Source organism: Phyllobates terribilis, unplaced genomic scaffold, assembly GCF_046119375.1.
Source record: "Phyllobates terribilis strain yellow unplaced genomic scaffold, ASM4611937v1 Scaffold_201__1_contigs__length_3545014, whole genome shotgun sequence".
Taxonomy (NCBI): domain Eukaryota; kingdom Metazoa; phylum Chordata; class Amphibia; order Anura; family Dendrobatidae; genus Phyllobates; species Phyllobates terribilis.
The window spans coordinates 1,267,092-1,411,270 of NW_027362961.1; the positions used below are offsets into that span (position 1 = coordinate 1,267,092).

Here is a 144,179-nt window from a genome sequence, read left to right on the forward strand (position 1 = left end):
GATTGTGCCTGCCGTGCCTCAGACCGCACGGGAGGACTGTACTAGATTGTGCCTGCCGTTCTTCAGACCACACGGGAGGACGGTACTAGATTGTGCCTGCCGTGCCTCAGACCGCACGGGAGGACGGTACTAGATAGTGCCTGCCGTGCCTCAGACCACACGGGAGGACGGTACTAGATAGTGCCTGCCGTGCCTCAGAGCACACGGGAGGACGGTACTAGATAGTGCCTGCCGCTCTTCAGACCGCACGGGAGGACGGTACTAGATAGTGCCTGCCGCTCTTCAGACCACATGCTGCAGATAAAAAAAAGAAATCAAAATATGACTGAAAGAGCACCACAGCAACAAAATATAGTACATTGATAAACAGTGTTATAATTATATCTATAATATAATCAGCTAAGCGTCCCTCTGTCTGAAGCCTCGATAGACTGCGCATGTGCGACGCGCAGTCTGGCTCTAGACAGAAGAACGCATGGAGCTGTTACAGGTAAGAGGAGTGTATGGCGCCGGAGATCGCGGTATGCCGAGACACTGAACACATACCGCGTTCTCCGGCGCCATACTTATATACTTACTTGACCGGGAGGAGCGTTGCAGTGGCGCTTCTCTTCTCGCCGGAGACCGGGGCAGGAGTGAGGCGTCGGATCAGCTCATGTGCATAGCGCTATCCGGCGCCATTTTACTGAAGACACATTTGCAGTGTCTCTTCAGCAAAGTGGCGCCGGACAGCGCGGTATGGGCACGCACGTACTCCGGCGCTGCACTCCTCCTCCGGCAGAGCAGGACACAGCAGCGCTGGAGCACAGGTAAAAAAGGTGAGTATAAGTGTTTATTTTTTTGTATGTGTGTGCAGCGTGAAAGAGATGAGGGGGCCACACATACCAGGATTGGGGGGTGAGGGACGCCATGCATACCAGGATTGGGGGGTGAGGGACGCCATGCATACCAGGATTGGGGGATGAGGGACGCCATGCATACCAGGATTGGGGGATGAGGGACGCCATGCATACCAGGATTGGGGGATGAGGGACGCCATGCATACCAGGATTGGGGGATGAGGGACGCCATGCATACCAGGATTGGGGGATGAGGGATGCCATACATACCAGGATTGGGGGGTGAGGGGCCCCATCCATACCAGGATTGGGGGATGAGGGGCCCTATGCATACCAGGATTAGAGGATGAGGGATGCCATACATACCAGGATTGGGGGATGAGGGGTGCCATGCATACCAGGATTGGGGATGAGGGGTGCCACGCATACCAGCATTGGGCAATGAGGGGGGCCACGCATACCAGGATTGGGGGATGAGGGGTACCATGCATACCAGGATTGGGGGATGAGGGGGCCACACATACCAGCATTGGGGGATGAGGGGGGCCACGCATACCAGAATTGGGGTGAGAGGTGCCATGCATCCCAGTATAGGATGATGGGGGCAGCACAAATACCAGGAGGGGGGCAGCACATACCAGCATGGAAGACCATATACCAATAAAGATGCTCGCCACCCGGGTGTAGAACGGATTCAGTAGTGTGAGAGAAAAGAATCCATCTTGTTTCTCTGTGGTATCCATTTTGTTTTCACTCTTATGTAATGGTCATCAGGTAACACTGATGGGCAGTGAGGTTTCACATTACTATTCACTCCCTTAAGGTTACTATTGGTTCATAGGTCAGAGGGAAACATTCCTTTGTCGCTGACCCTATTTAAAGTGCCACATGTGCTAATAAAGCAGAAGTCTTTTCTAGTACACCATACAAGGCTGTGCTGTATTGATTTCCCGAGCGCTCGTAAAACAAATCTTATTAATTTGGAGTTCGGAAGGCATAGAAGAGAGCGTATTTCGCTCACAGTAGCTAGTTTATTTATACGGGGCTGTTCACCGTATCCGGGACAGTTGGAACTAGAGCTGAGAGGATCAATTCTTGGGACGCTGGACAGGAGGCCACGAATCCCTTACCTATAGTGTTGCACGAGCATGCTCGGTTTACCCTTTCACCGTGCACGCTCGGTTGCTGCCCGAGTATTTTCGGCGTGCTCGGTATCTATGCTCGGGCCGCTGGGGCTGTTAGACAGCTGTGACACATGCAGGGATTGCCTAACAAACATGCAATCCCTGCATGTGTCACAGCTGTCTAACAGCCGCGACACATGCAGCCGCGGCGGCTCGAGCATAGATGCCGAAAATACTCAGGCAGCACCTGAGCGTGCTCTGTGAGAGGGTTAAGAGAACACGCTCATGCATCACTACTAACCTTACCTCATCCGGCGTGACTTTTGATGAAGCTGGCATGGTGTCATCTGTGCGTCGTGCTTCTTTCACTTGGGATCTATGGATTTATTTTCTGTCCATTCCACTTTCTCATCTTTATGTAGCTTCACTATTTGACATTGGCTTTTTTGTGTCTGCAAGGCCGTGTTCACATGTTGAATAAATACTGTATTTTTTTTTTTGTTTTCTGCAGATGTCCACACCAAACTACACAATAACAATCTTCTCTGATTATTGCGTACTTGCTGTATTTTTTATGCCTTTTCCCCCTTATTTGATGTTTTTTGGTGCAGATGTGAAGCCGCATTGTTCATTTTTTGTTATAATACAGAATGGCTTTGATTCTGCACTTAAGGTACCTGCAGTCTTTTTACCTGCGTTTTCTCTCTTTTTAGGCTCCACATAGAAGCCTCCAGACGTAAAATAAACCATAACCGTACAGATCAGCAGCGTCTTTAGACCACAGAGCCGTTTTCATGAAATCACATTCACTTTTCTTGGCCATTTAAATGCTGCAAAATGACTGTTCCAAAAAAGCAGCTGAAAAAACACAGCACTTATGCTACATCTGAACACGGCCTAAATGTGCAAGTGCAGTGGATGTGATTTAATGAAATCTACGCCTGCAGTGAGTCTAAAGACGCTGCTGAACTGTGCGGATTTCATGCATTTTATTATATATATATATAAGCCTCTGTGGAGCCTGTAAAAAAAAACAACATTTTTAAGCTCAAAAATCTAAGTTTTTCTGTAGTATTAAAAATGTAGATTCACAGCTTCACCAAAACACATTTTAAGGGGGAAAACTCAAAAGAAACTCAGCAAACACACAATAATAAGATTGTTATTTTGTTGTATGGTGCGGACACCTGCATAAAAAAATGCAGTCTTCATGTTGTGTGAACTTGGCTTTAGTGTTACATTTTATTCAACTTTTTATTTAATTTTTATGGCTTTAATAAAGACTAGCACACCTTTTCATTCTGTGGGATTGAAATTCAGCTGTTATACAGAGCTGAGTGCAGAACACAAAAATATATTTTTATAATTTGCCAGTGTGATAGCGCAAGGTATAGTAGCCCACCTTATCAGTTTTTGGGGGTGAAATTGATTTGTATGCACAGTAAAAAAAATATAATTTTTTTTCTGTTGCTAGCCAGAGTCCACCTAGTCCTTTTGTGGTGGTAAAATTCAGCTGTATGCAGAGACACCTCGTACACGTGCGGCTCTGCTCCACACACCTCACCACACACGCGGCTCCGCTCTGCACACCTCGTACACGCACTGCTCCACTCCGTACAGCTCGTACGTGCACGGCTCCGCTCCATACACTTTGTACACGCGCAGCTCCGCTCTGCACACCTCGTACACGCACTCCTCCACTCCGTACAGCTCGTACGTGCACGGCTCCGCTCCATACACTTTGTACACGCGCAGCTCCGCTCTGCACACCTCGTACATGCACGGCTCCGCTCCGTACAGCTCGTACACGCAGGCTCCGTTCCGTACAACTCGTACACGCGCGGCTCCGCTCCGTACACCTTGTACACGCATGGATCCGCTCCGCTCCGCACACCTCATACACGCGTGTCTCTGCTCCATACACCTCGTACACGCGCGGCTATGCTCCGTACATGAGTGGCTCCACTCCGCACACTCGTACACGTGCGGCTCTGCTCCGCACACCTCGTACACGTATGGTTCCGCTCCATACACTTTGTACACGCGCAGCTCCGCTCTGCATACCTCGTACATGCACGGCTCTGCTCCGTACAGCTTGTACACGCGCGGCTCCACTCCATACAGCTCGTACACGCGCGGCTCCGCTCTGGTACTGCTCGTACACGCGCGGCTCCGCTCCGTACACTTTGTACACGCACGGATCCGCTCCGCTCCGCACACCTCATACACGCGCAGCTCCGCTCCGTACAACTCGTACATGCGTGTTTCCGCTCCACAAGCCTCGTAACGCACAGCTACGCTCTGCACACCTCGTATACGCGCGACTCTGCTCCGCACACCTCGTACACGTGCGGCTCCGCTCCGTACACCTCGTACACGCGTGGCTCCGCTCCGCACACATCGTACACACGCGGCTCTGCTCCGTACACCTCGTCCACGCGTGGCTCCGCTCCGCACACCTCATACACGCGCGGCTCCGCTCCGTACACCTTGTACACGCGTGGATCCGCTCCGCACACCTCGTACACGCATGGCTCCGTTCCATACACGTCGTACACGCGCGGTTTCGCTCCTTACACGTCGTACACGCGCGGCTCCGCTCCTCACACCTCGTACACACGCGGCTCTGCACACTCGTACTCGCGTGGCTCTGCTCCGTACACTTCGTACGCGCGTGGCTCCGCACACCTCCTTACACCTCGTACACGTGCAACTCCGCTCTGCACACTCGTACACGCGCTGCTCTGCTCTGTACACCTCGTACACATGCGGCTCTCCTCCGCACACCTTGTACACGCGTGGCTCCGCACCGTACATCTCGTACACGCGCGGCTCCGCTCCAGCTCCGCACACTCGTACACGCGCTGCTCTGCTCAGTACACTTCGTACACCCGCGGCTCCGCTCTGCACATCTTGTACACGCGTGGCTCTGCTCTGCACACATCGTACACGCGTGGCTCTGCTCTGCACACATCGTACACGCGCGGCTCTGCTCCGCACACATCGTACACGCGCGACTCAGCTCCATACAACTCGTACATGTGCGGCTCCACTCTGTACACCTAGTACACATGCGGCTCCGCTCCGTACACCTCGTACATGCACTGCTCTGCTCTGTACACCTCGTACACGCGTGGCTCCGCACACCTCGTACACGCGCAGCTTCGCTCCGCAGACTCGTAATTGCGCGGCTCTGCTCCATACACCTCGTACACACGCGACTCCGCTCCGCACACATCATTCAAGCTCAACTCCGCTCCGTACAACTCGTGCAAACTACTCTGTACACCTCGTACACACGCGGCTCCGCTTCGCACACTCGTACACGCGCGACTCCACTCCATACACCTCGTACACGCTCAGCTCCGCTCCGTACAGCTCGTACACGCTCGGCTCCTCTCCGTACAGCTCGTCCACGCGCGGCTCCGCTCCGTACACCTTGTACACGTGCGGATCCGCTCCGCACACTCGTACACGCGCTGCTCTGCTCTGTACACCTCGTACACGCTCGGCTCTGCTCCGTACACCTCGTACACTTGTGGCTCCGCTCTGTACAACGTGGCTTCGCTCCATACATCTTGTACACGCTCGGCTCCGCTCCAGCTCCGCACACATCGTACAAGCGCTGCTCTGCTCCGCACACATCGTACACGCGCGACGCCACTCCGTACACCTTGTACACATGATGATCCGCTCCGCACACTCGTACATTCGCGGCTCTGCTCCGTACACCTCGTACACACGTGGCTTCGCTCCGTACACCTTGTACACATGTGAATCCGCTTCGTACTCCTTGTACACAAGCGGATCCGCTCCGCACACTCGTACACCCGCGGCTCTGCTCCGTACACCTCGTACACGTGGCTTCACTCTGTACATTTCGTACACGCCACGCTCCGCTCCAGCTCTGCACACTTGTACACGCTCTGCTCTGTACACCTCGAACACGGGCGGCTCCGCACACCTCGTACTTGTGCGGTCTCGCTCCGTACACCTTGTACACGTGCGGCTCCTCTCCAGCTCGGCACACTCGTACACGTGCTGCTCTGCTCTGTACACCTCGAACATGCGCGGCTCCGCTCTGCACATCTCGTACACGGGCGGCTCTGCTCCGCACACATCGTACACGTGTGACGCCGCTCCGTACGCCTTGTACACGCGCGGCTCAGCTCCGTACAATTCGTACATGTGCGGCTCCGCTCCGTACACCTCGTACACGGGCGGCTCCGCTCCACACACTCGTACAAGCGCGGCTCTGCTTCGTACACCTCGTACACGTGCAGCTCTGCTTTGTACACGCGTGACTCTGCTCTGCTCTTACATCTCGTACACACGCGGCTCCGCTCCGCACACTCGTACACGCGCGGCTCCGCTCTGTACACCTCAAACACGCGCGGCTCTGCTCCGTACGCTTCGTAAACGCGTGGCTCCGGTCCGTACTCCTCATATAAGCGTGGCTCCGCTCCGTACACCTCGTACATGCGCGGCTCCGCTCCACTCTGAACACTCGTACACGCGCTGCTCTGCTCCGCACACCTTGTACACGCACGTCTACGCTCCGTACACCTCGTACTTGCGCAGCTTTGCTCCGTACACCTCGTACTTGGCGGCGTCTCTCCGTACACCTTTTACACGTGCGGCTCCACTCCGCTCCGCACACATCGTACACGTGCGGTTCCGCTCCGTACACCTCGTACACGCGCTGCTCTGCTCTGCACACCTTGTAAATGCGCGACTCTGCTCCGCACACCTCATACACGTGCGGCTTCGCTCCATACACCTCGTACATGCGTGGCTCCGCTCCTTACACGTCGTACACTCGCTGCTCTGCTTTGTACACCGCGTACACTTGCGGCTCTGCTCTGCACACCTCGTACATGCGCGGCTCCGCTCTGCACACCTCATACACGTGCGGCTCCGCTCCATACACCTCGTACACGTGTGGCTCCGCTCCTTACACATCGTACACTCGCTGCTCTGCTCTGTACTCCTCGTACACGTGCGGCTCTGCTCTGTACACCTCGTACACGCGCGGCTCCGCTCCGCACACTCGTACATGGGCGGCTCCGCTTCGCACACTCGTACACACGCGGCTCTGTTCCGTACACCTCGTACACGCGCGGCTCTGCACCGTACACCTCACACATGCGTGACTGCTCCGAACACCTCGTACACTCGCGGCTCCGCTCCGCACACTCATACACGCGCAGCTCTGCACCTTACATCTCGTACACACGCGGCTCCGCTCCGCACACTCGTACACGCGCGGCTCTGCTCTGTACACTTCGTACACCCGCGGCTCCGCACACTCGTACACGCGCGGCTCCACTCCGCACACTCGTATACGCGCGGCTCTGCTCCGTACACCTCGTACACGCGCGTTTCTGCTCCGTACACCTCGTACACTCGCAGCTCCGCTCCGCACACTCGTACACGCATGGCTCCGCTCCGCACACTCGTACATGCGTGGCTCTGCTCCGTACACCTCGTACATGCGCAGCTCTGCTCCGTACCCCTCATACACGCGTGACTCTGCTCTGTACACCTCGTACACTCGCGGCTCCGCTCCGCACACTCGTACATGCGCGGCTCTGCTCCTTACATCTCGTACACACGCGGCTCCGCTCCGCACACTCGTACACTGGAGACTCTGCTCCATACACCTCCTACACGCGTGGCTCCGCTTTGTACACCTCGTACACACGCGGCTCCGCTCCGCACACTCGTACACTGGAGACTCTGCTCCATACACCTCCTACACGCGTGGCTCCGCTTTGAACACCTCGAACACGCGCGGCTCCGCTCCGTACACCTCGTACAAGCGTGGCTCCGCTCCGTACACCTCGTACACGCGCGGCTCTGCTCCTTGCACGTCGTTCACGTGCGGCTCCGCTCCGCACACCTTGTAAACGCGTGGCTTTGCTCCGTACACCTTGTACACGCGCGGATCCGCTCCGCACACTGGTACTAGCGCGGCTCTACTCCGTACACTTCATACACGCGTGGCTCCGCTCTGCACATATCGTACACGCCCGACTCTGCTTCGTACAGCTCGTACACGCGCGGCTCCGCTCGGCACACCTCATACACGCGTGGCTCAGCTCCACACACATCGTACACGCTCGACTCCACTCCACACACCTCGTACACGTGCGGCTCTGCTCCACACACCTCGTACACGCGTGTCTCTGCTCCACACACCTCGTACACGTGCGGCTCCGCTCCGCACACCTCGTACACGCACGGTTCCGCTCCGTACAGCTCGTACACTTGCTGCTCCGCTCCGTACACCTCATACACGCGTGGCTCCGCTCCGTACACCTCGCACACGCACGGTTCCGCTCCGCACACCTCGTCCACGGGCGGCTCTGCTCCACAACCTCATACACGCTGGGCTCCGCTCTGCACACCTCGTACACGCACGGCTCCTCTCCCTACAGCTCGTACACGCACGGCTCCACACCTTAAATGTCGTACACGTGCGGCTCCGCACACCTCGTACACACGCGGCTCCGCTCTGTAAACCTCGTAAATGCGTGGCTCCGCTCCGTACACCTCGTAAACTCGCGGCTCCACTCCGTACACCTCATACACGTGCGGCTCCGCTCCGCACACTCGTACACGCGCTGCTCTGATCCATACACCTCGTACACGTACGGCTCGTACACGCGTGGCTCCGCTCCGTACAGCTTGTACATGCGCGGCTCCGCTCCGTACACCTTGTACACGTGTGGATCCGCTCCGCAAACTCGTACACACGCTGCTCTGCTCTGTACACCTCGTACACGCGCGGCTCGGCTGTGCACACTCGTACACGTGCGGCTATGCTCCGTACACCTCGTACATGCACAGCTATGCTCCGTACAGCTAGTACACGTGCGGCTCCGCGCTGTACACCTAGTACAAGCGCGGATCTGCTCCGCACACTCGTACACTCACTGCTCTGCTCTGTACACCTCGTACACATGCGGCTCCGCTCCGCACACCTTGTACATGCGCGGCTCTGCTCCGTACACCTAGTACACATGTGGCTCCGCTCCGTACACGCGTTGCTTCGCTCCGTACATCTCGTACACACGCGGCTCCGCTCCAGCTCTGCACACTCGTACACATGCTGCTCTGCTCTGTACACCTCGTACATGGGTGGCTCTGCTCCGCACACATCGTACACACGCGACGCTGCTCTGTACGCCTTGTACATGTGCGGCTCAACTCCGTACAACTCGTAGAAGCGCGGCTCCGCTCTATACACCTCGTACACGCGCGGCTCTGCTCCGTACACCTCATAGACGCGCAATACCCCTCCGTACACCGCGTACACGTGTGGCTCTGCTCCGTACACCTCGTACACGCGTGACTCCGCTCCGCACACCTTGTACACTTGCGGATCTGCTCCGCACACCTCATACACGCGTGTCTCCGCTCTGCACACCTCGTACACGCACGGCTGTGCTCCACAACTCGTACACGCGCGGCTCCGCTCCGCACACCTCGTACATGCAAGGTTCCGCTCCGTACAGCTCGTACACGCGTGGCTCCGCTCCGTACAGCTCGTACATGCGCGGCTCCGCTCCGTACACCTTGTACACGTGCGGATCTGCTCCGCACACCTCATACACGCGTGTCTCCGCTCTGCACACCTCGTACACGCACGGCTGTGCTCCACAACTCGTACACGTGCGGCTCCGCTCCGCACACCTCGTACACGCGCGGCTCAGCTCCACACACCTCGTACACGCGTGTCTCCGCTCCACACACCTCGTACATGCGCGGCTCCGCTCTGCACATTTCGTACACGCGCGGCTCTGCTGCGCACACTTTGTACATGCGCGGATCCGCTCCACACACTCGTACACGCGCTGCCATGCTGTGTACACCTCATACACACACGGCTCCGCTCCACACACCTCGTACATGCGCGGCTCCGCTCCGCACACCTTGTACATGCGCGGCTCCGCTCCGCACACCTTGTACACGCGCAACTCCGCTTTGCACACCTCGTACACGCGTGACTCCGCACACTCGTACATGCGCAGCTCTGCTCCGCACATCTCGTACACGCACGGTTCCGCTCCATACACTTTGTACACGCGCAGCTCCGTTCTGCACATCGTACACGCACGGCTCCGCTCCGTACAGCTCGTACACGCGCGGCTCTGCTCCGTACAGCTCGTACACGCGCGGCTCCACTCCGTACACCTTGTACACACACGGATCCGCTCCAGCTCTGCACACTCGTACACATGCTGCTCTGCTCTGTACACCTCGTACATGGGTGGCTCTGCTCCGCACACATCGTACACACACGACGCTGCTCCGTACGCCTTGTACATGTGCGGCTCAACTCCGTACAACTCGTAGAAGCGCGGCTCCGCTCTATACACCTCGTACACGTGCGGCTCTGCTCCGTACACCTCATAGACGCGCAATACCCCTCCGTACACCGCGTACACGTGTGGCTCTGCTCCGTACACCTCGTACACGCGTGACTCCGCTCCGCACACCTTGTACACTTGCAGATCTGCTCCGCACACCTCATACACGCGTGTCTCCGCTCTGCACACCTCGTACATGCAAGGTTCCGCTCCGTACAGCTCGTACACGCGTGGCTCCGCTCTGTACAGCTCGTACATGCGCGGCTCCGCTCCGTACACCTTGTACACGTGCGGATCTGCTCCGCACACCTCATACACGCGTGTCTCCGCTCTGCACACCTCGTACACGCACGGCTGTGCTCCACAACTCGTACACGTGCGGCTCCGCTCCGCACACCTCGTACACGCGCGGCTCAGCTCCACACACCTCGTACATGCGTGTCTCCGCTCCACACACCTCGTACATGCGCGGCTCCGCTCTGCACATTTCGTACACGTGCGGCTCTGCTGCGCACACTCGTACATGCGCGGATCCGCTCCACACACTCGTACACGCGCTGCCATGCTGTGTACACCTCATACACACACGGCTCCGCTCCACACACCTCGTACATGCGCGGCTCCGCTCCGCACACCTTGTACAAGCGCAACTCCGCTTTGCACACCTCGTACACGCGTGACTCCGCACACTCGTACATGCGCAGCTCTGCTCCGCACATCTCGTACACGCACGGTTCCGCTCCATACACTTTGTACACGCGCAGCTCCGTTCTGCACATCGTACACGCACGGCTCCGCTCCGTACAGCTCGTACACGCGCGGCTCCGCTCCGTACAGCTCGTACACGCGCGGCTCCACTCCGTACACCTTGTACACACACGGATCCGCTCCACACACCTCATACACGCGTGTCTCCGCTCTATACACCTCGTACACGCGCGGCTCCACTCCGTACACCTTCTACACGAGCGGCTAAGCTCCGCACACTCGTACACTTGCGGCTCTGCTCCGCACACCTCGTACACGCGTGGGTCCGCTCCGCACACCTCGTACACGCATGTCTGCGCTCTGCACACCTCGTACACGCATGTCTGCGCTCTGCACACCTCGTACATGCACGGCTCCGCTCTGTACAGCTCGTACACATGCGGCTCCGCTCCGTACAGCTCGTACACGCGCGGCTCCGCTCCGTACAGCTCGCACACGCGCGGCTCCGCTCCGTACACTTTGTACACTCTCGGATCCGCTCCGCACACCCCGTACACGCGCGGCTCCGCTCCATACACTTTGTACACGCGCAGCTCTGCTCTGCACACCTCGTACATGCACGGCTCCGCTCCATACAACTCATACACGCGCGGCTCCGCTCCATACACTTTGTACACGCGCGGATCCGCTCCGCACACCTCGTACACGATTGGCTCCGCTCCACACACTCGTACATGTGCGGCTCTGCTCTGCACACCTCGTACACGCGCGACTCCGCTCCGCACACTTCGTACACGCGCGGCTGTACTCCACACACCTCGTACACGCGTGTCTCCTCTCCACACCTCGTACTTGTGCGGCTCTGCTCCACATACCCCGTACACGCACGGCTCCGCTCTGCACACCTCGTACACGCTAAGCTCCGCTCCGTACACCCTGTAAATGCGTGGATCCGCTCCGCACACTCGTACACGCGCTGCTCTGCTCCGTACACCTCGTACACGTGCGGCCTGCTCCGTACAGCTCGTACACGCGCGGCTTTTCTCTGTACACTTTGTACACGGGCGGATCCGCTCCGCACACCTCGTACACATGCGGCTCCGCTCCATACAACTCATACACGATTGGCTCTGCTCCGTACACCTTGTACACGCATGGTTCCGCTCCATACACTTTCTACACGTGCAGCTCCGCTCTGCACACCTCGTACATGCACGGCTCCGCTCTGTACAGCTCATACACGCGCGGCTCCGCTCTGTACACTTTGTACACGTGTGGATCCGCCCCACTCCGCACACCTTGTACACGATTGGCTCCGCTCCGCACACTCATACATGTGCGGCTCTGCTCCGCACACCTTGTACACGCGCGGCTCCGCTCCGCACACCTCTTACACGCGCGGCTCTGCTCTACACACCTCGTACACGCGCGGCTCTGCTCCACACACCTCGTACACGTACGGCTCTGCTCTGCACACCTTGTACACACCTGTCTCCACTCCATACACCTCGTACACGCGCGGCTCCGCTCCACACACCTCGTACACGCGCAGCTCCACTCCGCACACCTCCTACACGCGCGGCTCCGCTCCACACACCTCGTACACGCGCGGCTCCGCTCCATACACTTTGTACACGCGCGGATCCGCTCCGCACACCTCGTACACGATTGGCTCCGCTCCACACACTCGTACATGTGCGGCTCTGCTCTGCACACCTCGTACACGCGCGACTCCGCTCCGCACACTTCGTACACGCGCGGCTGTACTCCACACACCTCGTACACGCGTGTCTCCTCTCCACACCTCGTACTTGTGCGGCTCTGCTCCACATACCCCGTACACGCACGGCTCCGCTCTGCACACCTCGTACACGCTAAGCTCCGCTCCGTACACCCTGTAAATGCGTGGATCCGCTCCGCACACTCGTACACGCGCTGCTCTGCTCCGTACACCTCGTACACGTGCGGCCTGCTCCGTACAGCTCGTACACGCGCGGCTTTTCTCTGTACACTTTGTACACGGGCGGATCCGCTCCGCACACCTCGTACACATGCGGCTCCGCTCCATACAACTCATACACGATTGGCTCTGCTCCGTACACCTTGTACACGCATGGTTCCGCTCCATACACTTTCTACACGTGCAGCTCCGCTCTGCACACCTCGTACATGCACGGCTCCGCTCTGTACAGCTCATACACGCGCGGCTCCGCTCTGTACACTTTGTACACGTGTGGATCCGCCCCACTCCGCACACCTTGTACACGATTGGCTCCGCTCCGCACACTCGTACATGTGCGGCTCTGCTCCGCACACCTTGTACACGCGCGGCTCCGCTCCGCACACCTCTTACACGCGCGGCTCTGCTCCACACACCTCGTACACGTACGGCTCTGCTCTGCACACCTTGTACACACCTGTCTCCACTCCATACACCTCGTACACGCGCGGCTCCGCTCCACACACCTCGTACACGCGCAGCTCCACTCCGCACACCTTGTACACGCGTGTCTCCGCTCCACACACCTCGTACACGCGCGGCTCCGCTCTGCACACCTCATACATGCTCGGCTCCGCACACTCTTACACGCGCGGCTCCGCTCCGCACACTCGTACACGCGCTGCTCTGCTCCGTACACCTCGTACACGTGCGGCCCGCTCCGTACAGCTCATACACGCGCGGCTTTTCTCTGTACACTTTGAACACGCGCGGATCCGCTCCGCACACTCGTAAATGCGCAGCTCTGCTCCATACACCTCGTACACGCGCGGCTCCATTTCGCACACATCATACACGCTCGGCTCCGCTCCGTACAACTCGTACACGCGCGTCTCCATTCCGTAAAACTCGTACACGCGCGGCCCCTCTCCGCACACCTCGTACACGCGCGGCTCTGCTCCGTACACGTCGTACACACGCGGCTCCGCTCCGTACACCTCGTACTTGCGCAGTTTCGCTCCGTACACCTCGTACTTGCGCGGCCTCGCTCCGTACACATTGTACACGTGCGGCTCCACTCCGCTCCACACACCTCGGACACGTGCGGCTCCGCTCCGTACACCTCGTACATTCGCGGCTCTGCTCTGCACACCTCGTACACATGCGTCTCCGCTCCTTACACGTCGTACATGCGCTGCTCTGCACACCTCGTAAACGCGCGACTCTGCTCCGCACACCTCGTACACGCGCGTCTCCGCTCCTTACACGTCGTACATGCGCTGCTCTGCTCTGCACACCTCGTACACGCGCGGCTCCGCTCCGCACACCTCGTACACGCTCGACTCCACTCCGCACACCTCATACAAGCGCGGCTTTGCTCTGTACACCTCGTACACCCGCGGCTCCGCTCCGCACACCTAGTACACGCGCGGCTCCGCTCCGCACACCTCGTACACGCTCGGCTCCGCTCCGCACACCTAGTACACGCGCGGCTCCGCTCCGCACACCTCGTACACGCGGGGCTCTGCTCCACACACCTCGTACACGCGCGGCTCCGCTCCGCACACCTCGTACACGCGCGGCTCCGCTCCGCACACCTAGTACACGCGCGGCTCCGCTCCGCACACCTCGTACACGCGGGGCTCTGCTCTGCACACCTCGTACACCCGCGGCTCCGCTCCGCACACCTAGTACACGCGCGGCTCTGCTCCGTACACCTCCTACACGCGCGGCTCCGCTCCACACACCTCGTACATGCGCGGCTCCGCTCCACACACCTCGTACACGCGCGGCTCCGCTTCATACACCTCGTACATTGTTGAGTTGATCAAAAATGTTGTGACGTTTGGTGTTTTCACGTCAGTTTTGCCCAGCTTCACCAAAATGGGCAGAGTTGGGGCAGGATGGAAGTGTGGCACCACAGCTTGTCTAATTCATAGCGAACTGTGGCTTCCCTTACACCAGAAATCTTACTCCAGTCCTTGACTGGAGTAAGATTTGTGGCAAGGTGCACACACCACTTGTCAGAAGTGCATAATTCATGCTCCACTTAATGAATCTGGACCGTCTGACTCCAGCACGCTCCCTCATCAAGAGCAGCTTGAATATGGCCAGTCTTAATGAATCCGTGTCCTAAGTGCTTTATTAGTTAAAGAATAACCGTTGTTTTAATTTTTGTTTTGTAAATTAATATTACACATGATAATAAGTAATTTTATAATCTTATCAGAGAAGTCTTCTTTTTCCTGCTGGATTGATCTTTCAGTCTCAATTCGCGGTAACATCTGTAAAATCTGTATTCAGTGAAGACAAACTTTCCTATTAGTGAGATAGATGACAGTTAGTGCTATTAATACTCTTTAAAGAAGGAAGGGGGAGGAGCTAGCGGAAGGGGGAGGAGCTAGCGGAAGGCACAGACCTTCTGCTGCAAGTTCTCCTGAAACCACAGTTACTTCTCCATGGAAGATTGCAGCTGGTGTTTATACATAGAATCCTAGAACATTAGAATTGGAGGAACCTCCAGGGTCCTAGTGTCCAACCCCTGCTCAATGCAGGATTCACTAAACCATCTCAGACAAATGTCTGTCCAGCCTCTGTTTGAAGACTTCCATTGAAGGAGAATTCACCACCTCTCGTGGCAGCCTGTTCCATTGAAAAACGCACCAAATCTGCAGCGTGTGCACACAGCCTTGTTGTTCTTTTGGTCACAGGCAGGTCTTTGCACAGTCCTGAATGATAAGTACAGCACATACACGCTAAGGCTATGTGCCCACGTAGCAGATTTACATGCATTTTTTCTGCCAGAGAGAAGTGTTTTTTCAGCATTTTTTCAGCGTTTTTTCAAGCACTTTTCCAAGTGATTTTGAGCATCACCTGGAAAGTGCTTGACAAGTTGGTCACACAATATAAATCCATGGAACCGGCAACCGGCATGGATTTATATTGTGTGACCAACTTAGATGCTTTAAATGCTGCATCTATAGTAAAAAAAAAAAGAAGTTAAAAATAAATAAACCCTGTATACTCACCTCTCCAGTCTCCTCCCGGCGGCGTTCTCTCTCTTCAGCGTCCCGCGGTATACTGGCAGGACCTGCGGTGACGTCATTTAGTCAGCTGATGGTCACGCGACCATCACCTGACCTCTGACATCAGCGGTCGCGTGACCATCAGCTGACTAGATGACGTCACCGCAGGTCCTGCCAGTACACCGCTGGACGCCGAGGAGAGAGGATCGCCGCCGGGAGCAGACCGGAGAGGTGAGTATACAGGGTTTTTATTTTTAACTTATTTATTTCTTTTTTTCACCGCTTGGTAGCCGGGATGAAGAGGAGTTGTAGTCTCTTCTTCATCCTGGGTACCACACGCACCCCGATTACGCTGCAAATTCTCGGCCATTGAATTTAATTGAAACGCAGCAAATCCACATATACCTGCGGGTTTGCTGCCTTTCAATGGCCGTGTAATCGCGGTAGAAATGGTCATGCTGCGTTTTGCAACGCAATGCGAATTTGGCGCGCTAATTAGCGCATCATGTGCACAGCACATCCCAATTCACATTGCTTTGCATGGCAGACGGTTTTACATGGGCACATAGCCTAAGAGCGGGGAGCGGCTCTAGTGTCACCTGCTGGGATGGCACAATCACTGTCAGCAGGATACAGGGGACATTATCAGAAAGGAGGAGATGACGTCTCTGCCCTCTCGCCTATCAGAGAATAGATGGCTGTATACGGGGGGCCTTATCCTCCTCTATTACACAGCACTCAGCTCCTAAAGGGAATGATTTGACCATAATACAATATATTTGAGTGGGGCCAGTGCTCCAGGTTTACCTTCATAATGTTGAATGGAGATTGATCAGTTCCAGTGTGTCTGAACAGGGTCCGAGCCCACATCTCCTGAGCTCAGGCTTTACACTGAGCATCACTGTCACGGAGGTCAGATTAGAAGGGCATGGAGCACGATGTGGATGGTTGCCTCCGTATCCGCCATTACCTGGACTGCTAGCTTTCCCTGGACACTCTGGATCAGCTCCTCCGTCTTGTCGAGACCTCTAAGGGCCTGTTCACACAAGCAGATAAAATATCATTCAGAGTTTCATCCAGAAAAGTGGGAGAATTCTTTTCTCACTTGTCATCCATGTGCAGTCCAGATCTAATCTGGCTTTTTAACCATTTACAGTTTCCAGGGCTACAGGATTGCAATGTATCTGTAAAAAGCAGATTTTTTTCTGTACCCATAGACTTGAATGGGTGAATCTTGTCTGACGGATGAAACGAGGACATGCTGCCATTTTCTTTCTTTATTTTTTGCTCACACACAGATTCGATCAGTGACAAAAAAGAAAAATGACTCCTCTGCACTTTCCCATTGAATCCCATTGGTCTGAGTGCCGTCCATTTGTTCCACAGACAACTTTCCTACTGAAAATACATTCGTGTGAACGAGTCCTAAGAAAGACATTGGAATTGGTTATTAGATGTTGACTGAAGTTTGGCTCTGAAAATGCAGGGCTCTTAAAGACGTTCTCTAATACTTTAATGCAGATGATTTATGCATAAAATAGGTGGTCTATATCAGATCGTTGTAGGTCCGACTCTTGGCTCCCCACCAATAAGCTGTTTATAGCTCTGGCAACGGCCGGATGTAACTTGTGAACAGAGCGCACCCCAGTGGCCACTGCCTGGTGCTGCAGATCACCTCCGGTACTCCTCAATAGCTGGTCTGCACCCGGCAGCGGCCGCAGTGTACGGAGCGGTTTTGTTCCACTTTGAACATTGCCTGCATCTTGCCAGAGGTGATGACAGCTGATCATCGGGGGGCCGATGGTTGGACCCCCACCTATCTTATATTAATGACCTATCCAGTGGAGTATAAAAGTGTTTGATAAATCTTGTTTCCATCCCATTGTCTTATACAGCATGTATCTGTGTTCTTTCTGTAACCAGATGGGCCTGACCTCTGATGGTTCTTCTAGGCTTCTATTACAGCTCTTACAGCCCCAGCATGCATCATTTGTGCTGGAGAGGAATATGAAGACGCAGGAGCAAATAGAAGAACAATTAGGAAAGCTTGGATTATTAGAAGAGCAAAAAATGCTCATAGTGGAGGTGAGCCGATTATTTTTTTTTATTTTTATTTTTTAACTTTTTTTTATATTTTTTTATTTTTAGGACATTTGTTTCCTCTCTTCAGAAAATAACAGTAGATAAGATTGATTAAAGCTTCTGGAAAGGTGTTCAATAACGTCTGATCAGGTGGCTGGTTTGTAATGGTTGTCCCATCTTACCAATCCCTCTCTTCTACCATGAATGGGACATTGTGGGATGAATATATATATATGTATATGTGTATGTGTGAAAAGTTGTTTGCCCCTTCCTGATTTCTCATTCTTTTGCATGTTTGTCATACTTAAATATTTCAGATCTCAAAACAAATTTTAATATTAGACAAAGATAACACAAGTAACCACAAAATGCAGTTTTTAAATGAAGATCCTAATTATTAAGGGAAAAAGAAATCCAAACCTACAGGGCCCTGTGTGAAAAAGTGATTGCCCTCTAAACCTAATAACTGGTTGAAGCACCCTCAGCAACAACAACTACAATCAAGTGTTTGGGATAATTGGCAATGAGTCTTTTACAACACTCTGGAGGAATTTTTGCCCACTCATCTTTGCAAAATTGTTGTAATTTAGCCACATTGGAGGGTTTCCAAGCATGAACCGCTTTCTTAAGGTCAGGACTTTGACTAAGCCACTGCAAAGTCTTAATTTTGTTTTCCTTAAGCCATTCAGAGGTGGACTTAATAGTGTGTTTTGGATCATTGTCCTGCAGCATAACCCAAGTGCACTTCAGCTTGAGGTCATGAACAGATGGCCGGACATTCTCTTTCAGGATTTTTTGGTTAACCAGCAGAATTCATGGTTCCATTTACCACAGCAAGTCTTCCAGGTCCTGAAGCAGCATAACAGTCCCAGACCATCAAGCTACCGCCACCATATTTTACTGTTGGTATGATGTTCCTTTTTTGAAATGCAGTGTTACTTCTACGCCAGATGTAATGGGACATACGCCTTCCAAAAAGTTCAACTTTTGTCTTGTCAGTCCACAGAGTATTCTCCCAAAAGTCTTGGCGATCATCAAGATGTTTTCTGCCAAAACTGAGATGAGCCTTTGTTCTTATTGCTCAGCAGTGGTTTTCGTCTTGGAACTCTGCTATACGTGTCATTTTTGCCCAGTCTCTTTCTTATGGTGTAGTCATGAACACTGTCCTTAACTGAGGCAAGTGAGACCTGCAGTTCTCTGGATGTTGTTGTGGGGTCTTTTGTGACCTCTTGGATGAGTCGTTGCTGCGCTCTTGGGGTAATTTTGATCAGCCGGCCACACCTAGGAAAGTTCACCATTGTTCCATATTTTCGCCTATTGTGGATAATGACTCCCACTGTGGTTCGCTGGAGTCCCAAATCTTTAGAAATGGCTTTAGAACTTTTTCCAGACTGATAGATCTCAATTACTTTGTTTCTCATTTGGTCCTGAATTTCTTTGGATCGCAGCATGATGTCTAGCTTTAGAGGATCTTTTGTTCTACTTCACTTTGTCAGGCATGTCCTATTTAAGTGATTTCTTGATTGAGAACACGTGTGGGAGTAAACAGGGCTGTGTGGGGCTACGGAAATTGAACTCAGCTTCCCAAAGATGTGACAAATTACAGTTAATTTATGTTTTAAGGAGGGAGGTGCATCACTTTTTCACACAGGGCCCTGTAGGTTTGGATTTCCTTTTCCCTTAATCATAAAAACCTTCCTTTTAAAAACTGCATTTTCTGTATACTTGTGCTATCTTTGTCTAATAGGAGTCTGCTGCTGACATTGGTATTGGGGTAATGTCCCCCAATTCTGTTAATATCCTCCATCCTGGTATGTATGGTCCCTCCTTCCTGGTTATATGTGGCTCCCATCCCATCTTGGTATACGTGGCCCTCATCCCCATCCTGGAATGCATGGCACCCCTTGATCCCCCATCCTGGTATTCATGGCACCCCTTTGATCTACCATCCTGGTATGCATGGCACCCCCTGATCCCCATCCTAGTTTTCATGGCACCCCTTGATCCCCCATCCTGCTATGCATGGCACCCCTTGATCCCCCATCCTGTTATGCATGGCATCCCTTGATCACCCATCCTGGTATGCATGACACCCCTTGATCCCCCATTCTGGTATGTATGGCACCCCTTGATCACATATCCTGGATATATACAGTAACAGACCAAAAGTTTGGACACACCTTCTCATTTAAAGATTTTTCTGTATTTTCAATGACTATGAAAATTGTACATTCACACTGAAGGCATCAAAACTATGAATTAACACATGTGGAATTATATACTTAACAAAAAGTGTGAAACAACTGAAAATATGTCTTATATTCTAGGTTATTCAAAGTAGCCACTTTTTGCTTTGATGACTGCTTTGCACACTCTTGGCATTCTCTTGATGAGCTTCAAGAGGTAGTCACCGGAAATGGTTTTCACTTCAGGTTTAATAAGTGAGATTTCTTGCCTTATTAATGGGGTTGGGACCATCAGTTTTGTTGTGCAGAAGTCTGGTGGATACACAGCTGATAGTCCTACTGAATAGAATTTGTACTATGGCAAGAAAAAAAGCAGAAAAACACGTCCCCAATATGAGACACCCATTCAGGGCCGATGTAAGGGCAGGCAGACTAGGCATCTGCCTGGGGCCTCCAGCCCGTGGCGTGCCGCTATAGGGCCCGTGAGTTCGTTCCCCCGCATTGGGCATTGAACTGTATCGGTAGCGGGGGAATGACTGTGCCTGCAGAGTGGAGCTGCTGAGACGCTCTGCAGAGCATGGAGCAGCTGGAGAACGAGGAGAGGTGAGTATTGTATGTATTTGTTTTTTATACGTGGTGACCATAATACTGCAGAACTGGGGGGCTGCATTATACTGTATGGAGTGGCTGAATTATACTCTATGGTTGGGGCCGAATTATACATTACGAGGACTATGGGTTTCATTATATTATATGTACTATATGTTTGGCTGCATTATACTATAGGGAGGCTGCATTATACTCTATTAAGGACTGAGGAGAATGCATTATACTATATGAAGGACTATGGGGAGTGCATTATACACTATGAAGAACTATGGAGAGTGCATTATACTATAGGGAGGGCTATGGGGAGTGCATTATACTATAGGGAGGGCTATAGGGAGTGCATTATACTATATGGAGGGCTATAGGGATTGCATTATACTATATGGAGGACTATGAGGTGCATTCCATTATATGGAGGACTATGGGAAGTATATTATACTATATGGAGGGCTATGGGGAGTGTATTATACTATATGGAGGACTATGAGGTGCATTCCATTATATGGAGGACTATGGGGAGTATATTATACTATATGGAGGGCTATGGGGAGTGTATTATACTATATGGAGGACTATGAGGTGCATTATACTATATGGAGGGCTATGGGGAGTGTATTATACTATATGGAGGACTATGAGGTGCATTATACTATATGGAGGGCTATGGGGAGTGTATTATACTATATGGAGGACTATGAGGTGCATTATACTATATGGGGGGCTATGGGGAGTGTATTATACTATATGGAGGGCTATGGGGAGTGTATTATACTATATGGAGGGCTATGGGGAGTGCATTATACTATATGGAGGACTATGAGGTGCATTCCATTATATGGAGGACTATGGGGAGTAAATTATACTATATGGAGGACAATGAGGTGCATTATACTATATGGAGGGCTATGGGGAGTGTATTATACTATATGGAGGGCTATGGGGAGTGTATTATACTATATGGAGGGCTATGGGAAGTGTATTATACTATATGGAGGACTATGGGGAATGTAGTATACTATATTGAGGAATATGGGCCACATTATACAATATGGAGGGCTGTGGGGCACATTATACTATATTGAGGACTATTGGGAGTGCATTATACTATATGGAGGACTATGGGGAGTATATTATACTATATGGAGGACTATGGGGAGTGCATTATACTATTTAGAGGGCTATAGGGAGTGTATTATACTATATGGAGGACTATGAAGTGCATTATACTATATGGAGGGCTATGAGGAGTGCATTATACTATATGGAGGGCTATGGGGAGTGTATTATACTATATGGCGGACTATGAGGTTCATTATACTATATGGAGGACTATGAGGTGCATTATACTATGTGGAGGGCTACGGGGAGTGTATTATACTATTTGGAGGAATATCGGTCACATTATACAATATGGAGCTCTGTGGGGAACATTATACTATATTGAAGACTTTGGGGGAGTGCATTATACTATAGGGAGTGTATTATACTATATGGAGGGCTATGGGGCAGTATATTATACTATATAGAGGGCTATGGGGCAGTGTATTATACTATATGGAGGGCTATGGGGCAGTGTATTATACTATATGGAGGGCTATGGGGCAGTGTATTATACTATATGGAGGGCTATGGGGCAGTGTATTATGCTATATGGAGGGCTATGGGGCAGTGTATTATACTATATGGAGGGCTATGGGGAGTGTACTATACTATATGGAGGACTATGAGGTGCATTATACTATATAGAGAGCTATGGGGAATGTATTTACTATATTGAGGAATATGGGCCACATTATACAATATGGAGGGCTGTGGGGCACATTATACAATATGAAAGACTATGGGGAGTGCATTATACTATATGAAGGACTATGTGGAGTATATTATACTATATGGAGGGCTATGAGGTGCATTATACTATATGGAGGACTATGAGGTGCATTATACTATATAGAGAGCTATGGGGAGTGTATTATACTATTTGGAGGAATATGGGCCACATTATACAATATGGAGGGCTGTGGGGCACATTATACAATATGGAGGACTATGGGGAGTATATTATACTATATAGAGGGTTATGGGGAGTGCATTATACTATATGGAGGGCTATCGGGAGTGTATTATACTATATGGAGGACTATGGGCCTCATTATACAATATGGGGGGTTGTGGTGCACATTATAAAATATGGAGGACTATGGCATGTATTATACTAAACAAGCAAAATGCTGCCTATTCATCGAGTAGTTGGATTGTTTATGCCAGAACAAAAATCCTTGTTCTCAGCAGCACATCGCCCGGTGTAACCTGCAGATGTGCTGCTGATAACATGATGCTGTATGGGGACAGATTGATCTATTAGTGATTGTTCTGTATCCATCATTCTTCCTCAGCTGGTGTAAAGAGGTCGGGAAACAAGCGTCGAACGGCTTCAGTATTGTGGATTGCGCTCGTTTAGCGGCCTGATCTCAGCGCATGTAAATACAAGCTAAATGTTTGTGTGGTGCTGTATGTCAGCATTTGGGACCCCACTTTAAACTTTTCCCCAGGGCCCCACTTTATCTAAAATCGACCCGGCACCCATTTAAATGGTTCCCGTCCGCTGCACAGACTGGGAGAGAGAGGGGAGACTATTTGTGGCTTATGTAGTGGCGCTCAGTTTTGTGGACATCGGAGGGAAAGTTTTCTTTTAATTTATGAAATTCAATTCATGTGATAAATGTAAAAAAATATTAGTAACAATTCAACTTTATTTTAATGCTTAGGTTATGGGTGAGGATCTTTTGGCAGAAAGAACAGAGGAAGGACAAACGGACACAAAAACCACTCAGACATTGGCCTCTTACATAATGCCGTCTGACGCCGAGTTCAGAGTCAAATGGTTTCAGAAAGCGAGCACTTTCCTAATGAGCAGCGAGTAAAGATGATCAGCTCTCCGCCATCACTGACTGTCTGCAGACTGGAGCTTGTCCATCTCTAATCATTCCTGCTCAATGGGGGCCACAATATTTTTACTTCACAGTAATCACTGACATCTTTTCGGAGTATATTGTATACATAGTGATCTCTATACGGCTGGAGCACTTACAGTAGCCAATCAGATGGCATGCAGGTAGCGTTGTGCGAGATCCAGTATGCCGTCCTGCTTCTATCATTAGAGGGTCCTGCTAGAGAACAGCGGCCACACTATTATACTGTGTCCAGAGTTACAGGAGTCGGTCAGATGTGGACTGCTACGTTCCAAAAAATGCTTAATGAGTTATTTTTTTTCAAACTGGATTGATATGCAAAATATTTTTAATAAAATCATTTTCGTATACTTGCAGGGTTTCTGTTTATTCAGTAATGTTGTAGCTGTTTTCTCTCATGCTGTGGATGATTGTAAATGAATACAGTTTCCTACATAATCATTGCAGCGGATCAGTTAAAAACGGGTGCCGTATGTGTTGTACCCAGGGCCGGCATCACCACCCGGGCAAGTGCCTGGGCCCTGAGCGAGCAGGGGGCCCACTCACCCTCTGGGACACCAGCACGCTATGGGGCCCATGAGTCAGCGGGGCCTGATGCCAGCGAATGGGCACTTGCACTGGGACTTCCCCAGTGCTTTAAACTGTTTGCAATACTTACCTCTCCCTGTTCCTCTGCTGCTCCTCTGTCTTCTGCGTCTTCTTACTCTGTGACATCTCAGGGCAGAGGGCGCAATGACGTCACTACAGAGCGCCCTCTGCTGAGCAGTCCCAGTGCAGAGAGTCAGAAGACGCTGATGAGACAGGCCTGCTTCCAGCAAGGAGCGGTGAGTATTTGATTTTTTTTTTTATGTTATGAGTATTATATGGGGCTCATTATCTATTGAACAATATATGGGGCCCATTATGTATGGAGTATTATATAGGGCTTATTATCTATTGAACAATATATGGGGCTCATTATGTATGTAGTATTATATGGGGCTCATTATCTATTGAACAATATATGGGGCCCATTATGTATGGAGTATTATATAGGGCCCATTATCTATGGAGCATTATATGGGGCCTATTCTTTATGGAGCAATATATTGGTCCCACTATTTATGGAGCAATATATAGGGCCCATACTGTATGGAGCAATATTTGGGCTCCATTATTCTGTATGGAGCATTATATGGTACCCATTATGTATGGAGCAATATATGGGGCTCATTTTACTTTATGGAGCAATATATGGGATCCATTATACTGAATGGAGCAATATATGGGGATCATACTGTATGGAGCATTATATACGATCCGTTATTCTGTATGGAGCAATATATGGTGCCCATAGTACTGGATGCAGGACCATGTGGTGCCCATAATACTGTATATGGAGGACCACGTGGTGCCCATAATACTGTATGGAGGACCACGTGGTGCCCATAATACTGTATATGGAGGACCATGTGGTGCCCATAATACTGTATGTGGAGGACCACGTGGTGCCCATACTACTGAAAATGGAGGACCACGTGGTGTCCATAATACTGTATATGGAGGACCACGTGGGGCCCATAATACTGTATATGGAGGACTACGTGGGGCCCATAATACTGTATATGGAGGACTACGTGGGGCCCATAATACTGTATAGAGGACTATATTGTCTGGTCTGAACTGTGCGCTGGGAGGATTCGCCGGTTTCTGAGCTGTTGTAGACTTTACAATAGATATCACTCATGTAATGTGAGAAGTCAGTGAGATCTTTAGCATTGTACTATACCTATATTTCTGTGCATCATGAATCGTGGTAGGTGTGAAAGGGGCCCACTGAGACTTTTGCCCGGGGCCCATGAAATCCTGGAGCGGCCCTGGTTGTGGCATCTATTTCTTTTTGTACTGGATGCATGAGTTTTAATGGCGAAATTCTTTCAAAAAACAGTGGGATAAACAGTCATCTGAACTTGTCCCTTAACTTACATTGGTCTGTGAGGTGATCTGAAAGCAGAAAATCCAGTGCTGACTTCTAGAACATTTGGGGTAACTTTCCCGCATTGGTCTCTACATGATCTGTGAATTCAGGGAACTGCTAGATCTGCGGCAGATAAAAGAGGGATTATATCAAAATGACATCATGCAGACCAGCAAGTGACACATCGCTGGGATAAGGTCCTCTGCCCCGACTTGTTGCTTTTAGATTACATAGCAAAAACCTGATGACAGTTTCCCTGTAATAAAATCCCAGAGCTTCTCACATGGGAAATCCAGCGGGTGGCAGATACTGGCCTGGAATCCTGTAGATACACAGCACTGCCGTCGCCTATACACTGCATTGTGAAAGGATTTGGCCCCCTTGAACTTTTCTACCTTTTGCCACATTTCTGGCTTTAAACATAAAGATATAAAATTCTATTTTTTGGGGGAAGAATCAACAACAAGTGGGGCACAATCGTGACGTGGAATGAAATTTATTTGCTATTTTAAACTTTTTTAACAAATTAAAAACTGAAAAGTGGGGCGTGCAATATTATTCGGCCCCCTTGAGTTAATACTTTGTAGTGGTAGGGGTATGCCTCTATCAGTTTTGCACATCGAGTGGCTGAAATTCTTGCCCATACTTCCTTGCAAAACAGCTCGAGCTCATTGAGGTTGGATGGAGGGCGTTTGTGAACAGCAGTTTTCAGCTCTTTCCACAGATTCTCGTTTGGATTCAGGTCTGGACTTTGACTTGGCCATTCTAACACCTGGATATGTTTATTTTTGAACCATTCCATTGTAGATTTTGCTTTATGTTTGGGATCATTGTCTTGTTGGAAGATAAATCTCCGTCCCAGTCTCAGGTCTTTTGCAGACTCCAACAGGTTTTCTTCCAGAATGGTCCTGTATTTGGCTCCATCCATCTTCCCATCAATTTTAACCATCTTCTCTGTCCCTACTGAAGAAAAGCAGGCCCAAACCATGATGCTGCCACCACCATGTTCGACAGTGGGGATGGTGTTTTGAGGGTGATGAGCTGTGTTGCTTTTACGCCAAACATATCGTTTTGCATTGTGGCCAAAAAGTTTGATTTTGGTTTCATCTGACCAGAGCACCTTATTCCACATGTTTAGTGTGTCTCCCAGATGGCTTGTGGCAAACTTCAAACGAGACTTTTTATAGATATCTTTGAGAAATGGCTTTCTTCTTGCCATTCTTCCATAAAGCCCAGATTTGTGCAGTGTATAACTGATTGTTGTCCTATGGACAGACTAACCCACCTCAGCTCTAGATCTCTGCAGTTCATCCAGAGTGATCATGGGCCTTTTGGCGGCATCTCTGATCAGTCTTCTCCTTGTTCGAGATGAAAGTTTAGAGCAGTGTTTCCCATACTCCAGTCCTCACAGACCCCACAGGTCATGTTTTCAGGATTTACATAGTATTGCACAGGTGAGAAAATTCCTGATGCCTTGATGATACTTCCATCACCTATGCAATACTAAGGAAATCCTGAAAACATGACCTGTGGTGGTCCGTGAGGACTGGAGTTTGGGAAACACTGGTTTAGAGGGACGGCCGGGTCTTGGTAGATTAGCATTGGTCTGATACTCCTTCCATTTCAATATGATCGCTTGCACAGTGCTCCTTGAGATGTTTAAAACTTGGGAAATCTTTTTGTATCCAAATCCGGCTTTGAACTTCGCCACAACAGTATCTCGGACCTGCCTGGTGTGTTCCTTGGTCTTCATGGTGCTCTCTGCACTTGAAACAGAACCCTGAGACTATCACAGAGCAGGTGCATTTATACAGAGACTTGATTACACACAGGTGGATTCTAGTTATCGTTACCAGTCATTTAGGACAACATTGGATCAGTGGATTCTAGTTATCGTTACCAGTCATTTAGGACAACATTGGATCATTCAGAGATCCTCACTGAACTTCTGGAGTGAGTTTGCTGCACTGAAAGTAAAGGGGCCGAATAATATTGCACGCCCCACTTTTCATTTTTTATTTTTAAGTTTAAAATATCCAATAAATTTCATTCCCACTTGTTGATTCTTCCCCAAAAAATGTGAATTTTATATCTTTATGTTTGAAGCCAGAAATGTGGCAAAAGGTGGAAAAGTTCAAGGGGGCCAAATCCTTTCACAATGCACTGTATCTACCACTCGCTGACCTCCCTCTGTGAGAAGCTGATGGTTATTAATGATGGAATACAATGTTTTATTATAGCGGTGAGTGCCGCATTCACTTCTTACACTCATTCATGTGGATTTGTCTGATTAGTGACCTGCACCAGCTTATATCATGGGGCTGCTCAGAGTATAAAAATTTACCAAAAAGGTGTGTTCTGTTTATTTTCTTTTGGTTTCCATTTTTTTTTACTTTTCTTCTTTTTTTTCTTTACGTGGATCTGTAAAAAATAAATAAATAAAAAATAAAATATAGTCAACCTCTGGTATGCTCTACTACCATGAGATCCCCATAATAAAGGCAGAATTTAATAAAGGGTTACACATTTATCCAAGACATTGAAAGTTATGGTTAAAAAGGTAAAAAGACTTTTCTTTTTTTGCAGCAAAATTGGCTACAATTGCCCAGACAGGTTATATTTGCCCACAGCGTCGGACTGGGGAGACTGGGGCCCACCCTACAGCTAGATGCAGATACCTGTTAGCCGTTATCCCCGTTATAGTGGGACCTCGACTGTAAAACACAGGCGGCTCCTGCACATCTACTGTGCGCACAGCACAACTGGGATGGACAATTACGGTCGTTTGCATTAAAGGGCTTCTTTGGTGAAAACAAGTTATCACCGATCCATGGGCTCCTCAGGATTGGTGATAACTTAATGATCGTTTGGGTCCGACCATTGGAAACTGCACTGATCAGAATTGGGAAGTTTTATCCCTGACAGGACACTTTTATCCCCATTTTAAAATGCAGCGGCAGGTGGGATGTCTGACCGCAGATTCATTCATTCTCTTTGGGGCTTCCAGAAAAAAACAAGAGCAGCGCTCGCAGCCATTGAGGAAATCAATGGATCAGTGGTGAAGTCGTACATGCTGCTCCAGTCTAATGGGGAGAAAAGCTCCACATTCTACTAATCGGTGCGGGTCCCAGCAGTCAGACCCCCACCAATCAATACCTTATCACTTATCCTTTGGAAAGGTGATTACTTGTTTTCACAGTAGAATTCCTGTAAGTGCATCTTGTTCCAAGTATTTAATCACAAATCTAAATAAAGATTATTCTCCTAATATCAGAGAGAACAATTGACTGCTGTACACAACACACTCCACTTTTTCAAGACCAATAATACCACATTCAAGGGAGAACTAAAGTGACACTGTGACCAGACCACATATTACCAGCATAAAGCGACCGAATAATCCCACGTAGAAGGGAGAAATACAGCCACACCGTGACCAGACCACATATTACCACCACATAGTGACCGAATAATACCACATATTGTATAAGGGACAAATATTGCCACACCATGATCAGACCAGATTTTAGCAGCATATAGCGACCAAATTATTCCACATAGAAGGGAGAACTACCGTCACACCGTGAGCAGACCACATATGACCACCACATAGTGACCGAACAATACCACATATTGTATAAGGGACAAATATCGCCACACCATGACCAGACCAGATTTTAGCAGCATATAGCGACCAAATTATTCCACATAGAAGGGAGAACTACCGTCACACCGTGAGCAGACCACATATGACCACCACATAGTGACCGAACAATACCTCATACTGTAAAAGGGAGAAATATCGCCACACCATGACCAGACCAGATATTACCAACATATAGCGACCAAATAATTCCACATACAAAGGAGAAATACCACCACACCATGTCCACACCACATAGTGACCAAATAATAACACATACAGGGATAAATACCACACCATGACCGGACCAGATATTACAACATAGTGACCGAATATTACAATACTGATCATTAATGAAATGTCCTCGGATGCACATTCAGTTGAAACCAGTGGGCCCCCTCTACGTCCTGCTCAGGGTCCTGCCAAGGACCCTGGCCCACCGGATAATCGTCCAGTGTCCCGGTGCTCCAGTCAGACCCTGTTTGCCCACCAAACTCATCCATTTAAATGTCTGATTTTAGAGTTTGCATTGTGTTCCTTTTCTTAGCTTATAAAAACATAATAATTATAGTCTATGAACCTTTTCTGATGCTGATGGTTCACAAAAGAAATTTGAGACATGTTTGATTGTAATCTGATTTGCAGATAAAACTGGCCATTCAAATGATTGGATTGCCAAAAAAAGATCCATTTGCATCCTTGTTCTGTATGTTTTTCACTGACTAATGTTAGAAGTTTGTAAATCTTCATCACTTTTTTTCTCTCATCAATAGGTGGCAGAAAATGTCATTTTACAACATGAGGAGAGAAAACTTCATTCCATCACTTTACCTGATGGGCCCATGCAGGTTCGGACTGGCCTGGTGTGATAAATTCCCGGTGGGCCCCGATGAGAGAGTGAGAGAATTGGTAACGGGGGCTCTTAAAAAGTGCGGGCCCTTTAAAAGCGCAGCCGAAGGAAATGTAGCGTCGCGTGCGGCGCTCCTACTATTCAGTGGTGACAGCGGGTGACGCGCATAGTCACATGACAGGAGGACGTGTTCTTGGTGGGCGGTGACACGCACCGCGCTCTGCTTTCCCGCTGGTGGCTGGCAGTTGTGTGGTGTCAGGTGACACGCTGACGTCACGCTCTCCTCTCCCTGCTCCCCTGCCGGTTTTTGATACGCCGACGCCGCGCTCTGCTCTCCAGTCCCGGCTCCTGCTCCCTTGGAATTGGCCTTGTAACACCGGCTCCCGTCCGGGTATGTAACACCGCACCAGCACCGCGCACCGCCCTCTTCTCTCCTGCTCTCTTGGCCTTTTAAGCCGGCTCCTGGGCTGAGTATGCGGTGACCTGCACTCTGCTCTCTCACCATCACCCTGGAAACAAGGCTGCCGGCCCCGGCTACAGCTCTCCCTGCTTCAACTTCAAGTCAAGTGCAATAGCCACATTTTTCTGGGTGAGTGTTCCCAGCATTGGTCATCATCCATATATGGAGGGGTCGCAGGCTGGTCACATGGGGACATGGATGGAGACATGGGGCTGAAGGGGGGGCTGGATGGACCCGTGGGGACATGTATGGAGACATGGGGCTAAAGGGGGGGGTCTGGCTGGACCCGTGGCGACATGGATGGAGACATGGGGCTGAAGGGGGGGCTGGTTGGACCCGTGGGGACATGGATGGAGACATGGGGCTGAAGGGGGGGCTGGTTGCACCCGTGGGGACATGGATGGAGACATGGGGCTGAAGGGGGGGCTGGCTGGACCCATGGAGACATGGGGCTGAAGGGGGGGCTGGCTGGACCCATGGGGACATGGGGCTGAAGGGGGGGCTGGCTGGACCCATGGGGACATGGGGCTGAAGGGGGGGCTGGCTGGACCCATGGGGACATGGGGCTGAAGGGGAGGCTGGCTGGACCCATGGGGACATGGGGCTGAAGGGGGGGCTGGCTGGACCCATGGGGACATGGGGCTGAAGGGGGGGCTGGCTGGACCCATGGGGACATGGGGCTGAAGGGGGGGCTGGCTGGACCCATGGGGACAGACATGGGGCTGAAGGGGGGGCTGGCTGGACCCATGGGGACATGGATGGAGACATGGGGCTGAAGGGGGGGCTGGCTGGACCCATGGGGACATGGATGGAGACATGGGGCTGAAGGGGGGGCTGGCTGGACCCATGGGGACATGGATGGAGACATGGGGCTGAAGGGGGGGCTGGCTGGACCCATGGGGACATGGATGGAGACATGGGGCTGAAGGGGGGGCTGGCTGGAACCATGGGGACATGGATGGAGACATGGGGCTGAAGGGGGGGCTGGCTGGACCCATGGGGACATGGATGGAGACATGGGGCTGAAGGGGGGGCTGGCTGGACCCATGGGGACATGGATGGAGACATGGGGCTGAAGGGGGGGCTGGCTGGACCCATGGGGACATGGATGGAGACATGGGGCTGAAGGGGGGGCTGGCTGGACCCATGGGGACATGGATGGAGACATGGGGCTGAAGGGGGGGCTGGCTGGACCCATGGGGACATGGATGGAGACATGGGGCTGAAGGGGGGGCTGGCTGGACCCATGGGGACATGGATGGAGACATGGGGCTGAAGGGGGGGCTGGATGGACCCATGGGGACATGGATGGAGACATGGGGCTGAAGGGGGGGCTGGCTGGACCCATGGGGCCATGGATGGAGACATGGGGCTGAAGGGGGGGCTGGCTGGACCCATGGGGCCATGGATGGAGACATGGGGCTGAAGGGGGGGCTGGCTGGACCCATGGGGCCATGGATGGAGACATGGGGCTGAAGGGGGGGCTGGCTGGACCCATGGGGCCATGGATGGAGACATGGGGCTGAAGGGGGGGCTGGCTGGACCCATGGGGACATGGATGGAGACATGGGGCTGAAGGGGGGGCTGGCTGGACCCATGGGGCCATGGATGGAGACATGGGGCTGAAGGGGGGGCTGGCTGGACCCATGGGGCCATGGATGGAGACATGGGGCTGAAGGGGGGGCTGGCTGGACCCATGGGGCCATGGATGGAGACATGGGGCTGAAGGGGGGGCTGGCTGGACCCATGGGGCCATGGATGGAGACATGGGGCTGAAGGGGGGGCTGGCTGGACCCATGGGGCCATGGATGGAGACATGGGGCTGAAGGGGGGGCTGGCTGGACCCGTGGGGCCATGGATGGAGACATGGGGCTGAAGGGGGGGCTGGCTGGACCCGTGGGGCCATGGATGGAGACATGGGGCTGAAGGGGGGGCTGGCTGGACCCGTGGGGACATGGATGGAGACATGGGGCTGAAGGGGGGGCTGGCTGGACGCGTGGGGACATGGATGGAGACATGGGGCTGAAGGGGGGGCTGGCTGGACGCGTGGGGACATGGATGGAGGCACGGGGCTGAAGGGGGGGCTGGCTGGACGCATGGGGGGACTTATGGATGGAGGCACGGGGCTGAAGAGGGGGCTGGCTGGACGCATGGGGAGACACATGGAGGTGAAGGTGGCCAAGTTGGGGACCTGGATGGACACATGGAGGTGAAGGGCGGCAAGCTGGACACATGGGGACCTGGATAGATATATGGGGTGGGGTGGGATGCATATATGGGGGGGACAGGGTGGACACATGGAGGCCCGGATGGATATATGGGAGGGGCAGGCTGGACACATGGAGACCAGAATGGATATATGGGTGGGGGGGGGTCAGGATGGATAGATGGGTGGCCTCGCTGGACAAGGGACTTTATTACTGTTTAGTGGCCAGATTGAGGAACTTTATTAGTTTATGATGGCGAGTGGGGAACATTATTACTTTAAAGTCCAATTAGGGACATTATTACTTCTGTAATATAATTTACTTTTTAGGAAACTGTTTTCCATAAGAGGGGACAAAAGGGGGGTCCTGTTACTGTGCAGGGCGCCACTATGTCGCTTTATTTCTTCAACTGGTGTAGTGTAGAAGCCTGGGGAAAAGTGGGAATGTGCTCTAAAAGAGATCAGTTATTGATAACTGTGTGTTATTTTCTGCAGAGATGATTCCTCGCTGGAAGAAGTGATGGCGGACTGTGCCAGATGAAGAAAAGCGAAGATGAAGAACTTCACCTAGAGACATCACTGGTGAGTCAGTGTATTACTGTACACTTACACTATATAGTATATTCAGAGCTCCTGTGTATGTCACTGGTGACCAGTGTATTACCTATACACTATATACAGAGCTCCTGTGTATAATGTCATCGGTAATCACTGTATTACCTGTACACTATATACAGAGCTCCTGTGTATAATGTCACCGGTGATCACTGTATTACCTGTACACTATATACAGAGCTCCTGTGTATAATGTCACCGGTGATCACTGTATTACCTGTACACTGACACTATATACAGAGCTCATATGTATAGTGACAGTGTTGTTAGTATTGTGGTTTGTATTCCTGATCAGTATTGTAGTATTTGGTCACTATGTGGTGGTAATATGTGGTCTGGTCATGGTGTGGCGATATTTGTCCCTTTTGTATGTGGTATTATTGGTGTTATTATAGTGGATTATGTTGTGTATGGCGGTCATTTGTTCTCGCTGAGATTAACTAGGAAAAGATTTTTTTCCATGAGGCCACGGCTTCACTATCAGTATTTGGTCAGTATTGTTTCTCAGTAGTGAGAGGCAAAAGCAGGAGTGGGTGATAAATCCAGAATTGGTGACTTGTTTCTATTATTCTCTTTCTCTGATTGTTCCTCACCTGGTTTTGGCTCCCACTCCTGAGAATAATCCTGACTGAATACTGATAGTGGGGCTGTGGCCTTAGAGATGAAATACTTGGAGCAGAGCGTCAGAGATGCACTTACAGGGGTTCTCCGGTGAAAACAAGTCATCATCTCTCCACAGGATAAGTGATAACTTATTGATTGGTGGAGGTCTGACTACTGGGACCTGCACCGATCGGCAGAATGTGGAGCTTTTCTCCCCATTAGACTGGAGCTCATGTGCGACTCGACCACTGATCCATTCATTCCCTCAGAGGCTGCGAGCGCTGCTCTTGTTTTTTTCTGGAAGCCCCAAAGAGAATGAATGAATCTGCGGTCAGACATCCCACCTGCCGCTGCATTTTAAAATGGGGATAAAAGTGTCCTGTCAGGGATAAAACTTCCCAATTCTGATCAGTGCAGTTTCCAATGGTCGGACCCAAACGATCATTAAGTTATCACCAATCCTGAGGAGCCCATGGATCGGTGATAACTTGTTTTCACCAAAGAAGCCCTTTTTTGGAAGCCCCCAAGAGAACGAATGAGGCTGTGGTCATACGTCCCACCTGTCGCTGCATTGTAAAATGGGGATAAGTGTCCTGTCAGGGATAAAACTTCCCCATTCTTCCAATCAATAAGTGATCACCTATCCTGTGTAGCCCATGAATCTGTGATCACTTGTTTTAACCACAGAAGCTCTTTCATGCAAACTCCAGAAATTGTCCATCCCTGTTCTAGTCTGTGCACAGTAGATGTGAGGAGCCGCCAGTCACTGCTCCACTATAACAGGGAGAGCAGAGAAAAGACATCTGCATATTGCTGTAGGTGGCCCCTAGAGTCAATGTCCCCTGTGGCCCCAGACGCCCCAGTCCGACCCTGCTGACATCTGATTAAGGCCTAAGGCCCCGTTCACATGTCAGGTTTTAATCAGTGTTTTTTTTCTCATTTTCATCTGATTTTGGTCAGTGTGGCAGTTTTTCTCCTCAGTGGGGCATATTTTTTTATATGTAAAGTAAAAAGCTAAAGGTTTCCTAGCCTCGCTTGCCCGGCCTATAGACCCTGGAAAACAAGCAGTACAGGCAACATGGTTGGTTCTGGCCATTTTTCTGACAGACTCATTGACTTCAATAGATGATCTTTATCTACAAATCGGATGAAAATCGGACCGGTCTCAGTTCTGATTTACAGATCAATCGTCCACAAAAAATAGAGCTGTAAACCTGTCCCCGGTCTATAACGGAGCATATTCTACCTGTTACAGAAATAACCAGACGTGAAAAGAGCCATGTGCTATTCTTACAGGGAAGGGGCCACCATTTTATGTTTTGTATTAATAATTATTGATTATGTAATCAATTATTTTTAATACAAAATTAAATGTCCGACTTTATTAGTTTTTTAGTTATTTATGCTGACATTGGCCACTGGGGGCTGCCATTTTTATTTGGGGGGGGGTGTAAAAAGTGCTCTTACACACCTCATTTACAGCAGCCCTGGCCATAAGAGACAGTAGTCTGTCACCGACCCCATCTCTAACATTAGAGGCCGCTCCTCCTGCCTCTAGCTGTGACCTGGGCACGCCCCCTTGGCTGTTCAGGTCGCAGCCATGGGAGGAGATTGCAGCCATCTTTGTGGAGCCTGCAGTGTAAGCTGTACATTCCCCCTGTCGTCGCACGCACTGCTCAGTCAGAGCGTGCCATGACAGGAGCTGCCGGGGAGGAAATGCCTGGGAGTGGAGGCCCCGAGTGAGTATCTGCGGCGGCGCCGTGCGGTGATCTCAGCTTCTCTGCTGTTATCACTGCCGACATCTTCAGGCAACACAGACACAGCGCTGCGTGGGAACGTGGAAGGTGAGTAGAAGCGTTTACTGTTTTTTTTTTTTCTCCTTTGCATTGAATATATGGGGGCATAAACCCACCAGGATGGAGGAGGAGTCATAAACCCACCAGGATGGAGGAGGAGTCATAAACCCACCAGGATGGAGGAGGAATCATATACCCACCAGGATGGAGGGGGGGCATATATCCACCAGGATGGATGGAGGGGGGGCATATACCCACCATGATGGATGTAGGGGGGGGGCACATACCCACTAGGATGGATGGAGGGGGGGCATATACCCACCAGTATGGAGGGGGGGATATACCCACCAGGATGGATGGATGGAGGGGGGCATATACTGACCGGGATGGATGGAGGGGCATATACACTTACCCAGGATGGATGGATGGAGGGGTATATACACCTACCCAGGATGGATGGATGGAGGGGCATATACACCTACCCAGGATGGATGGATGGAAGGGTATATACACCTACCCAGGATGGATGGATGGAGGGGCATTTACACCTACCCAGGATGGATGGATGGATGGAAAGGCATTTACACCTACCCAGGATGGATGGATGGGCATTTACACCTACCCAGGATGGATGGAGGGGCATATACACTTACCCAGGAAAGATGGAGGGGCAGATACTCCTACCCAGGATGGATGGAGGGGCATATACACCTATCCAGGATGGATGGATGGAGGGGCATTTACACCTACCCAGGATGGATGGAAGGAGGGGCATTTACACCTACCCAGGATGGATGGATGGAGGGGCATTTACACCTACCATGGATGGAAGGATGGAGGGGCATTTACACCTACCCAGGATGGATAGATGGATGGAGGGGCATTTACACCTACCCAGGAGGGATGGAGGGGCATTTACACCTAGCCAGGATGGATGGATGGAGGGGCATATACAGTATAGACCAAAAGTTTGGACACACCTTCTCATTTAAAGATTTTTCTGTATTTTCATGACTATGAAAATTGTACATTCACACTGAAGGCATCAAAACTATGAATTAACACATGTGGAATTATATACTTTACAAAAAAGTGTGAAACAACTGAAAATATGTCTTATATTCTAGGTTCTTCAAAGTAGCCACCTTTTGCTTTGATGACTGCTTTGCACACTCTTGGCATTCTCTTGATGAACTTCAAGAGGTAGTCACCAGAAATGGTCTTCACTTCACAGGTGTGCCCTGTCAGGTTTAATAAGTGGGATTTCCTGCCTTATAAATGGGGTTGGGACCATCAGTTGTGTTGTGCAGAAGTCAGGTGGATACACAGCTGACAGTCCTACTGAATAGACTGTTAGAATTTGTATTATGGCAAGAAAAAAGCAGCTATGTAAAGAAAAACGAGTGGCCATCATTACTTTAAGAACTGAAGGTCAGTCAGTCCAAAAAATTGGGCAAACTTTGAAAGTGTCCCCAAGTGCAGTTGCAAAAACCATCAAGCGCTACAAAGAAACTGGCTCACATGAGGACCGCCCAAGGAAAGGAAGACCAAGAGTCACCTCTGCTTCTGAGGATAAGTTTATCCCAGTCACCAGCCTCAGAAATCGCAGTTTAACAGCAGCTCAGATTAGAGACCAGGTCAATGCCACACAGAGTTCTAGCAGCAGACACATCTCTTCAACAACTGTTAAAAGGATACTTTGTGCAGCAGGCCTTCATGGTAAAATAGCTGCTAGGAAACCACTGCTAAGGACAGGAAACAAGCAGAAGAGACTTGTTTGGGCTAAAGAACACAAGGAATGGACATTAGACCAGTGGAAATCTGTGCTTTGGTCTGATGAGTCCAAATTTGAGATCTTTGGTTCCAACCACCGTGTCTTTGTGCGTCGCAGAAAAGGTGAACGGATGGACTCTACATGCCTGGTTCCCACCGTGAAGCATGGAAGAGGAGGTGTGATGGTGTGGGGGTGCTTTGCTGGTGAGACTGTTGGGCATTTATTCAAAATTGAAGGCATACTGAACCAGCATGGCTACCACAGCATCTGGCAGTGGCATGCTATTCCATCCGGTTTGCGTTTAGTTGGACCATCATTTATTTTTCAACAGGACAACAGGCTGTGTTAGGGCTATTTGACCAAGAAGGAGAGTGATGGGGTGCTACGCCAGATGACCTGGCCTCCACAGTCATCAGACCTGAACCCAATCCAGATTGTTTGGGGTGAGCTGGACCGCAGAGTGAAGGCAAAAGGGCCAACAAGTGCTAAGCATCTCTGGGAACTCCTTCAAGATTGTTGGAAGACCATTTCCGGTGACTACCTCTTGAAGCTCATCAATAGAATGCCAAGAGTGTGCAAAGCAGTCATCAAAGCAAAAGGTGGCTACTTTGAAGAACCTAGAATATAAGACATATTTTCAGTTGTTTCACACTTTTTTGTAAAGTATATAATTCCACATGTGTTAATTCATAGTTTTGATGCCTTCAGTATGAATGTACAATTTTCATAGTCATGAAAATACAGAAAAATCTTTAAATGAGAAGGTGTGTCCAAACTTTTGGTCTGTACTGTACACCTACCCAGGATTGATGGAGGGGCATCTACACCTGCCCAGGATGGATGGATGGAGAGGCATCTACGCCTACTCAGAATGGATGGATGGATGTAGGGGCATATACATCTACCCAGGATGGATGGATGGAGGGGCATATACATCTACCCAGGATGGATGGATGGAGGGGCATTTACACCTACCCAGGATGGATGGATGGAGGGGCATTTACACCTACCCAGGATGGATGGATGGAGGGGCATTTACACCTACCCAGGATGGATGGATGGAGGGGCATTTACACCTACCCAGGATGGATGGATGGAGGGGCATTTACAACTACCCAGGATGGATGGATGGGCATTTACACCTAGCCAGGATGGATGGATGAAGGGGCATATACATTTACCCAGGATGGATGGATGGAGGGGCATATACACCTACCCAGGATTGATGGAGGGGCATCTACACCTGCCCAGGATGGATGGATGGAGGGGCATCTACGCCTACTCAGAATGGATGGATCGATGGAGGGGCATATACATCTACCCAGGATGGATGGATGGGGGGGCATATAAACCTACCCAGCATGGATGGATGGAGGGGCATTTACACCTACCCAGGATGGATGGATGGAGGTGCATACACACCTACCCAGGAAAGATGGAGGGGCAGATACTCCTACCCAGGATGGATGGATGGAGGGGCATATACACCTACCCAGGATGGATGACGGGGCACATACACCTACCCAGGATGAATGGAGGGGCATATACACCTACCCAGGATGGATGGATGGAGGGGCATATACTTCTGCCCGGCATGGATGGAGGGGCATCAACACCTACCCAGGATAAATGGAGGGGCATATACACCTACCCACAATGGATGGAGAGGCATCTACACCTACCCAGGATGGATGGAGGGGCATCTACACCTGCCCAGGATGGATGGAGGGGCATCTACGCCTACCTAGAATGGATGGATCGATGGAGGGGCTTATACATCTACCCAGGATGGATGGATTGGGGGGCATATAAACCTACCCAGCATGCATGGATGGATGGAGGGGCATATACACCTACCCAGGATGGATGGAGGGGCATATACACCTACCCAGGATGGATGGATGGAGGGGCATACACACCTACCCAGGAAAGATGGAGGGGCAGATACTCCTACCCAGGATGGATGGATGGAGGGGCATATACACCTACCCATGATGGATGACGGGGCACATACACCTATCCAGGATGAATGGAGGGGCATATACACCTACCCAGGATAGATGGAGGGGCATATACTTCTGCCCTGGATGGATGGAGGGGCATTAACAGTTACCCAGGATGAATGGAGGGGCATATACACCTACCCAGAATGGATGGAGAGGCATCTACACCTACCTAGGATGGATGAATGGAGGGGCATCTACACCTGCCCAGGATGGATGGATGGAGGGGCATCTACGCCTACCCAGAATGGATGGATCGATGGAGGGGCATATACATCTAGCCTGGATGGGTGGGCATATAAACCTACCCAGCATGGATGGATGGATGGAGGGGCATATACACCTACCCAGGATGGATGGATGGAAGGGCATATATACCTACCCAGAATGGATGGATGGAGGGGCATATACACCTAACCAGGATGGGGACCATATACCATATACGAAGATGTGGCCATATACAAGTATGGGGAGGGCATATACTGTGGGGCATATATGGGACCATTACGCTGTAGAGCACTATATGGGGCCATTACGCCTTTGGCTCACCATATGCGGCCATTACGCCTTTGGCTCACCATATGTGGCCATTACGCCTTTGGCTCACCATATGTGGCCATTACGCTGTGGCTCACCATATGGGGCCATTACGCTGTGGCTCACCATATAGGTCCATTACGCTGTGGGGCACCATATGGGGCCACTGAAGTTCTCCACCGAGGGGGTTAAAAACTCCTATTACAGTTACTGATGATTACTGCATGGCTCCTGTCACACAATTATGTTATAGCCTATTGACTTTGTACTTATATATAAAGATGATAATCATAGTGTCTTTTCAGCAGGGACAGATGTTACAGACTTTGCAGTAACTAATAAAAATGATGCCTTAAAACATTCTCTCATTATTCTGGCATTTAGCAAATATTAAAAATTATGGTAATCCTAATTGACCTAAAACGGGAAAGATTTATTCTGATTTCATGTCAGATATTGAGAAAAACATGCAGATGTGTCTATTTATACAGTGTATGGAAACTTCTGATTTCAACTCTGTGTGTGTGTGTGTATATATATATATATATATATATATATATATATATATATATACATACTAGCTATTGAACCCGTTCTACGCCCGGGTGGTGAGCATTTTTATTGGTATATCGTCTCCCATGCTGGTATGTGCTGCCCCCATCCTGTACCCACCATCCAATCCCGGTATGCGTGGCACCCCTCACCCCCAATCCTGGTATGCATGGCACCCCTCACCCCCAATCCTGGTATGCGTGGCACCCCTCACCCCCAATCCTGGTATGTGTGGCACCCCTCATCCCTATCCTGGTGTGTATGATATCCCTCATCCTGGTATGCCTGGCACCCTATCCCTCACTCCCAATCCCGGTATGCGTGGCACCCCTCACCCCCAATCCCGGTATGCATGGCACCCCTCATCCCGGTATGCGTGGCACCCCTCACCCCCAATCCCGGTATGCGTGGCACCCTCACCCCCAATCCCGGTATGCGTGGCACCCCTCATCCTTATCCTGGTGTGTGTGGTATCCCTCATCCTGGTATGCATGGTACCCCATCCCTCATCCCTATCCCGGTGTGTATGGTATCCCTCATCCTGGTATGCATGGCACCCCATCCCTCATCCCCAATCCCGGTATGCGTGGCACCCCTCATCCCCAATCCCGGTATGCGTGGCACCCCTCATCCTTATCCTGGTGTGTGTGGTATCCCTCATCCTGGTATGCATGGTACCCCATCCCTCATCCCTATCCCGGTGTGTATGGTATCCCTCATCCTGGTATGCATGGCACCCCATCCCTCATCCCCAATCCCGGTATGCGTGGCACCCCTCATCCCCAATCCCGGTATGCCTGGCACCCCTCACCCCCAGTCCCGGTATGCCTGGCACCCCTCACCCCCAGTCCCGGTATGCGTGGCACCCCTCACCCCCAGTCCCGGTATGCGTGGCACTCCTCACCCCCAGTCCCGGTATGCGTGGCACCCCTCATCCCCAATCCCATTAAGCTTGGCACCCCTCATCCCGGTATGCATGGCACCCCTCATCCCTATCCTGGTATGTTTGGCACCCCTCATCACTATCCTGGTGTGTATGGTATCCCTCATCCTGGTATGCATGGTGCCCCATCCCTCATCCCGGTATGCATGGCACTCCATCCCTCATCCCCAATCCCGGTATGCGTGGCACCCCTCATCCCCAATCCCGGTATGTGTGGTACCCCTCACCCCCAATCCCGGCATGCGTGGCACCCCTCACCCCCAATCCCGGTATGCGTGGCACTCCTCACCCCCAATCCCGGTATGCTTGGCACCCCTCACCATCAATCCTGGTATGCGTGTTACCCCTAACCCCCCAATCCTGGTATGCGTGTTACCCCTAACCCCCCAATCCTGGTATGCGTGTTACCCCTAACCCCCCAATCCTGTTATGCGTGGTACCCCTCACCCCCAATCCCGGTATGCGTGGCACTCCTCACCCCCAATCCCGGTATGCGTGACACTCCTCACCCCCAATCCCGGTATGCGTGGCACCCCTCACCCCCAATCCCGGTATGCGTGGCACCCCTCACCCCCAATCCCGTTATGCTTGGCACCCCTCATCCCGGTATGTGTGGCACCCCTCATCCCTATCCTGGTATGTATGGCACCCATCATCACTATCCTGGTGTGTATGGTATCCCTCATCCTGGTATGCATGGTACCCCATCCCTCATCCCGGTATGCATGGCATTCCATCCCTCATCCCCAATCCCGGTATGCGTGGCACCCCTCATCCTCAATCCCGGTATGCGTGGCACCCCTCATCCCCAATCCCGGCATGCGTGGCACCCCTCACCCCCAATACCGGCATGCGTGGCACCCCTCATCCCCAATCCTTGTATGCGTGGCAACCCTCATCCCCAATCCCGGTATGCGTGGCACCCCTCATCCCCAATCCCGGTATGCATGGCACCCCTCAATCCCGGTATGGGTGGCACCCCTCACCCTCAATCCTGGTATGCATGGTCCCCTCACCCCCCAATCCTGGTATGCGTGTTACCCCTCACCCCCCCCAATCCTGGTATGCGTGGTACCCCTCACCCCCCAATCCTGGTCTGCGTGGTACCCCTCACCCCCCAATCCTGGTATGCGTGGTACCCCTCACCCCCCAATCCTGGTATGCGTGGTACCCCTCACCCCCCAATCCTGATATATACATGGTCCCCTCACCCCACAATCCTTTTATGTGTGGCCCCCTCATCCCTTTCACACTGTACACAAAAAAAAACAAAAAAAAAAAAGTTACACTCACCTTTGTAATAAAGGTAACCAAAAAATTAGAGAAATATTACAAAAATACTGGTACATACTGAGACAAGATCCCCTTCTACGGGATGTACTACCAGAGAGACCAGGCATCACCTTTAGAAGGGGTAAAACACTCAGAAACATTATAGCACCTAGTCGCTTGAAAAAATCTGTAGTGAAAAGCTCTGGAAAAAAACAAACGTCTCTCCAATCTAAAACTACTAATCCTATAATAAAAAAGACAACCAATGCACTCAATGGCACTTTTAAATGCAACCAGAAAAAGTGCCAATGCTGCCAAACAATAACCCATGGCCATCAATCTATCACCTCCAATAGTACAGGAGAAACCTTTCCCATAAAACATCACCTGACTTGCACTAGCAGCTATGTTATATATGTAATTACATGTAGTTGCGGAATGCAATATGGTGGCCGGACGACACAGATGGTCAGATCACGTTTAAACGCACACCGACATAATGCAAAAATTGGGCTACTATCACATAGCCTATCGAGACATCTCTTACTAAATCATAATAAGAGCTTTGAGATAAGTTTGACTCCTGTCGAAGAAATTCCGCAGAATATATCAAACAGAATCCATCTACTGAACAAGAAAGAGGCTTTCTGGATGTTCAGATTGCGCTCTCTACATCCGGACGGCCTCAATGATAGACTGGAGAACATATAGAACATCGAATTAGATCAGGACAGCGATGCTGACCAATAGAAATATATAGAAAGAATGGAATATATGGTAACCCAGGCTAGATATTTTTTATGATATATTCTTGGGTTTGCCCATAAACCCCTGACTAGTGAAGCCAGCATCATGAGGACATCCACAGCATAGAAGTAAATACCAATGAGAGAAACACAATAGACCCTGGAGTGTGGACTACACGAGTTCAATCCCAATAGAAAAAACTAACTTATCTAAAAAGTTCCCACAGCAATTAAAGATATAGAACTCACAATATGATTAGATTAATGTAATATGATTATTCTTTTTATTTTTTAATTATTTTTTTTTTGTGTTGTGTTTTCTCTCATAAGAAAAGTTTTTCTAGTAAAAGAAGTATAATATAATAGTCCTAATATGATCATTGAATATATGCTGTATGTGTGGATAATGCCATAGATTTACATTTTTTTATACATCCACTCATGCTGTACACTAGTGTTGAGCCACCCCCGTAGTGTTCGAGTTCGGTTCGGTTCGTCGAACACCCGTGTGTTCGTCGAACTGTTCGTCGAACACCTTCGAACACCGTTAAAACCAATGGCAGGCAAACAAAAACACATAGAAACACATAGAAAACACCTTCAAAGGTGTCCAAAAGCTGACAAACTGCTCAGAAGACACAACTAACACATGGAAAAGTGACAAGTACATATAGTCATGTGAAAAGAAAAGAGGTGGAGGAGTAAAAGGAGGGGGAGACACAGATATAGGCATGTCATGCCCTTCTAAAATCCAAAAAGTGAGAAGCCGACACGGCCAGTCCGTTCCTGCCTGTGCCACCTCCGTGTCGCCGGGTTTGTGCCAGAGCCGCGGTGGACCCTGACGGCCAGCCCCCCTATCCCAATACTGGTGCCTGTCCGCCGGTGGGTCGAGGCCCCCCACGGTGGGGGGGGAGTAACATCTGCAGAAGAAAGACCATCTTCCAGCCAAACTAAGATGTCGACTTCTTTTCGTGGACAATGTGATACGATCCCATTCTTACGGACACGCCCATCGCTACAAATTCTAGATGAGGCACAAAAACAGCAGGTGCTTCAACGGATATCAAGTGCTCCTTCAAGTGGGCTCTCCATCACCTCAATTTCAACATCACAAATACTCCAGTCCTCAGAGGTGTCACCCCAATCGCACTTGCTTCCTCACAGCTCCCAAGTCTCCAGCTGCCCGTCTGAGTATGGGATAACACAGATGGCTGAGTCTGCCCAGCTGTTTACTCATACTATAGCCTGGGAAACGGAGGTCTGCTCCAGAGCTTCTGTTAATCCAGATGAGGAAATGATCTGATCCGATGCCCAGAATCTTTATAAGTTGGATCCAGGACCAGATGAAGAAGGTTCTGAGCATAATGTAGACCCTTGTTCCCAAACTGTAACTCCTGTTGGTGGAGACAATGATGAAGACGATGATGAGACTCAAATACCTGATTGGAGCGACAACTTGACTTTTCGGTCAGGGCAGGAAGAGGTTGGCTCTGAGGGCGACGGGTGTGATAACACACAGGGTGATGATGACGAGGTTGGAGATCCCACTTACTGTCAACCCACAGTCAGACAGTCGATGAGGTCAGCAGAGGAGGTGGAGGAGGATGTGACTAGCCCTGGGGATGGGGATGACTCGGTACCCGGACATTTGCCTGGCCTTGGGGATGTCGCGGTGGTCGGCTCCCTGGCCCGTACCCTGGGGTCTCTCTTTAAAAGGGTGGATAATTGTTAATTTTATAAGAGTTCATGACGCCACCTGTGGTATCTGGTGACAAGCACCAGCGCTGCAGCAGTCCACTGAGGCCGGTGATAAGGCAGCTCGATGGTATAGCTCCCCACAGGTGGAGCTAGGTCTCAGGGCAGCGTATGCAGGGGGAATGCAGGACAGGCGAGACCCAGCTGGATCAGAGCAAGAACGGGAACGGACATGGTAGTCACTTCAGTACCTTTTACTGGTGGAAATTCAGGCACATCCCGGAGCACTGTAGGGTGAAGGGTGCATATCAGGATCCTCCCCAATGAGCGGGTGTAGGGCCTCCTGTTTCTTGCCTCTGCGCAGTAAGTTTCTGACCTGCCTGGAGCTAGGCCTAACTTTGTCTCTGTCCTGCGCTGGCTGACCTTGTGGTAGGGCCTTCTCTTGGAGTTCACGCTCCCAGTATGCGGGGCCTAAGCGTCTCCTGGCTCTGTTACATATCAGCACCTTAGCGATCCTGGGACTTGTAGTTCTCCAGGGATTCCGGTTATGCCTTACTGGGTCATAGAGATACCGGTAAGCTCGGATCCTGTGTCCGGTAAATGCTTCGGGGTGAGCTGGTTAAGCTCCTCTGCCCCTTATGTACTAACTCGCCACTCGCCTTCGGCCTACTCGGGCCCTCACTAGGCTATACACACTAACGGCAGCTTGCCGCGCTTCATTGATCTTACGGCACCGGCACACCTTAAGCTCTATCTGGGCTCGCTGAATCTAGCAAGCAGGAGCTTCGTGCTCCACTGCTGAACTATTAACTGCGTTCTCTAGACTAGACTGAGCTCCACTGCAGACTGACCTCTCTTAGGCTTCTCTACTGCAGGAACTCTTCAGAGGAACTGAACTGCCTAGCTCCACCTTCCCTATTTATATCCCTAACGGGCTCCCTCTGCTGGACTGAGGTGGAAGGTGGAGATGTGTGAATGTGACTCGCCCCCTGGGCCGTGGGGCACGCGGATCCGGGCGATAGGGAGATGCTGGGAGTAGTAGTGGCGGCCCGGTCCCGCGGCTCAGGGTGGTCAGACCAATGGTAGTCTGCTACTGTACTTTAGATAATGTCCGACTACGCCACCCGTGGATTGCGGTTATTAGGAACCGCCGCTGCAAGGCAGTCCGCTGGGGCTGATGATGGGTGCAGCTGAGGTGATGTGACTCCCCACGGGAAGAGTGCAGCCCCAGGGCAGTGTAGTGGATGGTGAGAGTGATGGTAGTGCGAGTCCCGGTGCTGATAGTGCTGGAGGCGCGAAGGAGCACACAGACAACAAGTTAAAGTCCAGGGTCTTTACTCACAGTTCGTTTGTTCCGGGTCACTTCTGTCAGCAGTGACCGCCCGAGCCGTGCTGCGTCCACCAGGTGAGGGGCTCGGTCAACTCCCAGGCAGCTCAGGAGCATGGCACAGGACCCCCTTTAATCCTTTCTCTGGCCTGCCTTACCAGTGACCCACTTTTGTCCAGCTGCCGCGGACTTGTGCGGTTAAACGTGGGCCCCGTCCTCCGCTGTCCTATATGGTGCCTTCCTAGCAGGTTTGATGAGGTGTCGCACCAATAGATGATCACGACGACCGGTCTTTGGCTGAGGGTTGTTTCTCCTCCACCAACTTGGGATCCGGTACCCTTAATCTGCCTGACCCTGCACCCTGGATTCTCGTGGGTTCTTAGGGTCCCTTCCACCTTCTTGTTCCTGAGCCCTTCTGTTTCTCTGTCTCTCCTTCTTTGCAGTTCCTGTTCTGTTCCTTTCTGTTCCTTTCTCTTGGAGCTGAGATGAGCCAGAATCTCAGCTCCCCTTCACCTCCTCCTCTGCCTCTCACTAGGCCCTCCTGGAGTAGAGCTCCTACAGAGCCTCTACTCCCTGTCTTCTCCTCTGGCTGAACTGACCCAGAACTAAGATGGTGCCCACCTTTTATACCTCCCTCTAGCCATGAGCCCAGGTGACCAGCAACCAATGGGCTCCTTCCTACACTCAGGAACCGCCCCCTATCTGCCCCTACAGTACTGGGTGTTCCACCCCTCCCTCCCCACTCCAGCAGGGACATGGTCGGTCGTGCCTGCACTTATGTCTAGTGGGAGCACCGTTGAGCTGTCCCTCGGAAATGGGGTGTGTGTGCTGCATGCAGCTAACTGAGCCCTGGTCCACACTCCATCCTTACCCGGGAGTGGAATACCACACCTCTGGCAGAGGTGCAATACCCCTGTAGCGGCCGAGCCCTCGGGGCGCTACATTCCCCCCCGGTAAACCACAGCACGTCCTCGGGCTGGAAAAGAGCAAAAACAGATAATTACAGGACATGCAAAAACTTTTTCAATAACTTTTCACATCAGAAAACAGGTAACATGGTTCAATTCCCTTTATGGGAAACACTCCTCTTCTCTTGCCACTACCACAAAACACTTTGCTAATGCCTCTGGAACTCTTTTGTCACTTATCATATAAAACGGTCTCAAAATTATGTAAAACATTTTCTAGCAGCATATAAAACTTTCTCATGTAACACATTTTTAAGTAAAGCACATTCTTGGATTCTTGGCTGCGGTGCAACTTGCAACCAGGTAAAGGTGCAACAGTCCAGTAAATCTTGAGGTAGACGTTGCGGTTTTTGTATAAAACCAGTAGGGGGCGCTTTAGGAAGCGCAACTATATACAAAGGGTTGACCGCTCTCAGTCCTCGGCCAGTTTTGGGAAGGGAATGGCTGCTCACAGTCCTCAGCCTGATAGGGGATGAGGGGCACACAGGTAGCAGTTCAATATTTGTCCCAACGGGGACCACACTTTCAAGACGGGAACAGTCCCAAAAACAGTTCTGATACCCTGACGGGTAACTATGTACACGGGTACTTTGCTACTTACTAGTAGCGGTGTCCTCCATATGCTCCTTCTTCCTCCTCATATGGTTCTTCAGACCCGTCCGGGTCCTCTTGGCTCTCCTCATAGCCGCGGTATTGTAGCTCCTCCTCGGTGAGCCGATGAACATGTAGGGCGTATGGTCCTTTTGCACCCACGTGGCGGGTAAAGGCGACCACATCACCAGGGTACAGGTCACGGCCACGATGCCCCTCAGGTAGATGACTCTCCACGTCCCTGCGGGTCACAAAGACCATCGCCTGCGGTTTCTGGGCCCCTGATGAAGCCCCAGCCGTTCTCCATGTGGAACTTGACTACGGTCCCGGTGATTCGGGGACCACGGGCTGCTTGGGGGTCTTGGCGGGCCTTGCGCTTTTGTTCAGCACTCTGGACTTGGAGCCGTTCCTCCCTGACGCGCCTCTCTCGTTGCTCCCGCTCAAAGGTCGCCAGTTGCTGGTGACAGGCCTCCAGACGACGGACCGCGTCTGTCCGGGTCTCTTGAGAGAACCCCATCAAGTTCTCGCCGGTGGAGTCCCACGCAAATTGGACGTCTTCTAGTGGGGGTAGGGTGACCTCGACGGGTTCAGGAGCCGGTATCAGAGGCTCGCGCGGGGGCTGGGCCTTCCATGGATGATTGCCGGTCACTTCAGCCGGCCACTCCAGCGGCAGTCCATCCGGACCGGTGTGATGGGCAAACAGGTCCACGCCCAGCGATGGTATAGTGGGGGGACCTGATCTGGGAGCAGCGCCCGGGGGCACTCGGCCTTGCGACCAGGCCGGGGGTCTTGTGGCTGCGCTAGGTGGCAGTCCCATCCGGGACAGGGGCGCAGGCTTGGCGATGGCGCCCGGGTCATAAAATGTGGGCACCACATTTTAAAAAAGACATAGACAAACTGGAGCAAGTTCAGAGAAGAGCGACCAGAATGGTGACTGGTCTGCAAACCATGTCCTATGAGGAACGGTTGCAGGATTTGGGAATGTTTAGCTTGCAAAAAAGAAGACTGAGAGGAGACTTAATAGCTGTCTACAAATATGTCAAGGGCTGTCACATTGTAGAAGGATCATCTTTATTCTCATTTGCACAAGGAAAGACTAGAAGCAATGGGATGAAACTAAATGGGAGGAGACACAGATTAGATATTAGAAAAAACTTTTTGACAGTGAGGGTGATCAATGAGTGGAACAGGCTGCCACGAGAGGTGGTGAGTTCCCCTTCAATGGACGTCTTCAAACAGAGGCTGGACAGACATCTGTTTGAGATGATTTAGTGAATCCTGCTTTGAGCAGGGGGTTGGACCAGATGACCCAGGAGGTCCCTTCCAACTCTACATTCTATGATTCTATGATCCAGGCCTTGCGACCGGGCCGATGATGCTTCCTGCTTTACGGCACCCGGGGTCAAGGGGCATGGCGCTGGGCGGGGCGTGGCCGCGGCGCTCGCCGCTTGAGGCCTAGCCGGGAGCAGTGGCGGCGCGGCAACAGGTGCGGTGAGTGGGGCCTCTGGTGCTGCGACGGGAGGCTGGGGCAGGCTTGCGGGTGCTGGGCTTGGGGTGGTGACGTCCCCTTCACTTGCCTCAGTCCTCGTGGCTCCCTCTGCGGCGTCGCCTCCGGTCCTCTCTCCTCCTGCGCCGTCCTCCGAGGCAGGCAAACCGCGGGGTGCGGCTGAAGCCTGTCGCTGGTGGGTCTCGGCCTGCCGGGCCAGTTCCTCTCTCCACTCGGTGAGTGCACTCCGCTGCGCCCGGACCATCCTCCGCTCTAGGTCCTCCAGTGCAGCTTGCGCACGCTCCGGATCTCTGGGGAGCTGCGCCAGGACTTCTGCTAGGCTGCAGAACGGTTCGGCCTGCAGCAGGCTTCGGGCCAGGAGGCTGGTGCTGCTCAGGGCGTCCATTCCCGGGTGCGGTCTGTCTGGACTGATCCAGACCACTCCCTGCCCCGCAGTTTTCTTTCCTATCCGCCCCCATGGGGGGTGGTCCTGGGGCATTCTGCTGACAATCACTCTCAGGGGCAGCCCCCCCACGTTGACGGACATTTCCACAGCAGTGCTCATGGTTGTTGGGGGCGGGCTTCCTCTTTGGCGCCATTCTGGGACCCGGCCCACGATGGGAGGCGGCCTCCTGTGGTCTTTTGGCGCGCACATTATGGCGCTCGTTCTTCTGGGGCGGGCGCCATCTTTAGTACCGTGAAACAGTCTCTTTTCAGGCGCGCAGTACCCGTGGTTAGCGGGCACGAAATCCTGCCGACTACGCCAAAGCTGACTCGCCCCCTGGGCCGTGGGGCACGCGGATCCGGGCGATAGGGAGATGCTGGGAGTAGTAGTGGCGGCCCGGTCCCGCGGCTCAGGGTGGTCAGACCAATGGTAGTCTGCTACTGTACTTTAGATAATGTCCGACTACGCCACCCGTGGATTGCGGTTATTAGGAACCGCCACTGCAAGGCAGTCCGCTGGGGCTGATGATGGGTGCAGCTGAGGTGATGTGACTCCCCACGGGAAGAGTGCAGCCCCAGGGCAGTGTAGTGGATGGTGGGAGTGATGGTAGTGCGAGTCCCGGTGCTGATAGTGCTGGAGGCGCGAAGGAGCACACAGACAACAAGTTACAGTCCAGGGTCTTTACTCACAGTTCGTTTGTTCCGGGTCACTTCTGTCAGCAGTGACCGCCCGAGCCGTGCTGCGTCCACCAGGTGAGGGGCTTGGTCAACTCCCAGGCAGCTCAGGAGCATGGCACAGGACCCCCTTTAATCCTTTCTCTGGCCTGCCTCACCAGTGACCCACTTTTGTCCAGCTGCCGCGGACTTGTGCGGTTAAACGTGGGCCCCGTCCTCCGCTGTCCTATATGGTGCCTTCCTAGCAGGTTTGATGAGGTGTCGCACCAATAGATGATCACGACGACCGGTCTTTGGCTGAGGGTTGTTTCTCCTCCACCAACTTGGGATCCGGTACCCTTAATCTGCCTGACCCTGCACCCTGGATTCTCGTGGGTTCTTAGGGTCCCTTCCACCTTCTTGTTCCTGAGCCCTTCTGTTTCTCTGTCTCTCCTTCTTTGCAGTTCCTGTTCTGTTCCTTTCTGTTCCTTTCTCTTGGAGCTGAGATGAGCCAGAATCTCAGCTCCCCTTCACCTCCTCCTCGGCCTCTCACTAGGCCCTCCTGGAGTAGAGCTCCTACAGAGCCTCTACTCCCTGTCTTCTCCTCTGGCTGAACTGACCCAGAACTAAGATGGTGCCCACCTTTTATACCTCCCTCTAGCCATGAGCCCAGGTGACCAGCAACCAATGGGCTCCTTCCTACACTCAGGAACCGCCTACTATCTGCCCCTACAGCACTGGGTGTTCCACCCCTCCCTCCCCACTCCAGCAGGGACATGGTCGGTCGTGCCTGCACTTATGTCTAGTGGGAGCACCGTTGAGCTGTCCCTCGGAAATGGGGTGTGTGTGCTGCATGCAGCTAACTGAGCCCTGGTCCACACTCCATCCTTACCCGGGAGTGGAATACCACACCTCTGGCAGAGGTGCAATACCCCTGTAGCGGCCGAGCCCTCGGGGCTCTACAAATGTTTATGGGGGCCTCATGTGGAGGATTCCATCAATGCACTCTTGTAGGATCTGTGATACCAAGCGCAGCGGGGCATCACAGATGCTATTGACGACGAGGTTAGGTTGCGCCTTCCTGAACAGAGACGGAGTACTGGAAGCACGTCAACAACTGCATCCTCAACCACAACTCTGCCTCTGACCACAAGTCGTAGTGGCTCTTCAGGTCACATGGGCTCTAAGCCTTGCATAGCCTGGGCATTTATTCAGATCGATAAGGATGACCCAACTCGTGTTATCTGTAATATTTGTCAGCAAAAGCTAAGTAGAGGCCAAAAAATCCATAGTTTGAGTACTTCATGCATGTACCGTCACATGGATATGAAGCATAAGTTGCAGTGGGAAGCTCACTGTGCTACAATGCGGCCTAGCCGGCTGGGCCAACCACCGTCTGCCCCATCTTGTGCATCCGCAGCCTCTTCATCCTCTGTGACTGGGGGGACAGCAGTCACACATGTTTTTGGACGCAGACCTGCCACCTCTTTACCCGCAACAGCCAGTGTGATTGGCAGGTCGTCAGTTCATTGGGAAGTGGAAACACCTGCTAGTGTTGAGCGCTCTCCGACATCGAGAGCACCACCTTTGGATCAAGGCAACCTAACATGTCCGCCTGCATCTTCCTCACAGATCGGCAGTTGCCGGGGACACCCTACTCAACACCGTCTAAGCACAACAGCCAGCCCTCGGTCCCTCAGATGTGGAAAAGTAAAAGACCATTTCCTCCTAGCCATGAGAAAGCTAAGAGGTTGAATTTCACCATCTGCAAGCTGTTGGCTACAGAAATGCTGCCTTTCCACCTGGAGGACACAGAGGATTTTCAAGACCTTATGTCCGTCACAGTGCCCCAGTACCAGATGCCCAGTCGGCACTACTTCTCAAAGAAAGGTGTGCCTGCACTCCACTAGCATGTCGCACACAACATCACCGCTTCTTTGAGAAACTCTGTGTGTGACAGGGTGCACTTCACCACAGACACTTGGACGAGAAGGCATGGACAGGGGCGTTACATGTCGCTGACTGGGCACTGGGTAACTATGGTGACAGCAGGACAAGGGGCTGCTGTCCAAGTCTTACCGTCCCCACGAGTTGTGTGTTAATCCTCTTTATCTCGAACTTCCTCCACTGCTTCTGCCTCCTCAACCTCCTCTCGGTCCTCCACCTGCACCCAAAGCCTGTCTGGTAATGCCACCTGCTTTCTAACTGCGCAGAAGGAATCCTGCACACCTCCTTACTATGCTGGCAGCTGGGCTCAACGCATCAGTGTTTACTTTGAAATGTCTGGGAAATGTGAGTCACACAGCTGAGGAGTTTTGGTCAGCTCTGGAGACCCAGTTTCATGAAAGGTTGTCTCCACTGGACCTGCAACCAGGGAAGGCCATGTGCGACAATGCTGCAAACCTGGGTGCGGCCCTTCGCAGGGGCAATGTCACACACGTGCCTTGTATGGCTCACGTGTTGAACCTGGTTGTCCAGCAATTTTTAGCCCATTATCCCGGACTAGATGGCCTTCTGCAGAGTGCACGGTCGCTGTGTGCTCACTTCCGCCGTTCGCATCCCGCAGTTCAACGACTTACATCTCTACAGAAGTCGTTGGGCCTGCCAGTTCACCGGCTGAAATGCGATGTGCCGACACGGTGGAATTCAACTCTGCACATGTTGCAGCGACTGTGGCAGCACCGACAAGCCCTGGTGCAATACGTTCTGACGTATAGCCTGGGCCAACGAGATCCAGAGGTGGGGCAAATCACGCTGGAGGAGTGGTCTCAGATCAGGGACCTATGCACCCTTCTGCACAGTCTTGAAATGGCGACGAAGATGTTTAGTGCTGACGATGCCATTATCAGCATGACTATTACGGTGATTTACATGCTGGAGCACATGTTAAACAGAATTCGGAGTCAGGTGGTGGGACAAGAGGAGGTGGAGGAAGTAGAGGAGGAGTCGTATGCGGAAGGGATAACATCTCCAAGGTCCAGACGGTTGGCAGCACCAAGGCGGCAGGCATGGGAGGGTGGGGGAGAGGGATTAACCAGGGCGCATGGTAGCAGCCAAACTGTTGAGGAAGGTGCAGGAGCCGAGGAAGAAGTGGAGGACGAACTGGCAATGGGCATGGAAGACTCATCAGATGAGGGAGACCTTGATCACATTTCTGTTGTGCGAGGTTGGAGGGAGAGGGCAGAGGAAGGAAGCATGATTCTTACCTCGCTACCAACACAACAAGGACTTGGTCCTTCTGGATGCGCAAGACACATGAGTGCCTTCTTGCTGCACTACCTGCAACATGACCCCCGGATTGTCAGAATTCGAAGTAATCCCGACTACTGGGTTGCCACACTCTTAGATCCCCGGTACAAAAGTATATTTGCCGAAATAATTCCTGCCATAAAAAGGTATTGACGAATGCAGGAGTATCTGTTGCAGAATCTTACATGTGCTTTTCCACAAAACACCAGTGGTGCACGTAGTGAATCTCACAGTTCTAACTTGCCAACGGTGGGACTGTCGAGTCTTCATCACTCAAACAGTAACAGTAACACAGTATCTGCTGGTAACAGCAATTTTGTGGAATCGTTTCACCACTTTTTTAGACCATCCTTTGCAAGGCCACAGGAGACAAGAAGTCTGACACATAGTCAATGCCTAGAGAGGATGGTACAGGAGAATCTCCAAGTGAACATCGAAGCCATGACTGTGTCACTGGACCCTTGCTCATTTTGGTATTCCAATCTTGAAAAATCGCTGGAGCTCGCCACTCACGCCTTGGAGATCTTGTCATGCCATGCAGCCAGCGTTCTCTCTGAACGTGTGTTCAGCGCTGCTGGTGGTGTGCTGACAGATAAGCGCACGCGGCTGTCCACTGAGAATGTAGACAGACTCACGTTCATAAAGATGATCAAATCATGGATTCGCAAGGACATTTCTACCCCTGTGTCATCCTTGGGAGACTAAAAGCTTGGGGATTTGGTAAAATCACCTCACCAACCGTTTTAAGCAACAGTGGGGCAATTGATGCCACTTAACCCTAGAACGCATGACCATAAAAATCTACACTTTCACATACCTGGGGCCCTTTAGGCCCGTGTGCAAATAACATGGAATAACTCAAACTCAAATGACAAACAACTATATACATGAAGAATACCTAGAGTTTCAAAATTCTAACTAAAGCAATCTTGCAGAAAATAGAAAACAATTAACTGGGCGGGCCTGCAAGGCCACAGGTATGCGTTCTAGGGTTAAGTGGTGTCTGTGCCACAATTTTGGGAGTCCCCTTGCTGTGTCTTACGTGACGTTGGCATCGTCAATTCCAGGTGGGTTGGGTCGCACCCCCCCTTTTAACTGTAAGAAACTACATACACTATGGCTTGGGGTAACACAGATGGTTGAGTCTGAAGAGCTGTTTACTCAGAGGTCTGCTCCAAATCTTCAGTGTCTGCTAGTCAGCGTAGAATTTTTAACTGTATCTAGCCTAGGCAATACTTTGGGCATAGTAGCCCAGCTGCGAAGCAAGCTGCACCGCCTGTGTATCTAATAAGAATTTTTAAATTAATCTAGCCTAGGCAGACTGTGGGGACCCCCAACCAAACCCAGATGCTCAGCCCCCCTACCGCCCCCCTTTTATGGACAACCCAATAATGTAACTCTTACAACTGGATAGGTGAGGATCGGTCACAGCTTTATTAACTCTTTATACTCATTCCATTAGAAAGGCATTTTATTTCTAAAATAATTCAGCTTGTTGCAGCATGCCCTGGGTCCCCACTCCGGCAAGTTGGCCAACAAGTGTAACTCTCCAACATGTCCTTTCTATTTCCAGGCCACGGAGGATCCAGCGTACTAGTATGCAGGACTCTGACCCCCACCCATCACTCTTAACGCTTGTTCCACTCTGTCCTGGAGTCCTGACAGGAATATGTCCAGTCCAATATCTATTAAGTGAACACCGTCGGGCCGTATGAGGCCTGCTTTATCTCCTTCCAGTTGTCGGTGTCGTATCACTACACCGCCTCTGTCTCTTCTAAATTTTGCCATCCGAATATTTATTACCCGCCTTGTCCATTCGATGGCCGTGATGTCTCGCGCACCTTGCCATACCGCTATCGGCACAATCTCTGACCATACTATAGCTAATTTTGTGAAAAATTCTCTGAAGCGCTCAGTGTCTAGTTTCATTATTGCCATTAGTTATGCGCTCTTGTGATGACCTAGGTTGTTTCCCCCGGCCTGTATAACTAAGATGACCGGACCTCTTGCCTCTCTCCCTACCTTGATTACCTCCATTAGTACCTGTGGCCATAGCAGGCCTCTAATACCTCTCCAGTTGAAATATGTGTTATGAAACTCTAATTTCCTCCCGCCTGGGCGGACTTTCGCCCTTTTTTGTGCCCAATATATATACGAGTGGCCTATCACTCACACTGTTGGCTTATCGTCACCTGTAAAAGAAACAAACCACGTTAGGATAACAAGTCCGGTCTTATGTATCTCGCCAAACACGTGGATCGCCATCTCCCTATCCTCTGAACTTCCGTTTCTGACAGTCCTGCTCTTGCTGCTTCCGTGGCCGCACCTATGCGGAATGAGTGTGTCCCGTAATCTTTGGGGTGGTTCCCTGCCGATGTTATGCATTTATTAAATATAGCTTGGAACAGGTATCTTGATAATGGCGTTCCATCAATGTGTGATACGAAGAAATTACTTTGTGATCTGATGGTTAGATATGTTTTTACTATTGTTACCCGACTCAGTGTACCGTTTGTGGGTTGTAGAAGTACCCAAGTACCCCTGCCCGCTGGAACCGTTTTCGATTGGTGTATGCGTACACGTATTGCATTATTGGCTATGACTACTTCCTGGTGTAATAAGCGTCCACTGGTGGTAATTTTGGATTGAGGGACTAATTCGCTTATACATAGCGCCCCGAAGAAGGCGATCACAAATGCAGTAGACATTAGTGTTGCTTCAAATTGTGAGTGTCATGTTAATGGTGTTAGGGATAAGATGTGAGAAATCAGTTTTAGTGACACGGGACGGGACGTCTACATTCCTGACTTGGCTGACCCCTTTTCCACCCTTTTATGGATTGTCTGATGATGAATCTTTGTCACATCTCCCCAATTCAGTAGTTGGAAGTGAAATGCTACTCCGGTCCGCCACCGCTGCGCTGACGCCCCTGATATGCCCCTCATCATTAGCTGGTGGAGAAATTCTATGGTGACTTGTGATCTGGCTTGTTCACATTGGTCAACCCGTCTGCCTGCTACTAGTCGTGTCCACTCTTCCCATGCCTTACCGTATGCTTGCCACGTTGACGGGGCAACTGACGCTCTGATTAATGGCATCAACTATTCGCCACTAGATCCCATAGGGAGGGTGGGCAACTGTTGCCCGATGGGTGGGCGTTGTGGAAGAGCTCTGTGAAAATCTGCCAATTGAATTGTTATAAAGCGTTAGCAGCAGCTTTATACCCCTCAACATAGTGGCTAGCGCGGACCCATACATTGTGTTTTAGGCACAGGAATACTAGCCTGCGTAGTAGGCCTAGCACTGGGAGAGACGATGATGCCATCTTATTAATGCAGTGCGCTAGGCTGGTGTTTTGTGTTATTAAGCGTATATTTTTGTTAGCCAGGCGCGCGCCCCATATTTCTATTGCTACCACTATTGGGAAAAATTATTTTCAGGGCTAGATGCAGCTAAAAATTATTATTAATTTCAAAGCTGGTGGAGCTTGGTATAGATGGCCTAATACAATGAGACCCACACACTGCTAGAAGGCCAAATATTTTTTCAGAGGTAGATGCAGATAAAAATTATTTTTAATTTGCAACCTGATGGAGGTCAGTATAGATGGACTAATAGAACAAGTCCCACACACTGCTAGAAGGCCAAATATTTTTTCAGAGCTAGATGCAGATAAAAATTATATTCAATTTGCAACCTGATGGAGGTCAGTATAGATGGACTAATAGAACAAGTCCCACACACAGCTAGAAGCCCAAATATTTTTTCAGAGCTAGATGCAGATAAAAATTATATTCAATTTGCAACCTGATGGAGGTCAGTATAGATGGACTAATAGAACAAGTCCCACACACAGCTAGAAGCCCAAATATTTTTTCAGAGGTAGATGCAGATAAAAATTATTTTTAATTTGCAACCTGATGGAGGTCAGTATAGATGGACTAATAGAATGATGCTATGCCCAAAAGATTTTACTTCACTAGGTGCAGTAAAAAAATTGGTATTCTATACACAGGTGGTATATCTTGCAACACAGATAGGCTACTCCACTGACTAACACACTCTGCAATAGGCCAAAAAGGATTAGCTTTGCTAGATTCAGCCAAATGCTGTGAAAAAAACTTGCACAGCACTGGCACAGACCTGCCTGGCAAAAACTGATAGGAACTGATGTAACCTAGTCCTGAAAAGGACTGCAATTACAATTAGTCTTTACTCCCACAATCTATCTATTTAAGAGCACAGACCTGCCTGATAAAAGTCGTAGGAAATGCTGTAACCTAGTCCTTAAAAGGACTGCAATCACAACTATTCCCTACTCCCAAGCTATCTGTAGATTTGTGCGAAAATTGGCTTGAAATTAACAAGGTATAGCGCACACAGCAACAGCGGTGCCGTCTAACACGCAGCTGCAGCAGTGAGAAAATGGTGGCGACGGGGAAAATGGCTTGGTCTTATAGGGCAAGGACATGTGACATACACTGCCAATCACACATGCCCTTGCTTGTGTGAAAAAAAGCACTTCGCTCAGTGTGTGCGCTGCTGATAGGCTGACAGATTGCACCTCCCCACTGCAAATGCGGGAAAGAGAAAAAAAAATGGAGATCTTCATTATTCCTGCAGAGATCCATCCCCTGCCCCTCCCCCCACCCCGCTGTACACTCAAACTGCGTATTAACATTAATTTTCATCATTACTGAGAAAAAATCCAGTTATGATTTTGGTGCACGAACAGTTATCGAACATAACCTCGAACAGCCGAATTTTTCTCAAATTGTTCGTGTTCGCCGAACGGCTCGAACACCGCCCAAAACAGCTCGAATTTGAGATTGGCGAACAGTTCGAGTAGAACACCGCTCATCTCTACTGTACACACGCAAATCAATGTTTGTAATGTTTTTCATGTGTGTGTGTTTTTCACCATATATTTTATCATGTACTGCAAATATACCTGTAACAACAAAAGAAACAAGCATACTGAAAACCACCAAGCAGCAATTAAGCTAATGAAGAACCACCAGGTCTTGACCATTTAACCTAATTAATTTATTCAAGTGAACCTATATAGACTATATAACTCTAACAGACTGTAAAGCAATATCTTACCTGAGGAAGGCTATTCTGTACCAATATATAGCCGAAACGCGTTGTTCTATGTATCGTTTTTTTATGATGATTTTTATCTAAGTAAATTTCTGAAGACTTTTAATACCTCCGCCTGGTGCCTGTCTCCTGGGAGCGCTGAACAGACTAGATGAATCCTTTCATTTTCTCCTGACCTTCTCAAGAACAGAGGAATTTTAATTTCATATTTTTTTTAATCAAATCATTCTGAACTTCAATTCCCATAACCCACCCTAAACCCAAATCCCAACACTCCAGAGAACCATTTTCAGAGCAGTTCTAGAATAACGGACTATAGCATTCGTAGAAGGGGAAGAAGATAAAAAAGTGACTAACAAAGGGGTAGCAGCGTTTTAATGTTATCATTTACTGCTTGATGCCTGAGCCGGGGAGTGCACGCTGAAAACTGTTGCAGGCTGCTGTAATCACAGGACACAAGCAAACAGCATGGCATTTCCTATCAGCAGGGAGGAAGTAAAGGGCGACAGCAATGAAAGTCTCCTCCTACTCCGCTCCATATTGAAATGAATAGTGTGCATCCTACAAATGAGATGCATACAGCAAACAATTGATTTTCCATACATAGGTTTTGAGTTGACCACTGGATATACACATGTGTATCACTAATTACCAGAACTGGAAATCGAAAAAAAAGACGAGCAAGTTTGGGGTGAATCCTGCCTTCATTACTGCACAGCCGCTCATAGAGGGATCGGTGCTAGGAACAGCAGGAGTGCCGGCGATGTTCACAGATTTACCTGCTGCGGGACTGAAGGAGTCTGATCACGCTCGGCTCGAAGCTTTTTACCTGGTTTACGATAGGAATAATTGAAAGCTGTGCTTCAAAGGCGAGGAAGAAGTTTGCCACAGTCTGCGCTTGAATACCCTTAAGGGGGGAAAAAAAAGATATATACAAATACTGAAACATCTAAATGCATTAGAACATCAAACCTGGTGAAGCGGTAAATGACTTGTCCTCCAGGGATACAGGCTACTGTCATTCAGTAATTATTTAATAGGAATTTTACATTTTATGTGATCACCACGCTAGAATGTAAATGGAGAAAAACACAACACAACTCCTCATCATATGAAGATATTTTGTGTTATAGAACAGGATTTCTGTGGCACAACAAGACTGATTTACTATGTATGTGTGTCACCCTGGCCTGGATGCCACAAGTGTAATTAAAGCTGTGTCTGAGAGCAAGGGGGAGGTTCTCTAGTCAGGGGAACATTAGCATGCAATGCCTCCTGTCTCAGGCCAGTAGGGGGAGCTGGCTGCCCCTATAAAAGCTGGTACTGGGGGCAGGGTTAGAGAGAATGGATGGCCTGTCTCAGCACTGAGACGTGTCCCAGAGTGGAGCAGGGACAGAAAGTTGATTGCACCTAAGAGGAAGTGTGGCAGTAGGAGAGCCACCAGCCAGAGACGAGAGGCGAAGAGAGCCTGTCTTGGCAAATCAGAGACTGACCTTACCAGACTTTGGTGTCTGAGGCTGGAAGGATTCCACATCCCCCAGCAGAGAACCAGTCCGCAAGGGACTGTATATTCCTTGGCCTAAGAAGCCTGGAGGCCCTGCCACAACCGAAGGGACCAGTAAAGCCGTACAAGGCTGGGAGCAGAAAGGAACCCACGTCGCAGGCCATACAGGCGAGAATACACGGAAAGCTCGGAAACGTGGGCTGTTACCCTATCAGGAGGAGATAGCCAGAAGGAGCGCAGAAAGCACGGTAGGCCTACACCCTCACCCTGACCAGGGCCAATTTCCCCGTTACTCTCAGACATCCAGGTCCCCCTCCTAGCCGGGACTGTTTATGGGTCAATTTACCTGTTCTAGTAAAGACCCTGGACTGCAACCTGTTGTCTGTGTGCTCCTTGCTTCTCCAGCACTATCAGCACTGGGACCCTCACTACCATCACTCCCACCATCCACTATACTGCCCTGGGGCCGCACTCTTCCCGTGGGGAGTCACACTACCCTAGCTGCACACCTCATCAGCCCCAGCGGTCTGCATGCAGCGGCGGTTCCTAATAACCGCAAATCCACGGGTGGCGTAGTCGGACATAAACATCAGCACATAACGGACTACTACTGGCCTGACCACCCTGAGCCACGGAACCGAGTTGCCACTACTACTCCCATCGTTCCCCTACTGCCCGGATCCGAGTGCCCCACGGCCCAGGGGGCGAGTCATATGCACCATAGCCTTCATTTGATGTCACTTACTTAGCACCAACACCTTGCCCCAACTCTGCAATCCCCAATATCAGTCCATGACCTCAATGGGGTCACTATAAAATTATAAAGAGGACTGGTCATGTCTTTATTAGAAAATAGACAAACTTAGGATAGAAACAATATGAACATATACCCTGCTATAAGTAAGTAAAAAGCAATAGGAAATATATATAATATAGGGTACTTAGTAAACATGTTGTTTGATTAAAAAAAAAGCCATCCCACCAGCACCAAGGTGTACCCAGTCAGTTATGTGAAGTATATAATAAAATACACTTTAGTACAATATTAGTATCTTGTCCCTTTAAATCTGCAGCTACTTCTGTCACCATGGTAACTGCATTCATACTCAGCCAATAGGATTGCTCGGTTTGAATTTGAAGAAAAAAAAAAAGTCCTATATCGTCAGTTTGTTCCATCTCATCTGAGTGTGAAGACAGACACCTGCGATCAGCGAGATTATAGGTATAAGACGTGATATAATATAACGGACGGAGCCACATCCCATCACACGCACTCAGCGACCACAACTGACAGGAATCAGCACATTTATCAGAGGAGAAGTCATTATTCCCCAACACATGATAAGTGACAACTTCTAGATCTGCTGGGAACCCAACTAATCCCTGCTAGTACCTCCCCGGACCACCGCTCCATTCATTCTCTATGCAGGAGAAAGCTGAGTACAGCGCCCCCCATAGAGAATGAACGGACCGGCGGTTGAACATTTGCACTTCGCTCACTTCTATCTATAAGTGCTGTTCTGCTGATTGGGTCATAGCGGCCAAACCCACCGATCTAAGAGTCATCACCTATCCAGAGATCAGTGAGAACTTGTTCCAACTAGACATCCCCTTTAATTGAAGAGATCACATATCTAACAGCCAATCCTATTCATTCCCAATCTTCCCTGTGCCCAGTAATGCCCCTGGGTATATCGCCAATATGAGCCAATCACCAAACCCTCTGCTGACTGTTCCCCATGTTTTATAGATTTTGGATCCGTTTCTACAAGAGAAGATCTCAGCGGCCACCATGGGGATGGGTTACTCTGCCAGCGATGGAGCAGGTAGTATCCACCAGCCTGTGATATCTCACCTTCCTCCATATTCTGCTGTTACATGCGTTTCTTCAGCTTTACCTCTTCCCAACAGAACCAATTGATGGTTTTTTCTGTTTTTTCCTTGGCTTTTTCCAAGGGCTATAACTTTTAATGTCTGTCCACATAGTGTGAGGTCTTGTTATTTTGTAGGATGAGCGGTACTTATAAATCCCACCATTCATTTACCACATAGTACTAGAAAACGGGAAAAACATTCCAAGTGCAGTAAAAGTGCGAAAAAAAAAGCCTGACCTTGTTTTTCTGGGAAGGATTTTAACGGCGCACATAGTGTGGTGAAAATGACCTGGTAATAGGATCCTACTCCTCAGTGTGATTACAGCAACACCAAACTTCTCCAAGAGTTTTTCTGAGACCCGTAACATTTTCGTTTTTCGGGTTGATGGAGCTGTGTGGGGGCTTATTTTTTGAAGGGCAAGAGGACTTTATTGATAACATTTTGGGACACATATGACATGGTCATCGCTTCTTACAGGGTTTTCTGCAGTATTGTGGCGAACGAAAAAAATGCAATTTTGTCTTTTTGAATTTTTTTCTGTGTTCTCTGATCGTTTGTTTTTTATATTTGGATAGATTGTATTTCTCTGAAAGAGACCATACCACAAATGTGTATATTTTTATTATCTTTATTTTTAGTGGGAGGTGAGTTGAACGTGTGGGGTTTTAATATTTTAGACTTTTTTTTTTTTTTTAAATTTTCACTGCATTTGTATACATCATCTGATTGCTTGTGCTATATACAGCGATACCACAGTAATGCTCCATATAGCAAAATCACTTTCTTCTTTACAGCCCAAATGAAGCTTTATGATGACAGGCACGGAGGCTTCAGCAGACCCCCGGATGTCATAGCGGTCCATCTGCGCCCTGTGATCGCGTCACAGGAGCGCCGGTGGGCGCATGGAACGATGCATCCCAATGCCGGCGCGCTGTTAATGCTGCTGTTAGAGATTGACAGCAGCACTGAACAGGTTAACAGTGGTGGGCAGATCTTCGCTCCACTCGCAGCTCTTAGAGGCAGGTCCTGGTTGTTTGTCACAGCCATTATCTGCCATGTACGGGGCGAGCTGACTCTGCTCCATGCACCCGCTACTGACTTATACCATACATGTACGGCAGATGTTGGTAAGGAGTTAAAGCGGTTGTCCTGCTTTGCGGCCATTTGTTTTTTTTACTTTAATGCAAGTATTTGGGGCTAAAATTGATTTCCGTTATTGAGTTTCATTAAAAATGTTGCGTTCTGTAGCATCTGTGCTGCACTGTCTATTCCTGGCTGCAAAATTAGCTAACTGAGAATCTATCAGTGAGCTCCTTCTGACAGTCTTAAGGGAGAGTTTGTAGATCTTTCATCTGTTTTTTTTTCCTGAGTGCCTTTTAGCTGATCTATGCCCAAAGAAAACATGAAACTTGAATGTGCAGGGAAGCAATAAGTCTGTAATAACCAGTGAAAAATGAAATCTAAATGTAAAAAATTACTTTTAGTAGTAAATACATGGACATAAGAAAATACACACTGCAATGTCCTGCATTAGGAGGAACTCAGGGCCCACTGCACCAGCATATTGTCTCACAAGGGGCCTGAGGATCTCATCTCGGTACCTAATGGCAGTCAGGCTACCTCTGGCGAGCACATGGAGGACTGTGCGGCCCTTCAAAGAAATGCCACCCCACACCATTACTGACCCACTGCCAAACCGGTCGTGCTGAAGGATGTTGCAGGCAGCAGATCGCTCTCCACGGCGTCTCCAGACTCTGTCACGTCTGTCACATGTGCTCAGTGTGAACCTGCTTTCATCTGTGAAGAGCACAGGGAGCCAGTGGCGAGTTTGCCAATCCTGGTGTTCTGTGGCAAATGCCAAGCGTCCTGCACAGTGTTGGGCTGTGAGCACAACCCCCATGTGTGGACGTCGGGCCCTCATACCACCCTCATGGAGTCAGTTCTAACAGTTTGTGCAGACACATGCACATTTGTGGCCTGCTGGAGGTCATTTTGCAGGGCTCTGGAAGTGCTCCTCCTGTTGCTTCTTGCACAAAGGCGGAGGTAGCGGTCCTGCTGCTGGGTTGTTTCCCTCCTACGGCCCCCTCCACGTCTCCTGGTGTACTGGCCTGTCTCCTGGTAGTGTCTCCAGCCTCTGGACACTACGCTGACAGATGCAGCAAACCTTCTTGCCACAGCTCTCACTGATGTGCCATCCTGGATGAGCTGCACTACCTGAGCAACTTCTGTGGGTTGTAGAGTCCGTCTCATGCTACCACGTGTGTGAAAGCACAACCAACATTGAAAAGTGACCAAAACATCAGCCAGAAAGCACTGGTACTGAGATGTGGTCTGTGGTCCCCACCTGCAGAACCACTCCTTTATTGAGGGTGTCTTGATAATTGCCAATAATTTCCATCTATTGTCTATTCCATTTGCACAACAGCATGTGAATCATAGAATCATAGAATAGTAGAGTTGGAAGGGACCTCCTGGGTCATCTGGTCCAACCCCCTGCTCAAAGCAGGATTCACTAGATCATCTCAGACAGATGTCTGTCCAGCCTCTGTTTGAAGACGTCCATTGAAGGGGAACTCACCACCTCTCGTGGCAGCCTGTTCCACTCATTGATCATCCTCACTGTCAAAAAGTTTTTTCTAATATCTAATCTGTGTCTCCTCCCATTTAGTTTCATCCCATTGCTTCTAGTCTTTCCTTGTGCAAATGAGAATAAAGATGATCCTTCTACAATGTGACAGCCCTTGACATATTTGTAGACAGCTATTAAGTCTCCTCTCAGTCTTCTTTTTTGCAAGCTAAACATTCCCAAATCCTGCAACCGTTCCTCATAGGACATGGTTTGCAGACCAGTCACCATTCTGGTCGCTCTTCTCTGAACTTGCTCCAGTTTGTCGATGTCTTTTTTAAAATGTGGTGCCCAAAACTGTACACAGTATTCCAGATGAGGTCTGACCAAAGAGGAGTAAAGACCGATAATGACTTCACGTGATCTAGACTGTATGCTTCTGTTAAGAACACCAGAATTGGCACCGAAGAGGAGACCCCACCGAAGAGGAGACCCCACCGAAGAGGAGACCCCACCGAAGAGGAGACCCCACCGAAGAGGAGACCCACCGAAGAGGAGACCCAAGAGGAGACCCACCAAAGAGGAGACCCCACCGAAGAGGAGACCCCACCGAAGAGGAGACCCAAGAGGAGACCCCACCGAAGAGGAGACCCCACCGAAGAGGAGACCCCACCGAAGAGGAGACCCCACCGAAGAGGAGACCCACCGAAGAGGAGACCCACCGAAGAGGAGACCCACCAAAGAGGAGACCCCACCAAAGAGGAGACCCCACCGAAGAGGAGACCCAAGAGGAGGCCCACCAAAGAGGAGACCCAAGAGGAGACCCCACCGAAGAGGAGACCCCACCGAAGAGGAGACCCCACCGAAGAGGGGTCTTATTAAACATTGACCTGTCTTTAGATGAAAAGGGAGCTTTTTTTTTTCTTTCTTTCTTTTATTGTATTCCTACTTCTTCCCTGAACATGATTTTTTATTTTTTTTTAAATCTGCCATACTGTTCCAGAGATATGGGCCTTTTTACTTACTGCTAAATTTTATGATCTATATCAAAGGGGGCGTGGCTCACAGGATCCTCAGGGGCGTGTCTTTAGGCTGCTCTGCATAATTATCCTGTGGGCCACGCCCCCTTATAAAGATTACACACAATCAACACTAAATAAAAAGGCCCATATCTCTGCAACCGTATGGTGGATTTAAAAAAATGAAAAAGTGTAATACTCGGGGGAGCAGCGGGAATAAAGTAAGGGCAAACACTGGTCACTTCTGACTTGGTGACATGTCCTCTTTAAAGTAGAATTTTTGTTCTTCTTCAATTCTGGTTATTGTATGTGATAAATTGGGAACATGTCATTTACTTACAGGATTGTGCTGGCGTTATCCTTTACTCTGCTGAATCTGCTACCCAAGTGGCCCTCGATGGTATTCAGTGTCTAGGTAAGGAGAGTCTAACCTGTGCCTTTTGGCCAACACCTAAATCCACCAGCACTACTGATACATATTTATTCTTCAGTTTTGCCCTCGATGTTTCCAGCAGTCCACAACACAAAGCGATCACCATTACGGCTGTGGGGGTTTTTTTTGGTTTTTTTTTGCCTAATGTTTTCAGCCGATTCATCAATTGAGCAAACTCTGTGCCCGAAAAATATAACCTCCATAATTGATTTTATATGATACATTTCTCGCACAAAATTTTGCGCTGTGTTAGAGGAGCATCCAATTTTTTTTTCATTAAAGTCACAAAAAAAAAAAGATTAAAGACGAAAATAATGAATTCATTGTACTGTGTGCGCCATTTTGAAGAATTATTTTGGTGCAAAAAAAACCCCATCAAGTAATGATCCAAGATGTAAAAAAAAAAAAAAAATGAGAAAAGGACTTTAAATTTTAACTGCAAATGAAACTTGCCCTATGTGTCTTCACCTGTATGAAAAGACTGGGATGGCTCTGGGAGCAAGCGCACCACCACCGCTGTGTTTTCATATATAGGCATCTCCAATGTTTAGGAATTCAGTGTTGACAAGCGTTGCGATTTGTGCAAGTAAAGGTGTCAGGTTTAGATTGTTGCCTGTATTCACTTTAAGGGAATCTTTAAGTAGGTTTTTGTTATATAATCGGAGAGCAGCATGGTGGAGGGGCAGAGACCCTGATTCCAGCGATGTGTCATTTTTGATACAAAAACAGTTTTCTCTGCTGCAGAGCTCTAAATGCTTAGCCCTGTATAACCCCTCCCACACCACTGATTGGCAGCTGTGTATAACACCCGCCCACACTACTGATTGGCAGCTGTGTATAACCCCCGCCCACACTACTGATTGGCAGCTGTGTATAACCCCCGCCCACACTACTGATTGGCAGCTGTGTATAACCCCCGCCCACACTACTGATTGGCAGCTGTGTATAACCCCCGCCCACACTACTGATTGGCAGCTGTGTATAACCCCCGCCCACACCACTGATTGGCAGCTGTGTATAACACCCGCCCACACTACTGATTGGCAGCTGTGTATAACCCCCGCCCACACTACTGATTGGCAGCTGTGTATAACCCCCGCCCACACCACTGATTGGCAGCTGTGTATAATCCCCGCCCACACCACTGATTGGCAGCTGTGTATAACCCCCGCCCACACCACTGATTGGCAGCTGTGTATAACCCCCGCCCACACCACTGATTGGCAGCTGTGTATAACCCCCGCCCACACCACTGATTGGCAGCTGTGTATAACCCCACCCACACTACTGATTGGCAGCTGTGTATAACCCCCGCCCACACCACTGATTGGCAGCTGTGTATAACCCCTGCCCACACCACTGATTGGCAGCTGTGTATAACCCCCGCCCACACCACTGATTGGCAGCTGTGTATAACCCCCGCCCACACCACTGATTGGCAGCTGTGTATAACCCCCGCCCACACCACTGATTGGCAGCTGTGTATAACCCCCGCCCACACCACTGATTGGCAGCTGTGTATAACCCCCGCCCACACCACTGATTGGCAGCTGTGTATAACCCCCGCCCACAGCACTGATTGGCAGCTGTGTATAACCCCACCCACACTACTGATTGGCACCTTCCTGTGTATAACCCCTGCCCACACCACTGATTGGCAGCTGTGTATAACCCCCGCCCACACCACTGATTGGCAGCTGTGTATAACCCCCGCCCACAGCACTGATTGGCAGCTGTGTATAACCCCACCCACACTACTGATTGGCACCTTCCTGTGTATAACCCCCGCCCACACCACTGATTGGCAGCTGTGTATAACCCCCGCCCACAGCACTGATTGGCAGCTGTGTATAACCCCCGCCCACAGCACTGATTGGCAGCTGTGTATAACCCCCGCCCACAGCACTGATTGGCAGCTGTGTATAACCCCACCCACACTACTGATTGGCACCTTCCTGTGTATAACCCCCGCCCACACCACTGATTGGCACCTTCCTGTGTACACTATATATTGATAGAAAGCTGCTGATCAGACACCTAGTGCTGTAATGATAATATCCTGCTGATTTAAGACTGATTTTATTGATACAGCAGCACACAGCCCTGTAGTAACACATTGCTGGAATCTGGCCGGACATTATTCTGATCTCAGATTACATAGACAATCCTGCTGACAGATTCCCATTAAAAGGTTCTTCCCGTCCTCTGCTCCCCATCCTCTGGCTTCCTGCTTGCTCCTGATGATTGACAGTTCGGACCAGAGGTGCCACCCGTCCTGTGCGCTCTCCAGTGCTGCAATCAGAAGCAGCCTTCCCTCCTGGAGAATCAGAGGACAGAGGCATAATGAAGCCGGCCGGATCCAGAGCGGACAGCACTCCTTCCCTAGGAGACCGACCACCTCTGACAGACTGGCAGAGGTGGCTGGTGACCTAAAAATATCTCTCTTCTCTAGGTCTGAGAGGATTTTTAATAAGAAGTAAATTGAAAAGTTTTTACCGTATTTTGCAATTTTACCCATGAAGACTGAGACCACCCCATGTTCACTGTTCTTTTATAAATGTTTATTTCTCCACAGGGGGCAATGGCTATATAAACGACTACCCGATGGGCCGCTTCCTTCGTGATGCCAAGCTTTATGAAATAGGGGCTGGTACTACCGAGGTTCGGAGACTGGTCATAGGAAGAGCCTTCAATGCTCTGTACAAGTAACCTGCCGACCTTGGAGATCACCGATCATGGCTCTAACTCCGAACTCAATCCGCAAAAATCTCTCTGCACCCGGGTGGATGAGGAGCGATGGGCACTCACTGCCTAAAACACTTACCTCGTAGCTGCGAGCCTCGTGGCCGCACAGACTGGACTGTTAGGAGACCGGACCGGTCCAGTGCTCTGTCTACCGACTCTTTATCAAGTGAATGTGAAGATTCTTATACCGGGGACATGAAACCATGAACCGTATAGTTATATCCAAGAGATGGGGGGCTCTGATCACCCCCACTGATCACTGTTTATGGAGTCTGTGTATTGCTCCAGGAACAAATAAAGCATACGTCAATCATCTGTCATTATTTTCCCCAGTGCTGTCTATAGTGATATCTACAGCCTGTTAAAGGAGTTGTCTGGGACTTAAACATTTAACATTGATGACTTATCCTTAGTATAGGTCATCAATGTCTGATCGGTGGGGGTGCGACACTCTGCACCCCCGCCAATCTGCTGTTCCTGGTGTCAGCGGCCAGGACTGATCAGTTACAGAGCTGCACAGTGGGTGCGACCGGGCACTGCACTCCACCGGGCACTGCACTCCACCTGCTATTGATTTGAATAGGGGGCGGATGTGCAGTACCGGCCGCGGCCACTATACAGGCGCTGTGCAGATCCATAACTGAGCAGTTTTGTGACGCCGCCGACATCAGGAACAGCTGACTGGTGGGAGTCCCGGGTGTCTCACCCCCACCAATCATACATTAGTGACCTGTCACCAATGTAAGTCTTAAAGGGGTTGTCTAAGTGTAACCCACCCTGTAAGAGCAGAGATGCATTACAGAAAGTGGATGCTTCATCTCTTCATTCCTGTCCTGTCTGTCATCCTGCATAGTCCAGTGAAGGCAATGGCAGGAGAAATGCATGCTGGGAGGTGAAAGGAAGTCAGTTCCAGCTCCTATAGTGCTGATGAAATACTGCACATTCAGAGTATGAGAGTTTTTGGACATATTAGACTATATCAGCACCAGTGGCGGTTTTAGCTTATTGTGGTGTATGTGGTCGGCTTCACTCTGCTTTTCTACAGGATTTATGTGAAGGGCTTTAAGAAAATATAAGCTCTTAAGAAAAATTATAGAAAATTTCAGTTAAATTACTTGTAAAAATCACTGATTCTTCTGTGGCAGAATCAGGGGGAGATCTGGAATTTTTACAAAGAATATAACTCAATTTTTTGTTTTTAAGCAAGCGACAGGTTCTCTTTAGCAGTAGTCCTAAATAAAATACACATGGAATAAATGGGGAAAGAGTTGATACGAGGAGTAAAATAATAGAAATATATCCCCCCGGTGGAGGTTTAGTAGATTGCAGGCAGGTGTCACAATGTACTTTAGTGACCCCTGCTGGTAGTGGTGGGGATTTGTTTTCAATTGTATTTTAATTCTATTCTTGCTGCATCTCACAATAAATACTAAGGAGGGAAATTTCCTAAGACAGGCGAGTCACAGTCCAGTCTGATTTGTGCTGGATTTATGAAGAGGGGAACACCATGTAATAAATAAGGTAAAGATTTAGCCGTTCTTGAAGCAAATTGAAATCTCCATCTGCTGTGAGCAGCCATAGAGCTGCTTTATGTGCTGAATTCTGGTATATTATAGAAAGTCTATCAGATGTATAGGCCGCCCCTCAGGCCTAATCACAGACACTTTATAAAAAGAAACAATTGCAAGTTTTAGCACAAGACAGATTTCTAAATAAAACATTTAATAGATCGCCCCTATGGGCATATTATTAAAATCTAAAAGAAAGTTATTCTATCCATTAGCACATATGCTCCTAACATGGGAAATAATCACCACAGAATTGTTTAATATGCAGTAAATGAATAACCTGCCAGACACCCGACGGACTGACCGCGGCAGGGGCAGAAATCACACTTAGGCCACGGCCCCACTATCAGTATTCGGTTAGTATCTTTCCTCTGGAGTGGGAGCCAAAACCAGATGAGGAACAATCAGAGAAAAGGTATAATAGAAACAAGTCACCAATTCTGGATTTATCACCCACTCCTGGTTTTGTCTCCCACTCCTGAGAAAAAATACTGACTGAATACTGATAGTGGGGTCGTGGCCTTAAAAGGGTTATTCCCAAATGGGTATTGTTGGATAGTTCTTGTAAATACAAGTGATTTTTGCAATTTACTGCTTATTAAAATTGTCAGTCGTTCTTGAAATATTAACACTTTATTCTTTTAGTTACAGCTCATTGCTTTGGAGACCGACCACTGCTGCTGGACAGCAGAACATAAGCAGTGCTTACATGCTCTTTTCCATTGAGCTTGTAAGCGCTGTATTGAACCTGTCCCGAAACGCTGAAGCGCACCACAACTTCCTAACCAGTTTCAGCACAAGGTAGACCACAGCGGTGGTCGGTCTCCAAGGCAACAAGCTGTAAACAAAAGAAAAGCGTTAACTCAAGAACGACTGAAAAGTTTAATAAGCAATGAAATGCAAAAGTGCTTGTTTTTACCAACACTATCTGACAGTGCCCATCTATGAAGATGAGGAAAAACCCTTTTAAAGGCCACTGACAAAGGAACAATATTTGCAGCCTGTTTTAATATTTCTCATCTGGAGCCTCCCTCACAGCAGTATATGCCGAATTTGGGGGTCTGTACGTCCATTTCACTGTTGCCTTCACTAGCTCGCAGGTATCTGCACCGAGGTCTCTTCTATAGCGGCCATGTAGTGGTAGATACCAGTTATTTTTCCCTATTACTGTACGTGCTCCTCTCCGTGAGTCACATAGTATTCATGTCCCCGTTGTGCCCTATAGTTGGTAAAATTGCCTTCTAGAAACATGAATGCTACCTGTGGATTCATTGGAAAGTTATCATACCCTGAGTGTCCCTATAGTGTAATAATGCCCTTTAGGTGTCCACTGAACTGCTAATAATGCCCCCCTGAGGATTCCTTTTACAGTTATATTGACACTGTCGCCCACAAAAAATAGGGCCCAAAAATGTAAAATAATTATATATTCACCATAAACCGGATCCTGAGTGATCTGCGTCCTACAACGCAGGCTGCCGTGAGCACTTCTGCCTATCAATGGGTACTGATTGTACAGAAACTCCTCCGTACTCCAGTAGATGTATGTAACATCAAAATCAGATTTAGGCTATGTGCCCACGATGCAGAATAGATGCAGATTTTTCCTGAGCGTTTCTGCCTCTCCCTGGCAGAAAAAAAAACACATGCAGATTTTACATGCGTTTTTTTCTGCCAGGGAGAAGCGTTTTTTAAGCATTTTTGCATGCATTTCCGCATGTAAAAAACGGGTCATGCAACCGCCGACATCAGCGGTCGTGTGACCATCACATGACTAAATGACGTCAGCGCAGGTCCTTTTAGAACACGGCAGGACGCCAATTACAGAGGACACCGCGGAAGAGGTAAGTATAATGTTTTTTTTTTTTTTTACGTTTTAATTCTTTTTTTTTTTACTAATGGTACCCGGGTCGGATGAGAGTCTCCTCTGCTCCAGACCCGGGTACCATCCACGCATTGAACCGCATAACATTCGCATGCATACATGCGGATGTTATGCAGTTCAATGCAAGTCAATGGCGGCAATTACGCACAAGAAATGGACGTGCTGTCGATTTTTCCGCAATGATAATACGCAGCGGAAATTTCTGCAGCATGTGCACAGCACATGCAGATTACCAAGCGTTTTTAATGCACTTTCGTGGTGGAAATGCATTAAATCCGCATCGTGGGCACGCAGCCTAAAACACTTTATGCAATAAAATGAAATTGAATTAAAAAAATAGTTTACTACCTGTTTGCAAATGACAAACTGCACTTTTACTATTTCTAGACGATTTATGAAAAAAATCACGGCCAGACGATATTTATTACGGACACATTGGAAAACCATAATAAATGCTTGTGATTATAAGTGATAAATGTCCACAGCCCATAATCCTGATGTGTAACGTCAGCTGCAGTCACTGTCATCTGTAACATGATGAGAATTACTCACAATAATCTGCAGAAGTTTCTTCAGCTTCAGAAAATGTAATTGTTTCTCCAGAGCGGGCGATAAAGTGCCGTATTGTTCTGTGCTGGAGTTTGTGGTGGGCCGGCGACCCTGGTGCTGGTTATAAGCCCGGTCTATGGACCTCAGCGTTACAGGTCACCTAAACACCTCTACATGGAGCCTGTAACCTGTATTCTCAGGCCGTGTAAGGGACGCCATAATGATAAGGCGCCTGCCTGGTAACAAGTGCAGATTAATGGCCGCTACAGTGAAGAGAATGGCCTGTGGTGAAAGGGTTAATACTGGGGCCCTGCATCAGTAATAGCCCCTGTAGTCACCATGACAACTGTTATGAGGTCATAAACACATGTCATAAAGAAGATTCCGTGAGAGAAGGCCGCGCTGCCACGATCAGCGCCATTACTGATGGACCGAGGACCTGGAGCGCGGCCCCCCACGTAATGTACCCACCTGGGTGTAATATGGAGGTTCTAGCAGGGGGAGGGGTTGTCCGCTTTAGACGCCCCCAGGGTGTATGAAGATAATAGATGGGGGTCCGCAGCAGAGGATAGAGAGACCCTCTACATACAGCCCCTCTCCTCAGGGTGAACATGGATAGACCTATGAATTTCATGGGTGCTGTGGGGAGATGGGTAGAGGGGAGGGGGGATTTATCCTATTAGGGGTCATCCATAACCAACAACCCCTGTAACCAAGTGTCCAACTTCTTGTGACTTGGACCTGGATCTGTAAGGGAGAGTTATAATAATTTCTGTAATGAGTATATCATGTCATCCATGTTGTATATATATATTCACTGTGTCCATTAGTGGAGATTTGAATCCTTAGTTATGTTCTCTATAGTCAGCAGCAAGAATTAATTGTAACTGACTATTATCTGATTCTGCATTGTCTGTATAACCTTGATCACAATGTATTAGGGTCAGACAGCCGCTCAGCTTGTTTGTCTCCTTGTTAACAGGTAAACAGAGTTTTACTTCAGAATTCAGGTGTCGTCTTATCCTCTTGGTAAAAGGTGAAATTCTCCTGTCATCTTGGTCCTTCGAGCCGGAATTCATCATCTCCTCCAACATGAGGTAAGTGCTGATACCGCGCACGAGGAGGGATGGAAATACCCTCTGTGGAACAAGTCCTCCGCCTGAATTGGCGTCAAAAGAGGCCAAGGAGAATTGAGAGTCGACCACATCTGAATTTGGGTAAGAAAAATGGTATTATTATTATTAATTAGGTAATATTATTAGTCCAGTATTAATGGTATTTATAAGTTGCTGCAATTGGGGTTCGTGTGACCCCTGGAAATTGCTGCAATTGGGGTTTGTTTGACCCCTGTAATTGTTGCTATTGGGGTTGTGTGACCCCTGTAAGTTGCTGCAATTGGGGTTTGTGTGACCCCTGGAAGTTTGACCCCTGGAAGTTGCTGCAATTGGGGTTTGTGTGACCCATGTAAGTTGCTGCAATTGGGGTTTCTGTGACCCCTGTAAGTTGCTGCAATTGGGGTTTCTGTGACCCCTGTAAATTGCTGCAATTGGGGTTTGTTTGACCCCCTGGAAGTTGCAAATAGTCCATAGTCTATGTGAGAAGACTACAGGAATAAATAACTCTGTGTGCCCATTAAACGATCTACATGGTGAGGGTCTAGGACCAGGGGGCATTGTTAATAATCCGCTGGGCTAACTTGCAATAATACTGATGGTTGTGTGTGTGTATGTATGTATATATATATATATATATATATATATATATATATATATATATACATATACACATATATATATATACACACATATACATATATATATATATATATATATATATATATATATATATATATATATATATATATATATAATATAGAAAAAAAGAAAAGAAAAAGAGCAGCACAAGCAAACAACCAACTTGTAAATGGGTGGGTGCCCATCCTCCAGGTAAATAGCAAACCTCCTTACATATAAAAAAAAAAAAATAGCTCCACAGTCACCATCAGGGCGGCGTCAGCACCCGACGCACCCGGGCAAATGCCGGGGCCCTGAGCAGGTAGAGGGGCCCACTGGCGGTCGCGCACCCCGCCGGGCTATGGGCGGAGGAGAGCTGTGCCAGCGCCCGCCCTTCTCCGCCGCTTGCTCAGCGCCCCGGCAGCCGGATACTTACCTCTCCCCGTGCCTCCGCAGATCTGCTGTCTTCCTGCTCTATGCTCTCTGTGACGTCTCAGGTCAGAGGGTGCGGTGACGTCTTTACACCGTGCCCTCCCCTGAGCCGTCACAGGCCGCGCAGAGCGGGAATATACCGGCGAGTCGGCGACGCTGGAGTCCGGAGCTGAGGCATGGGACATTATATGGGGGGGGGGTGACATCCTGCATGGGGCATTATAAAGAGAGGGGGGGGGTGACATCCTGCATGGGGCATTATAAAGAGTGGGGGGTGACATCTTGCATGGGGCATTATACAGAGGGGGGGTGACATCCTGCATGGGGCATTATACAGAGGGGGGGTGACATCCTGCATGGGGCATTATACAGAGGGGGGGTGACATCCTGCATGGGGCATTATAAAGAGGGGAGTGACATCCTGCATGGGACATTATAAAGAGGGGGGTGACATCCTGCATGGGGCATTATAAAGAGAGGGGGGTGACATCCGGCATGGAACATTATAAAGAGAGGGGGGTGACATCTTGTATGGGGCATTATACAGAGGGGGGGTGACATCCTGCATGGGGCATTATACAGAGGGGGGGGTGACATCCTGCATGGGGCATTATACAGAGGGGGGGGTGACATCCTGCATGGGGCATTATACAGAGGGGGGGGTGACATCCTGCATGGGGCATTATACAGAGGGGGGGGTGACATCCTGCATGGGGCATTATAAAGAGGGGGTGACATCCTGCATGGGGCATTATAAAGAGGGGGGTGACATCCTGCATGGGGCATTATAAAGAGAGGGGGGGACAGCCTGCATGGGGCATTATACAGAGGGGGGGGGGGTGACATCCTGCATGGGGCATTATAAAGAGAGGGGGTGACATCCTGCATGGGGCCTTATACAGAGGGGGGGTGACATCCTGCATGGGGCCTTATAAAGAGGGGGGTACATCCTGCATGGGGCATTATAAAGAGGAGGGGTGACAGCCTGCATGGGGCATTATAAGGGGGGGGGGAACAGCCTGCATGGGGCATTATAAGGGGGGGGGGACAGCCTGCATAGTGCATTATGTGGGGGGAACTGCCTGCATGGAGCATTATAAGGGGGGGGACAGCCTGCATGGAGCATTATTTGGGGGTCAGTATCTTGTATGGAGCGTTATAAGGGGACCAGTATCCTGTATGGAGCGTTTTATGGGGGCCAGTATCCTGTATGGAGCGTTATATGGGGGCCCGTATCCTGTATGGAGCTTTATAAGGGGACCAGTATCCTGTATGGAGCGTTATAAGGGGACCAGTATCCTGTATGGAGCGTTATATGGGGGCCAGTATTCCGTATGAAGCGTTATATGGGGGCCAGTATTCCGTATGGAGCGTTATATGGGGGCCAGTATTCCGTATGGAGCGTTATATGGGGGCCAGTATTCTGTATGGAGCCTTATATGGGGGCCAGTATTCCGTATGGAGCCTTATATGGGGGCCAGTATTCCGTATGGAGCCTTATATGGGGGCCAGTATTCCGTATGGAGCCTTATATGGGGGCCAGTATTCCGTATGGAGCCTTATATGGGGGCCAGTATTCCGTATGGAGCCTTATATGGGGGCCAGTATTCCGTATGGAGCCTTATATGGGGGCCAGTATTCTGTATGGAGCCTTATATGGGGGCCAGTATTCCGTATGGAGCCTTATATGGGGGTCAGTATTCCGTATGGAGCCTTATATGGGGGCCAGTATCCCGTATGGAGCGTTATATGGGCGCCAGTATTCTGTATGGAGCGTTATATGGGGGCCAGTATCCTGTATGGGGCATTTTATGGCGGCCAGTATTCTGTATGGAGCGTTATATGGGGGCCAGTATTCCGTATGGAGCGTTATATGGGGGCCAGTATTCCATATGGGGCCTTATATGGGGGCCAGTATTCCGTATGGAGCCTTATATGGGGGCCAGTATTCCATATGGAGCCTTATATGGGGGCCAGTATTCCGTATGAAGCGTTATATGGGGGCCAGTATTCCGTATGGAGCCTTATATGGGGGCCAGTATTCCGTATGGAGCCTTATATGGGGGCCAGTATTCCGTATGGAGCCTTATATGGGGGCCAGTATTCCGTATGGGGCCTTATATGGGGGCCAGTATTCCGTATGGGGCCTTATATGGGGGCCAGTATTCTGTATGGAGCGTTATATGGGGGCCAGTATTCCGTATGGGGCCTTATATGGGGGCCAGTATTCTGTGTGGAGCGTTATATGGGGGCCAGTATTCCGTATGGGGCCTTATATGGGGGCCAGTATTCTGTATGGAGCGTTATATGGGGGCCAGTATTCCGTATGGGGCCTTATATGGGGGCCAGTATTCCGTATGGGGCCTTATATGGGGGCCAGTATTCTGTATGGAGCGTTATATGGGGGCCAGTATTCCGTATGGGGCCTTATATGGGGGACAGTATTCTGTGTGGAGCGATTCGCCGGTTTCTGAGCTATTGTGGAATTTACAATAGATATCGCTCATGTAATGTAAGAAGTGAAATCTTTGCATTGTACTATATATATATATTTCTCTGCTGTATCTGTGCATCATGAATCGTGGTATGTGTTAAAGGGGCCACTGAGACTCTTTCGCCCGGGGCCCAGAAAAACATATATATATGCCGGTATTTTGTTGTTATATATTTATGTATATATGTATACGCCGGTATTTTGTTGTTATATATTTATGTATATATGTATACGCCGGTATTTTGTTGTTATATATTTATGTATATATGTATACGCCGGTATTTTGTTGTTATATATTTATGTATATATGTATACGCCGGTATTTTGTTGTTATATATTTATGTATTTATGTATACGCCGGTATTTTGTTGTTATATATTTATGTATATATGTATACGCCGGTATTTTGTTGTTATATATTTATGTATATATGTATACGCCGGTATTTTGTTGTTATATATTTATGTATATATGTATACGCCGGTATTTTGTTGTTATATATTTATGTATATATGTATACGCCGGTATTTTGTTGTTATATATTTATGTATTTATGTATACGCCGGTATTTTGTTGTTATATATTTATGTATATATGTATACGCCGGTATTTTGTTGTTATATATTTATGTATATATGTATACGCCGGTATTTTGTTGTTATATATTTATGTATATATGCATACGCCGGTATTTTGTTGTTATATATTTATGTATACGCCGGTATTTTGTTGTTATATATTTATGTATATATGTATATGCCGGTATTTTGTTGTTATATATTTATGTATATATGCATACGCCGGTATTTTGTTGTTATATATTTATGTATACGCCGGTATTTTGTTGTTATATATTTATGTATATATGTATATGCCGGTATTTTGTTGTTATATATTTATGTATATATGTATATGCCGGTATTTTGTTGTTATATATTTATGTATACGCCGGTATTTTGTTGTTATATATTTATGTATATATGTATACGCCGGTATTTTGTTGTTATATATATATGTATATATGTATACGCCAGTATTTTGTTGTTATATATTTATGTTTATATGATATGCCAGTATGTTGTTGTTATATATTTATGTATATATGTATACGCCGGTATTTTGTTGTTATATATTTATGTATACGCCGGTATTTTGTTGTTATATATTTATGTATATATGTATACGCCGGTATTTTGTTGTTATATATTTATGTATATATGCATACGCCGGTATTTTGTTGTTATATATTTATGTATACGCCGGTATTTTGTTGTTATATATTTATGTATATATGTATATGCCGGTATTTTGTTGTTATATATTTATGTATATATGTATATGCCGGTATTTTGTTGTTATATATTTATGTATACGCCGGTATTTTGTTGTTATATATTTATGTATATATGTATACGCCGGTATTTTGTTGTTATATATATATGTATATATGTATACGCCAGTATTTTGTTGTTATATATTTATGTTTATATGATATGCCAGTATGTTGTTGTTATATATTTATGTATATATGTATACGCCGGTATTTTGTTGTTATATATTTATGTATATATGTATACGCCGGTATTTTGTTGTTATATATTTATGTATATATGTATACGCCGGTATTTTGTTGTTATATATTTATGTATATATGTATACGCCGGTATTTTGTTGTTATATATTTATGTATATATGTATACGCCGGTATTTTGTTGTTATATATTTATGTATATATGTATACGCCGGTATTTTGTTGTTATATATTTATGTATATATGTATATGCCGGTATTTTGTTGTTATATATTTATGTACATATGTATATGCCGGTATTTTGTTGTTATATATTTATGTATATATGTATACGCCGGTATTTTGTTGTTATATATTTATGTATATATGTATACGCCGGTATTTTGTTGTTATATATTTATGTATATATGTATACGCCGGTATTTTGTTGTTATATATTTATGTATATATGTATATGCCGGTATTTTGTTGTTATATATTTATGTATATGCCGGTATTTTGTTGTTATATATTTATGTATATGCCGGTATTTTGTTGAATTTTGTCTTTTGTCAATCGTGTCATTGTCATTTGTCTTTTAATATCGTAAAATCAAAGACATAAAATGTATGTTTTCTGTAGACACATGAGGCTCCTTGAATGATCTCTAGAGTGAATGTATGAGGATTAGATATAAAATCCTGAGTGTATAAGGGAGTCCAGTTAGGTGCGGTTGACGGTCATTTGTGGACTGAAGACAATTGATAGGTTATTATAACTGTGTAAACACCAAGGTACACGGCACCTGATCCCATGGATGATATTTCTTGTCGTCTTACAGAATACAATCTGTATTGTTCTATGTATACTTCTTATAATAACACAGAGTGACTGAAACCTCCACGTTTCAAAAGTGAACGCAGGGTTAAACCTGTGGCGGTTGAGCGAGACCTCGTCACGATCACTGTGGAGTTAGTAGAGTCCGCGACGGTGGTGTTCTGAATACCTGATTTTAAGAACGGGAACGTCTCTGGATATAAAGAGACGGTGTCGATAGACTTTATCTCAGCACTTCAGGTCTAGGAATACGAGGGAACTTTTGTCTATTGTCTTATCGTTTCTCTTGTCTTAATTCTGTGGGTCACATGTCTTCATGTGCGTGGTTGTCCAAACGCTGATTGTGAAAGTTGTTGTGAATTGTGTGTTTGTATTGTTATCCTCGTCAATTACACTGTGCTGCCATATTCCTCCTTTACAGGCCTTCATTGGACAAAGGTGGGAACACATAGAATATCCAGTAAATAAGCAGAGATCTCCTTCCTGGATTCAGGTGTTGTCCGATCTCACTTGTAGGTGAAATTCTCCTGTCAGAGAGATGGTCGATCCACCTGCGCAATCAGATCAACCAAATTCGTTCTAGCAATCAATATGGTGGAAGATATCGCAGCTGGATCTCTCCAACATCCACTTTATCACATTTATCATCTACATTTGTTATGTCGTTCTCTGTAAATCTGGATAAATGTACAAATTGTAAAACTCTGCAGTTCCACCTGTTATATATCGGCACTAACTCTCTAAGCCCAAGGGAAGGGCAGCCCTCCAGCCATGGTTCCCTAGAGGTTTCCTCCACAGGGGGTTTTCCTCTCCTGAGTGCTGGAGGGTGACTCTTCGTGAGTCGGGGGTTGTGCCATTTTCGGTGTCATGTAAATTTAAATAAAATTCTGACTATTTGACACCTAATTGCAATGCTTTGTGTATTTATTTTGTGTGCTTCTGTCTGATTCATTTTATTTGGGGGTTGGGGTCCATCACATACGGCTGGACATCTGCCGGCCGCACAGGACGTAGTAAGCATATTATGCCCCGGGGGTCGCCCCTGCTCTGATGATGATGATGGAGAAGAGGAGACAAGCATTACAGCACAACTCCTGAACGTGTGCTCTCATCATTGGAATAAAGAATTGTATTACAACATTATTAAAAAGCAGATTACTTGTCTATTCCTGTAGCTCACATTGTTTTCAAAGGAGAAAGCTGCATGCAAGATGGTCTGTGGGAACAGGGGCTACACAAAATCTTCTTTATCCTGATGGGTCATCCCTGCCACCAGATGGGAGCTGCACCCCCGACCTAAGGGGCAGCCTCAAAATAATGCTTCCTTAAAGGGAAACTTTTATGTCTGATAACGCTATAAACCTGAACATATAGGGTTAATCTGCAGGTTAATAGCTTTAGGAAGGTGCCCAACCGCTGGACAGTAAGTGTGGCACCCGAGAGAAAATTAACTTTATTTATCCTAGGAGACGCCATCTTTCAGTCATTCAGACATGGCCCAGAGCAATTATTGTCACCGCTCACAGGACTGAGAGCAGCAGCTGTAAGCATGCCCCGGCACTGACTGACAGCCGGCTATGCAGTGCAGTCAGTGCCAGGCCGTGCTCACAACCGCCACTCTCAGCAATGTGAGTGATGGCTGTAATGTTGTTTTAGTACCAAATTTGTAATTTTCACAGGGGATAATAGGAGAACACGGACCCCATAATTTGTTACACAATTTCTCCCGAACGTAATGATGACCCCTGTGCGGTCAAAAACTGCAGTGGGAGCAGACGGCCGGGCTGGGAGAGGAAAGAGCGCTATTGGATTTTGGACTGGAATAGATTGTGAATGCTGTCTCACATGTGAAGACCCCCTGACATGCCAAAACAGCAGAAACAACCCACAAGTGACGCCATTTTGGAAACTAGACCCCGGAAGGAATTCTTCTAGCTGTGCGCTGAGTATTTTTAACCCACAGATGATTCACAAAACTTTATAACAATTAGATGTGAAAACAAAAAATAAATATTTTCCACTGAAATACTGTGTTAGCCCAAGTTTGCAATTTCCACAAGGGATAATAGGATGAAATGGATCCATATATTGTTATGTAATTCCTCCGAATGCAGTGATCCCCAGGGCCGTATTCACAGGTCATGCTGCCCCAGGCACTGGTCATAAATGCCCCCTGATTACAGGCCATTTATAACAATTATCCGTATGGGAAGGTCATGTCTAGTCAGGCGCAATGCTAATCAGTCAGTAATAACAAAGGAGAACCTGAATAATAAAACTATTGTCTATAACTGATCACTAGTTATAATAATGTAATAATAATTGGCACCAGTTGTACAATTTCCAGAAGTCTGATCCCCCCAGCGAGCAGCCTGGTCCTGGTGGTCAGTGGTGGGGATTGTGTCCTAATCATCTGGTCTTCTGGAGCACATAGTAATAAATGCTGAGACTAAATATTATTCCTATACAGAGACAGAATAATACCGCTATATCACTTCCTAATAACAGCACCACACACCCATACAATGAGTATATAGTCCCATCATATCACCGCCACCTTGCTGGGATTGGAGAACCATCATACATAGACTGAATAATACCACTATGCTGTGACTGAATAACAAGACCAAAGACTGAATAATACCGCCATATTGTTACCAAATAAAAACAATCCTATGGGAATCCATACAATGCAGAAAATGTAACTGAGGGCTCTGTGCACACAACATCTTCTCAGGCGGATTCCTCTGCAGAAACTGCCTGGAAAACCTCCCAACCAATGTCCAAAAGAAAGAACATCTTCATCTCCATGTAAAGCCACTTGCTTTGCTCATGTTCCGACTTCTGAACGTCTTTTAACCACTTCAAATTCCTAAAAACGCCAAGAGACTAAAAGAAGCGACCTGAGCGCTGTCTGGAGTTTGCTGCTGGGAAGACGCTGTTACGTTACAATACAAGTCAGTGTTAGAGCTGAGATTGTGGACTTTCCTCTCTTCCTCCAGACTCTGGATCTTGATTTCCAAATGAAATGCAAAATTTACTTTCATCTGAAAACAACACCTTGGACCAGCGCTGCCATCGGGGCTTTAGTGCCCTTACTAGATTCCTCTTTCATTGCCCCATGCCCCCTTAAAGTATGATGCCAACAAAAGTGCCCCCCAAACACAGTATGATACCCCCATGGTGAATTCCTCCACATACACAGTATAATGATCCCTACTGGACCCCTACCGTACCCCACCAACTCCCAAGTCAAAGTATGGTGACCCCCAACACAGCATGATCCCCCAACTGTGACCACCACACAGCCCCCCATGCTGTATAATGGGCCTATATACATTATAATGACCCCACACCTCTCCACACTCCACATAGTATAATGCACTTGTCATGGTCCTCCACACAGTATAACGCACTCGCCATGGTCCTCCACACAGTATAATGCACTCGCCATGGTCCTCCACACAGTATAATGCACTCGCCATGGTCCTCCACACAGTATAATGCACTCACCATGGTCCTCCACAAAGTATAAGACACTCGTTATGGTCCTGTACACAGTATAATGCAGCCCCCCATAGGGTAAAATGCAGCCCCCAGTCCTCCAGTATTATCAGTACACACTGATTTATAAATAAATACATACTTACCGCTCCTCGCTCCCCGCTGCTTCAGTCTCTGCAGCGCGTCTGTCATCACCTCCGCAGCTGCCAGCTCCACTGTCTGACAGAGCGTGGAGCGTCATCATGCCGCTGCGTCAGACGCAGAGGAGGAATGATGGGAGAGGGAGTGTCACATGACGCTCCATCATTGCTTTCCAACCAGGGCCGGCTCCAGGTTTTCGTGGGGCCCAGGAGAAAGAGTCTCAGTGGCCCTTTTAACACATACCACCATTCAGGATGCACAGATACGGCAGAGAAAAAAAATGTTATATATATATATATATATATATATATATATATATATATATATTAAAAAATAATGCAGCATGGCTCCATATGGCCAAGATACGTCTTAACAATGAAAATATTGGATCTAGACTGTTTTTTGCTCAGGAACAAGTACTTACAAAAAAACAAAGGTTTTTAGCGCATAAATTGGCTCATATTGTTATAAGGGGGTGTAACTGCCTCTTGCTGATTCTGCACTCCTCCCAGTAACCAGCTGGTGATGTATAAACAGTTCTACTTGCCCTCTAAATGTAGATGTATTTAGCCCAGAAAAAGACGATTGTCCGTTTAGTTGTAGGCTTGTAGCCCGAAAGTGGCATGTAAGGCAGAGTAGTTACCCATCAGGGGGAGGTTACCTTGCCATGGTTGATGGGCACACATGAATTGGCCAATTTATGAGCTAAAAACCTTTATTTTTTGTAAGTACTTGTTACTGAGCAAAAAAACAGTCTAGATCCAATATTTTCATTGTTAAGACATATCTTGGCCATATGGAGCGCTGCTGCATTATTTTTTAATATATTTTATAGTTAGAGGAGCTGGCACCAGTTCACACTAGGAGGTGCTGGTCAGGTTTATCTGGTTCATAAATATATATATACACTACCGTTCAAAAGTTTGGGGTCATTTAGAAATTTCATTATTTTTGAAAGAAAAGCACATTTTTTTCAATGAAGCTAACATTAAATGAATCAGAAATACACTCTATACATTGTTAATGTGGTAAATGACTATTCTAGCTGCAAACGTCTTGTTTTTATTGCAAGATCTACATAGGTGTATTGAGGCCCATTTCCAACAACCACCACTCCAGTGTTTTAATGGTACATTGTGTTTGCTAACTGTGTAAGAAGGCTAATGGATGTTTAGAAAACCCTAGAAAACCCTTGCAGAAGTCTGTTAGCCCAGCTGAAAATGGTTTGGCTGATTTGAGAAGCTATAAAATTGACCTTCCTTTGAGCTAGTTGAGAATCTGGAGCATTACATTTGTTTGTTCTATGAAACTCTCAAAGTGGCCAGAAAAAGAGAACTTTCATGTGAAACTCAACAGTCTATTCTTGTTCTTAGAAATGAAGGCTATTCCATGCGAGAACTTGCCAAGAAACTGAAGATTTCCTACAACAGTGTGTACTACTCCCTTCAGAGGAGAGCACAAACAGGCTCTAACCAGAGTAGAAAGAGTAATGTGAGGCCCCGCTGCACAACTGAGCAACAAGACAAGTACATTAGAGTCTCTAGTTTGAGAAATCGACGCCTCACAGCTCCTCAACTGGCAGCTTCATTAAATAGTACACGCAAAACGCCAGTGTCAACGTCTACAGTGAAGAGGCCACTCCGGGATGCTGGCCTTCAGGGCAAAGTGGCAAAGAAAAAGCCATATCTGAGACTGGCTAATAAAAGGAAAATATTTTTATGGGCAAAAGAACACAGACATTGGACAGAGGAAGATTGGAAAAAAGTTTTATGGACAGACGAATCAAAGTTTGAGGTGTTTGGATCACACAGAAGAACATTTGTGAGAAGCAGAACTACTGAAAAGATGCTGGAAGAGTGCCTGACGCCATCTGTCAAGCATGGTGGAGGTAATGTGATGGTCTGGGGTTGCTGGTAAAGTGGGAGATTTGTACAAGGTAAATGGGATTTTGAGAAAGGAAGGCTATCACTTCATTTTGCAACGCCATGCCATACCCTGTGGACAGCGCTTGATTGGAGCCAATTTCATCCTACAACAGGACAATGACCCAAAGCACACCTCCAAATTATGCATGCAGGGAAGAAGCAGGCAGCTGGTATTCTGTCTGTAATGGAGTGGCCAGCGCAGTCACCAGATCTCAACCCCATTGAGCTGTTGTGGGAGCAGTTTGACCGTATGGTACGCAAAAAGTGCCCATCAAGCCAATCCAACTTGTGGAGGGGCTTCAGGAAGCATGGGGGGAAATTTCTCAAGATTACCTCAGCAAATTAACAGCTAGAATGCCAAAGGTCAGCAATGCTGTAATTGCTGCAAAGGAGCATTCTGTGACGAAAGCAAAGTTTGAAGGAGAAAATTATTCTTTATAATAAAAATCATTATTTCTAACCTTGTCAATGTCTGGACTATATTTTCTAATCATTTTGCAACTCATTTGATAAATTAAAGTATGAGTTTTCATGGAAAACACAACATTGTCTGGGTGACCCCAAACTTTTGGACGGTAGTGTATATATATATATATATATATATCTATAATATAACCGGGGATGCGGGTCTCTGTCCGAAGCCTCGATAGACTGCGCATGCGTGACGCGCAGTCTGGCTCCAGGCAGAAGACCGCATCCAGCCGTTACAGGTAAGAGGAGGTGTATGGCGTCGGAGATCGCTGTATGCGTAGGCACTGAACGCACACTGCGATCTCCGGCGCCATACTTACCTGACCGGGAAGAGCGTTGCCGCGGCGCCTCTCTTCAGCGGAGACCGGGGGCGGAGTGAGACGTCGGATCGGCGCGTGCGCATAGCGCTATCCGGCGCCATTTTACTGAAGACACATTTACAGTGTGTCTTCAGCAAAATGGCGCCGGACAGCGCGGAGCTCTGTCGCCGCACTCCTCCCCCGGCCTCCGGCAGAACAGGACAATTTAACACCATATTTTAGACTTCAGTGCAAGAGGAGACCCAAGAGGAGACCCCACCGAAGAGGAGACCCCACCGAAGAGGAGACCCAAGAGGAGACCCACCGAAGAGGAGACCCAAGAGGAGACCCACCGAAGAGGAGACCCCACCGAAGAGGAGACCCCACCGAAGAGGAGACCCACCGAAGAGGAGACCCACCGAAGAGGAGACCCCACCGAAGAGGAGACCCAAGAGGAGACCCACCGAAGAGGAGACCGAAGAGGAGGCCCACCGAAGAGGAGACCCACCGAAGAGGAGACCCACCGAAGAGGAGACCCACCGAAGAGGAGACCCAAGAGGAGACCCACCGAAGAGGAGACCCACCGAAGAGGAGACCCACCGAAGAGGAGCCCCACCGAAGAGGAGACCCACCGAAGAGGAGACCCCACCGAAGAGGAGACCCAAGAGGAGACCTACCGAAGAGGAGACCCACCGAAGAGGAGACCCACCGAAGAGGAGACCCAAGAGGAGACCCACCGAAGAGGAGCCCCACCGAAGAGGAGACCCACCGAAGAGGAGACCGAAGGGGAGACCCACTGAAGAGGAAACCGAAGAGGAGACCGAAGAGGACAGAACTGCACCTTAAGATCCCTAGGGGGAAAGGGATGGCCAAAGGCCAGAAAAGACAACAATCGATCCTACAACAAAAAGGAAGAAGCAGAACCAGAACAAAGTCCGCCATTACATCAACCGGTATTTGAGAGGAAAGAGGAACATCATGTGGACCATCCTGCTGGGACCTCTCTGCCGATAACATCATACGGCAATACCGGCTGGTAAGTATAAATCCACCAAAGTAATAATAGCAGGATAGTAGTAATATAGTGGCAGTATATCAGTATTAGTGTAATTTGAGTAATAATACTAGTGATAATAGTAAGAAAGTAATAAAATAACAGTAGTAATAGTAGTAGGTAGAATAGCAGTGTGATCCAGGGTTCTAGGACTGATCGCCTTTTCTCGGGGTCAAGAAGGAATTTTTCCGCTGTGACACAAATTGGCTGAAGGTGTCCTGAGGTTTTTGCCTTCTTTTGGATCAACACTCTAGGAATAGGGTAGTATTAGTAGCAATAGGAAAGAAGAATAATACCGTAATAAGATAGCGGGTTATTATTATTATTAATAATAAATATAAACTAGTTATATCTATAGAAAGAACAAAGAGTAAATAAAAATAATTATAGACGTAGTTTAATCAATACAGTAATATTAAATAGTTATAGAAAAGTTAGAGTAGTACTTTAATAAGAAAGCAGGACATAAGACAAAATATATAAAAAAAAATATATTAAAAACAACTATAGTAGTACATTTAGTACAGTAATAGTAATTACATAACTAGTAACATAATTAGGTTTGATCCAGGGTTCTAGGACTGATCGCCTTTTCTCGGGGTCAAGAAGGAATTTTTTCCCTGTGACACAAATTGGCTGAAGGTGTCCTGGGGTTTTTGCCTTCTTCTGGATCAACACTGTAGGTATAGGGCAGTATTAGTAGTGATAGGAAAGAAGAGTAATACTATAATAAGATAGCACAATGTTAATAATAACCATATCAAATAGTTAGATTTATAAAAACAAATTAAAATAACTCCAGTAGTACAATAATTAGTGTAATATTTAACTTGTAATAACATTATTAGGTTTGATCCAGGGTCCTAGGACTGATCGCCTTTTCCCGGGGTCAAGAAGGAATTTTTCCCGTGACACAAATTGGCGTTAGGTGTCCTGGGGTTTTTGCCTTCTTCTGGATCAACAGCTTTAGGCATAGGGATTTTAGTAATACCATTATTAGAATCACAAGATTAATAAAAAAAAATAGAATTTAATTTTTTTAATTAGTTTTATAACAGTTACAATTAATTGGATTAATGCAATAATAATAAATAGTAAAAATGGTGGTAATAATAAAAAAACTAGTCCCAGTTACTAAGTTAGTGTAGTGTTAGTGTAGGGACCCATCTGAAGAGGTCGCCTTGACGTTGGCAGATGGGCTCGCACAATTTGCTCAAAATGTGCGCTAAGAACCTCATATTTCTATGTACAGGAGATCTAGCAGTAATTCCATTCAGGAGATAGATATCTGTGTACACACACACTTTGTTATATACTTTTGTGCAGCACACAGGGCAGGTATACAGGTACAGGGTGAGAGTGTTACAGTGATATTATAACTTGGCCTTAAGGATAAAATGCTGACAACTACAGATCCTGGAAACACATCTGAAACTAGACCTTGTTAGTAACTGGTTCCCAGCTAGTGGTGAATATGTACAGGGCAGTCCGGTACCAGGACCCGCTCTATAGGACACATTATCATCAGGCAGGTCCTGTCAGGGCTCTTACAAGATCTGCGGCAGAAGTGTGGCTGTATAACACATTCCTGCTCCTGCCTCAGCCACCGACAGTGGAGCCAACCCTGACCCTGGCAATTTAATCCACTGTATGACACAGTAGGGGGCTTCCACAGCATTTAGGCACTTTAGACAGGAGAGGGAGGCGCGATCATGGTGCCGATGAGTTTCTATGGCAGCCGAGATCTAACAATGGACCCCATGACGGCCATCTAACTGCTCCTATTAGACCCCGGCTGAGCAAAGGTCTATGAGGACGCCGGTGAGACTTTTGTCGCCTGCTCTGCACATATTAGAAATGCCTAGAGCTGATTAGTTTGCCATTTGTAAATCTGATCCAGCAGTGCTGGGCTACCACTGACGTGATCAGGGCTATTGAGCTCCTAGATTGGGCAGAGGAGCTCAGTCTTCAGCAGGAGCTGGCCGAGGAGAGCGGAGCAACTTGCATGGGGCTGCTGCACAAGAAGTAACTCAAAAGGTGGAGATTTACCCAGAGACGTGGTGCCCGGGCTGTGATCTGCTGTGCAGGCTGCATAGACGATGCCTCCTAGGACCCGAACTTCACCCCTAACAGGCACAGCAGAGCTCGGACGGCTGCAAGTGAACGGAGAGCGGCTGATTAGTAACTGCTGCGTCTCCTGCAGCTCAGGTAAGAGCCGTACAGAGCGGGGGCTCAGTAATGATGAATACGGGAAGTGTCCGCCCCTCACATGTCCTATATGCGGCCTCCAGAGGTAAAGTCTCCCCTGTAACCAGCGCCTTCTCCCACCTTCTCTGCTGCCATGCTCCATTGCTTAAAGGGGATGTCTGAAGAAAACAAGTTATCACTTATCCACAGGCTCGGTAATCACTTACTGATTGTGGGGTCTGACCGCTGCGAACCATTGTCTGATCGGGAAGGAGTGGAAAGTCAGGGATCAACTGCAGCTCCATTCATTCTCTATGGGGCTCCAGAAAAGCCGAGCTCAGGGCTTGAATGCCACATAGGGAAGGAATGGAGCGGATCCTGGAGTAATAACATGTCCTCCTCTCCTCAGCTTTCTGTCTGTGTAAGTGGCTCAGCCCTTGTCTCCCCTTCTGCACCGGCTTCTGTACTGGTCCCTGTAGACTTTCTTCTATGAGGAAGAGGAAACCCCTCTGCCCTTCTGCTCTCAGACCTCTGCGGCTTTTCCCCATCGCTCAGTGCAGCCATTATATGTAATAAGGATCATTCTTGTCCGGCTTTCATTCCGCCCAGCTGACAAGATAATAAACATGTGAGGTGGAAGGTTCACAATTATTAGATGTGTTGTGAAAAGTCTCCACAGCAAATTCAGAGAAAACTGCAGGGTGACCGCTTGTGAAACCAGCACAAAATCCAGCGGACAGCGCCTCCCTGCCCCCCGCCGGTCTCTGTATCCTGGCATTCAGCTATTCCATTTGGTGCTTATTCAGGGAGGAAAACAAAAATGTGATGTTCTTACACAGACGCCTGAAGACGCGACGTTCGCTGCTGTGACGCCCAGCTGCGCTTGGTATCACAGATCCTATAAGTGTGCATTGATGGATTCCTCCACAAGACGCCCTCATAAGCATTCACACACCTCCACCTTCCACCTCAGACCACCAGAGGCAGCCCATTAGGGATATATAAAGGGAAGGTGGAGCCAGGCAGCCCAGAAAGTGATTCAGCAGTTTCCTGCTCAGACACAGAAGGACTCAGTGCAGTCGAGCCAGAGCCTAGCAGTTCCTGCAGAAAGAGTTCAGTACAGTCTGTAGAGTGATTCCAGACTAGAACTCAGCTCAGGATAGAGAGCTAGGAGTGTGCCGACGCTCTGAGAGCGGCGAAGAAGAGCAGTGTCCCGGCTGCAGTGTGTGTTGCCTAGTGAGGGCCCGAGCGGGACCAAAGGTGAGTGGAGAGTGAATACATAGGGGGCAGAGGAGCTTAATTAGCTCACCCCGAAGAATTTACCGGACACCAGGTCTGAAGCTTAGCGGGATCTCTACGACCCAGTAAGACATAACCGGAATCCCTGGAGAACTACAGGTCCCAGGATCGTTAGAGTGCTGATACGTAACAGAGCCGGGAGACACATAGGCCCCGCAAGCTGAGGAGCGTGTACTCCAAGAAACGGCCCTACCACAAGGTCAGCCAGCGCAGGACAGAGACAAAGTTAGGCCTAGCTCCAGGCAGGTCAGAAACTTACTATGCAGAGGCAAGAAACAGGAGGCCCTACACCCGCTCATTGGGGAGGATCCTGATATGCACCCTTCACCCTACAGTGCTCCGGGATGTGCCTGACTTTCCATCAGTAAAAGGTACTGAAGTGACTACCGTGTCCGTCCCCGTTCTTGCTCTGACCCGGCTGGGTCTCGCCTGTCCTGCATTCCCCTTGCATACGCTGCCCAGAGGCCTAGCTCCGCCTGTGGGGAGCTATACCATCGAGCAACCTTATCACCGGCCTCAGTGGACTGCCGCAGCGCTGGTGATTATCATCAGAAACCACAGGTGGCGTCATTAACGTTCATAAAATTAACAAACAACCACCCTTTTAAAGAGTGACCCCAGGGTACGGGCCCGGGAGCCGACCACCGCGACATCCCCAAGGCCAGGCAAAGGCCCGGGTACCGAGTCATCCCCATCCCCTGGGCTGGTCACTGCTTTTCATCATCCATGTTGGGCTGTTGTACGACGTGTGGACTACTCTGCTTGTTGGATTCTTGCATTACCACAAACACTGCCTTTATTTTGTGATTTCTGTGCCGCTTCCCATTTCTATTGGCAGCGTGATATACCAGCACGTGAGGGCTGCCACAATCATGTGTCAATAGGTTATTGATGGAGGCCGTGATACAGAGACTGTCCTGGACCAGGGAGGAGTTGGTACAGAAGCACCTAGAGAGGGGGGTACAGGGGCTTCATTTCAATTTTAAAACTTAGCTGGATTGTGTTTAGGTACAAGAATGGAAAGAAAAATAGAAAAAAAAAATTAAGAGTTTATTATTTGGCAAAATCGTTCATCAGAGGTTTGGCCACTACCAAAAAGTTTTTGATGAACTTACAGTAGCAGCTGGCAAAACCCAAAAAACTTTGTAACACCTTTAAGTCCTGAATATAATAACAATCCAGTACCGTCCGGACTTTTGCCAGATCCATGCAAAAACAGTGAATGATAAGAAATAACCCAAAAAAGGGACCTCCTGATGGAGAACATAAATTATTTGTCAAACCAGAGAAATGTATTATCTTTGAGTATCTGTAAGACCTGCCTGACATGTACCTGATGTGATACGAGGTGAATAAATTAGACTGTGGGGACCCCCAACCAAACCCCGACGCTCAGGCCCCCTACCGCCACCCCTTCCTTAACAATACAATAATGTAACTCTTACAACTGGATGGGTGAGGATAGGTCACAGCTTTATTAACTCTTTAACTCATTCCATTAGAAAGGCATTTTATTTCCAAAAATAATTCCGCTTGTTGCAGCATGCCCTGTGTCTCCACACCGGCAAGTTGGCCAACAAGAGTAACTTTCCAACATGTCCTTTCTATTTCAGGCCAAGGAGGATCCTGCGTACTCGTATGCAGAACTCCGACCCCCACCCATCATCATTAACGCTTGCTCCACTCCGTCCTGGAGTCCTGACAGGAATATGTCCAGTCCAATATCCGTAAAATGAACACCGTCGGGCCGTATGAGGCCAGCTTTATCTCCTTCCAGTTCTCGGTGTCTTATCACTACACCACCTCTTTCCTTTACAAATTTTGCCATCCGAATATTTATTAGCCGCCTTGTCCGTTCGATGGCTGCACTGTCTCGCGCACCTCGCCATACCGTTCTCGGCACAATCTCTAACCATATTATAGTTAGTTTACTAAAAAATGCTCTGAAGCGCTCAGTGTCTAGCTTCATTATTGCCATTAGTTATGCGCTCTTGTAATGACCGAAGTCGTTCCCCCCGGCGTGTATAACTAAGATAACCGGACCTGTTGCTTCTCTCCCTATGTTGATTACCTCCATTAGTACCTGTGGCCATCGCAGGCCTCTAATACCTCTCCAGTTGAAATATGTGTCATGAAACCCCATATTCCTCCCGCCTGGGCGGACTGTCGCCCTTTTTTCTGCCCAGTATATGTACGAGTGTCCTATCACCCACACTGTTGGCTTATCGTCACCTGTAAAAGAAACAAACCACGTTAGGATAACAAGTCCGGTCTTATGTATCTCGCAAAACACACGGATCGCCATCTGCCTATCCTCTGCACTTCCAGACAGTCCTGCTCTAGCTGCTTCCGTGGCCGTGCCTATGCGGAATGAGTGTGTCCCGTAATCTTTGGGGTGGTTCCCTGCTGATGTTAGGCATTTATTAAATATAAATTGGAACTGGTATCTTGATAATGGCGTTCCATCAATGTGTGATAGGAAGAAATTACTTTGTGGCCTGATGGCTGCATATGTTTTTTCTATTGTTACCGGACACAGTGTACTGTTTGTGGGTTTTAGAAGCACCCAAGTGCCCTTGCCCGTTGGGTCTGTTTTGGATTTGCGTATGCGTAGGCGTATTGCATTATTGGCTATGACTACGTCCTGGTGTAATAAGCCTCCACTGGTGGTGATTTTGGATCGAGGGACTAATTCGCTTATGCGTAGTGCCCCGAAAAAGGCGATCACAAATGCAGTAGACAGTAGTGTTGCTTCAAATTGTGAGTGGCATGTTAATGGTGTTAGGGATATGATTTTTGAGAGCAGATTTAGTGACACGGGATGTCTGCACTCCTGACTTGTCTGACCTCTTTTCCACCCTTTTAAGGCTTGACTGATGATGAATCTTTTTGTCACATCTCCCCAATTCAGTAGTTGGAAATGAAATGCTACTCCGGTCCGCCACCGCTGCGCTGACGCCCCTGATATTCCCCTCATTATTAGCTGGTGGAGAAATTCTATGGTTACATCTAGTCTGGCTTGTTCACATTGGTCAACCAGTCTGCCTGCTACTAGTCGTGTCCAGTCTTCCCATGCCTTACCGTATGCTTTCCACATTGACGGGGCGACTGACGCTCTGATTAATGGCATCAGCTGTTCGCCACTAGATCCCATGGGGAGGGTGGGCAACTGGTGCCCGACGGGTGGGCTTTGGGGAGGCGCTCTCTGAAAACCTGCCAATTGAATTGTGATAAAGCGTTAGCAGCAGCGTTAGATCCCCCCTCCACATTGTGGCTAGCGCGGACCCATACATTGTGTTTTAGGCACAGGAATGCTAGCCGGCGTAGTAGGCCTAGCACTGGGAGAAACGATGATGCCATCTTATTAATGCAGTGCGCTAGGCTGGTGTTATTTGTTATGAAGCGTATATTTTTGTTCGCTAGGTACGTGCCCGATATTTCTATGGCTACCACTATTGGGAAAAGTTCCAGGAGTGTCTGTTTTTTTGTTAACCCTTGTTCAGACCAATACGGAGGCCATAAGCCTGTGCACCACTGGTTATCTAGTATCGCTGCATATCCGCCCACTTCTGCTGCCCCGGTGAATAATGTTAGTTCAATGTTGGACTGTTCTGCTGACATAAATAACGTGTGACCATTGAATGATTGTAAGTATGTTTTCCACACCTCTAAGTCCGCCCGAAGCTGCCTGCTGATTCTGATTCTATGACTCGGTTTTAATGCACGTTTTGTTGCAAGGTATAAACGACGAGAAAAAACCCTTCCGACTGGCATCACCTGGCTCGCGAACACGAGGAGGCCTAGTAACACTTGCATCTGTTGTAGTGTTACTTTCCGTACTGTGCAAAATCACTCGAGGTGTAGTGTTTTTTGTATTTTTTCTGTTGGGAGGTGGAATAACCTTGCTGTGGTGTCGATTTCGATGCCTAAGAACGATAGCTTTGTTGTGGGGCCTATGGTTTTTGTAGGGCATAATGGGACTCCGAACCGTCGAGAGATGTTTGTGAATTCGTTAAGAAATGATTGGCATTGATATGAGTCTTTGGGTGCGACGAATAGGAAGTCATCTAGGTAATGTGTGACGGACCTATTGCCGGTTTCATACCTCAACACCCATTCTAGGAAGGAACTGAATAGTTCGATGTAATAACAAGATATTGAACAACCCATTGGGAGGCAAGTGTCGTAGAAGTATTCATCGTCCACTTGGCATCCCAGCAGGTGGTAGCAATCTGGGTGCACCGGTAGTAGGCGAAAGGCGGATTCTATGTCGGATTTAGCGAGCAGCGCTCCGGGCCCCGCATCGCGTACTAACATTACTGCTCTGTCGAACGACGCGTAGGAGACCGAGGCGTCTTCAGACGAAATACCGTCATTTACAGACTCTCCTTTTGGGTAAGATAAATGATGGATAAGCCGGAATGAACCTGGCTCTTTTTTGGGGATTATTCCCAGAGGGGAAACTCTTAGGTTACTGAATGGTGGTGTTGGGAAAGGGCCCGCCACTCTGCCTAGAGCTACTTCTTTTTGTATTTTTTGCCTAAGTATTTCAGGGTGCTCTTTTGCAGATTTAAGGTTATTTGCAAAGGTGGGCGATTTATTAAGTTTGAAAGGGATGAAAAATACCGTATGTGAAACCAAAACGTAACTGTCCCGCTGCGTCTTTCTTAGGATATTGGTCTAGCCAGGGGCCCATCGCGTTTACGCTCACCGGGGTCCTTGGATTCTGACTGTGGGAGTTTAATTGATAATTTGCTTGTGGGACGAGAACATCTTGCCGCGGGGTGGGCTGCACCGCAGGCTGAGCATTCATGTTTGTATCTGCATAAGGCGTAGAAACGACAGTGTCCCTCATTGTACTGCCAGCTGGCCCCTGGTCTACGTACTACCACTGAATTTTGGCCTGCTGTTGTCTGTTGTCCAGTAGCCGTTGTTGGAAAGGGATGGTGTTTCTGTGACAGCATTCATCGCAACCATACGTCTGTAGCTTTTACCCCCCAGCCTAACTGTGGTTGCAGGGCCAACCACCTCCGGAACTCTTCATCGTAGCGCCACCATGCTGAACCGCCGTGGGCTTTGTACGAGTTATACACCCTATCCTGGTATATGAATAGTTCCGAGCAGCGTTCCGGATGCTTTTGGCCCATGATGAACCCAGCACAGAAAACGCCTGTAACCAGTTACTCATCGTCATTGCAACCTTTTGTCTGTTTCTGTCGAATGGTCTGTCGGCTATCCTTTTCTCTTTGTCTATAGTATGTTGGTCAGCGGTTACAAGTGACCAAATGTCGATGCAGTCATTATTCCATATTTTAATTCTGGTTTCCTCGTCTATGTGTGAGCCCAATGGGCTTTTCCCGCAAAAGAATGTGTCCTTGTGTATGCTGGCTAATGGTGGAGTTCTTTTAGTAGAATTATGTATAGCGCCTGGTGGCGCGGATAGTTGTTCGACTATGGCCTTAAGGGCCGCTATTAAGTTGGTGTTACTATTTCCCATTTCAGTTATACTTATATTGCACGCACCCATTCCTGCGGCTGGAGGAGGGACTCCGATGTGTGGAGGGACTCTGACACCTGTCTCGCTCGGGGTGAGCGGCGTGCCTGTGCTCGTAGACCTGCGTGAAATCGTTGTATCGTGCAGACTGTAAGCTCTGGAGGGTGCTATTGTATAGTTTCTGTCCCCGGGAGGACGGGATCGGTGCAAGCGGCTGTTGGGGCTCGACGATGCGCTCGACATCTCTGATGCAGAGGATGGTGAGCGCCACCTTGAGGACTGCGACCTGTGACCCCTCCTGTGGGATGCCGATCTCCGCTTTGCTTGAGATGTCCGCTTCCTTCGCCGGTGACTTGTGTGCGATGGCATAGATCTGTCGTCGGAGGAACTACAGCGAGTTCGCCTAGAGTGAGTACGCCTGGAGTCTCTGTGTCCCTGAGGGTGTATGGGGGGTTCTGCGCAGTTTACATGTGTCCCACCGGGACATGTCGGTGCTATTTGTGGCCAGGGCAATGCTATAGCGGTGTCAAGCGCGTGCGTCGCTGCGCTATTATAGGGGTATATGGGGGAGGCGAGGATGGTCGCTGAAGTGTTTAGGCTCCGTATCGTGTCCATCAGTGGGGTATTGATACTGTGACTGGGCGCTGGATGGGCTGCGGTGATTACAGGGCCGCAATGTCCCCTGGATGTGTAGTGTCACGTGTTCTGTTTTGGGAACTTTTTCTTTTATTTTTAATAGGAGTTTTTCTGTGGGGGATTGTTTGGGGGGGAGGCAGAGCACAGCCCCCGGCAGAGGATTCCTGTCTGGAGCTCTGCTCTGCCACAGCCCCTGCTGTGTGTTGAGGGGGCGGGGAATGGTTACTAAGTGGCCCGCAGCTTCTTCTGTGAGGCTGCGGGGTGCTGTGCCTAAAGCGCTCTGGAGGACGGGAGTGCCTGCTGGACCTCCGCCCTCCAGGGCGCTCCTCGGCAGGATGCGGGACGGGAGTGTTAACAGGGGTGGGGAACAACAGGCTCTATGCTGTCTCCAGCGCCGGCGGCAGGCAGGAGACCTGAATCCCCTCTGTGCCCGCCGCCGACATGGAAGACAGCCCGCACTCATTTATTAGTGCAGTGGAGCCCTGCGCCCGCTGTGAGTGAGGCGCAGGGTCCACTGCCGCACTAGCTTCAGCTTCCTGCTCCGCCCCGCAGCTTTCTGGACTGGGGGGCGTGACCTGCGGGGTCACGTGAGGCGGACATGCGCCCCGCACATGCGCATCGAGCGCTTCCTGCCCTCCAGCTCCGCCTCCCCCAACATGCCTCTTCGGCCTAGTGGAGTCGCGCGCCCGCTTCCGGACCGCCACGTCTGCCCGCTTCCCCGAGTCAGCGCGCGCCTGCAGCACTACCGCAGCCACCTGCCGTCCCGTGCCGGGTTGAGTGGCCCGATGAACACTGTAAAGTTGTGCGGATGCGGCGGTCAGGTGAGGATGGGGATCGGGACCAGGCCGCGGAAGTAATGCAGCCCCCCGTTCCAGATGACCCGACCGCCGTGGAGGGGACCGTTGTATCGTGGGCAATTGGAGTGAGTAGGCCCAAGTGGTGAGGGGACTGGGACTGGGGAATATGATGTTCCCATAAGGGGTTGAGGGCCAGGGGCAGGGTGATCTGGGGATTTAGAGCTTGGGGCCAGGGGGATGAGCGCTGAGCCCCGACATGAGAGCCTGTAACCAGCGCTCGCCCCCCTGTGCAAACCCAGCCTGGAGGGCCTCAGCAATCTGACCTGATCCTGAAATCTCCATGACATTCGACTCCGGGACCAGCAAAGAAAGGAAGTAACGTGGGATGTCCCGGTGTTTATGTATCCAGGGGACGGCTTGCAGCAGCCGTCCCTTTCGCTTCATTGGATTCTTCCGGGGGCTTCAGGATCACTGGTCAGTAAGGGGCAGAGAAGGGGGGGTCACCAATCGCCACGGCCCAGGGAGGGGCCACCACAGTCAGTGACTCCCTCCTTATTTAGTATGGAGTCTACCATTATGTCATCAAGATGGGTTTGTTGTGATCTACCTGCCAGATGAGTAAAAATGGGAGCATTAGTCAACCCAAATGCCATCACAAGGTTTTCATAGTGCCCCTCAGGAGTATTGAAGGCCGTCTTCCACTCATCTCCTCAATGTGAATGAGATTATAAGCCACCCTGAGGTCTAGTTTAATCAAATTGTAGGAGCCAAATGGTTTTCTAAAGAGGTCTGGGATGAGAGGGAGAGGATATGCATCCCAGACCTTAATCTGATTAAACTCGCAAAAATCAAGGCAGGGGCACAACCCCTAGTTTGTTTGTTTTTTGACAAAGAAAAACCCCACTGCAACGGGAGATGAAGAAAGTCTTATGGCCCTTTGGTAGACTTTCAGTGATCTAGTTTTTCATGGCCTGCCTCTCTGAACCAGAGATATTATATAACCTGTTTTTTTGGTAGCTTGGCCCCAGGAATAATATTGCCGACGCAATCATAAGGATGATGGGGAGGAAGTTCTTGACTCCCCTGTTCAGAAAACACATTCCTAAAATCAGACCCACCGTGGCTATCCGAGTGACCAAGCAGTGTTCTTGGCAATACTCGCTCCATTTTACCACCTCCCGAGTCTGCCAGTCTACGGCTAAGTGCCCACGATGCAGAAATGCTCTGGATTTTTCCTGAGCGTTTCTGCATCTCCCTGGCAGAAAAAAATGCATGCGGATTTTACATGTGTTTTTCCTGCCAGGGACAAGTGTAAGTGAAGCGTTCTTCACATGCATTTCCGCATGCGGGTTGTCAAGCGCTTTCCAAGCGATTTTAGCATCACTTGGAAAGTGCTTGACAACTTGGTCACACTATATAAATACGTGCAACCAGCATGGATTTATATAGTGTGACCAAGTTAATAGTTGAAGAAAAAAGATTAAAAATGGTAAAAAAAACAAAAAACAAAAACATTTTACTTACCTTCTGATGGCCCCTGGTCTCTTGTACGGCTCACGGTGGTGTGAAAGGACCTTCCATGACGTCATTTAGTCATGTGACAGATCACGCGACCGCTGTCGAGCCGTACAAGAGACTGGGCGCAGCGGAGAAAAGACAGGGGGCCATCAGAAGGTAAGAATAATGTATTTTTTTCTTTTCTTTTTTTTTTTTTTTTTTTTTTTTTACTACAGGTACCATGGTACCCGGGTCTTGAGGAGAGTCTCTTCTTCTCCAGACCCGGGTACCATCCACACGTTGAATCGCTTAATATCCGCATGTGCACATGTAGTCATGCGGATATTAAGCCATTCAATGGAGGCGAAAACGTTGCGATTACGCAAAATAATTGGTAGTGCTGCGGATTTTTCCGCACTGATAATGCGCAGTGGAAATTTCCGCAGCATGTGCACAGCACATGGGGATTATCATTGGGGAACATTGCAGACCTTCTACCAAGCGTTTAAGCGTTTCTGCAATGGAATTGCCGCTGCGGAAACGCTTAAAAGACGCATAGTGGGCACACAACCTACCACAGGATTGTGCAGCGTAAACCAAGGTAGTCCAAGGACCACAGGAGAGGGCAAGCCCTCTAGCACATAACAGTCAATAAATTTAGAGTGCAAGGCCCCTACCTGCAGGTGTAGCACACGAGCGACAAGAGTAAAATACCCCTAGCTCAAGGGTGCAGAGTCAATGGCGATTATGGGTGTTGAGCCAGAAAATTTATGAGGTTTGAGGTCCTGATCGAACCTAGCGTCGATCAAAATAAACCCCGCCCCAATGTCCAGAAGGGCAGAAATTACCACCATACTTTTGCCAAGATGGATCTTGGACGGTAAAAAAAAAAATTGTGACCTACCCACAGAGGAAATAAGTACACCCCCGAGTTGCCAATTCACCCCGCAACTCGCGGGCGCCTTAGTTTTCCGGTGGGTGTTTAGGAATTTAGGAAAGACACACACACACACGTGCAACATCCCCCCAGAATACCCAGAACATGCCCCCACCAGCCCCACAGACCACCCAAAGCAAGCAGCATCCCCCAGAGCCCAGCACTGACCTCCTCCTGAAGCTTCACCGTATCACTTTCTGCATGAATCTCTGGCGTCTGGTGCTAAACTAGAACACGCCCATAATGCAGTCAGGACACGCCCCCGCAAACTACGTCATACCTGGAAGGAGCCCATACATTCTAACGTTTACCAGGGAGGAGGCTGCAGAGCGAGTTGTGGGTGGTGAGGCTGCTGAGTATTGGGGAGACATGGCGGATGACTGCGCACCCCACACTGAGCTCCCGGGGGGGGCAGTCTCAGTCCGGGGGGGGGGCACCCTGGCTTCCTGTGGATGTGGTTAGTCCCCTGCAGCAATGGTCGGTGACGGGTCAGAGCCGGGGATTACAGGGAGCCGCAGCCTCTCACCTGTCAGCAGTTGGACTATAAACCAGGTTTCCAGTCACTGACAGTATGGCTGGAGCTCTGCCCATTATGCACTGTTAGAACTTGGCGATGTCTGCCATGTTTGGAGGTTCCTGGATTCTGTATTTTTCTGCACAGGGTTTGTCCATGAGAAAAAGGAACACAGAGCGCCAGTCCTGGCCCCAGGTTGTGTCTGGTACTACAGCTCCGGTCTAGTGACGTGACAGGTGCTGAGCTGTAATGCCACACACAGCCTGTACCTAGGGGTGGCGCTGTAATCCAACAGCTCTGGCTTTCTACTCTGGGGCAACTTCTGTAAGGCTGAATTCACACATCTGTGCTCCACGGAGCGAGCTCAGACCTGACAACCGCTGGGTCACCAGTGCTGATCTGTGATTACCTCCTAGGAATGGATGAGGCACTGATCAGGTCCGGAGAGCCGGGCCGGGTCCTCGGATCCCACCACGGATGTGTGAATTCCTCCTTAAGTTAATATCTTAGTGTTAGAGTTCTCCTTTAGAATTTGTGTTCACATGAGAGTAATTTATTATAGTTTATTGTGTAACTTTCGAAAAACGTATCGATTACTAATCCTGAGTTACAGCCAGTGATAGTCTAGAGCTGCGTTCAGAGATCTGCAGGCTTCTGAGCTGAAATCTCCCAGCAGTCCTTGCTGAGATTACTATTGTTAGCGTTGCAATGTTAAGGCAGGTGCAGATAGCAGTGTTTTCGGTCGGAGTGCGATCTGACAAAACATTGAATCGCACTGTGACCAGTGTTTGTCCAAGGAGAAAAATCGCACATGTGCACGGCCCCATAGACAGTCTGTCCGAGGACAAAAATCACTATGCTTGAGTTTCATCTAATATTTGGATCACGTTCGGCCATGCAAGTTAATGAGTCCTTCGAAAAGATCGCACTGCACTCAGATGACATCTGAGTGCAGTCCCATTTTTCACGGATTGACGGAACGAAGAAGATGGAGAATTTTTTTTGACCTATGTCTTGTATCTTGTTTTGTGTCACTTTATGTACAGTTCTGGCCAAAAGTCTTGTGACTGATACAAATTTTGGTGTTCACTTCAGTGTTTTTAGATCTTTTAGTCAGATGTTTCTGTGGTTACTGTAGTACAATTATCAGCATTTTATAAGTTTTACACTTTTATTGACAAATACATCAAGTTTATGGAAAGATTCAATATTCAGTGTTGACCCTTATTTTTCAAGACTCGTTCCCTTCGCCTTGGCAGCTGGATATCGGCTGCTGGGCCAAATCCTGACTGACGATGGACAATTTTTGTCTAATCAGTGCTAGGAGCTCACTACATACATTTCTGTTTGTCCACCCGCTTTTTGAGGAGTGACCACAATCGAATTGAGATCTGGAGAGTTTACTGGCCATGAACCCAAAATGTCAATGTTACCCAGACACTTAGTTGTCACTTTTGCCTTGTGACATATTCTCCGTCATGCTGATATATGCATTGTTAATCACCAAAAATGCTCCTGCAGTGTTCTTAGGCAAAATTGTGAGTGAGCCCACTCCCTTTTGATGATGGATAACTCCACACATGACTCGTCTCGGGTGCTTTACTGTTGGCATAACACAGGACTCAAAGTAGCACTCAGCTTTTCTTCTCCGGACATTCATTCTTCCATATGTCCCTAACAGTTTGAAGGGGGCCTTCATCAGGGAAATAACTTTACCCCAGTCCTCTGTAATCCAATCACTGTAGTTTACTGCATTTTATAATCCTGTTCTTCATCTTTTTCATGGAGAAAAGTGGTTTCTTTGCTGCCCTACTTGACACCAGCACAGCCTCCAAAATCCTTCTCCTCACGGTGTGTACAGATGCACTGACGCCCGCCTGCTGCCATTCTTGAGCAAGCTCTGCACTGGTGTTGAACCAATTCCATAGCTGAATCCTATGTAGGAAGTGATACAGGGACTTGCTGGACTTTTTTCGGAGTCCTGAAGTCTCCACAGCAAATTAACCTCCCCCTATTAAGTTATTATTTTTTATAGTGCCATTTATTACATGGAGCTTTACATGTGAAAAGGGATATACATAGCAAAAAACAAGTACAATAATCTTGAACAAAAACGAATCACCGACTGGTACAGGAGGAGCGAGGACCCTGCCCGCGAGGGCTTACAGTCTACAATGAATGGGTGAGGATACAGTAGGTGAGGGTAGAGCTGGTCGTGCAGTGGTATGATGGAGCGGTGGTTACTGCAGATTGTAGGCTTGTCAGAAGAAGTGGATCTTCAGCTTCCTTTTGAAGGTTTCCACGGTTGGCAACAGTCTGATATATTGGGGTAGAGAGTTCTAGAGTAGGGGGATGCATGGGAGAAATCTTGCGTGCGATTGTGGGAAGAGGAGATAAGAGGGGAGTAGAGAAGGAGATCTTGTGAGGATTGGAGGTTGCGTGCAGGTAAGTACCAGGACACTAAGTCACAGTTATATGGAGGAGACAGGTTGTGGATGGCTTGGTATGTCATGGTTAGGGTTTTCATCTGGAGTCTCTGGATAATGGGGAGCCAGTGAAGGGATTGACAGAGGGGAGAGGCCAGGGAATAGTGGGGGGGACAGGTGGATTAGTCGGGCAGCAGAGTACAGTTATCTGACAGGAGAAAACAAACTCCTTTGCCATGCTTGCCGATGGGGCGAGGGGTGTGGGAAAGGTGGAATCCAACGTATGAAAGTGCAGCTGGAGAGGCCATGTCAGATGGGGTGAGTCAGGTACCATTGATGCCAAGGAAGGAAAGTTTGTTAGTAATGAAAAGTTTGTTGCAGACGGAGAGAGCATTCCATAGAGCTCCTGTTAGTGGGATTGGGGAAGCTGGGGATGGGCAATGGGTATAGGGTTAGAAATGTTGCGGAAATTTGATAGATTGTGGATGAGAGGTAGAAGTGACTGTGGGGATGTGGTGAGGAGGGCCATGATTTGGAGAGATATCGCCAGCAGTGAGGAGCAGAAGGAGCGAGCGTGAGGTGGCTGTCTGTGTTTAGAGACAGAGGATTGTATGTTGAGGAACAGATCTGAGGAGGAGGTGAGATGGAGGGAGAGATGACCAGTTCATTACTAGGTGTAGGGATTAGAAGGGTTAGTAGAACGTGTAGGACTATAGGGGTGAGAGTGAAAACAAAGAGAAACATTTTTTACTCTGGCTGTGCAGTTACCTTCAGGTATCTTCTGGTTCATTTCTGGTCTAACTCAGTGCAGCACACTGTAAGGTGGCTGCCAGACAGGTCGTGGACGGGAGGTATGTGTCCCCGAAGTACCAAACTTCGGTGATGTAGGACATGGAGAAGCAGGCTCCAGAACACATAGTGCTGGGAGGGAGTTAATGGGCCCGGATTAAAGGGCCGGGTTTTAAGAGCAGCTGAAAGAGTTGGGGGGAAATAGCTGCTCACTTACCTCCAGTCCAGGTCTTGGAAGGCCTGATTTAAGACAGCTGCGCCTGTCTCAGTGGTGCTGTGTGTTGTGCAAGGTGAGCAAACCTTGCATGTGCTGCTCAGTCTGCTGGAGGCCGAGAAAAGCACTACATTTAAACGGCTGATGCCGTGCTGTATGGACTGGTTATTTTTAGTTTTGTTCTGTTATAGCAGTGTTTCCCAAACCTCATCCTTACGGACCCCCATAGGTCATGTTTTCAGAATCTCCTTAGTATTACACAGGTGAGAGAATTCCTGATGCCTTGATGATACTTCAGTCACCTTTGTAATACTAAGGAAATCCTGAAAATACGACCTGTGGGGTCTGTGAGGATGGGGTTTGGGAAACACTGCGTTATACCTTTTGTGTATCTATTGTATGGTGGCAGAAGGTGCCAAGCCCCCCCTGCTTTGGGCAGAGGGGGGGTATGTAAGGTTGCTGCCGGACAGGTCGTGGACGGGAGGTATGTGTCCCCGAAGTGCCAAGCTTTGGTGATGTAGGACCCGGAGAAGCAGGCTCCAGCACACATAGTGTAGTGATAGGGTTTTGTGGTTAAGTAATTTCTTTGGGAAAAAATTAATATGCATTTTTTTTTTTTTTAACAATTCATCTGATCATTCTTCATAACAATCTACAGTTAATGCAAATTGACACTATAAAAACTGAAGCAGCAAACTTTATGAAAGCCAGAATGTGTTTCAGTCTCCAAACTTGACGACTGTGTATTATTGTGTTACCTCTTTTGTATATTATTGTGTCACCTCTTATCTTGTGTATCGCTTCTCTTTTCAGTTTGTTAGCCACATGCTGCCAGGCGAGAGCTTGTGGGCACAATCATGCGGCTGGTGATTCTTGATGACTATGCCCTGGCCAGCGAATGGGCAGCAAAATACCTAAGTAATCGCATCGCCCAGTTCAATCCTGGACCTGACAATTACTTCACACTTGGGCTACCCACAGGTAATGTGCCTTTTATCTATCTTTATCCAGTTTTCCACGAGTTGGTTCCAGCGTTTTAGTTGTGGATTGAACTATTTTTGCACATGTGAATTACGAGAAATCCTCACGAGTAAGTCAGATGTGTACGGCAAAGCTTCATAGAGGAGGGAGACTCCAAGTTCACCGCTGAACATCTGCTCTCTCCATGTTTCGTTGCGATCTACCAGTGTCTCCGTAAGATTTGGCCATTCTCTACTGTTATATGCAAGAGTGTGCCAATTTTCCAAAGGAACAAGGAGATTGAGTAGCTCAACAGCCTCTTGCCACTGATCGGCAAACAAATTTGGAGAAAATAATTGGACAAAGCCTGAAGGACGCGGTAATGCAGGGCTGTGTTCTGGGGGATCGATGAAGACCTAAGAAGCATGATCTGTGCTGAACAGTATGGATGGTAATCCAAAGCCTCCATAACCAAGCTTGGCGTGGAAGGCACTCGGGAAATAGGAGTGTGAGTTGGGGGTCTCCCAGTGGTAATACAGTTGGAATCACTGCCTTATTAATACAACGGGGAACTGTTTTTATTTCAATTAACAATTTAAAGGGGTTGTCCGCACCCTACACTGATTTAATCCTAAATCTCTATTTAATTTAATAATCTACCGTATTTTTCAGACTATAAGACGCACTTTTTTCCTCCAAAATTTTGGTGGAAAATGGGGGGTGCATCTTATAGTCCGAATGTTGGGGGGGTGTGTATATATATATATATATATATATATATATATATATATGTGGGGTGTGGGGGTAGCGGTGGAGGAGCGGGGCACAGGAGGCAGCGGCCGCCCGCTGCAGCCTACACTGTCCCCGCTGCTACAGCAAATTAATATTCACTGCTCCCCACGCCCATGGGGCATGGGGAGCACTGAATATTCATGCTCCTTAATAGCAGCACACAGTGTAGCCGCACTGCGGCTCCTGCTGCTGCCGGAATCGCCTGTGCCCGCTATTAAAGGGCTTGAATATTCAACCTCTCTCCACGCCCATGGGCGTGGGGAGGGGGTGAATATTCATGTCCTTTAATAAGCGGGCACACGCTATAGCCCGGCAGCAGCAGGAGCCGCAGCACGGCTAAGCTGTGTGCCGGCTATGAAGGAGAGTGAAGTCACTGCTCCCCGCACACACAGACCCGGCATGGGAGTGACTTCCGGGAGCTGATCTTTCCATGTCAGCCGCGCATGGCAGTGACGTCATGCGCGGCTGTAAAATAATACTCTTTCTGTATTATTTTTTCTACTGAGGACTTCTCAAAGTATCAATATCACGATATTCTTATAAAAAAATGTATCTATTTATTCTTGGATTGTCCATTAAAAAGAATCAGATTGCAGCAGGTACATACAATAATTAGTTATAAAGTAATTGTCCATTTGTCCATAATTAGCTTAATTGTTGAGATTCACCCATCTTTCCTTGGATCCTGGCTGGTAAATCATGTCTTTATCCAGCACGTGTCCAGGCCTACATGTCAGATACTTCTCAGCATGAAGATTCTGTGTCTTGTGGGGTGGGAAGAGCAAGAGAGCCCCCCTTTCTGTACCATGGGCTTTTATAGCCGGTCGTATGGCACACCTGTTCTACATATGGTGGTGAACCAAAAATACACACACAAATAGCGCATGTCAACTAGACACGATGGCTGATGCATAGAACTCAGATTTAAGAAAAATGATTATCGATTATTAATTATTTAACATTCCCCCCTTTTTGAGGATAAAAAGGACTGAAAAATCCTCAAAAGAAGACAGGTTTATCATTAGGATAACAATCATTTTTTCTTTCCTTCTTCCTTGGCAATATCATTAAATTTCCATAATAATAATAATAATAATATCAATATCTGATTATTGTTATATAATGATGTGAATTCATGTTATGGTAAGCCGTGACTAATATTCATTTAATATGTATAATTATACTTCCCTATATCTAAATTGAAGTAATCGCGGGTCCCATCGTCATCATCTGATGTCATCGGGTCTTCGTCTCGTCTTCTTCTTGGTTCTTTTATAACACAGTCTTTAGATGAAAACTCCTTTGAAATAAATGACAGCGTGTAGATATTGTACAGTCCATAATTGTATTCATCATTGTGCAGTCTATAAACTGTATTCTTTATTAGAAAGATCATGTGTGTCAACTGATAAGAAAACAAAGTCCATGGATGAAATGTAGCTTTAATATCTGTGTGATGTCACCTGGACTGACGTTGGATATTCTGGAATCTTCCCCGTGTCATCTGCACTGGTCTCATGTCACTTTTGGAACAGATGTGACGTCTTTGGTCAGTAAAGCAAGGGTTAACTTGACACTTCCCTGCTTTATATAGCCCCATAACCAGTACTCAGTCCTTTATATACAGGACACATATGCCAGGTATTACCTGTTCACCAGCTTTCATTGAAGCGTTGCAGGTGATAAGAAACCACTGGAACGTGATGAAACTTGAACACAACACAGTTCATATAGGATCATCGTCCTCTGCCGTCCCGATGATCAGTGGTGTGAATTGTATCTGACACAGTCTATTATCACTCAGCATTCACACCTGTTACCTTCTGAGACGTCCGGATATCGGTTGCTTCTTCTTGTAACCTTTGAGAATCTCTTTGATTTATAAATATGAAAGTCTTTATTAAGATAGAATTCATAATTGCGATGTCTTGATTGAAGTCTTCATTCCCTAATCTGATACCAAATCTGGCAACTTTCCTAACCTATAATATCACAGCGTACCATAGCAATCAATAATATCCATCTAATTATTATCAAAATATTAAAATAAATTATGTTTGGAATAATAAACAATAATAGATAATAATTCATTATTAATCAAGTTCTTCATGTGATAGAACATTTTTATGTCATAGGTGTAATTGCCTTTTCCAACCCATAGGTGTCAGTGTGTTTTGAAACAACAAGTGTTTATATCTTTATTAAACCAATAATACCAAAGAATGTATACTGCTGAACTAAAATGAATAAATATATGAATGTAAGAATGAATGAATGAATTGTTGTGTTTACTCAGAAAATGTAAACATTTTTCTTATATTAATTCATATCATCATTATATTTAATGAAGCAATATTCTTTGTACTAGACATTACCCCATTAAATATTAATGTGTTTTCTCAGTTGAAATATTGAACTGAATTAAAATCAAAAATTGAAAATTAAAACTGAAAAATGGAAAAATAAGAAAATAAGTAAGAATAAAAATGTAAAAATGAAAATAAAAATAAGGCCTTCATATGTTAATGACAAATGAAGAGTAATTATATTCTCCATAAAAAATACCTTTATATTTCCATTATCTGGATGATTTCATATTTGTCATAACCTTGTATCACCAAAAAATTATTAAACTATGCAACTTTGCATGTAATACCCTTCTTAATTATACCATTGTACCTTATAACTTTTTGACAGTTAGGGTGATTAATGAGTGGAACAGGCTGCCAGGAGAGGTGGTGAGTTCCCCTTCAATGGACGTCTTCAAACAGAGGCTGGACAGACATCTGTCTGAGATGATCTAGTGAATCCTGCTTTGAGCAGGGGGTTGGACCAGATGACCCAGGAGGTCCCTTCCAACTCTACCATTCTATGATTCTATGATTCTATTATTGTTTCTTCTTTATTAAAATGTGTGAAAAAATAAGTATTGATCAAAAGTGATTATGTAATCAGGATCAAAAACACATTTTCCCCTTTAATACCAAAAAATATTATTTTATAAAATTTATGTATATATCAGAACCAAATTAAAAATAATTATTCTTCTATGAACATTTTGCATAAATTTCATATCGATGAGTAGCATAGATTTGTCTACAGAGAGGTGTGTACCTATTTAGGTAACCATTAAAAATAATATCATAGTTATTCAAGAATATTATCATGTGGAAAATTATTCTAAATATAAATTTGCTTTGTAAACCATTTGATGTGTGGTTGCCCTTATCCACTATTAGTTAAATCAAGAAATAATAATTATTAAAGAAATATAGAAGTATATATATATGTAGATAATACCTAATTATGTATTATAATTTTTTTTCAGAATTAAATATATTTTTGTACCTTCACATAAAGAAACATTTTTTTTTTCCAAACATACAAACATACGAGGCCTCTGTCACATCAATCACACTTAGCAGCTGCTGATTTACTCATCTGTCACCTTCACTCTGACATTCACAGATCTGTTCAACTCAAACATTCCACATATGAAGTTTTAGATATATATATATTTAACCCAAAATTGTTGTATCCCAATTTATTAATGCGCATTGTCATATCAATTAAATATGTTAATATTCTTTGAATATTCCCCAAGTACATATTATATAATATGAGAGTAAGTTGCTGAAATTTCAGATACTTGAAAAAAAAACCTCTTGTTTGGCTATGTGCACACGATGCAGAAATGAAGCAGAACATTTCTGCATCATTTCTGCATCTCCCTGGCAGAAAAAACGCATGCAGAAATGCGTTTTTCCTGCAGAATACATGCGGATCCACATGCAGATTCACATGCGTTTCCGCATGCAGATTGACAAGCGCTTTACTGGTGATTTTAGCATCTCTTGGAAAGTGCTTGACAACTAGGTCACACTATATAAATCCATGCAAACAGCATGGATTTATACAGTGTGACCCTAGAGAGTGTATATACTTACCTCCGATGGCCCGCGCTGTCCTGCTCACTCCGTTCTCCCGGCTGCCGGCAACTTTGAATTGAAAGACCTGCCGACGTCAGCGTCACGTGACCCGTCACATGACTCTGACGTCACCGCAGGTCCTACAACTCACTGCAAGTGCCGGGAAGCAAGCAGGAGCGCTGCGCGGGCCGACAGATGGTAAGTATATATATATTTTTTATTTTATTCTTGTTTTTACAGCTTTTTTAATGGTACCTGGGTGTGGATGAGACTCTCCTCTCCTCCACACCCGGGTACCATCCGCATATTAGAACGCACCAATTACGCAAGTACAGATGCAGTCTTGCGGAATTGGCGCGTTCTAATGCAAGTCAATGGCGGCGAAAACGCCGCGTTTCCGCAAAATTAAATGACATGCTGCGGATTTTTGAGCGCAGCGTTTACGCTGCGGAAAAATCCGCATCATGGGCACAGCACATGCGGATTTCAATTGGGGAACATTGCTTCCCTTCTACCATGCGTTTTTCATGCGTTTCCGCGGCGTTTACGCAACTGCAAAAACGCTGCGGAAACACATGAAATACGCATCGTGTGAACTCAGCCTTATAGATTCTTTTTTCACTGGCTGCCCGGTCTTAAGTTACATCAGCTGAAAATAGAATGAATAGGATCTATACTATTAGCTCAAAGTTCAAAGGCCGCAGCTGTCACACGTCATGCTGTAAAGCTACTTTAATTTGCACGAACACTTCATGCACAGAAAATATTAATTAATTAATGTTACACATAAATCATGCAATTTTCAGCTTCCTGTGTGAATAAAGAAATAAATCCATTTTAGAGTTGTTTGATCAAATCCTGCTTTGGAATGAAAACTCTAAGGAAATATAAGAAAATAAAATTAAATATCAAATTCATACAGAAACAGAATTATTTAAATATCTTATACATATATTGGTTGGTTCTAATGTAATTCAAAATATTGTTACTTAAATTTATATATAAAGTTCTAATTTATTAATTAATATATATATATATTTTATAAACATATATATAAATACAATTATACACAATCTCTACTTAGACAAGTGTATATATATATACATACATGAACTACTACCGTGTTTCCCCGAAAGTAAGGCCCTGTCTTACATTAATTTTACCCCCAAAAGTCCCACCCTGCCTTACTTTCGGGGGAGGCCTTACATTGGGAAAAAAAATGACGACAATTTTTTTTAACAATAAAATTAACATTTATTAACAGTCCGGCAACCCTCCCCATCCTCCCCCCTGCAGCATCCCCATACAGTGGTTCTGCCCCCCACTCTGCCACCACACATACTGACACATACGGTACCGGTACAGCCCCACACGGCACCCACACACATATCGTACCGGTACCGTACACACACTGACACATACAGCCCCATACGGCACCCATACACATACCGTACACATACCGTACACACACACACACACACACAGACACACACACACACACACACAGAGAGAGTTTCGGAACTTACCGTTACTTTCCTTCTGTTTCGATCTCCTCTGCGGTGCCGGGCTGACGATTCGGATGCCGGGGAAGCTGGACCAATCGGAGCGAGCCTGTAGGCGGTGACGTCGCAGCTGATTCGGCCAATCAGCTGCGAGCCGGCTGACTGGCCAATCACAGCTCGGGCTGGTGGCCAGCAGGGACTACGGTACGGAGCCTGTGACGAACAGGCTGATCGGCCAATCAGCCTTACATTCCCCGCCCCCCCCCCGCTACCCTGCCTTACAATCGGGGGGTGCCCTACATTGGCGGACCCCCCGAAACCCCCCACCCTGCCTTACTTTCGGGGGGGCCTTACTTTCGGGGAAACACGGTAGAAACTATGTAACTACAATTTTACTGTATAAGATTATAAATAAATATTGAGACATTGTAACACTTCTATGCTACATTATAATTACAGTTTTTCCTTAGCCACTCCCTAAACCAAATCTTCTGTCTCTCTCAAATATCTCCAGGAACGCCCTATTTAGGAAAGACATTTTTCTATCCTTCAAAACCTCAGAGAACTGCCTGTCCTTCTGTCCACATTCCATGACGTCACTGTGAGCCGGTCGTCTCACCTGACTCTGTCCATCAGTTTCGGCCATTTTCCTTTTTAGAGAATCACAGTTCTGACTGAGAATTAACTCATTCTGTGAAGAGATGGACCTTTGCACTGGCTGATATGGCTTATAACAGATATGAAATCTCCTGCGTATTTGATAGAGTTCACTATGGGGATGACTCAGTCTAGGAGAGTTTGATATTGGCTTTTGATAAGATTTTACCTTTCCTGGTTTTATAAAATTAACTTGATTTTTTTCCTTTTCACGATTCTCATGTTTCCTAACAGAATCCAGCAACTGCACACATTTGAATAGGGATTCTTTTTGTGACGCTATAACTCTAGATACTGGATCTAGGAATTTGAATTTTTGTACAAAACTTTTTATCATATGTTGTACTTTTCCATTTTTGATGAGAGCTTTGTACAACCGTTCAAATATGGACATGAATGTATATGTACATTCCTTCCTACCAATCCTTAGTTTCTGCAGATCTTCTATGTTGGGAAAATCCTTTGTGACACAATAAATCAAATATCTTAATCTGTCCGAATCATTTTCCCATCCATTAGGAGAGTCATTTTCACAGGGCATTAAATGTAAACGTCTGGACAATGTCACAGGAATCCATATTTTAAATAATTGATTCCTCTCCTCATTGGATAAATCAAACTTATCAGAGAAGCTCTCAAATGTCTCTGAATTTCTACAGGCATGGATTTTGACATCATATTTTGGCATGATTTTGTATAATTTCAGCAAATTTTTCCTCATTTTAATTTGCAGTTGAGCCTGGGTAATTCCTGAATTCTCTGATATTTTTAGTGGCTCTTGTACGTCCGCTCCTCCTACGTCACTCACGTCTCCTCCCACATCACCTAGTATGTCGGTTTCTCGTATGTCAGTCATGTCTCCTCCCATGTCAGGTTTCTGTATGTCCATCTCTTGGTCAGACCCAAGGTCACCTTCAGTTACAGACACGTGTCTTATTTCTTGTTTATTTTCCACATTACAGTCAGAATCAGTATCACCATCTGACATTTCTACACTATTTTTCTGCTTAGAAATCTCTAACACAAGACTATGAAAAAAATCTACCAAATGTAGAATATTTCTCAATTTCTGTTTGTCTCTATTTACCAATTTAGAAGTGAACTGTAAATTCTGCAATTCACATTCTTTGTATAAACTGAGCCACAAAACTTCTATATCATCTCCTACATTAACTTTGAAATTAATATTACTTTGTTTAGCAAAAGAAGAAATTATATCCATATTTTGCTTACCTTAAGATTCCTTAGCTTCTCTTTATCAGCACATCCTGTCTTCAGTTCGTCTGATTCTTTTCCTGTGTGATTCTGTTCCTTGTTAGTACCTCAGTCTATAGATCCTTTCTGCTTCTCGTGACAAATTAGTGAATTTACTGACACGTGAACAACAGCTGTTCAGCTCGTCAGGACTTCCCCCCTTGTTCACGGAAGAAATTCACTTAATTAAAAAAAAAACGAAAAACAGGACTGGCTGGCTCACCATTGTAAAATAATACTCTTCTCTGTATTATTTTTTCTACTGAGGACTTCTCAAAGTATCAATATCACGATATTCTTATAAAAAAATGTATCGATTTATTCTTGGATTGTCCATTAAAAAGAATCAGATTGCAGCAGGTACATACAATAATTAGTTATAAAGTAATTGTCCATTTGTCCATAATTAGCTTAATGGTTGAGATTCACCCATCTTTCCTTGGATCCTGGCTGGTAAATCATGTCTTTGTCCAGCACGTGTCCAAGCCTACATGTCATCTGCTTCTCAGCATGAAGATTCTTCTTGTGGGGTGGGCAGAGCAAGAGAGCCCCCCTTTCTGTACCATGGGCTTTTATAGCCAGTCGTATGGCACACCTGTTCTACATATGGTAGTGAACTAAAAATACACACACAAATAGCGCATGTCAACTAGACACGATGGCTGAGGCATAGAACTCAGATTTAAGAAAAATGATTATCGATTATTAATTATTTAACATTCCAAATGAATTTCCATAATTAACCATTTAACAATGATAGGGCAGCTTCAGATGGAATGGCTCCCCACAGGTGGAGCAGGCCTCAGGGCAGTGTAGAATAAATGGAGGTGCGCTGGGCGTTGTAGTGCAGGGAGGCAAATGGCACCGGCGAAAGAAAGGAGCGGAGGCAGCTCAGTGCAGTCATCCAAGATTTACTCACAGTTCTTAGACAGTCCACAGGTGCACTGTACTGGTGCAAGCCTCCCGCGTCGCGCCGCGTTCACCGGGCAGGGGTTCCATCTTTCCTCAGGCAGTTTGGGTGTACCTGGCAGAACCCCACTTTCTTATGTACCTCTCTAGACTGACTTCACGCTGGGTCTTACTCCCTCCTGCCCTGCGCTTCCCACTGTGAATCCTGTTCGGGTGGCTGCGAGGTCCGCCCTGTCCGTCGGAGTTGCACAGACCTGCTTGACCTTACTCGGATTGAAGTGGGGGTTTGGCTCCTGGCTATAGAAGTCAGAAGCCTCAGGTTTTTCCAGCCGAGGCCTGAAGCTGCATGACTGGGCCAGGGGCCGGTCCCCTTCTTGCAGCCTAGATCCTCCTGACACTTGGCAGGTTCGGGGTGTACGGGTGGCGCCTGCACTCGCCGTACTCCCCTAGGATCCCTTCTACAGAACAGAGCTTACTCCCTGCTCCCCTCCTGGGCCTCAGTCCTGGGCCCTTGAAGTGGAGCGGAGCTCCTACAGAGACTCTGCTCCCAGACTGTTCCTCTGAACCACACTCCTCAACTTCCTGCTCTTGTTAAGATGTCTACCTTTTTATATATCTACTGTATGAGTGCTCCCATAAACTACTTCCTTCACCCACACCCACTACTGGTTCCCCCTAACTTTGGGTTCCCCCCACCCCAGCCAGGGTCAGGGCTCAGCAGAAAACTACATTGCGTCTTGCCCCTCCTGCTGGCCTGGGGTAGTGTAGTGTTGGATGTAGGTGTTGGGGTTCCATGCAGCACTCCCTCCTTACCTGAGAGAAGGGAGACACCACACCTCTGGGTGAGGAGCAGTACCTCTGTGGCGACCAAACCCTCAGGGGCGCCACACTACTACATAGATGACTATGGAGATGCATTATACTTTATGGATGACTATGGGGCTGCATTATAGTACATGGATGATTATGGGCTGTGCATTATAATTTATGGATGACTATAGGGTGCATTATGTTTTATGGATGACTATGGGGTGCATTATATTTTATGGATGACTATGGGGGTGCATTATAGTACATGGATGACTATGGGCTGTGCATTATACGTTATGAATGACTATGGATTGTGCAATATCCTTATTGAAAAAAAACACCATCCTTATTGAAAAAATGACCAAGTATGCAATGGACCAGGCAACTGTTAGGTGGATTCATAACTGGCTTAGTGATCGGACTCAAAGGGTGGTTGTAAATGGCTTCACATCCAGCTGGATGAATGTCTCAAGTGGGGTACCACAGGGCTCCGTCCTGGGACCTGTATTGTTCAACATCTTTATCAATGATTTAGATGAAGGAATTGAGGGTAAACTGATTAAATTTGCTGATGACACAAAGCTAGGAGGGATAGCTAATACTAGAGAAGAGAGAGGGAAGATTCAAAAAGACCTAAATAAACTGGAGCAGTGGGCAGCAACCAACAGAATGGTTTTTAACAGGGAAAAATACAAAGTACTACATCTGGGCAATAAAAATGAAAAAAGCATATACAGAATGGGAGGAATAGAGCTAAGCAACAGTACATGTGAAAAAGACTTAGGTATACTAATAGATCATAGACTGAACATGAGTCAACAGTGTGATGCAGCAGCAAAAAAGGCAAATACAATTCTGGGATGTATTAACAGAAGCATACAGTCTAGATCACGTGAAGTCATTATCGGTCTTTACTCCTCTTTGGTCAGACCTCATCTGGAATACTGTGTACAGTTTTGGGCACCACATTTTAAAAAAGACATAGACAAACTGGAGCAAGTTCAGAGAAGAGCGACCAGAATGGTGACTGGTCTGCAAACCATGTCCTATGAGGAACGGTTGCAGGATTTGGGAATGTTTAGCTTGCAAAAAAGAAGACTGAGAGGAGACTTAATAGCTGTCTACAAATATGTCAAGGGCTGTCACATTGTAGAAGGATCATCTTTATTCTCATTTGCACAAGGAAAGACTAGAAGCAATGGGATGAAACTAAATGGGAGGAGACACAGATTAGATATTAGAAAAAACTTTTTGACAGTTAGGGTGATTAATGAGTGGAACAGGCTGCCAGGAGAGGTGTTGAGTTCCCCTTCAATGGACGTCTTCAAACAGAGGCTGGACAGAAATCTGTCTGAGATGATTTAGTGAATCCTGCTTTGAGCAGGGGGTTGGACCAGATGACCCAGGAGGTCCCCTCCAACTCTACCATTCTATGATTCTATGATTCTATATAATTTATGGATGACTATGGGGTGCACTATACTACATGGATGACTATGGGCTGTACATTATACTTTATGGAGGACTAATGGCTGTGTATTATATTATATGAAGGATATGGGCTGTGTATTATGCTAATATGGATGACTATGGGCTGTGCAGTGTATTATATGGAGGACTATGGGATGTATTATACAATATAAAGGACTATGAGATGTCCATTATACTTCTTCTTTGGAGCCCCGTGACTTTTACATACGCCCCTGATGAGCATAGTTTATTTTCTTCTATACATTAAAGAACAGTAGCAGAATGGGGAAAATGTACCAGGATGAGGGATATACTGTATATACCAGAATGGGCCCGGGATAAGGGACATATACCAGAATGGGCGATATAAATACCAGGATGGGGCCAGGATGAGGGACATATATACCAGGATGAGTGATATACAGTATATACCAGGATGGAGGACGCGCATATATATATATATATATATATATAATATAATATAATATAATATAATATAATAATTTATTCAAGATAGAAGGGGGACCCGGTCCAGATCTTGCACTTGGGCCCATACGACTCTAGTTACGCCACTGCATGCAGCTATAACCAGTCAGTCAAATGGGTACATACAGTACTGTGCAATATTTTTAAACAGGTATGGAAAACTGCTGCAAAACAACATCAAAGCATCAGGTACACTTGCATACAGTTTTGTGAAGGACCTCAACAAGGAGACTGTTCCCAATATCTTGGCTCACTAAAAAATAACCACAGATCTTCTGTGGATGTAGGCTTGGACAAAAATACTTCTGTCTCTCTATGTAATCCAAGACTGACTTGATGATTTTGAGATCAGTGTTCTGTGGGGGCCATATCATCACTTCCAGGTTCGTTGTTCTTTTTTATACTGTAGATAGTACTTAGTCACATTGGCTTTATGTTTGGAGTCATTGTCCTACTTGTTAGGAATTGTGGTTCTGTGCTCCCACCTGAGAATGGATCAAGTCCAGTGCTACGCTACTCCGGTTTGCAGGGGCCACCATTGTCCTGACTCTGCAGGCGAAGCTACTACGCATGCAGGAAAACCGCCTCAATCTTATGGAGCATCGCGCTCTGGAGTAGTAGGATTTGTGAGGACGCGGGATGCCGTATCTCCCGCTGATATAATGCCCGGTTAACATGGGATGCTGTGTTCCCCTGATTGCCAGGCAACACACGATACTGCGGTGTCTGGCACTAGGCAGTGGTGGGATTGGGTCCAAGCTGCTGTGCAAGTTAGCAGGGAGTGGTTGTCTTGGGATGATTGAGAGGTATTCAACACCTGATCATTAGGCGGGCTATTTAAACCTGTTCCCTGCTCAGTCCTTTGCTGTTTATTACAGTTTCAATGTGCTGTGGTGGTGAGGGGTGCTATCATTATTAGCTGTTATCTTTCCAGTGTTTTGTCTTAGGAGTCCTCTCTTTCCCTTTTAATTTTTACTAGGTGTTCTTATAGAGGTACCCACCTGGTTCTTGACTAGGCACCGGCCGTGTCACCAGACCCCAGCTGGCTGGCGACAGTGGGCCTGGGAAGGCTCTGCCAAAGTCCCCCTTCCATCACTGGGAGCTGAGTGAAAAGTGTTCCCGGTCCTAAAGAGCTCACCTAGCTGGGCAGCTTGCGCCAAGTGCGTCTGTCCCTGCGGATTTGCTGGTTTGGTGCCAGTCTTCCTGGGTCTTTCTGCGTTAGCGCATAACACTGCTGAATAATAAATTTAGAGCCAGTCAGACGCTTAACTGATGGTATTGCATGATGGATAATTATTAGTGTTGAGCGAGTATGTTCTGTTAACCCTTTCGGCGAGTATGCTTGGGCCGAGCACCGAGTAGTTACAGCTGCTCGGTGTTATGTTTAAATCACTCCCGTGTGCATGATTTGCGACTGTTTGACAGCTTTAGTACATGTAAGGAATGTCTATTTATTACACATTCCTCACATGTATTAAAGTTGTCATACTCGCCAAAAGTGTTAACAGGACATACTCGCTCAACACTAATAATTATCTGCTATATTTCTCTGCATTGAAGACACCATTCATGATGACCAAATCCCCAACTCCATTTGTTGAACTGGAGTTCCAAATATGCTAGGTCCCTCTGTAATGGTGTAGAACAGGGGTCCTCAAGCTACGGCCCGCGGGCCACATGCGGCCCGCGGAGGACTTTTATCCGGCCCGCCGGGCTGTGGGCAGAGGAGAGCGGTGTCAGCGCCCGCCCTTCCTCCCGCTTGCTCAGAGCCCCGGCAGCCCGATACTTACCTCTCCCCGTGCCTCCGCAGATCCGCTGTCTTCCTGGTCTGCGCTCCCTGTGACGTCTCAGGTCAGAGGGTGCGGTGACGTCTTTACACCGCGCCCTCCCCTGAGCCGTCACAGGGAGCGCAGTGCGGGACGTCACTGCCGCGACACTGGAGTCCGGACCTGAGCAGCGGCAGCAGGCAAGGAGGGAGGTGAGTATTGGATTTTTTTTTTTAATGTATGGAGGCATGGGACATAATATTAGGGGTGACATCCTGCCTGTGGCATTATATGGGGGGGTGACATCCTGCCTGTGGCATTATATGGGGGGGGGTGACATCCTGAACGGGGCATTATATGGGGGGGGTGACATCCTGAACGGGGCATTATATGGGGGGGGGTGACATGCTGCATGGGGCATTATATGGGGGGGTGACATGCTGCATGGGGCATTATATGGGGGGGTGACATCCTGAATGGGGCATTATATGGGGGGGTGACATCCTGAATGGGGCATTATATGGGGGGGTGACATGCTGCATGGGGCATTATATGGGGGGTGACATCCAGCATGGGGCATTATATGGGGGAGTGACATCCTGAATGGGGCATTATAAAGACAGGGGGGGTGATATCTTGCACGGGGCATTATATGGTGGGAGAAAGGGAAATCCTGCATGGGGCATAATAAGGGGGGAACAGCCTGCATAGGGCATTATAAGGGGGAAACAGCCTGCCTATTGAGGACCTATGCTGCCTATTGGGGACATTTACCTGCCTATTGGGGACCTATGCTGCCTATTTGGGACATTTACCTGCCTATTTGGGACATTTACCTGCCTATTGGGGACCTATGTTGCCTATTGGAAACATTTACCTGCCTATTTGGGACATTTACCTGCCTATTGGGGACCTATGCTGGCTATTGGGAACATTTACCTGCCTATTGGGGACATTTACCTGCCTATTGGGGACCTATGCTGCCTATTGGGTACATTTACCTGCCTGTTTGGGACATTTACCTGCCTATTGGGGACCTATGCTGGCTATTGGGAACATTTACCTGCATATTGGGGACATTTACCTGCCTATTGGGGACCTATGCTGCCTATTGGGTACATTTACCTGCCTGTTTGGGACATTTACCTGCCTATTGGGGACCTATGCTGCCTATTGGAATCATTTACCTGCCTATTTGGGACATTTACCTGCCTATTGGGGACCTATGCTGCCTATTGGGAACATTTACCTGCCTATTGGGGACATTTACCTGCCTATTGGGGACCTATGCTGGCTATTGGGTACATTTACCTGCCTATTGGGGACCTATGCTGCCTATTGGGGATATTTACCTGCCTATTGGGGATATTTACCTGCCTATTGAGGACCTATGCTGCCTATTGGGGACATTTACCTGCCTATTGGGGACCTATGCTGCTTATTGGGGATATTTACCTGCCTATTGGGGACCTATGCTGCCTATTGGGGACATTTACCTGCCTATTGGGGACCTATGCTGCTTATTGGGGATATTTACCTGCCTATTGAGGACCTATGCTGCCTATTGGGGACATTTACATGCCTATTGAGGACCTATGCTGCCTATTGGGCACAGTTACCTACCTATTGAAATACCGGTTGATTTAACTTTACTTGTTCTTCATTTAAATATTGTATTTGTTCCTGTATTGTTTTTTAACTACAAAATAAGATATGTGCAGTGTGCATAGTAATTTGTTCATAGTTTTTTTTAAAAACTATATTCCGGCCCTCCAATGGTCTGAGGGACCGTGAACTGGCCCCCTGTTTAAAAAGTTTGAGGACCCCTGGTGTAAAAGATGTCTGAACACCCTCTCTGAAGACTCCTGACTGTATAGTTAGTGTGACCTGTGGTTTTATGTGTTTTATCCTTATGTAGGCTCCAGTTTTCCTCTGTACAGGGGTGGACATGGTTAACTGTAGGGCCAGCCCATAGTTTGGGGAGGAGTAAGTGGGCACCAGGAGTTAGTTCCTGTTTTAATAGAGAGTCTGAGTAGAGCTGCAGAGAAGAAAGGACAACTTCAATCGGATCTAGCCATAATTTTGCGTTTGCGAAGAGCAAATGTGACACCCCAGGGGTCTGGTTGCCACAGTGATAGAGATATTACGTCTGAGAGCAGGTGGGAGGTCTCTTGGTCAGGGATCCTATGCATGCCACACCTCCTGCCCAGTCCTGGGAGGGGAAGAACTTCCCCTATATAAACCTGGGGCTGAGGCAGGGTTAGTGAGTAGAGAAGAAGCAGAGAAAAGAAGCAAATATAGGAAGAAACAACAGGAGCTCTGTGGGAGCAGTGTACAAGGAGTCAGGGGCTGGCAGCTGCAGAGCTCGCCCTGACCGAGAAGATTTCTTACCGGACCCGGAGTCCGAGGCTGTGGGGACTAACTCCTGCCCAGCAGCAGAATCCGTCAGGCAGGGGATTCCAGGTCCTCTGGCCAAGAAACCTGAAGGCACGGTCACACGCATGGGACCAGCACCGCCATCGTGGAGCGGAAGCTACTAGAAGGCCCCGAGTCACCGGCCATACGGGTGAGCACCACACGGCACACTCAGGGACGTGGGCTACTTTTACCCGCCTCTAGCAAGGTAGCCAGAAGAGTACAGTTAGTTTGGGAGGCCTACAACTCCGCCTGGCCAGGGGAGATTCCATCTGCTCAAGGACTGACCAGGCCCCAATCGCTAGCCAGTACTCCGGGAGGGTCTATCTTTGTCACCAGTAAAGACCCTGAACTACACAGTACCGTCTCCGAGTGGTTCCTGCTACCCCCATCATCCACGTCGGCTGCCCTGAGGCCATACCCCTCCCGTTGGGGGTTATACTATCACGCTGCACAATCCTACCACCGGCCTCAGCGGTCTGCCCTGCAGCAGCAGCTCCCTGGCTGCACTCAACGGGTGGCGTAGTCATCTAACATCTACTGCTAAAACATCGCCGCTTAGTCTGACTCCCTGGGCACGGACCGGATCACCGCCACGAGACTACAACCCTCAACAGATCCGGCTCCGGGTAAGCTCCCGCGTGCGCAACGCTGCGCGACACAGGCCCAGGGGCGCGTCAACTTTGGCGTAGTCGGCAGGATCTCGTGCCCGCAACCACCGGGTACTGCGTGCCTGAAAAAGAGACTTTTCAAACTTACCTTCCGGCGCCATCTTCAGCCTTCTTCCCGCCATCAGTGAAGTTTCCCGCCATCCGGCGCCATCTTCTGCCTTCTTCCCGCCATCCGTGGAGTTTTCCCGCCATTGGACGCCATCTTGAGGACGCCGCGCGGGAAGAAGAGGGGGCGTGGACTCCGAAAGCGCGCGAGAACTGAAGCCCCGCCTCACGTCCGGACGTTGCGTAAGGTCCTGGAAGGAGCCCAGCAGACGCCGACGTCACAAGAGCGCGACGGAAGGTCCTCAACCCTGACGATCCACTGCGGAGCCGCGGCCTACGGAAGAGGATCATCGCAAGGTAGGCCACGGTCCACTAGGGGGGAGGAAGATGTCGGATACGGAGGAGAGCTTCACTGCCTCAACCCCTGCCAGCGCTACCGCTGCTGCAGTTATGCCCTTCACCATGCCCTATATCCCGGGAGCAGCTTGGCTACCCCAGTACTCAGGGGAGTCACATACCCTGCATGACTTTAGAGAAAAGCTGGATAGCCTCTTCCAGGTGTACCCCCTCACAGAAGAGCAAAAAGTGAGCATCCTGGTGGCCCAACTAACCGGGGCAGCCAAAAGGGAAGTAAAATCCTGGCCACCTGGGAGGAATACTGTCGCAGGGATACTAACCCGGCTGAAGGACACCTTTGATACCCGCACCTCAGCCGAGATTAAGCTTAGATTCTACGGGTGCAAGCAGCGAGCGCATGAGAGTATAAGGGACTATGCACTAAACCTACAAGAGGCCCTGAGGGCCATTAAGCAGACCGACCCTGATGGAGTGGGAAACGAGGACAGGCTGTTGACCGAACAGTTTATAGAGGGACTATATTGTAATACCCACCGAACCCAGTTGCGGGCAATGGCCTTACAGGATCCCCATCTGGGCTTTGCACAGTTCAAGGACAGAGCCATCCGGGTGCTCCGAGAACCGGCACCGGGTGGCGTTGTGACCCACAGGCGCCCTGCTATCACTTACCACCAGGAGGCGGCGCCCTTGTCGGCGGGGCCTGTGGGAGCTGATGCGCAGGCTTTGGACAATGACCCGGCTCCAGACCTACACCATCAGGTCCAAGAGCTAGCTAAGAGCGTTGCTGCGCTAACCCGAACTGTGCAGTCTTTACAGGCTTCCACCCCAGGGAAGATCCAGCTGGCATCCGGACCGGAGGACATCCCGTGGCGTCGACCAAGGAGGACCCCACCGGCCAGAGGAAGACCCAGTGACCGATACAGCGAGGACGGACGACCCATCTGCCGCCGCTGCAATCAACCCGGACATATGGCAAGGTACTGTTCTTTAAACGGGCACAACCTGGGGTAGAGGGCCAACCCCCAGGAAAAAGATCACCAGGCCCATCGAACTGGCGCGACAGATATGTGGGAGGACGTCCAGTCTTGCCTGTGGTACTGGATGGCATTCCCATGAGTGCCCTACTGGACACCGGGTCACAGGTCACCACCATCCCGTACGTGCTCTTTAAGCAGTACTGGAATGACTCGGATATTACCCGCTACCCTGACGACGACTTGAGTATCATCGCCAGCAATGGCCAGCCCGTGCCACAGATCGGATTTAAAGAGGTGACCATCAAAATCGGAAGAGTCGAACTGGCAGCACAGGGACTGATCATTGTAGATATTGACAAACATGAGAGTCACCCAAAAATAACTCTGGGAACTAATGTAATTGAAAATTGTCTTGCAGAGGTGATTTTCCTTCTACAGCAGGTTGCCAAGAACGCCAGCGCCGGCGAGCAGCGGGTGCTCCAGAAAGAGATCCGGGCACTGATGCGACGGCAACAGGTGGAACTCTCCGGCGGTGAGATTGGTAGTGTAAGAATGTGTGACCCTTTTCCTATTGCCATGCCCCCAAAAAGTGAAATGATGATTTGGTGCCGGGCAGCTATTGGTCTGAGAGGTAGGGATTACCAGGCAATGGTAGAACCAGTTTACTCAGACAGTAGGCCCACCATTTTGACAGCCCGGGGGGTGGTTGATGTACGCCATGGGAGGGTGCCCGTTCGCATAATAAATATCGGGGAGAGGGAAGTGTACCTGCCCCGGTATGCCACGCTAGCCAAATTATATACCATTAACCAAAATTCTATACAATCTGTGGAACCCTTGCCTCCATCTCACCCGGAGGAAGGTAACGGCTCTAAGAAAAACATGGAGGACTGGTGTCAGCAACTACATCTAGGTACTGACTCCACTCCCTCACACCAGAAACAAGGAGTCTATCGGGTGGTTCAAGAGTACGAGAGAGTGTTCAGTAAACACCCGTTAGACTTCGGGCGAGTCAAGGGGGTAGAACACCACATCCCCACGGGAGACCATCCTCCTATAAAAGAGAGGTATCGACCCGTACCCCCTGCCCACTACCAACACGCTAAGGGGATGCTTAGAGACATGAAGGAGGCTGGGGTGATCAGGGATAGCTGTAGCCCCTGGGCAGCTCCACTAGTCTTAGTCCGAAAGAAAGACAACACCATGAGGATGTGTGTAGATTACCGGAAAATCAACCGTATCACACACAAGGATGCGTACCCCTTACCAAGGATAGAGGAGTCATTGGCTGCTTTAAGATCTGCTAACTTCTTCTCTACCTTGGATCTCACTAGCGGGTACTGGCAGGTTCCTGTAGCAGAGGCGGACCGGGAGAAGACTGCATTCACCACCCCGATGGGACTTAGTGAGTTCACCTGCATGCCGTTCGGACTCTGCAACGCACCAGGAACCTTCCAACGATTAATGGAGTGCTGTCTGGGCCACAGAAACTTCGAGACGGTCCTGTTGTACCTGGACGATGTCATCGTATATTCTAAGACTTATGAGGACCACCTGAAACACCTGGCGGAGGTGTTCGAAGCTCTGGCGAGTTACGGCCTAAAGGTGAAACCCTCCAAGTGTCACCTCCTGAAACCAAAGGTGCAGTACCTGGGACACGTGGTGAGCGCTGACGGAGTGGCTCCCGACCCTGATAAGATCACCGCAATTAAGGAATGGCCAAGCCCCTCCAGCGTAAAAGAAGTGCGGCAGTTCCTCGGGTTGGTAGGCTACTACCGAAGGTTTATTCCCGGTTTCACCAGAAAGGCAGCACCTATGCAGGACCTCCTGATAGGCCAGTCCCGGAAGGCCAAGAACCAGAAGCCACCCTTCAAATGGGAGGAGCTGGAAGAAGAGTCCTTCCGCCAGCTGAAGATGGCCCTCACGGGGGATGAAATCCTGGCGTACCCGGATTATAGCCAGCCCTTTATCCTCTACACCGACGCCAGTAACATCGGGCTAGGAGCCGTACTGTCCCAGATTCAGCAGGGGAAAGAACGAGTAATCGCCTACGCCAGCCGAAAACTGCGACCCACCGAAAGGAACCCCGAGAATTACAGCTCATTTAAGCTAGAGTTCCTGGCCGTGGTATGGGCAGTCACCGAGCGCTTTAAGCATTACCTCGCTTCTTCCCGGTTCACCGTGTACACGGATAACAACCCGTTGACACACCTGGACACGGCAAGACTCGGTGCCCTGGAGCAGAGGTGGATGGCCCGTCTGTCCAACTACGAGTTCACAATCAAATACCGGGCAGGACGCTCCAATACCAACACGGACGCCCTGTCCAGGATGCCCAACCTGCCGGACGGAGGAGAAGATCCGGAGGGACTGGAAGAAGTTGAACTCCCTGCGTTCCACCGTCATGGGACTATCCAGTATTCCCACCGGGTAAGGAGTAAGCAGGCTGCTACGTTGAACCCCTTACCCCACTACAACTGGGCAGAAACGCAAGACAGCGACCCTGCCGTCCGACTGGTGAAGGAGATGCTGACTCGGCCGGAGGCTCGCCTTGAATCAGACGCTCCGGAGGAAGCCAAACAACTATGGGCAGAGAAGAGTCGACTGTTCCTTTACAAAGGGAAGTTGTGCCGCAGAATGGTTAACTCCCGGACGCATGAATTACTCTGGCAAGTAGTGGTGCCACGAAGAGACGCAGCCATGGTGATGGAGGCATACCACGACGGAGCTGGACACTTCGGGTGGAAGAAGCTGGAGTTCCTGCTGCGCGAGCGGTTCCACTGGGTAGGCATGAGGGGAACCATCGAGAAGTGGTGCAGAGACTGTGGCCCGTGCAACCTGAGAAGGAAGGACCGTGCCAGCCAGAAGACTCCCCTGCAGTCCATCGTCACCCGGCAACCGTTGGAACTGGTAGCCTTGGATCATGTAAAGCTGACCCCAAGCAGAAGTGGCTACGTCTACGCGTTAACCATCGTGGATCATTACTCCCGGTTCTTGGTTGTCGTCCCCGTCAAGGACTTAACGGCTCAAACAGCAGCTAGAGCCTTCCAGCAGCACTTCTGCCGTCCACACGGGTACCCGGACCAAGTGCTGACGGACCAGGGACCTGCCTTTGAAGCGGAGGTCTTCCAGGAATTTTGCAATCTGTATGGCTGCCGGAAGATAAGGACGACACCCTACCATCCGCAAACTAATGGACTTTGTGAAAAAATGAACCAGGTGGTAATGGATCTTCTAAAAACGTTGCCTCTGGAAGAACGCAGTCTGTGGCCTGAGAAGTTGCCCGATCTGGTGGACCTATACAACCACATCCCGGTAGGTTCCACCAACTGTACCCCGGCTTACCTAATGAGGGCGAGACCTGGTAAGTTACCTGTTGACCTGGAAATGGGAGTCCTGACACCCGAGGACACTTCACCAGAACCGGAAAGTACAGGAGAGCGTGGAGCGAAGTCTCTGTCAGGCTAGGGAAAGACAAGAGAAAACTTACAACCAATATGCTCCCGCCGTTCCCCTGGTACCCGGAGAGCAGGTCTTAAAGAGGAAAAGACGGCTCCACAAGTTGGACGATCAGTGGGAGAAGGACCCGTACACCGTACTGCCCTCAAGCCACGATAACCCGAAGGTCTGTACCATCAGTAAAGACGGAGGGGAAACCACAGCCATTGTATCCCGGGACCACCTGAAGAAGTGTCCCGAACAACTGAGGAACCCTGAAGAGGAACAAGAAGACCATCGACCCGTAGAGGAAAGGGAAGATATGGTTAGTACTGTGCTCGGGGACTTCCCTCGGTCTTGGACTCAAGTCAATGGTGCAGTTGTGGTACCCGTACTCACCTTCCTCCAACCGTCATCCCAAGCACCTACGGAGCAACGGGTAGAGCTGGAAGAACAGCCGGTCCAGGAGGCAGAAGACCCCACACCCGCAGACCAGGAGGATCAATCCTCTGCTTGCAGTGAGCCTGCCATATCCCTAGTGAGCCAGGGAACTCGTAGACAGCTGCCCAGTTTACCCTTGACAGCTCCTACACCCTGTAGTTCGGGGCCAGACAGTCAGCTCCGTAGGTCCACCAGAGCCACTAGAGGCCAGTTACCCGCACGCTGGAGGATTTAAAGTGTATAAATTGTTTTATTTATGTTTACCTGTGTATTGTTGCTTGTGTATAATTTTGTGTTTCTAGTTATTTTTAGGAGTCCTTGGTGGATCTTCCGGGAATCCTTGTACAATTAGTTGGAGCGTAACCCAGGATGGACTAGAGACTGTTAAGGACTCGGGGCAAGACAGACCCCTACCTGGTTACGTCTCCCTGTTTTGGTGAAATGGACACCTTTGTTTTCTTCAAAACTGCACCCGGTTGCGGACACGCCGTAACCATCTTTATGTGTTTTTCTTATTGTATTATTATTGTTTATACCTTGTTATGTTTTTCTAAAAATATGTTTAGTCCCGGAGTACTAAATTTCACTAGGGGGGAATGTGACACCCCAGGGGTCTGGTTGCCACAGTGATAGAGATATTACGTCTGAGAGCAGGTGGGAGGTCTCTTGGTCAGGGATCCTATGCATGCCACACCTCCTGCCCAGTCCTGGGAGGGGAAGAACTTCCCCTATATAAACCTGGGGCTGAGGCAGGGTTAGTGAGTAGAGAAGAAGCAGAGAAAAGAAGCAAATATAGGAAGAAACAACAGGAGCTCTGTGGGAGCAGTGTACAAGGAGTCAGGGGCTGGCAGCTGCAGAGCTCGCCCTGACTGAGAAGATTTCTTACCGGACCCGGAGTCCGAGGCTGTGGGGACTAACTCCTGCCCAGCAGCAGAATCCGTCAGGCAGGGGATTCCAGGTCCTCTGGCCAAGAAACCTGAAGGCACGGTCACACGCATGGGACCAGCACCGCCATCGTGGAGCGGAAGCTACTAGAAGGCCCCGAGTCACCGGCCATACGGGTGAGCACCACACGGCACACTCAGGGACGTGGGCTACTTTTACCCGCCTCTAGCAAGGTAGCCAGAAGAGTACAGTTAGTTTGGGAGGCCTACAACTCCGCCTGGCCAGGGGAGATCCCATCTGCTCAAGGACTGACCAGGCCCCAATCGCTAGCCAGTACTCCGGGAGGGTCTATCTTTGTCACCAGTAAAGACCCTGAACTACACAGTACCGTCTCCGAGTGGTTCCTGCTACCCCCATCATCCACGTCGGCTGCCCTGAGGCCATACCCCTCCCGTTGGGGGTTATACTATCACGCTGCACAATCCTACCACCGGCCTCAGCGGTCTGCCCTGCAGCAGCAGCTCCCTGGCTGCACTCAACGGGTGGCGTAGTCATCTAACATCTACTGCTAAAACATCGCCGCTTAGTCTGACTCCCTGGGCACGGACCGGATCACCGCCACGAGACTACAACCCTCAACAGATCCGGCTCCGGGTAAGCTCCCGCGTGCGCAACGCTGCGCGACACAGGCCCAGGGGCGCGTCACAGACATACTAGGGAATACATTTCAGCATTCAAGTAACAGTGGCAGCAGTACTCCATACCAAAGGCAAGTTGGGGCACCCACTGAAAAATAAATCATTTTAAAGCTAGTCTCAGTGTTAGCCAGACCTGGAGGTCTTTGTGAAGAAATATGGGATCAGTCAGGCTGGTACAATGGTCACAGCGCAATACATCGACCCATGTAGCCCTGTACTGGGAATATGAAGGCCCTCGGTGGAGCTTGTTGTTCATTTGCAAAGTTCTACACAAGTATTGCGCCACCGTCCTCAACCATCAAATGTGAAACTCTGTCATACTATACAGATGAAAGTTTAAAGCATTATTCCTGCTACCCATTGTACATTTTTTCCAGACCTAGTAAATGAGAGTTTATTTTCGGAAACATGTCTGTCTTCTTCTTTGCGGAGTTAAAGAGTCCCAGTGTCTCACCAACTGTGGCAGAACATAGTCTGAAGGTGCCATCAGCTGAATCCGTAATATGTGCACACAACGAGGAACCCCTTGTCTCGTCCCTTACACCTTCACCATACTTCATTGTTGCTTGCAGACCCTCTATATTGTTCCACTCTCCAGCCCTTTGACAAACTAACTGTCTTCTGTGAACGGCAAATATTTCACATTTTTGCTCATTAGTCCATAGCCAAGGCTGACATTTTTCGGCACCCTTGTTTCTATGACTAAGATATTGTTTTTGATTACAATTCTTCCTTGAAGACCACTTCTGGCCAGAACTTTGGATGGGATGGGAGCATTTTTGTGCCAGCTCTGTGCTCAGGCTTGGACTGGCCGACAGGAGAATCCTCCAGTGGACCCCTGTGCAGAGTGGCCACCACCCTTTTATATGAGCAGTACTTGGCACAATAAACTTTACTCACTATGTGCAGACAAAGGTAGCATCTTATTCATTTACCAATCTACCCAGTTCATGGTTATATAAATTTGTGATTGAGGATAATGTCACATTTGCATGTAGTTGAGAAGTGGGGCCCTAAAGTTGGACAGTGGGGGTCTCTGGCACCAGTCAGACACTGCTTGTGTCTCTTGTATTCGGTGTCTCTGTGTCCCGGTCTTCAGTCTTCAAGCAGGTAGTTTGTTGTGTAGGACATACACTATTTTAGTGCCCTTCCCCCATCACAGAGATTGGTCTCCATAAGGATGTGTGCCCACGATGCATTTTTAAACTTTTCCGCAGCAGCAAAAACGCTGCAGAAACGCTTAAAAAACGCATGGTAGAAGGCCTGCCATGGTCCCCAATGATAATCCGCATGTGCTGTGCACATGCTGCGGAAATTTCCACTGCGGATTATCATTGCGGAAAAAAACGCAGCACTACCAATTATTTTGCGGAAGTGCTGCGTTTTCGCCGCCATTTACTTGCATTAGATCGCATGGATTACGCATCACTGTATATGTAGATGCGCATTCCATGCGTTCTAATGTGTGGATCGTACCCAGGTCTAGAGAAGAGGAGACTCTCCTCCGGACCCTTGTACCATAGAAAATTGTAAAAAAAAATGAATAAAATAAGTATATATTTATTTTTTACCTTCTGGCGGCCCCCGATGAGCTCCTCCTCTCATGCCGGCAGTTCGATGGACTGAAGGAATTGCGCTGACGTCATAGTCATGTGACGGGTCACGCGACACTGACGTCGGCAGGTCCTTCAGTGTAACATGATCTGCCGGCAGCCGGGACGGTGAAGCTAGACACCGGGGGCCATCAGAAGGTAAGTAAATATTTATTTTTTGACATTCTCTTGGGTCACACTATATAAATCCATGCTGGTTGCATGGATTTATATAGTGTGACCAAGTTGTCAAGCACTTTCCAAGTGATGCTAAAATCGCTTGGAAAGCACTTGTCAAACCGCATGCGGAAATGCATGTGAAGAACGCTTCACATCCGCATGTCCCTGGCAGGAAAAACGCATGTACAATCCGCATGTACAATCCGCATGTACAATCCGCACGTACAATCCACATGCGTTTTTTCTGCCAGGGGAGATGCAGAAACGCTCAGGAAAAATCCGGAGCATTTCTGCATCGTGGGCACATTGTTAGAACCCTCCTGTTAGTTTTTGCTATCTTGTGTTTTGCAGTCACGTGACGATCTACCTATATATTCCAGCTCCTCCCTTCTGGCTTTGCTGGACTTCAGTGTTGTTTGACTGTTTTGCTAGCCTGGTGCTTCTGTGCCTTTCTCTGTTTGCTTGGTCCTCTTGGACCTCTAGTACTTTTTGTCAGTTTGTCTTTTGTGTTCTACAACAATTTCTGTTTAGGAGGTGTCCCATTTTTGTCCCAGTCCTTAGTTCTTTAGGGACCCCTACCTTAATTCTATAGGTCTTCGTTCAGACTAGCCGAGGACGAAGGTGGGTCTGTTCACTAGGAACAGGCAGCCCGCTACATCGTAGGGATTCAGCTTAGTCTTACTGTAGGGACAGCTTTCCCCTATCTTTCCTTAGTTCTTCTTGCAGATCACAACAGTAAGTCCAGCCCAAAAAAAAAACTAAAAGGAAAGAAATTCAGGGATCAGTATGGTTTCCGTCCAGGAGTTGGCTCAACGCGTGCAAGGATTGTCTCTGGAGGTGGCCGAGCTTCAGCAACACGTGAGTAGCTGTCCTGGAGCGCATTTTGTGGAACCAAAGGTAGGACTGCCTGATGTTTTTTATGGTAAACAGCAAGATTTTTTTCCTTTAAAAATGCTTATTTGTTATATTTTCGTTTGAGACCAAGTTCCTCTGGGAATGAATCACAGCGCATTGGTTTTATTATGTCACTTTTGCGCAAAGAACCACAGGGTTGGGCCTTTTCCCTCCAGCCTAATGATCCGTGTTTAAATTCTGTTGAAGAATTTTTTTCTGCTATGGGGCTATTATATGACGATCCTGATCGAATCTCATCTGCTGAATCAGAACTTAGACGTTTGAATCAGGGGTCTGATGATGTTGAAAATTATTTCACACACATCAGGAGATGGGCTTCAGAAGTTAAGTGGAATGATTCGGCGCTTAGATGTTTATTTCTTGCTGGTCTGAGTGAAAGGGTTAAGGATTTGCTAATTGCATTCCCTGCACCTGAGACTCTGCAGGAGGCTATGCAGTTAGCTGTTCGTATAGACAGGAGACTGAGGTGCAGGCTCAATGACGTAAAGACTCCTGTAATGTCAGGTCCTAGTCCCCAGAAAATCTGCACTGACGGCGGGGAACCGATGGAGGTTGGGGAGATGTCACTCCACTCTCAGGAAAAAGACTGGAGATTCGCTGAGGGATTGTGTCTTTATTGTGGTAAAGGTGACCATTTGATTAAGTATTGTGAGCGTCATTTAAGTAAAGAAAAAAAAAGGTCAGTTACGCCCGTATAGCTTGTTTATGCTCTGCAAGAGTATTTCTTTCTGGGAGTACTACTCTGCAGGGAGATTTGATTGAATTTCAGGTATTTGTGGATTGTGGTTCAGCACTTAATGTGATTGATAAAGGGTTTTTGGAAAACCTTAAATTGAAATCCAAACCTTTGTCATCACTTATTTCTGTGGTTGCAATTGATAACACTCCTTTGAACTGTATTACTCACAAGGTTGCAGTATTTTCTCGCACTATCAATGGAGTTCACCAAGAAATTTTGGACTTGGTTGTTTTGGATAATTTACCCTCTCCAGTTGTTCTAGGATTGCCTTGGTTAAAACTGCACAATCCTTTATTGGACTGGTCTACTAATGTGATTAAGTTTTGGAGTCCGAAGTGCTATGATAAATGTTGTAATGGTCGCTCTGCGGCTGTGGAAAAAGTGGAATTACCTGTACCTATTCAAGATTTTTGGAGGGTTTTTTTGGAGGAGTCGCAAGTTTTACCTCCTCATAGGGATTATGATTGCGCCATTGAGTTTGTTCTGGGTGCTACTCTTCCCAAAAGTCGCTTGTTTAAACTGACTATCCCTGAAAGAAAGGCCTTGGAGGAGTACAAAGAGACTAGCCTGGTTGCTAGTCACATTAGACCTTCTAAGTCGCCTGTGGCAGTCGGATTCTTCTTTGTTAAAAAAAAGGACGGCGGTTTATGTCCATGTCTGGATTTTCGTGAAATAAGATTACCGTACGCAATTCCTACCCGTTACCGTTAATTCCTGACTTGTTTAACCAGTTAGTGGGAGACAAGTGGTTCTCCAAAATTGATCTCCGGGGGGCATACAATTTGTTACGTGTGAAGGAGGGTGATGAATGGAAAACTGCTTTTAACACTCCGGTAGGTCATTTTGAAAATCTGGTGATGCCTTTTGGTCTTACCAATGCACCTGCATTTTTTCAGAACCCTATTAATGACATCCTGAGACCTCTGATTGGTAAGAATGTGGTTGTGTATTTGGATGACATTTTGATTTATTCACCAGATCTGGAGTCCCATTGGCAGAGTGTACGTGAAGTTTTGCAGTTATTGGGTGATATTTCACTCTTTGCTAATCTGGAGAAATGTGAGTTTGCTGTGCAGAAAATTTGTTTTTTGGGCTACATTGTCTCCAGCGATTGCTTTGAGATGGACCCTGTGAAGGTTCAGGCTGTGCAGGAATGGCCTAGGCCTATTGGTTTGAAATCTATACAGAGATTTTTGGGTTTTGCCAATTATTACAGGAAATTCATTAAGAATTTTTCTGTAATTGTTAAACCTCTAACCGATCTCACCAGGAAAGGTGCGAATACGGCCCAGTGGACTACTGAGGCCATTGAAGTTTTTGAGTATCTCAAAGAGAGGTTCAGTTCTGCCCCTATCCTTATGCAGCCTGATGAGACCAAGCCTTTTTTGGTCGAGGTCGATGCTTCATCGGTGGGGGTCGGAGCAGTTTTGTCTCAGGAGAACAAGGGTGGAGTACATCCTTGTGCCTTCTTTTCGAAAATTTTTTCGGAAACCGAACTGAATTATGATGTTGGAAATCGGGAGCTGCTGGCTATTAAACTCGCGTTTGAACATTGGCGTCATTTTTTGGAAGGCGCTAGATTTCCTATTCAGGTTTTCACAGATCATAAGAATTTGATTTATCTGGATGCTGCCAAGCGCTTGAATGCCCGTCAAGCTAGGTGGGCACTTTTTTTTTCTCGGTTTCATTTTTCTGTTACCTATTTCCCTGGTACTAAGAATGTTAAAGCCAATGCTTTATCTCGCAGCTTCTCTCCTACGGTCGGTGCCGAGGAGGAGGAGAGCATTTTACAGAAAGGAGTTGTGGTGGCGGCTTTGGACTCTGTTTTGGAGAATGGGATTCTGAAAGCTCAAGATGATGCTCCATCTAACACTCCCCATGGGAGGTTGTTCGTGCCTGGAGCCTTTAGGAGAGATTTGTTTGTGGAGTGTCATGAGTCTCTGTTGGCAGGTCATCCAGGAATTTCGGAGACTAAGAGACTGATCAGTCGCAGTTTTTGGTGGCCTGGATGGCAGAAGGAAGTCATCAAGTGAGTGTGTCAGTGTACTGTGTGCGCTAGGTCAAAGGCTTCACATACTCCTGCTGCGGGGTTGCTTTGCCTTCTGGATGTTCCTAGTGCGCCTTGGACGCATCTCACTATGGATTTTATTACTGATCTTCCTGTGTCCGAGGGTTTTACTGTCATCTGGGTGGTCGTGGACCGTTTTAGTAAGATGTGTCATTTGGTTCCATTCATTAAGTTGCCCTGCGCCAAGACACTCGCTAAGGCATTTGTTAAGGAGATTGTCAAGCTCCATGGTGTTCCCACGGATATTGTTTCTGATAGAGGACCTCAGTTTGTGGCTTGCTTTTGGCGTGCTTTTTGTGCAGGTTGGGAGTCCATTTGTCATTTTCGTCTGGTTATCATCCTGAGTCTAATGGACAGACTGAAAGAAAGAACCAGGATGTTGAGCAGTTTTTGCGTTGCTTTGTGGCGGACAATCAAGAGGTGTGGTCGGAGTTTCTGCTTCTCGCAGAATTTGCTCTTAACAGTCATACATCCTCCTCTGCTGGGTGTTCTCCTTTTTTTTTGTTGTACTGGGAGACATCCGTCTTTTGGTTCTTTCTCCAAATTGGGGTCGGCGGTGCCGGAGGAGGAGAATTTTTCCGGTGATTTAGAGAGAGTTTGGACTAATGTACGTTGTAACCTTCAAGAGGCTAACAAAAAGTCCAAGAAGTATTTTGACAGGAAACGTAAAGAGGTTTTGTTTACTGTGGGTGACATGGTTTGGTTGTCCTTGAAGAACCTGCGTTTGAGGATTCCCTCTAAAAAACTGGGTCCTAAGTTTGTGGGTCCATTTAAAGTGCTTCAGGTTGTTAACCCACCTGCTGTTAGGTTGGATGTCCCTACTTCCTGGAAGATTAATCCTGTATTTCATGTTTCCTTCTTGAAAAAGGCTGACGTATCTAATAGGGACGCCACTGTCACAGTTCCTCCTGTGGTGGAAGACGGCGAATATGAAATTTCTCGTATTTTGAATTCTAGATGGCATAGAGGGAAATTACAGTATCTTGTCTCCTGGAAGGGTTTCGGTCCCGAAGACTACTCCTGGGTAAGGACGGATGATGTCTCTGCTCCTAGGCTAGTTAAAGCTTTCCACAGGAGGTTTCCTCAAAGGCCTGGGCCTGGAGGATCAGGAGGATCCTCATAGAAGAGGGGGTTCTGTTAGAACCCTCCTGTTAGTTTTTGCTATCTTGTGTTTTGTGGCCACGTGACCACCTGCCTATATATTCCAGCTCTGCCCTTCTGGCTTTGCTGGACTTCAGTGTTGTTTGACTGTTTTGCTAGCCTGGTGCTTCGGTGCCTAGCTCTGTCAGTTTGCTTGGTCCTCTTGGACCTCTAGTACTTTTTGTCAATTTGTCTTTTGTGTTCTACAACAATTTCTGTTTAGGAAGTGTCCCATTTTTGTCCCAGTCCTTAGTTCTTTAGGAGCCCTTCCTTAATTCTATAGGTCTTCGTTCAGACTAGCCGAAGAAAAAAGTGGGTCTGTTCACTAGGAACAGGCAGCCCGCTACATCGTAGGGATTCAGCTTAGTCTTACTGTAGGGACAGCTTTCCCCTATCTTTCCTTATTTCTTCTTGCAGATCATAACACACATAGCCTTACTTTGTTATTTAGATAGACAGATAGATAGAGGGCTGCCACCAGGAATTTCAGGGCCCAATATTGGCAACATTTTCAAGCTCCCTTGAGACTCCGCCCAGGCTCCACCCCAGCTCCACCTCCACCCCTCGAAACTTCCACAGTCCCACCACCAAATATTGGAAAAACTCCACTTCTGCACCACGCCCTCACCAATCACAGATTTACAGTTCCCACTCAACCATATATCACATACATAGCCAGCAACTTTTGTTTTGGCCAAAAGATTTTTTTAATCAACCACCACGACAAGTTAGACTCTTTTGGCTGGGCCCTACTTTACTCTAACCTATTAAACCTTTCTTAAAATATCCAATACTCTTTTTAGGTATATTTTTATTTCTTTTTCTTTAAAGGAATGTGTCACATACATTTTTTAAAATGACTAATAATATCACATTCAAGGAACAAAAACCATCACACCATAGCCGGACCACAATTTACCATCACATAGTCACCAAATAATACCACATACAAGGTATACTGCCACACCATGACCAGACCACATATTACCACCACATAGTGATCAAATAATAGCACATACAAGGAAAAAATACCGCCACACCATGGCCAGACCACATATTACCACCACATAGTGATCAAATAATACCACATACAAGGAAAAAATACCGCCACACCATGGCCAGACCACATATTACCACCAAATGGTCACCAAATAATACCACATATACACTGTGTGCAGAATTATTAGGCAAATAAGTATTTTGATCACATGATAATTTTTATACATGTTGTCCTACTCCAAGCTGCATAGGCTTGAGAGCCAACTACCAATTAAGTAAATCTGGTGATGTGCATCTCTGTAATGAGGAGAGGTGTTGACTAATGACATCAACACCCTATATAAGGTGTGCTTAATTATTAGGCAACTTCCTTTCCTTTGGCAAAATGGGTCAGAAGAGAGATTTGACGGGCTCTGAAAAGTCCAAAATTGTGAGATGTCTTGCAGAGGGATGCAGCAATCTTGAAATTTCCATACTTTTGAAGCGTGATCACCGAACAATCAAGCGTTTCATGGCAAATAGCCAACAGGGTCGCAAGAAGCGTGTTGGCCAAAAAAGGCGCAAAATAACTGCCCATGAATTGACGAAAATCAAGCGTGAAGCTGCCAAGATGCCATTCGCCACCAGCTTTGCCATATTTCAGAGCTGCAACGTTACTGGAGTATCAAAAAGCACAAGGTGTGCGATACTCAGGGACATGGCCAAGGTAAGGAAGGCTGAAAAACGACCACCTTTGAACAAGAAACATAAGATAAAATGTCAAGAATGGGCCAAGAAATATCTTAAGACTGATTTTTCAAAGGTTTTATGGACTGATGGAGAGTGACTCTTGATGGGCCAGATGGATGGGCCAGAGGCTGGATCAGTAAAGGGCAGAGAGCTCCACTTCGACTCAGACGCCAGCAAGGTGGAGGTGGGGTACTGGTATGGGCTGATATAATCAAAGATGAACTTATGGGACCTTTTCGGGTTGAGGATGGAGTGAAGCTCAACTCTCAGACCTACTGCCACTTTCTGGAAGACAACTTCTTCAAGCAGTGGTACAGGAAGAAGTCGGTATCGTTCAAAAAAAACATGATTTAAATGCAGGACAATGCTCCCTCACATGCATCCAACTACTCCACAGCGTGGCTGGCCAGTAAAGGTCTAAAAGAAGAAAAAATAATGACATGGCCCCCTTGTTCATCTGATCTGAACCCCATAGAGAACCTGTGGTCCATCATAAAATGTGAGATCTACAGGGAGTGAAAACAGTACACCTCTCGGAACAGTGTCTGGGAGGCTGTGGTGGCTGCTGCACGCAATGTTGATCGAAAACATATCAAGCAACAGACAGAATCTATGGATGGAAGGCTGTTGAGTGTCATCATAAAGAAAGGTGGCTATAATGATCACTAATTTTTTTGGTTTTTGTTTTTGCATGTCAGAAATGTTTATTTCTAAATTTTGTGCACTGATATTGGTTTACCTGGTGAAAATAAACAACTGACATAGGATTATATTTGGTTTTTATTAAGTTGCCTAATAATTCTGCACAGTAATAGTTACCTGCACACACAGATATCCTCCTAAGATAGCCAAATCTAAAAAAAAAACACTCCAACTTCCAAAAATATTAAGCTTGGATATTTATGAGTCTTTTGGGTTGATTGAGAACATAGTTGTTGATCAATAATAAAAATAATCCTCTAAAATACAACTTGCCTAATAATTCTGCACACAGTGTAAGGGACAAATACCGCCACACCATGACCGGACCACATATTACCACCACATAGTGACCAAATAATACAATACTGATCATTAATAAAAAAAAAAAAAAATACTAATATTACCATAAGTGCCATTATACACAGGAGCTCTCTACATAGTAGACGGTGTACAGTGATCACCAGTGACATTATACACAGGAGCTCTGTATATAGTGTCAGTGTACAGGTAATACAGTGATCACCAGTGACATTATACATAGGAGCTGTGTATATAGTGTACAGGTAATACAGTGATCACCAGTGACATTATACACAGGAGCTCTGTATATAGTGTCAGTGTACAGGTAATACAGTGATCACCAGTGACATTATACATAGGAGCTGTGTATATAGTGTACAGGTAATACAGTGATCACCAGTGACATTATGCACAGGAGCTCTCCATATAGTGTATAGTGTACAGGTAATACAGTGATCACCAGTGACATACACAGGAGCTCTGCACATTAGTATATAGTGTCATTGTACAGAGAACACACTGACTCACAAGTGACGTCTCTAGTTGAAGTCCTTCATCTTCGCTTTTTTTCACTTTCATCCAGCGCAGACCGACCTCACTTCTTCCAGCCAGGACTCGTCTCTGCATAAAATAGCACACAGTTATCTAGAGCACATTCCCCAATTTCTACATTACGCAGCTGAATACAGATGTGCACCCACCATTAATATATAATTAGTTATTATGCAACCCACCATTCCAAATACAAATTGTAATCCACCACGGCCCCCCCCACTAACTGTAAATAGCCACTTTCTCCACCCAATAAATATATAAATTAAATAGCACCTGTACTCTTTCCCAATTCATTACCAGTCACACTCCTGCATCCTCAACACCCCCCACTCTGTACCTTCCGCTCCCCCAATTCATTATATTTACATGAACCCCTCCACTCCAATTCATTATGTCATGTTCATGCTCTCTCCCAACCTGTATTCATAATCATTTATTCTCCCCCACTCCCAATTCATCATTTGCTCTCCCCCACTCCCAATTCATTATTTGCTCTCCCCCACTCCCAATTCACCATTAGCTCTCCCCACCCCCCATTCAACATTTGCTCTCCCCACTCCAAATTCACCATTAGCTCTCCCCACTCCAAATTCACCACTAGCTCTCCCCACCCCCCACTCCCAATTCACCATTTGCTCCCCCCATCCCCACTCCCCATTCACCATTTGCTCTCCCCACTCCCAACTCATCATTTGCTCTCCCCACTCCCAATTCACCATTTGTTCTCCCCACCCTCCACTCCCAATTCACCATTTGCTCACCCCACCCTCCACTCCCAATTCACCATTTGCTCTCCCCACCCGCACTCCTAATTCACCATCTGCTCTCTACCCCCACTTCCAATTCAACGTTTGCTCTCCCCACCCCCCACTCACTATTTGCTCCATTCACCATTAGTTCTCCCCACCCCCTGTTCCCAATTCACCATTTGCTCTTCCCACCCCCAATTCATCATGTGCACTCCACACTCCCAATTCACCATTAGCTCTCACTACCGCTCCCTCCCAATTGACCATTTTCTCTCCCCACTCCCAATTTACCATTAGCTCTCCCCACCCCCACTCCCAATGCACCATTTGCTCTCCCCACCCACCACTCCCAATTCACCGTTTGCTCTCCCCACCCCCAATTCACCATTTGCTCTCCCCACCCCCACTTCATCATTTGCTCTCCCCACCCCCAATTCACCATGTGCTCTCCACACTCCCAATTCACAATTTGCTCTCCCCACTCACCTCTCTCAATTAATCATTTGCTCTCCCCAACCACTCCCAATTCATCATTTGCTCTCCTCACCCCCCCATTCAGCATATGCTCTCCCCACCCCCCACTTCCAATTCACCATGTACTCTCCCCACCCCCCAGATCATTATCTGCTCTCCCCACCCCCAATTCACCATGTGCTCTCCCCATCCCCCACTCGCAATTCACCATTTGCTCTCTCCACCCCCCACCTTCAATTCATAATTTGCTCTCCCCACCCACCATGTGCTCTCCCCACCCCCAATTAATAATGTGCTCTATCCACTCCTCACTCCCAATTCACCATGTGCTCTCCCCACCCCCCACTCCCAGTTCACCATGTGCTCTCCCCACCCCTTAATTCCAGTTCACCTTGTGCTCTCCTCACCCCCCACTTCCAATTCTCCATGTGCTCTCCCCACCCCGACTCTCAGTTCATCATGAGCTCTCCCCACCCCCACTCCAAAATCATCATTTGCTCTCCCCACCCCCAATTCACCATGTGCTCTCTCCCCCCCCACTCCCAATTCATCATGTGCTCTCCCCTTCCCCCACTCCCTATTCTCCAAGTGCTTTCCCCAACCTCCACTCCCAGTTCATCATGAGCTCTCCCCCAAGACCATTTAATTAATTCTATTAAAAATAAATAAATTGATACTTACCTCTCATATAATCCCCTGCAGCTGCACTTCTGTACTGGCATCTTGGCCCTCTATGCAGACGCGTACGCGATGATGTCATTGCGTACGCACCTTCACCAGCACGTCCCATAAGAGGCGGAGGGACTGCACGGCCGTTCAGGTTTTATGGCGGTGAGAGCTCCAAGGGTCCCGGCACACGATACCCCAGTGTCGGCATATAAGTAAGCAAAAAAGATGGTAGCACTTAATAGAAAATTACATAAAAAATGGTGTATTTATTGGCCCGTGTGAACAGGTGCCAATGTTTCGGCTCAAAAGCAAGTGGATTTTTAATGCAACCAAACAAGCCTCATCAGGTCTAAGAAATGTATTTATTTTAATAAAATAAACAGTTTGTATTGTGGAGTCTGCTCCACTTCAGAATTATTACATATATTGGGAATAACTCTTTAACCCCTTCCCACTTAAGGTACTTTTTACTTTCCTGACCAAGCCAAATTTTTTAAACTAATATGTGCCATTTTATGTGGTAATAATTTTTTTCTTGACACATTGTAGTTTACGTTCGTGGTAAATTTAGGTCAATATGATAGACATTTATATAAAAAATATCGGAAATTTGATAAATATTTAGAAAAAGTCTCATTTTTGTACTTTGAATTTTGTATGCCAATGAAATGTCCCATCCCTCAGTTTTTCAGGACCATCTACGCATTTGAAAAGATTTTGAGGGACCTATATGTCATGTATACACCTCAAAATATTCAAAACCGTATTCAGAAATTTTGTATAACCCACAGGGCTTCATGCAAAGTTAAATGAAAAATTACTTTTTATTATTATTATTAGCATGTGAAGGTATTTGCAAAGGGGGGTAGCAGAGGAATAGTGAGGCGAGAGATGAACCAGTCGAGCAGCAGAGTTGGGGATGGACTGGAGGGGTGCGAGAGTGTTAGCAGGTAGGCCACAGAGGAGGGTGTTGCAGTAGTCGAGGCGGGAGATGATGAGGGCATGAACAAGCAGTTTAATAGATTGAGGGTTGAGGAAAGGATGGATTCTGGGAATACTTTTGAGCTGGAGGCCACAGGAGGTGGCAAGAGCTTGGATGTGGGGTTTGAAGGACAGGGCAGAGTCAGGGGTTACTCCGGGGACCGGGGAAAGTGTGATGTCATTTATTGTGATAGAAAGATCAGGTGGGGAAGATATGCGAGATGAAGGAAAGATGATGAGTTCAGTGCTGAAACAGTTGGCTTATCCTCGAGTATATACGGTATATACTTTAAACTGTAAAGTGTTAGTAACAAGGCAAATCAACAGTAGAACTAATAACAGTAAGCTTGGGATAGCAGAGAAAGTCTTTCACTATTTAACGTTAATGTTCTCTTCACAAAGGTGGTGTGCCCAGTCGTGTGAGTTTCCATGTAAGTTCTCTATGAAGCTCTGGCCCTAGCGGGGATCACTGGGTTTTCCGGCTAGGCCGCAAGTCTCTCTCTGATGTTCACTACTAGGACCAACCCTTCTCAATCAATATGTTTCCACAAAGTAAAATAATAGGAGCTATACTCACCTCTGGTGCTGGCACCATTCCAGCTGGATCACTGAGGGGCTCCCGCAGGAACTGAGCAGTCAATGTCTGTGATCCTAGCTGTTATCTTTAATTAACGCCTTTGATGCCGCAACCTATAGTATCAGTGGCATCTAGGTTGTCAAATAAAGGTAGGGGGCTCTTTTAGTCAACCAACTCACACAATGGCCCCCACAGCTGTAATTGTAAATCATGCCTCGCAGCATCGTGCAATAAAGCTCAACCAGGTTCACATTCTGTAAAGGGACTAAAGTAAAAAAAGTAAAAACCAAAACGGTTTATAGAAAAAAATAACAAATCCCAGGTCCCGTTCTTTGATGTGGACTTGGGAACTGAGCCGACAAATGATGGCTGCATTATTCAGCCATCATCTGCCTCTAACAGATGCGAGTGGAGGGAAGCGACCGTTAACCTGTTATATGCCGCTAACTATCTGTGATGGCAGAATTTACAGCGACTGGTCCAGGTGGGGCACACTGTTCTAACTGTCCCTGCATCATGATTGTGGGGTGCCAAAGGGTTGTCATGACAGCTTGAGGTTTTCTGAACACCCCAGTGCTTGTCATGACAATACTCTGTAGTATCGGTGTCTCTGCGCCTTGACAGGCAGAGACGCCGTCCCTCTTACCGCCGCGCTCCCCTCCCGGCGTCCTCCGGCGCTCCTGCTTCTGCCGGCGCGCAGCTTCCCGGGCATTGTGCTTAGGGCGCCCTCTTAAAGGGGCCGCGCACGCCGTCCTAAGGAGTCCCCGGCCAATGACCGGAGGACCTCTCATATAAAAGGCACCTCCTCCAAGATGGAGGTGCCCATGCAAGGTTGTAGCTTTGTGTGTTAAACTCTGCTTCAGCCCTCAGGTCCTGCTGCCAGCCTGACTACCAGTCCAGCCCGCCAGCTTGACTACAAGTCCAGCCCGCCAGCCTGACTACAAGTCCAGCCCGCCAACCTGACTACAAGTCCAGCCCGCCAGCCTGACTACTAGTCCAGTCCGCCAGCTTGTCTACTCTCCAGCCCGACAGTCTGTCTACAGTCAAGTCCGCCAGTCTGTCTATGGGCCTTGCCCGCCTGCTTACCTGGAAGCACCTGCCTGTTACCTACCGTGCCTACCAGTCAGCTTATCTGGAGGCTCCTGCTTGTTATCTGCCGTGTCTGCCAGTCTGCCTACCCGGATCACCCGTCAGCCTGCCTGCCGTGCTCATCTGCTGTACCGGTCAGTTCCTGCCTTCTGACCCGTGGGAGTCACCTGCTCTCATACAAGGTTGGTCCCAGAGTAGCACCTGGTCTCTCTGCTCGGTCTTCCCTGGTCACGGAGTCGATTGAGCCGCCGTATGACCTTGGTCAGTCCGAGTTGACAGCTACTTACGCCCCTCTGGTCCCTCCTTGCACCGCAGCACAGAGGTTCCACCACCCGGATCCGTAACATACTCCTTTGAACACATGCCTGTGGAGAGTAGGAGACTGTGATTTTTGCTACATACTGAAGCAGGGCTGCCACCAGGAATTTCAGCACCCCATACTGGCAACATTTCCGGGCACCCTTGAGACTCCACACCAGCCCCGCCTCCACCCCTCAAACTTTCCACCGTCCCACCTCCCACTCTTGGAAAAACTCTGCTTCTGCACCTCGGTTTCACCAATCACACATAAACAGTTCCCATCGAACACCA

The 144,179-nt window shown here is 48.1% G+C and overlaps 1 protein-coding gene and 1 long non-coding RNA gene across 3 annotated transcripts; both read left to right on the forward strand.

Annotated features, from left to right (window-relative positions):
• Window positions 1-30,584: 30,584 nt before the first annotated feature.
• On the forward strand, window positions 30,585-69,796 carry LOC141213649 (isovaleryl-CoA dehydrogenase, mitochondrial-like). 2 transcript variants are annotated; one of them, XM_073665255.1, is made up of 4 exons: window positions 30,585-30,899; window positions 33,472-33,558; window positions 66,641-66,713; window positions 69,307-69,796. In XM_073665255.1, exons 2-4 carry the CDS (start codon window positions 33,514-33,516, stop codon window positions 69,438-69,440), a joined length of 252 nt encoding a protein of 83 aa, XP_073521356.1. In that variant the 5' UTR covers window positions 30,585-30,899; window positions 33,472-33,513; the 3' UTR covers window positions 69,441-69,796. The 2 variants fall into 2 exon arrangements, 1 of the variants encoding a protein (XP_073521356.1); XR_012283070.1 differs by lacking the exons at window positions 30,585-30,899; window positions 33,472-33,558 and adding an exon at window positions 62,588-62,664.
• Window positions 69,797-98,094: 28,298 nt separating this feature from the next.
• On the forward strand, window positions 98,095-143,935 carry LOC141213650 (uncharacterized). The gene is made up of 3 exons (XR_012283071.1): window positions 98,095-98,315; window positions 105,482-105,649; window positions 143,363-143,935. It is a non-coding gene; the product is annotated as an uncharacterized lncRNA (long non-coding RNA).
• The last annotated feature ends 244 nt before the right edge of the window (window positions 143,936-144,179 follow it).

What these genes read in the sequence shown, in the direction of transcription:
- LOC141213649 (XM_073665255.1), top strand. Translation starts at nt 33,514, where the DNA reads ATGAAGAAAAGCGAAGATGAAGAACTTCACCTAGAGACATCACTG. An exon ending in TTCACCTAGAGACATCACTG is followed by an intron (nt 33,559 to 66,640) that starts GTGAGTCAGTGT and finishes ATTTACTTACAG; the next exon opens with GATTGTGCTGGCGTTATCCT. An exon ending in CGATGGTATTCAGTGTCTAG is followed by an intron (nt 66,714 to 69,306) that starts GTAAGGAGAGTC and finishes ATTTCTCCACAG; the next exon opens with GGGGCAATGGCTATATAAAC.